Genomic DNA, 144179 nt, shown 5'->3' with positions numbered 1-144179 from the left:
CTGTCGAGCTTCTAGGTCGAAATAAAGCCCCACTTCATTTTAAGACTGAAAGAGTAAACGAAACTGCCGGACGCTTATCGTAATTTTAAAAAACTATGGCTCAATTTGCCGAAACTTGGAGGATAGTTTCCAGTCTCGAGGACTATAAACTATCTCCTGATGGACTTAGTTCTTAGTGAAAAGGACACAGGCAAACAGAGCGCACGCTCGGTGTCAAGCTTGTAGAACCGAAATATGGCCCCACTTCATTTTCAGAGTGAAAGAGTAGCCGAGACCGCCTTACTCGCATCTTGATTTTGAGCATCTTTGGCTCGATTTGGCGGAATTCGGGGAATATTTTCCAGTCCCAAGGAGCCTAAACTAACACCTGATTGCCTAAGATGTCAGTGAAATGGACACAGGTAAAATGAGCGTACGCCCGGTCTCGAGCTTCTAGGTCGAGATATAGACCCCCTTAATTTTAAGACTGAAAGAGTAGCCGAGACCGCCTTACGCGCATCGTGATTTTGGGTCACTTTTGCTCGATTTCCCGGAAGTTGGCGAATAATTTAAAGTCCCGGGGACGCTAAACTAACTCCCGATGACCTTGGTTTCCAATTTAATGAACACAGCAAAACATTCTGAACGCTCACCTTCGAGCTTCAGGGCCGAAATATAGCCCTACTTAAATTTAAGACTGAAAGAATAGCCGAGAGCCCGTTACGCGCATGGTGATTTTGATCAACTTGGGCGCGATTTCCTGGAACTTAGAGAATATTTTCCAGTCCCGGGGACTCTAAACTAACTCCTGACGGCCTTGGTTTCCAGCCAAAGGGACAGAGCAAAACTTTTTGAACGCGCACTTTCGAGCTTCTTGGCCGAACTATAGCCCAACTTCACTTTAAGACTGAAAGACTAACCGAGAGCGCCTTACGCGCATCGTGACTTTGACCAACTTCGGCTCTATCTGGCGGAACTTGGGAAATATTTTCTAGTCCCAAGGGATCTAAACAAACTCCTGATGCCCTTGCTTTGCAGTGAAGTGGACACAGCAAAACTTTTCGAATGCACACTTTCGAGCCTATCGGCCGAAATATAGCGCAACTTCACTTTAAGACTGAAAGAGTAGCCGGGATCGCCTTGCGCGCATCGTGATTTTGACCAACTTGGGCTCGATTTCCCGGAACTTGGGGAATATTTTCCAGTCCCGGGGACTCTAAACTAACTCCTGATGGCCATGGTTTGCAGTGAAATTTACACAGCACAAGTTTTTGAACGCACACTTTCGAGGTTCTGGAACGAAATAGAGCCCCAGTTCACTTGAAGACTGAAAGAGTAGCGGAGACCGACTTATGCGCATCCTGATTTTGAGCATCTTCGGCTCGATTTGCCGGAACTTAGGGGATATATTCCAGTTCTGAGGACTCTAAACTAATTCCTGAATGCCTTGGTTTGCAGTAAAATGGACACAGCAAAACTTTTTGAACGCTCAATTTCGAGCTTCTGGGCCAAAATATAGCCCCACTTTACTTTAACACTAAAAGGGTAGCCGAGACCGCCTTACGCGCAACGTGATTTTGACAAACTTCGGGTTGATTTCCCGGAACTTGGGGGATATTTTTTAGTCCTGGAGACTCTAAACTAACTCCTGCTTGTCTTGGTTTGGAGTGAAATGGAAACAGCAAAACTTTTTGAACGCGGACTTTCCAGCTTCTGGACCCAAAAGTTTAGCCCCAGTTCATTTTAAGATTGAAAGAGTAGCCGAGGCCGCCTTACGCGCATCGTAATTTTGACTAACTTAAGCTCGATTTTCGGAAACTTGGGGGATATTTTCCAGTCCCGTGGACTCTAAACTAACTCCTGATGGCCTTGCTTTGCAGTGAAATGGACACATGAAAACTTTTTTAACGCGCTTCTGCGAGCTTCTGGGCCAAAATATAGCTACACTTCACTTTAAGCCTGAAAGAGTAGCCGAGACCGCCTTATGCGAATCGTGATTTTGACAAACTACGCCTCGATTTCCCGGAACTTGGGGGATATTTTCCAGACCCGGCAACTTTAAACTAACTCCTGATTGCCTTGGTTTGCAGTAAAATGGAAACGGCAAAACTTTTTCAACGCTCTCTTTAAAGCTTCTGGGCCAACACATAGCCCCACTTCACTTTAAGACTTAAAGAGTAGCCGAGACCGTCTTAAACGCATCGTGATTTTGACCAAGTTCGGCTCCATTTCACCGAACTGGGGGGATATTGTCCACTCCCAGGGACTCTAAACTAACTCCTGATTGCCTTGGTTGGCGGAGCAATGGCACAGGAAAACTTTTTTAACGCTCACTTTCGAGCCTTTGGGCCGAAATATAGCCCATTTCATTTTAAGGCTGAAAGAGTAGACGAGACCGCCTTACGCGCATCGTGATTTTGAGCCCCTATGGTCGATTTCCCGGAACTTGGGGGATAGTTTCCAGCTTTGGGAGCTCTAAACTAACTCCTGATTGCCTTAGTTTTCAGTGAAATCGACACAGATTAAAGTAGCGCACGCTCGGTGCCGAGCTTCTAGATCGAAATATAGCCCCACTTCATTTTAAGACTGAAAAAATAGACGAAACGGCCTTACGCGCATCGTGATTTTGAGCAACTTTGGCTTAATTTGCCGGAACTTGTGGATATTTTTCAGTCCCAGGGACTGTAAACTAACTCCCGATCGCCTTGGTTTGCATTGAAATGGACAGAGCAAAATATTTTAAACGCTCACCTTCAAGCTTCTGAGCCGAATATAGCCCCACTTCACTTTAAGCCTGAAAGAGTACCAGAGACCGTCTTACGCGCATCGTGATTTTGACCAACTTTGGCTTGATTTTCCGGAACTTGGGGGATATTTTCCAGTCCCGGGGACTCTAAACTAACTCCTGATGGCCTTGCCTTGCAGTGAAATGGACACAGCAAAACTTTTTGAACGCTCACTTTGGACCTTCTGGGCCAAAATATAACCCCACTTCACTTTAACACTTAAAGAGTTGCCGACACCGCTTTACGCGCATCGTGATTTTGACCATCTTCGGCTTGATTTCCCGGGACTTGGAGGATATTTTCTAGTCCCAGGGACTTTAAACTAAGTCCTGATGACCTTGTTTTGCAGTGAAATTGAGACAGCAAAAGTTTTTGAAAGCAGAGTTTCGAGCTTCTGGGCACAAATATAGCCCCACTTCACTTGAGGAGTGAAAGATGAGCCGAGTCCGCCTTACGCGCATCGTGATTTTGACCAACTTCGGCTCGACTGGCCGGAACTTAGGGAATATTTTCCAGTTCTGTTGACTCTAAGCTAATTCCTGATGGCCTTGGTTTGCACTGAAATGGACACAGCAAAACTTTTTGAACGCTCATGTTCGAGCGTCTGCGCCAAAATATAGCCCCACTTTACTTGAACACTGAAACATAGCCGAGACCGCCTTAAAAACATCGTGATTTTGACCAAGTTCAGCTCGATGTCCCGGAACTTGAGGGATATTTTCCAGTCCTGGGGACCCTAAACTAACTCCTGATCACCTTGGTTTGAAGTGAACTTGACAAGGGAAAACTTTTTGAACACTCACTTTCGAGCTTCTGGGGCGAAATATAGCCCCACTTCACTTTAAGACTGAAAGATTAGCCTTCACCGTCTTACGCCCATCGTGATTTTGACAAACTTAGGCTAAATTTCCCGGAATTTGGGGGATATTTTCCACTCCCTGGGTCTCTATACTAACTCCTGATGGCCTAGGTTTGCAGTGAAATTGAGACAGCAAAACTTTTTAAACACTCAGTCTCGAGCTTGTGGGGCGAAATATTGCCCCACTTCACTTTAAGACTGAAAGAGTAGCCGAGACCGCGTACGCGCGTCGTGATTTTGACCAACTTCGGCTAAATTTCCCGGAACTTGGGGGATATTTTCCATTCCCGGGGACTCTAAACTGAACCCCGACGTCCTTGGTCTGCAGTAAACTGAATACAGCAAGGCTTTTTGAACGCTCATTTTCGAGCCTCTGGGAGGAGATATAGCCCCACTTTACTTTAAGACTAAAAGAGTCGCCGAGCCCGCCTTACGCGTATCGTGATTTTATCCAACCTCGGCTCGATTGCCAGGAAGTGTGGGGATATTTTCTACTCCCGATGGCCTTCGTTTGCAGTGAAATAGACAGAGGAAAACCTTTCAAACGCTCACTTTGAAGCTCTTGGGCAGCAATGTAGCCCCACTTCACTTCAAGACTGAAAGAGTAGCCGAGACCGCCCTACGCGCATCGTGATTTTGATCAACTTCGGCTCGATTTTCCGGAAATTGGGGGATATTTTCCAGTGCCGGAATCTCTAAACTAAACCCTGATGTCTTTATTTTTGCTGAAATTTACACAGGTTAAAGAAGCGCAAGCTAGGTGTCGAGCCTCTAGGCCGAAATATAGCCCCACTTCATTTTAAGACTAAAAGAGTAGCCGAGACTGCCTTACGGGAATGGTGATTTTTGAGCATCTTTGGCTGGATTTGCGGGGACTAGGGGGATATTTTTCAGTCCCGGGGACTCTAAACTAACTCCTGATGGCCTGGGTTTGGAGTGAAATGGACACAGGAAAACTTTTTGAACGCTTCCTTTCGAGCTTCTGGGCCGAAACATAGCCCCACTTCACTTTAAGACTTAATGAGTAGCCGACACCGCCTTACGCGCATCGTGATTTTGACCATCTTCGGCTTCATTTCGCGGGACTTGGGGGATATTTTCTAGTCCCGGGGATTCTAAACTAAGTCCGGATGGCCTTGTTTTGCAGTGAAATTGAAACAGCCAAACTTTTTGAAAGCAACGTTTCGAGCTTCTAGGCCGAAATATAGCCCCACTTCACTTGAAGAGTGAAAGATAAGCCGAGTCGGCCTTACGCGCATCGTGATTTTGACCAACTTCGGCTCGATTTGCCGGAAATTAGGGAATATTTTCCAGTTCTGTGGACTCTAAACCTATTCCTGATTGCCTTGGTTTGCAGTGAAATGGACACAGCAAAACTTTTTGAACGCTTATCTTCGAGCTTCTGGCCTAAAATATAGCCCAACTTCACTTTAAGACTGAAAGAATAGCTGAGACCGCCTTGCGCGCATCGTGATTTTGACCAACTTCGGCTCGATTTCCTGGAATTTGGAGGATATTTTCCCGTCCCGGAGACTCTAAACTAAATCCTGATCGTCTTGGTTTGCATTGAAATAGGCACAGGGAAACTTTTTGAACGCGCAATTTCGAGCTTCTGGCCCGAAATATAGCCCACTTTACTTTAAGACTGAAAGAGTAGCCGAAACCGTCTTGCGCGAATCGTGATTTTGACCAACTTCGGGTCGATTTCCCGGAGCTTGGTGGATATATTCGAGTCCCGCGAGCTCTAACTTAACTCCTTATGGCCTTGGTTTTCGGAGAAATGGACAGAGCAGAACTTTTTTAACACTCACCTTCTAGCTTGTGGGCTTAAATAGAAGCCCACTTCACTTTAACCGTGAAATAGTAGCCGAGACCGCCTTACGCGCATCGTGATTTTGACCAAGTTCAGCTCGATTTCCCGGAACTTGGGGGATATTTTCAAGTCCGGGGGACTCTAAACTAACTCCTGATGGCCTTGGTTTGCAGTGAAATGCACAGAGCATAACTTTTTTAACGATCACTTTGCAGCTTCTGGGTCGAAATATAGCCCCACTTCACTTTAAGACTGAAAGAGTAGCGGAGACCGCCTTACAGGCATCGTGATTTTGACCAACTTCAGCTCGATTTCCCGGAACTTGGCGGATATTTTCCAGTCCGGGGGACTTTAAACTAACTCCTGATGGGCTTTGTTTGCAGTTAAATGCACAAAGCGTAACTTTTTAAACGGTCACTTTCGAGCTTCTGGGCCGAAATATAGCCCCACTTCACTTTAAGACTGAAACAATAGCCGAGATCGCGTTTCGCGCATGGTGATTTTGACCAACTTCGGATCGATATCCCGGAACTTGGGGGATATTTTCCAGTCCCGTGGACTCTAAACTAACTCCTGATCTCCTTGCTTTGCATTGAAACTGACAGAGCAAAACGTTGTGAAGACTCACCTTCGAGCTTCTGGGCCGAAATATAGCCCCACTTCTTTTTAAGAGTAAGAGTAGCCGAGTCTGTCTTACGCAAATCGTGAGTTCGACTAACTTCGGCTCGATTTCCCGGAACCTGGAGGATACTGATATTCCAGTCCCGGGAACACTAAACTAACTGCTGATGGCCTTGGTTTCCAGTGAAATGGACACAGCAAATTTTTTTGAACCCTTACTTTGGAGCTTCTGGACCGAAATAGAGCCCCACTTTATTTTAACACTAAAAGAGTAGCCGAGACGGCCTTACGCGCTTGTTTATTTTGCCAAACTTTGTCTCGATTTTTCGGCACTTACGGGATATTTTTCCAGTCCCTGGGACTGTAAACTAACTCTTGATGGCTTTGGTTCGAAGTGAAATTGACACAGCAAAACTTTTTGAACGGTCACTTTCGAGCTTCTGGGGCGAAATATAGCCCCACTTCACTTTAAGACTAAAAGATTAGCCAAGACCGCCTTACGCCCTGGTAATTTTGACAAACATCGGCTACATTTCCCGGAATTTGGGGGATATTTTCCATTCCCTGGGTCTCTAAACTAACACCTGATGGCCTTGGTTTGCAGTGAAATTGACACAGCAAAACTTTTTAAACACTCAGTTTCGAGCTTCTGGGCCGAAATATTGCCCCACTTCACTTTAAAACTGAAACAGTAGCCGAGACCACCGTACGCGCGTCGTGATTTTGACCAACTTCGGCTAAATTTCCCGGAACTTGCGGGACATTTTCCATTCCCTGGCACTCCAAACTGCCCCGACGTCCTTGGTCTCCAGTAAAATGGACACAGCAAAACTTTTTGAACGCTCACATTCGAGCTTCTGGACCGAAATATAGCCCTACTTCACTTTAAGACTGAAAGAGTAGCCGAGACCGCCCTACGCGCATCGTAATTTTGACCAACTTCGTCTCGATTTCGCGGAACTTGGGGCATATTTTCCAGTTCCGGGGACTCTAAACTAACTTCTGATGGCTTTGGTTTGCAGTGAAATGGACACAGCCAAACTTTTTGAACGTTCACTTTCGAGCTTCTGGGCCGAAATATAGCCCTACTTCACTTTAAGACTGAAAAAGTAGCCGAGACCGCCTTACGCGCATGGTAAATTTGTCCAACTTCGGCTTGATTTCTCGGGGTTTGGGGGATATTTTCCAGTCCTGGAAGATCTAAACTAAGTCCTGATTGCCTTGGTTTTCAGTGAAATGGACACAGGTAAAAGGAGCGCACGCTAGGTTTCCAGGTTGTAGGCCGAAATCTAGCCCCACTTTATTTTAAGACTGAAAGGGTACACGAAACCGCCTTAAGCGCATCGAAATTTTTAGCCACTATGGCTCGATCTGCCAAAACTTGGGGGATATTTTCCAGTCCCGGGGACTCTAAGCTAACTCCTGATAACCTTAGTTTTCAGTAAAATGGTGACAGGTAACAGGAGCACACGCTCCCTGTCGAGCTTCTAGGTCGAAATAAAGGCCCACTTCATTTTAAGACTGAAAGAGTAAACGAAACTGCCGGACGCTTATCGTAATTTTAAGAAACTATGGCTCAATTTGCCGAAACTTGGAGGATAGTTTCCAGTCTCGAGGACTCTAAACTATCTCCTGATGAACTTAGTTCTTAGTGAAAAGGACACAGGCAAACAGAGCGCACGCTCGGTGTCAAGCTTGTAGAACCGAAATATGGCCCCACTTCATTTTCAGAGTGAAAGAGTAGCCGACACCGCCTTACTCGCATCTTGATTTTGAGCATCTTTGGCTCGATTTGCCGGAATTCGGGGAATATTTTCCAGTCCCGAGGACTCTATGCTAACTCATGATGAACTTAGTTTTCAGTGATATGTACACAGGCAAAAGGAGCGCACGCTCGGTGTCGAGCTTCTCGGCCGATATATAGCCCCACTTCATTTTAAGACTGAAAGAGTAGCCGAGACCGCCTTACGCGCATCGTGATTTTGAGCAACTTTGGCTCGATCTGCCAGAATTTGGGAAATATTTTCCAGTCCCAAGGACTCTAAACTAACACCTGATGGCCTAAGATGTCAGTGAAATGGACACAGGTAAAATTAGCGCACGCCCGGTCTCGAGCTTCTAGGTCGAAATATAGCCCCGTTTAATTTTAAGACTGAAAGAGTAGCCGAGACCGCCTTACGCGCATCGTGATTTTGGGCCACTTTTGCTCGATTTCCCGGAAGTTGGCGAATGATTTAAAGTCCCGGGGACGCTAAACTAACTCCCGATGACGTTGGTTTCCAATTTAATGAACACAGCAAAACATTCTGAATGCTCACCTTCGAGCTTCAGGGCCGAAATATATAGCCCCACTTAAATTTAAGACTGAAAGAATAGCCGAGAGCCCGTTACGCGCATCGTGATTTTGATCAACTTCGGCTCGATTTCCTGGAACTTGGAGAATATTTTCCAGTCCCGGGAACTCTAAACTAACTCCTGACGGCCTTGGTTTCCAGTGAAAGGGACAGAGCAAAACTTTTTGAACGCGCACTTTCGAGCTTCTTGGCCGAACTATAGCCCAACTTCACTTTAAGACTGAAAGACTAACCGAGAGCGCCTTACGCGCATCGTGACTTTGACCAACTTCGGCTCTATCTGGCGGAACTTGGGAAATATTTTCTAGTCCCAAGGGCTCTAAACTAACTCGTGATGGCCTTGCTTTGCAGCGAAATGGACACAGCGAGACTTTTGGAATGCGCACTTTCGAGCCTCTGGGCCGAAACATAGCGCAACTTCACCTTAAGACAGAAAGAGGAGCCGGGACCGCCTTGCGCGCATTGTGATTTTGACCAACTTGTGCTCTATTTCCCGGAACTGGGGGGATATTTTCTACTTCCGCGTACTCCAAACTAACGCCTGATGGCCTTGGTTTGCAGTAAAATGGACACAGCAAAACTTTTTGAACGCTCACTTTCGAGCTTGTGGACCGAAATACAGCCACACTTCACTTTAAGACTCAAACAGTAGCCGAGACCGCGTTACGCGCATCGTGATTTTGATCAACTTCTGCTCGATTTCCCGAAACTTGGGGAATATTTTCCAGTCCCGGGGACTCTAACCTAACTCCTGATGGCCATGCTTTGCAGTGAAATTTACACAGCACAAGTTTCTGAACGCACACTTTCGAGGTTCTGGACCGAAATAGAGCCCCACTTCACTTGAAGACTGAAAGAGTAGCCGAGACCGACTTACGCGCATCCTGATTTTGAGCATCTTCGGCTCGATTTGCCGGAACTTAGGGGATATATTCCAGTTCTCAGGACTCTAAACTAATTGCTGATGGCCTTGGTTTACAGTAAAATGGACACAGCAAAACTTTTTGAACGCTCAATTTCGAGCTTCTGGGCCAAAATATAAACCCACTTTACTTTAACGCTAAAAGGGTACCCGAGACCGCCTTACGCGCATGGTGATTTTGACAAACTTCGGCTTAATTTTCCGGAACTTTGGGGATATTTTCCAGTCCCGGGGACTCTAAACTAACTCCTTCTTGTCTTGGTTTGGAGTAAAATGGAAACAGCAAAACTTTTTGAACGCTGACTTTCCAGCTTCTGGGCCCAAAAGTTTAGCCCCAGTTCATTTTAAGATTGAAAGAGTAGCCGAGGCCGCCTTACGCGCATCGTAATTTTGCCTAACTTAAGCTCGATTTTCGGAAACTTGGGGGATATTTTCCAGTCCCGGGGACTCTAAACTAACTCCTGATGGCCTTGCTTTGGAGTGAAATGGAAACAGCAAAACTTTTTGAACGCTGACTTTCCAGCTTCTGGACCCAAAAGTTTAGCCCCAATTCATTTTAAGATTGAAAGAGTAGCCGAGGCCGCCTTACGCGCATAGTTATTTTGACTAACTTGAGCTCGATTTTCGGAAACTTGGGGGATATTTTCCAGTCCCGGGGACTCTAAACTAACTCCTGATGGCCTTGCTTTGCAGTGAAATGGACACATGAAAACTTTTTTAACGCGCTTCTGCGAGCTTCTGGGCCAAAATATAGCTACACTTCACTTTAAGACTGAAAGAGTAGCCGAGACCGCCTTATGCGAATCGTGATTTTGACAAACTACGCCTCGATTTCCCGGAACTTGGGGGATATTTTCCAGACCCGGCAACTTTAAACTAACTCCTGATTGCCTTGGTTTGCAGTATAATGGAAACGGCAAAACTTTTTCAACGCTCACTTTAAAGCTTCTGGGCAAACACATAGCCCCACGTCACTTTAGGACTTAAAGAGTAGCCGAGACCGTCTTAAGCGCATCGTGATTTTGAGCAAGTTCGGCTCCATTTCCCGGAACTGGGGGGATATTTTCCAGTCCCGGGGACTCTAAACTAACTCCTGATTGCCTTGGTTGGCCGAGCAATGGACACAGGAAAACTTTTTGAACGCTCACTTTCGAGCTGCTGGGTCGAAATATAGCCCCACTTCACTTTAAAACTGAAAGAGTAGCCGAGACCGCCTTGCGCGCAACGTGATTTTGACAAACTTCCGCTTGATTTCCCGGAACTTGGGGGATATTTTACAGTCCCGGGGACTCTAACGTATTTCCTCTTGGCCTTGGTTTGCAGTGAAATGGACACAGGTAAACTTTTTGAACACTCACTTTCGAGCTTTTGGGCCGAAATATAGCCCATTTCATTTTAAGGCTGAAAGAGTAGACGAGACCGCCTTACGCGCATCGTGATTTTGAGCCTCTATGGCTCGATTTCCCGGACATTGGGGGGTACTTTCCAGCTTTGGGAACTCTAAACTAACTCCTGATTGCCGTAGTTTTCAGTGAAATGGACAGAGGTAAAAGGAGCGCACGCTCGGTGTCAAGTTTCTAGCCCGAAATGTAGCGTTGCCTCATTTTAAGACTGAAAGAGTAGCCTAGACCACCTTACGCGCATCGTGATTTTGAGAAACTTTGGCTCGATTTGCCGGAAGTTGCGGGATATTTTCCACTTCAAGGAACTCTAAAGTAACTCCTGATGGCCTTAGTTTCCATTGAAACGGACAGAGGTAAAAGGAGCGCACGCTCGGTGTCGAGTTTATAGGCCGAAATATAGGCCAGCTTTATTTTAAGACTGAAAGAGTAGCCGAGACATTCTCACGCGCATCGTGATTTTGAGAATCCCTGATACGATTTCCCGAAACTTGAGGGATATTTTCCAGTCCTGGGGACTCCAAACTAACTCCTGATGGCCTTACTTTGCCGTGAAATGGACAGAGGTAAATGGAGCGCACGCTCGGTGTCGAGTTTCTAGGCCGAAATATAGCCCCACTACATTTTAAGCCTGAAAGAGTAGACGAAACCGCCTCACGCGCATAATTATTTTCACTAACTTTGGCTCTAGTTGCCCAAATTTGGGGGATATTTTCCAGTACTGGGGACTCTAAACTGACTCCTGCTGGCCTTGGTTTTCAGTAAAATGGACACAGGTAAAAGGGGCACACGCTCGGTGTCGAGCTTCTAGGTCGAAATATAGCCCCACTTCATTTTAAGACTGAAGGAGTAGCCGGGAGCGCCTTACGCACATCGTGATTTTATGGAACTTTGGCTCGATTTGCCTTAATTTAGGGAATATTTTTCAGTCCCGGGGACTCTAAACTAACTCCTGATTGCCTTAGTTTTCAGTGAAATCAACACAGATTAAATTAGCGCACGCTCGGTGCCGAGCTTCTAGGTCGAAATATAGCCCCACTTCGTTTTAAGACTGAAAAAATAGACGAAACGGCCTTACGCGCATCGTGATTTTGAGCAACTTTGGCTCAATTTGCCGGAACTTGTGGATATTTTTCAGTCCCAGGGACTGTAAACTAACTCCCGATCGCCTTGGTTTGCATTGAAATGGACAGAGCAAAATATTTTAAACGCTCACCTTCAAGCTTCTGAGCCGAATATAGCCCCACTTCACTTAAAGCCTGAAAGAGTAGCCGAGACCGTCTTACGACCATCGTGATTTTGACCAACTTTGGCTTGATTTTCCGGAACTTGGGGAATATTTTCCACTCCCAGGATCTCTATACTAATTCCTGATGGCCTTGGTTTGCAATGAAATGGACACAGCAAAACTTTTTGAACGCTCATCTTCGAGCTTCTGGGCCAAAATATAGCCCCACTTCACTTGAACACTGAAAGAATAGCCGACCCGCGTTTCGCGAATCGTGATTTTGACCAACTTCGGATCGATATCCCGGAACTTGAGGGATATTTTCCAGTCCTGGGGACCCTAAACTAACTCCTGATCACCTTGGTTTGAAGTGAACTTGACAAGGGAAAACTTTTTGAACACTCACTTTCGAGCTTCTGGGGCGAAATATAGCCCCACTTCACTTTAAGACTGAAAGATTAGCCTTGACCGTCTTACGCCCATGGTGATTTTGACAAACTTAGGCTAAATATCCCGGAATTTGGAGGATATTTTCCACTCCCTGGGTCTCTATACTAACTCCTGATGGCCTTGCTTTGCAGTGAAATTGACACAGCAAAACTTTTTAAACACTCAGTCTCGAGTTTGTGGGGCGAAATATTGCCCCACATCAATTTAAGACTGAAAGAGTAGCCGAGACCGCGTACGGGCGTCGTGATTTTGACCAACTTCGGCTAAATTTCCCGGAACTTGGGGGATATTTTCCATTCCCGGGGACTCTAAACTGAACCCCGACGTCCTTGGTCTGCAGTAAACTGGACACAGCAAGGCTTTTTGAACACTCATTTTCGAACTTCTGGGACGAGATATAGCCCCACTTTACTTTAAGACTAAAAGAGTAGCCGAGCCCGCCTTACGCACATCGTGATTTTTACCAACTTCGGCTCGGTTTCCCGAAATTTGGGGAATATTTTTTAGTCCCGCAGACTCAAAAGTAACTCCTGATGGCCTTGGTTCGCATTGAAATGGACACAGCAAAACTTTTTGAAGGTTCACTTTCGAGCTTCTTGGCCCAAATATAGCCCCACTTCACTTAAACACTGAAAGAGTAAGCGAGAGCGCCTTACGCGCATCGTGATTTTGACCAACTTCGGCTCGATTTCCCGCAACTTGGAGGATATTTTTTAGTCCCGGGGACTCTAAACTAACTCCTGATGGCCTTGGTTTGCAGTGAAATGGACATAGGAAAACATTTTGAACGCTCAGCTTCGAGCTTCTGGGCCCAAATATAGCCCCACTTCATTTTAAGACTTTAAGAGTAGCCGAGACCGCCTTACGCGCATCGTGATTTTGACCAACTTCGGCTCGATTTCCCGCAACTTGGAGGATATTTTTTAGTCCCAGGGACTCTAAACTAACTCCTGATGGCCTTGGTTTGCATTGAAATGGACATAGGAAAACATTTTGAACGCTCAGCTTCGAGCTTCTGGGCCCAAATATAGCCCCACTTGATTTTAAGACTTTAAGAGTAGCCGAGACCGCCTTACGCGCATCATGATTTTGACCAGCTTAGGCTCGATTTCCCGGAACTTGGGGGATACTTTCAAATCCGGCGGACTCTGAAGTAAGTCCTGATTACCTTGCTTTGCAGTGAATTGGACACAGCATAACTTTTTCAACGCTCACTTTCGACCTTCTTTGCCGAAATATAGCCACACTTCACTTTAAGACTGAAAGAGTAGCCGAGACCGCCTTACGCGCATCGTGATTTTGACCAACTTCGGATCGATTTCTAGGAACTTGGGTGGTATTTTCCAGTCCGGAGTACTCTAAACTAACCCCTGATCGCCTTGGTTTGTATTGAAATGGACAGAGGAAAACATTTTGAACGCTCACCTTCGAGCTTCTTGGCCGAAATATAGCCCCACTCTACTTTAAGATTCAAAGAGTAGCCGAGTCCGTCTTACGCGCATCGTGAGTTTGAAAAACTTTGGCTCGATTTCCCGGAACTTAGAGGATATATTCAAGTCTCGGGGACTCTAAACTATCTCTTGATTGCCTTGGTTTGCAGTGAAATTGACACAGCAATTTTTTTGAACGCTCACTTTGGACCTTCTGGGCCGAAGTAGAGCCTCACTTCACTTTAAAACTGAACGAATAGCCGAGACGGCCTTACGCGTATCTTCATTTTGACAACCTTTGTCCTCATTTTTCCGCACTTCCAGGATATTTTCCAGTCCCTGGGACTCTAACCTAACTTCTGCTTTCCTTTGTTTGCAGCGAACTTGACACAGGAAGAGCTTTTGAACGGTCACTTTCGAGCTTCTGGGAAGAAATATAGCCCCACTTCACTTTAAGACTTAAAGATTAGCCGAGACCGCCTTACGCACATGGTGATTTTGACCAACTTCGGCTAAATTTCCCGGAATTTGGGGCAATTTTCCGCTTCCTGGGTCTCTAAACCAATTCCTGATGGCTTCGGTTTGCAGTGAAATTGACACAGCAAAACCTTTTTAAACACTCACTTTAGAGCTTCTGGGCCGAAATATTGCCCCACTTCACTTTAAGACTGAAAGAGTAGCCGAGACCGCCTTACGGGCATGGTGATTTTAACCAACCTCGGCTCGATTGCCAGGAAGTTGGGGGATATTTTCTACTCCCGGAAACTCTAAACTAACTCCTGATGGCCTTCGTTTGCAGTGAAATAGACAGAGCAAAACTTTTTAAACGCTCACTTTCAAGCTCTTGGGCAGCAATGTAGCCCCACTTCACTTCAAGACTGAGAGAGTACCCGAGACCGCCTTACCCGCATGGTACATTTGTCCAACTTCGGCTTGATTTCTCGGAGTTTGGGGGATACTTTCCTGTCCCGGAACCTCTAAACTAAGTCCTGATTGCCTTGGTTTTCAGTGAAATGGACACAGGTAAAAGGAGTGCACGCTAGGTTTCCAGGTTGTAGGCCGAAATGTAGCCCCACTTTATTTTAAGACTGAAAGGGTACACGAAACCGCCTTAAGCGCATCGAAATTTCTAGCCACTATGGCTCGATCTGCCAAAACTTGGGGGATATTTTCCAGTCCCGGGGACTCTAAGCTAACTCCTGATAACCTTAGTTTTCAGTAAAATGGTGACAGGTAACAGGAGCACACGCTCCCTGTCGAGCTTCTAGGTCGAACTAAAGCCCCACTTCATTTTAAGACTGAAAGAGTAAACGAAACTGCCGGACGCTTATCGTAATTTTAAGAAACTATGGCTCAATTTGCCGAAACTTGGAGGATAGTTTCCAGTCTCGAGTACTCTAAACTATCTCCTGATGGACTTAGTTCTTAGTGAAAAGGACACAGGCAAACAGAGCGCACGCTCGGTGTCAAGCTTGTAGAACCGAAATATGGCCCCACTTCATTTTCAGAGTGAAAGAGTAGCCGACACCGCCTTACTCGCATCTTGATTTTGAGCATCTTTGGCTCGATTTGCCGGAATTTGGGGAATATTTTCCAGTCCCGAGGACTCTATGCTAACTCATGATGAACTTAGTTTTCAGTGATATGTACACAGGCAAAAGGAGCGCACGCTCGGTGTCGAGCTTCTCGGCCGATATATAGCCCCACTTCATTTTAAGACTGAAAGAGTAGCCGAGACCGCCTTACGCGCATTGTGATTTTGAGCAACTTTGGCTCGATCTGCCAGAATTTGGGGAATATTTTCCAGTCCCAAGGACTCTAAACTAACACCTAATCGCCTAAGATGTCAGTGAAATGGACACAGGTAAAATTAGCGCACGCCCGGTCTCGAGCTTCTAGGTCGAAATATAGCCCCCCTTAATTTTAAGACTGAAAGAGTAGCCGAGACCGCCTTACGCGCATCGTGATTTTGGGTCACTTTTGCTCGATTTCCCGGAAGTTGGCGAATAATTTAAAGTCCCGGGGACGCTAACCTAACTCCCGATGACCTTGGTTTCCAATTTAATGAACACAGCAAAACATTCTGAATGCTCACCTTCGAGCTTCAGGGCCGAAATATAGCCCTACTTAAATTTAAGACTGAAAGAATAGCCGAGAGCCCGTTACGCGCATGGTGATTTTGATCAATTTCGGCGCGATTTCCTGGAACTTAGAGAATATTTTCCACTCCTGGGGACTCTAAACTAACTCCTGACGGCCTTGGTTTCCAGTGAAAGGGACAGAGCAAAACTTTTTGAACGCGCACTTTCGAGCTTCTTGGCCGAACTATAGCCCAACTTCACTTCAAGACTGAAAGACTAACCGAGAGCGCCTTACGCGCATCGTGACTTTGACCAACTTCGCCTCGATCTGGCGGAACTTGGGAAATATTTTCTAGTCCCAAGGGCTCTAAACTAACTCCCGATGGCCTTGCTTTGCAGTGAAATGGACACAGCAAAACTTTTGGAATGCGCACTTTCGAGCCTCTAGGCCGAGATATAGCGCAACTTCACTTTAAGACTGAAAGAGTAGCCGGGACCATCCCTCGCGCATCGTGATTTTGACCAACTTGGGCTGGATTTCCCGGAACTGAGGGGATATTTCTACTTCCGCGTACTCTAAACTAACGCCTGATGGCCTTGGTTTGCAGTGAAATGGACACAGCAAAACTTTTTGAACTCTCACTTTCGAGCTTCTGGGCCGAAATACAGCCACACTTCACTTTAAGACTGAAAGACTAGCCGAGACTGCGTTACACGCATCGTGATTTTGATCAACTTCTGCTCGATTTCCCGGAACTTGGGGAATATTTTCCAGTGCCGGGGACTCTAAACTAACTCCTGATGGCCATGGTTTGCAGTGAAATTTACACAGCAGAAGTTTTTGAACGCACACTTTCGAGCTTCTGGACCGAAATAGAGCCCCACTTCAGTTGAAGACTGGAAGAGTAGCCAAGACCGACTTACGCGCATCCTGATTTTGAGCATCTTCGGCTCGATTTGCAGGAACTTAGGGGATATATTCCAGTTCTGAGGACTCTAAACTAATTCCTGATGGCCTTGGTTTGCAGTAAAATGGACACAGCAAAACTTTTTGAACGCTCAATTTCGAGCTTCTGGGCCAAAATATAGCACAACTTTACTTTAACACTAAAAGGGTAGCCGAGACTGCCTTACGCGCATGGTGATTTTGACAAACTTCGGGTTGATTTCCCGGAACTTGGGGGATATTTTCCAGTCCCGGGGATTCTAAACTAACTCCTGCTTGTCTTGGTTTGGAGTGAAATGGAAACAGCAAAACTTTTTGAACGCTGACTTTCCACCTTGTGGGCGCAAAACTTTAGCCCCACTTCATTTTAAGATTGAAAGAGTAGCCGAGGCCGCCTTCGGCGCATCGTAATTTTGACTAACTTAAACTCGATTTTCGGAAACTTGGGGGATATTTTCCAGTCCCGGGGACTCTAAACTAACTCCTGCTTGTCTTGGTTTGGAGTGAAATGGAAACAGCAAAACTTTTTGAACGCTGACTTTCCAGCTTCTGGGCCCCACTTCAATTTAAGATTGAAAGAGTAGCCGAGGCCGCCTTACGCGCATCGTAATTTTGACTAACTTAAGTTCGATTTTTGGAAACTTGGGGATATTTTCCAGTCCCGGGGACTCTAAACTAACTCCTTCTTGTCTTAGTTTGGAGTGTTTCGTTTGGAGTGTTTTGAAATCAAGCCAAAGATGGTCAAAGTTTTTGACCATCTTTGGCTTGATTTCCCAGGATTTGGGGGATATTTTCTAGCCCCGGGGACTATAAACTAAATCCTGATGACCTTGTTTTGCAGTGAAATTGAAAGCAGAGTTTCGAGGTTCTGGGCCGAAATATAGCCCCACTTCACTTGAGGAGTGAAAGATGAGCCGAGTCCGCCTTACGCGCATCGTGATTTTGACCAACTTCGGCTCGATTGGCCGAAACTTACGGAATATTTTCCAGTTCTGTGGACTCTAAACTAATTCCTGATGGCCTTGGTTTGCAATGAAATGGACACAGCAAAACTTTTTGAACGCTCATCTTCGAGCTTCTGCGCCAAAATATAGCCCCACTTCACTTGAACACTGAAAGAATAGCCGAGACCGCCTTACAGACATCGTGATTTTGACCAAGTTCAGCTCGATATCCCGGAACTTGCGGGATATTTTCCAGTCTGGGGGACTTTAAAATAACTCCTGATGGCCTTTTTTGGCAGTTAAATGCACGAAGCGTAACTTTTTAAACGGTCACTTTCCAGCTTCTGGGCTGAAATATAGCCCCACTTCACTTTAAGACTGCAACAATGGCCGACCCGCGTCTCGCGAATCGTGATTTTGACCAACTTAGGATCGATATCCCGGAACTTGGGGGATATTTTCCAGTCCTGGGGACCCTAAACTAACTCCTGATCACCTTGGTTTGAAGTGAACTTGACAAGGGAAAACTTTTTGAACGCTCACTTTTGAGCTTCTGGGGCGAAATATAGCCCCACTTCACTTTAAGACTGAAAGATTACCCAAGACCGTCTTACGCCCATGGTGATTTTGACAAACTTAGGCTAAATTTCGCGGAATTTGGGGGATATTCTCCACTCCCTGGGTCTCTATACTAACTCCTGATGGCCTAGGTTTGCAGTGAAATTGAGACAGCAAAACTTTTTAAACACTCAGTTTCGAGCTTCTGGGGCGAAATATTGCCCCACTTCACTTTAAGACTGAAAGAGTACCCGAGACCGCGTACGCGCGCCGTGATTTTGACCAACTTCGGCTAAATTTCCCGGAACTTGGGGGATATTTTCCATTCCCGGGGACTCTAAACTGACCCCCGACGTCCTTTGTCTGCAGTAAACTGGACACAGCGAGGCTTTTTGAACGCTCATTTTCGAGCTTCTGGGACGAGATATAGCCCCACTTTACTTTAAGACTAAAAGAGTAGCCGAGCCTGCCTTACGCGCACCGTGATTTTGACCAACTTCGGCTCAGTTTCCCGGAACTAGGGGAATATTTTTTAGTCCAACGGACTCTAAAGTAACTCGTGATTGCCTTGGTTTGCATTGAAATGGACACAGGAAAACTTTTTGAACGTTCACTTTCGAGCTTCTTGGCCCAGATACAGCCCCACTTCACTTAAAGACTGAAAGAGTAAGCGAGAGTGCCTTACGCGCATCGTGATTTTGACCAACTTCGGCCCGATTTTCCGCAACTTGGGGGATATTTTTTTAGTCCCGCGGACTCTAAACTAACTCCTGATGGCCTTGGTTTGCATTGAAATGGACATAGGAAAACATTTTGAACACACACCTTCGAGCTTCTGGGCCCAAATATAGCCCCACTTCACTTTCAGACTTTAAGAGAAGCCGAGACCGCCTTAGGCGCATCGTGATTTTGAGCAGCTTAGGCTCGATTTCCCGGAACTTGGGGGATATTTTCAAATCCGGCGGACTCTAAACTAACACCTGATTACCTTGCTTTGCAGTGAATTGGGCACAGCATAACTTTTTCAACGCTCACTTTCGACCTTCTTTGCCGAAATATAGCCACACTTCACTTTAAGACTGAAAGAGTAGCCGAGACCGCCTTACGCGCATCGTGATTTTGAGCAGCTTCGGCTCGATTTCCCGGAACTTGGGGGATATTTTCAAATCCCCGGGACTAGAAAATATCCCCCAAGTCCCGCGAAATAAAGTGGAAGATGGTCAAAATCACGATGCGCGTAAGGCGGTCTCGGCTACTCTTTAAGTCTTAAAGTGAGGTGGGGCTATGTTTCGGCCCAGAAGCTCGAAAGGAAGCGTTTAAAAAATTTTCCTGTGTCCATTTCACTGCAAATTCAGGCCATCAGGAGTTAGTTTAGAGTCCCCGGGACTGGAATATATCCCCCAAGTTCCGGGAAATCGAGCCAGATTTGGTCAAAATCACCATGCGCGTAAGCCGGTCTCGGCTACTCTATCAGTCTTAAAGTAAAAGTTGGGCTATATTTTTTTTCCAGAAACTCACAAGTGAGCGTTTAAAAAGTTCTGCTAAGTCCACTTCACTGCAAACCACGACAATGAGGAGTTAGTTTAGAAATCCCGGGACTGGAAAATATCCTCCAAGTTGCGGGAAATCGAGCCGAAGTTGGTGAAAATCACGATGCGCGGAAGGCGTTCTTTGCTACTCTTTCCGTCTTAAAGTGAAGTGGGGCTATATTTCAGCCTAGAAGCTCGACACCGAGCGAGCGCTCCTTTTATCTGTGTCCATTTTAGTAAAAATTAAGGCCATCAGAAGTTAGTTTAGAGTCCTCGGGACTGTAAAATATCAACCAAAATCCGGCAAATCAACCAAAGTTGCTGAAAATCACGATGTGCGTAAGAGTTTATGGTACTCTTACCGTTTTAAATTAAAGTGGGGCTATATTTCGGCCTAGAAGCTCCACACCTAGCGTCCGCTTCGTTTACCTCTGTCCTTTTCACTTAATAAAACGGCAATCAGGAGTTAGTTTACAGTCCCTGGGACTGAAAAATATCCCCCTAGTCCCCGCAAATCCAGCCAAAGATGCTCAAAAATCACCATTCGTGTAAGGCGGTCTCGGCTACTCTTTTAGTCTTAAAATGAAGTGGGGCTATATTTCGGCCTAGAAGCTCGACACCTAACTTGCGCTTCTTTAACCTGTGTAAATTCTAGCAAAAAATAAAGACATCAGGGTTTAGTTTAGAGATTCCGGCACTGGAAAATATTCCCCAATTTCCGGATAATCGAGCTGAAGTTGATCCAAATCACGATGCGTGTAAGGCGGTCTCGGCTACTCTTTCAGTCTTGAAGTGAAGTGGGGCTACATTGCTGCCCAAGAGCTTGAAAGTGAGCGTTTAAAAAGCTTTCCTCTGTCTATTTCACTGCAAACGAAGGCCATCAGGAGTTAGTTTAGAGTTTCCGGGAGTAGAAAATATCCCCCAACTTCCTGGCAATCGAGCCGAGGTTGGTTAAAATCACCATGCCCGTAAGGCGGTCTCGGCTACTCTTTCAGTCTTAAAGTGAAGTGGGGCAATATTTCGGCCCAGAAGCTCGAAAGTGAGTGTTTAAAAAGGTTTTGCTGTGTCAATTTTACTGCAAACCAAGGCCATCAGGAATTAGTTTAGAGACCCAGGGAGTGGAAAATATCCCCCAAATTCCGGGAAATTTAGCCGAAGTTGGTCAAAATTACCATGTGCGTAAGGCGGTCACGGCTAATCTTTCAGTCTCCAAGTGAAGTCGGGCTATATTTCTGCCCAGAAGCTCGAAAGTGACCGTTCAAAAGGTCTTACTGTGTCAATTTCACTGCAAACAAAGGCGAGCAGAAGTTAGGTTAGAGTCCCAGGGACTGGAAAATATCCTGTAAGTGCGGGAAAATGAGGACAAAAGTTGTCAAAATGAAGATACGCGTAAGGCCGTCTCGGCTATTCGTTCAGTCTTAAAGTGAAGTGAGGCTCTACTTCGGCCCAGAAGATCCAAAGTGAGCGTTCAAAAAAAATTGCTGTGTCCATTTCAATGCAAACCAAGGCAATCAGGAGATAGTTTAGAGTCCCCGAGACTTGAATATATCCCCTAAGTTCCGGGAAATCGAGCCAAAGTTTGCCAAACTCACGATGCGCGTAAGACGGACTCGGCTACTCTTTGAATCTTAAAGTAGAGTGGGGCTATATTTCGGCCCAGAAGCTCGAAGGTGAGCGTTCAAAATGTTTTCCTCTGTCCATTTCAATACAAACCAAGGCGATCAGGGGTTAGTTTAGAGTATTCGGGACTGGAAAATACCCCCCAACTTCCTAGAAATCGATCCGAAGTTGGGAAAAATCACGATGCGCGTAAGGCGGTCTCGGCTACTCTTTCAGTCTTAAAGTGAAGTGTGGCTATATTTCGGCCCAGAAGCTCGAAACTGAGTGTTTAAAAAGTTTTGCTGTCTCAATTTCACTGCAAACGAAGGCCATCAGGAGTTAGTTTAGAGTCCCTGGGACTGGAAAATATTCCCCAAGTTCCGGGAAATCGAGCAGAAGTTGATCAAAATCACGATGCGCGTAACGCGGTCTCGACTACTGTTTCAGTCTTAAAGTGAAGTGTGGCTGTATTTCGGCCGAGAAGCTCGACACCGAGCGTGCGCTCCTTTTGCCTGTGTACATATCACTGAAAACTAAGTTCATCGTGAGTTAGCAGAGAGTCCTCGGGACTGCAAAATATTCCCCGAATTCCGGCAAATCGAGCCAAAGATGCTCAAAATCAAGATGCGAGTAAGGCGGTGTCGGCTACTCTTTCACTCTGAAAATGAAGTGGGGCCATATTTCGGTTCTACAAGCTTGACACCGAGCGTGCGCTCTGTTTGCCTGTGTCCTTTTCACTAAGAACTAAGGCCATCAGGAGATAGTTTAGAGTCCTCGAGACTGGAAACTATCCTCCAAGTTTCGGCAAATTGAGCCATAGTTTCTTAAAATTACGATAAGCGTCCGGCAGTTTCGTTTACTCTTTCAGTCTTAAAATGAAGTGGGGCTTTATTTCGACCTAGAAGCTCGACAGGGAGCGTGCGCTCCTGTTACCTGTCACCATTTTACTGAAAACTAAGGTTATCAGGAGTTAGCTTAGAGTCCCCGGAACTGGAAAATATCCCCCAAGTTTTGGCAGATCGAGCCATAGTGGCTAAAAATTTCGATGCACTTAAGGCGGTTTCGTGTACCCCTTCAGTCTTAAAATAAAGTGGGGCTAGATTTCGGCCTACAACCTGGAAACCTAGCGTGCGCTCCTTTTACCTGTGTCCATTTCACTGAAAACCAAGGCAATCAGGGGTTAGTTTAGAGCTTCCAGGACTGGAAAATATCCCCCAAACCCCGAGAAATCAAGCCGAAGTTGGACAAATGTACCATGCGCGTAAGGCGGTCTCGGCTACTCTTTCAGTCTTAAAGTGAAGTGGGGCTATATTTCGGCCCAGAAGCTCGAAAGTGAACGTTCAAAAAGTTTGGCTGTGTCCGTTTCACTGAAAACCAAGGCCATCAGGAATTAGTTTAGAGTGGCCGGGACTGGGAATTATTTCCCAAGTTCCGGGAAATCGAGCCGAAGTAACCCAAAATCACGATGCGCGTAAGGCAATCTCAGCTACTCTTTCAGTCTTAAAGTGAAGTAGGGCTATGCTTCGGCCCAGAAGCTCGAAAGTGAGCGTTCAAAAAGTTATCCTGTGTCCATTTCACTGCAAACCAAAGCCATCAGGAGCTAGTTTAGAGTCCCCGGAACTGGAAAATATCCCCCAAGTTCCGCGAAATCGAGACGAAGTTCGTCAAAATCACGATTTGCGTAAGGCGGTCTCCGCTACTCTTTCAGTCTTAAAGTGAAGTAGGGCTATATTTCGGTCCAGAAGCTCGAAAGTGAGCGTTCAAAAAGTTTTGCTCTCTCAATTTAATTGAAAACCAAGGCCATCGTGAGTTAGTTTAGAGTCCCCGGGACTGAAAAATTTGCCTTAAGTTCGGGAAACTCGAGCCGAAGTTGGTCAAAATCACGATGCGCCTAAGGCGGTCTCGGCTACTCTTTCAGTTTTAAAGTGAAGTGGGACTATATTTCTCCCCAGAATTTCCAAAGTATGCGTTCAAAACAATTGGCTGTGTCCATTTCACTGCAAACCAAGGCCATCAGGAATTACTTTAGAGTCCTTGGGACTGGAATATATCCCCGAAGTTTCGGGAAATCTAGCCGAAGTTGGTCAAAACCACGATGCGCGTAGGACGGTCTCGGCTACTCTTTCAGTCTTAAAGTGAAGTGGGGCTATATTTCGGCTCAGAAGCTCGAAGGGGAGCGTTCAAAAAGTTTTGCTCTCTCCATTTCAATGCAAACCAAGGCAATCAGGAGTTACTTTAGCGTCCCCGGTACCGGAAAATATCCCCCATTTCCCGGGAAATCGAACCAAAGTTGGTCACAATTACGATAAGCGTAAGGCGGTCTCGGCTACTCTTTCAGTCTTAAAGTGAAGTGTGGCTATATTTCGGCAAAGAAGGTCGAAAGTGAACGCTGAAAAAGTTATGCTCTGTCCAATTCGCTGCAAAACAAGCCAATCAGGTGTTAGTTTAGAGTCCGCCGGATTTGAAAATATCCCCCAAGTTCCGGGAAATCGAGCCTAAGCTGGTCAAAATCACGATGCGCCTAAGGCGGTCTCGGCTACTCTTAAAGTCTGAAAGTGAAGTGGGGCTATATTTGGGCCCAGAAGCTCGAAGGTGTGCGTTCAAAATGTTTTCTTATGTCCATTTCAATGCAAACCAAGGCCATCAGGAGTTAGTTTAGAGTCCGCGGGACTAAAAAAATATCCCCCAAGTTGCAGAAAAGCGAGCCGAAGTTGGTCAAAATCACGATGCGCGTAAGGCGCTCTCGCTTACTCTTTCAGTCTGTAAGTGAAGTGGGGCTACATTTGGGCCAAGAAGCTCGAAAGTGAACGTTCAAAAAGTTTTCCTGTGTCCATTTCAATGCAAACCAAGGCAATCACGAGTTACTTTAGAGTCCGCTGGACTAAAAAATATTCCCCAAGTTCCGGGAAACCGAGCCGAAGTTGGTCAAAATCACGGTGCGCGTAAGGCAGGCTCGGCTACTCTTTTAGTCTTAAAGTAAAGTGGGGCTATATCTCGTCCCAGAAGCTCGAAAATGAGCGTTCAAAAAGCCTCGCTGTGTCCAGTTTACTGCAGACAAAGGACGTCGGGGGTCAGTTTAGAGTCCCCGGGAATGGAAAATATCCCCCAAGTTCCGGGAAATTTAGCCGAAGTTGGTCAAAATCACGGCGCGCGTACGCGGTCTCGGGTACTCTTTCAGTCTTAAAGTGAAGTGGGGCAATATTTCGCCCCAGAAGCTCGAAACTGAGTGTTTAAAAAGTTTTGCTGTCTCAATTTCACTGCAAACCTAGGCCATCAGGAGTTAGTATAGAGACCCAGGGAGTGGAGAATATCCCCCAAATTCCGCGAAATTTAGCCTAAGTTTGTCAAAATCACCATGGGCGTAAGACGGTCTTGGGTAATCTTTCAGTCTTAAAGTGAAGTGGGGCTATATTTCGCCCCAGAAGCTCGAAAGTGAGCGTTCAAAACGTTTTCCCTTGTCAAGTTCACTTCAAACCAAGGTGATCAGGAGTTAGTTTAGGGTCCCCAGGACTGGAAAATATCCCCCAAGTTCCGGGATATCGATCCTAAGTTGGTCAAAATCACGATTCGCGAGACGCGGGTCGGCTATTGTTGCAGTCTTAAAGTGAGGTGGGGCTATATTTCAGCCCAGAAGCTGGAAAGTGACCGTTTAAAAAGTTACGCTTCGTGCATTTAACTGCCAAAAAAGGCCATCAGGAGTTATTTTAAAGTCCCCCGGACTGGAAAATATCCCTAAAGTTCCGGGAAATCGAGCTGAACTTGGTCAAAATCACGATGTCTGTAAGGCGGTCTCGGCTATTCTTTCAGTGTTCAAGTGAAGTGGGGCTATATTTTGGCGCAGAAGCTCGAAGATGAGCGTTCAAAAAGTTTTGCTGTGTCCATTTCATTGCAAACCAAGGCCATCAGGAATTAGTTTAGAGTCCACAGAACTGGAAAATATTCCGTAAGTTTCGGCCAATCGAGGCGAAGTTGGTCAAAATCACGATGCGCGTAAGGCGGACTCGGCTCACCTTTCACTCCTCAAGTGAATTGGGGCTATATTTCGGCCCAGAAGCTCGAAACTCTGCTTTCAAAAACTTTTGCTGTCTCAATTTCACTGCAAAACAAGGTCATCAGGACTTAGTTTATAGTCCCCGGGACTAGAAAATATCCCCCAAGTTCTGGGAAATCAAGCCGAAGATGGTCAAAATCACGATGCGCGTAAGACGGTCTCGGCTACTCTTTCAGGCTTAAAGTGAAGTGGGGCTATATTCGGCTCAGAAGCTTGAAGGTGAGCGTTTAAAATGTTTTGCTCTGTCCATTTCAATGCAAACCAAGGCGATCGATAGGTAAGGGTCAAGCCACTTAATGGATAGATTTTTTAGATAGATTTTTTTTCATTGTTATGTAAATCTGCCACTAAATTGTAATAAATAAAGTCTGCATACAGGCCAAGTGGCCCACCAGGCTGGAGCTTATCCCGGTTTTTGTAGTGTGAAGCAACTAGGGGTATTTCTACTCCCCCCTGGATTGGATGCAGTCCATTGCAGGGTTTTCCCCAGCATTAGGTTCGCCGGTACCCATTTATACACGGGGGTAGAGAGAGGCACTGTGAGAATAAAGTGTCTTGCCCAAGAACACAACGCAATGTCCACGGTCAGGGCCTGAACCTGGACCACTTGATCCAGAGACGAGTGCACTAACCATGAGGCTACCACGCCTCCCACCGTTTAGGTGGCTGAATTTGCTCTCCGTTAAAATTACTTTATAAATTATAAATAATTATTTATTACATAATTGAAAATAGTTTTCAACAGAGTGCAACAACAAAAATCAAGAGGAACACTGCTTTTATTAGGAGCATTTTCTTTCTTATTAAGTCCACTGAAATACTGACCACCATAATGTAGCACATAAAAGGTAAGAGGAGACATTCTAGCCAGCAGTCTCCTACTGATACAGATTTTACCATTTTTGCTGAGTTATAAATAACAATCTTTAAAGCAGCAGGACATACACGTAGTAGAAGTACAGCATGATAACCACCATTTTAAGAACTGAATGGAAATTCAAAAGGTATAAGCTGGAACAGTTAGGACAGCTTATACTTCGAATAAACATTGCAAGATTTGTATTTTATGAATAGAGACAGATTAAAACATTCAACTTTTGTGTTCCTTAATGATGGGTTCTAGGAGTTTCATTTAATTGTAGTCCTAATATTAAGACTGATTGCGATACTCTACACGTATATGTTCATGTATATGAACATGGTATAGAACTGCTAATTTTAAGCTTCTGTTATATAATTTCTGTATTTCAGTGTAAAGCTATAAGTTCATTTCTCGAGTTAAGTTTTGAAACGCATAGCAAGTTCAGATGGATTTCAATTGTCAACATTCTTGACTTTAAGAAACATATATGGATAAATTTCTAAAGTGTTTCCAACTCTGTAATTATACATGCAGCCTGGAGAGCCATTTTATATGCTTGCACCCAATGTATTTTGCAAAGAGTGAGTTTCAAAAGTTCAAGTGTCAGCTGACTTAAGTCTTGAAAACATCTGATTCTTTTTGTAAGCAGGAGAATTCCACATCCATCTGTAATTCTCAGATTAATTCCATGAAGTTTAAATGGTGATTTGTGTTGTTAAAGCCAGTTTCTACTAAGTCTTTTGATATTATTTTTGACGGCTAATAAACCTGTATAGCATCAGTAATGTTGTGTTAATAGTAACATCTGCTTACTGTCACTTGCATATCATACTGTAGTTGTTATTGCAGTGTTCATCTGGGTTATATGCACATGTACAATAGTACAACTTGCCTAACCTGCAATACACAATGAATGTAATAGTGACACATTTTAAAAAGGGTATAAATGATTATATGCAGAAAAAATATTGTATTTCTTTAATTTGCTTTCCTTTCTATTCTCTCCCCCCCTGCTGCCCCAATAAAAATAAGCTACCTACCTAACTAAGGTGTCCAAGTGATGTTTCTTGCTTTTCTGGAAAGGGTTAAGAAAGAAAATGCTAGCTATAATGCCGTGCTCTCTCTAAAGAAACACTGGAGTTAAAATAATTCTTTTAACCTAGAAAAAAGGTATTGTCATGTACAGCATCTGTAAATTTTGGTAGAGTTACATGTAATTTTGAATCTCTATGAAGACTAGGAATTTAGGGACATTAATAGCACAGTAAATTCAAACCATTCTTCGTTTCTGCAAATAAATTTTCTGACTGTTTTGCTGTGTGATTTAAATAGTTGCTTGATACATTTAGACACATGTATTTCTTTGGTATGTAAAGTTTCCAAATTCAGCTAAATTACATATTAATAATGATCTCATATGATAAATACAGGGAAATATTCAAACAGCTTTCATGAAAATGTAAATAGGTTTATGATTACTGTAGTAAGACTCCAGGGTACCTGCTAATTGTACACATTGTAATACATTGGTATATACATGATCTATCTGTGTACTGTAGTCAGTAGTAAACTGGTTAATCAACTGAGTGTATCCTTTGTCTGTTATAAGATATTTTTCAGAGCCATTTGTTCTGAATTTGCCTGCATTAGATCAGTATTGAAATCCCCAAGCAGTACATTCGGCGTTTTAGATTCTGTGAATACTAAGTCATGAAGATGAGTAAGAGGATCAATCAACTGTAAAATTGTAACTAGGTTTCGATCGATAGATACCAATGACATTAATATTTGGAATTGGTTGGCTCAACACCATTACAGTGATTTCCAAATTATTAATTAAAAGTTATATCTGTATAGAATTTTAGTACAATTCAAATCATTCTTAATGTACAAAGCAGTTCCATAGCAAGTTCTTATGTTAGACTGATTAAAGTCATTTCTGTAAAGAGTTAATTTACTAAGCTGATATGTATCATCTCTATCTAACAAGCAAAGTTTTGATCCAACAAAAATGTTGTCATCAGCTTCTTGAATGTTGTAATCACTTTGTACATCATCTAGGTGGAGGTGGAGAGATCTAACATTCTGAAACAAGACTGTTTTTGTTTGGGGTGAATCGTCAGTCCGTAACACTGCTTAAGGCACAAGGCTTACTTGTGTTCTTAGTCTGCTCATTTCACTTTTAACTTTCTCACTAACCTTTAGTTTGTTTTCATTCAAATTAAAAATATGCATTGCAGAGCTGTTTCGTACATGGCTCAAGCCAACATAATGTATGTACTCTCTTCTGGATACTGGAAAATCAACAACTACCTCATTTAATGTGTCGCCTTGACAACGGTGAATAGTCATGGAAGCAGCAGGTCTAAGTGGAAATTGGTGCCGGAGAATTTGGACCTCACTTTTTTTGTTGGCTCAAAATTGTCTTGTTACTTCCAATACTGGTGTCCAATTTCTATTTATAGTTGCCTTGTATAAATGTGCATTTTCTCTAAGCTGGTTTCTGCCTATGTCAGGATGTGGAAATGACACCCAAATAATAATTGGTCTGGTATAATTTCAACTCTGTAGTCTCTGTGTTCTGTGACACACTCTGCACCATTGGTGAGTCCGTCAGTCACATCAATGTAGTTGTCAGTCATATTTTGTTGCAGTTACTACTGACATGAGCAAATATAAACCCATTGTCTTTGTTGGATCATCTGGGATTTTGTTTTTCATTTGTTTCTTGAGATCATCAGAGATGTCCCCGATTACAATGTCCAAAGCCTTAGTCTGAGCTTTATCAGCTTTAGAGAGGGCATACAATGCATTGTTGTGAGCATGTACGGATGCATTTTTAGTAAATAAATGTGCCATGTTCATATTGTAATTATCTTGTCCAGGCCTTACATTCAGAAGTCTTTGTTTCAAAATGGTTATATCATCTTCAGAGTGCTTTCACTCTCTCAAACGATCGAGTAGCTGAGCAAATTCTTTGTCACTCTTTGTCTCATTATCTCTGTCAATTCAACGAGGGTGAAGTACTCTGTCCAAATTTTTGTTGCAAATTCATTACAGCCAGATTGGGAATTTTCAAAGATCCACTTATCAAAAACTTGCTTAAGCTGGAAAAGATCTCCAGCAGTTACCAAGCTTATTCCACCAAGTGGTTCATTAGTTCCAATAATTTGTTGTAATCTTTAAGTCAAAAAGTTGAACATGCCACTTTCAACCATAGAAATCTTATCAATGAAAATCACCCTGTTTGTTTAGTTTTGCTCTAATGGTATTCAGTCTATCACTGTCCAGTGCAAAATGCTCAAAACGTCTATTGGCAGGTATCTTAAAAGCAGCATGTAGTGTATTGCCTTTAATGCTGAATGCTGCTTTACTAGTTGGGGCAGTCTTGACATTTTTCACATCATCTGGATTTTCTCCAGTGATACTATTTAGAAATCTGATAAGACATGATAAAAAAACTGTCTTTGTTTTTCATTCAAAGAGCGGTCGACCCTACACCAGAGCTACTTTCCGAACGAAATAATCCCCCTCGTATAAAAGGATTGAACCAAAACCCATCTTCGTGCCGTCTTAACCGCCATGTATAAACTCCCCTGTATAAACTCCGTGTTATAGGACAAAATTTCGCCTTTCTTGTCTCCCCTAAAACAAGCTAAACAAACAGTACGAAATGTCTGGGACAAAAATTATACTTAGCAGGGGAGGGATAGGTGAAAACTATTTAATCCAGTTTTAATGAATAAATTAATCACAATGGACTGAGTGAGTGAGTGAACGCCATCCGACTGCCTTATAAGCTCATGGATGTCTAACATCCATGAGCAAAAAGGTAACCGAGACCGCCTTACTCGCAGCGTACTTTTGACCAACTTTGGGCCGATTTCCAGGAATTTGGAGGATATTTTCCAGTTTCGGGGACTCTGAACTAAATACTGATGGCCTTGGTTTTCAGTGAAATGGGCAGAGGAAAAATATTTGAGCGCTCGATTTCGAGCTTTTAGGCCGGAATATAGCTTCACTTATTTTAAGACTAAAAGGGTAGCCGAGACCGCGTTATGCGCAGCGTAATTTTGAACAACTGCGGGTCGATTTCCAGGAGCTTGCAGGAGATTTTCCAGTCCCGGGGACTCTAAACTAACTCATAATGGCCTTGGTTTTGTGTGAAATAAGCGGAGGAAAATATTTGAACGCTCTTTTTCGAGCTTCTAGGCCGAAATATAGCCCCGAAATATAGCCGAAACCGCCTTACGCGCAGCGTAATTTTGAACAAGTTTGTGTAGATTTCCAGGAACTTGGGGGATATTTTCCAGTCTCGGGGACTCTAAACTAACTCGTGATAACCTTGGTTTTAGGTTAAATTGACAGAGGAAAAATGTTTAAACGCTCGGTTTCTAGCTTTTAGGCCGAAATATAGCTCGCCCTACGCGCAACGGAATTTTGGCTAACTTTGGCTCGATTTGCCAGAACTTAGGGGATATTTTCCAGTGGGAGGGACTCTAAACTAATTCGTGATGGCCTTGGTTTTAAGTGAAATGGACAGAGGAGAAATATTTGAACGCTCGGTTTCCAGCTTCTATGGTGAAATATAGCCCCACTTCATTTTAAGACTAAAAAAGTAGCCGAGACCGCCTTACGCGCATCGACGGTAATTTTGACCAACTTTGGCTAAATTTGTCGGAACGTCAGGGATATTTTCCCGTCCCAGGGACTGTAAACGAGCTGGTGATGGGCTTGGTTTTCAGTGAAATGGCCAGAGGAAAAATATTCGAACGCTCGGTTTCGAGCTTCTAGGGCGAGATATAGCCTCACTTCATTTTAAGACTGATAGAGTAGCCGAGACTGCCTTGCGCGCATCTTGATTTTGACCAACTTTGGCTCGATTTTGCGGAACTTCGGAGATATTTTCCAGTCCCAGGGACTGTAACGTAGCTGGTGATGGCCTTGGTTTTCGGTAGAATGGACAGAGGAAAAATATTTGAACGCTCGATCTCGAGCTTCTAGGTTGAAATTTAGCCCCAGGTCACTTTATTTTAATCCTGATTGAGTAGCCGAGACCGCCTTACGAGCATAGGGATGTTGACCAACTTTGACTCGATTTGCCGGACCTTGGGGGATATTTTCTAGTCACATGGACTCTAAACTTAACTTGTGATGGCCTGGGTTTTAGTGAAATGGACAGAGGAAAAATATTTGAACGCTCGGTTTCGAGGTTCTAGGCCGAAAGATAGCTCCACGTCACTTCATTTAAGGACTGATTGAGTAGCCGAGACCGCCTTATGAGCATCGTGAGTTTGACCAATTTTGGCTCGATTTCCTGGAGCTTTTCGGATATTTTCCAGTCCCAGGGACTCTAAACTAATTCGTGATGGCCTGGGTTTTTAGTGAAATGGACAGAGAAAAATATTTGAACGCTCGGTTTCGAGCTTGTAGGCCAAAATATAGCCCCACTTTATTTTAAAACTGATAGATTAGCTGAGATCGCCTTACGTGCATTGTGATTTTGATTACCTTTGGCTCGATTATTTTCCAGTCCCAGGGACTTCAAACTAACTTGTGATGGCCTTGATTTTCAGTGAAATGGACAGAGGAAAAATATTTGAACGTTTGGTTTTGAGCTTCTAGGCCGAATTATAGCCCCACTTCATTTTAAGACTGAAAGAATAGCCGAGACCGCCTTACGCGCATCGTGATTTTGACCAATTTTGACTCGATATGCCGGAACTTTGATGATATTTTCCAGTCCCAGGGACTCTAAACTTCATCGTGATAGCCTTGGTTTTCAGTGACATGGATGGAGGTAAAACTATCGCACGCTCGCTTTGGAGCTAATTTCTAGCGCCAAAATAGCTCCACTTAATTTTAAGAGTGAAAAAGGTAGCGAAGACCGACTTACACGCATCGTGATTTTGACCAACTTTGGCTCGATTTCCCGGAACTTGGGGGATATTGTCCAGTCCCAGGGACTCTATACTGACTTCTGATGGCCTTGGGTTGCAGTGAAATTGACAAGGAAAAACAATTGAACGCTCGGTTGAGCAACTATGGGTTGATATCCAGAACTTGGATCATATTTCCCAGTACCCGGGACTCTAAACTGGCACGTGATGGCCTTGGTTTGCAGGGAAATCGTCAGGGGAAAAATTATTGCACGCTCGGTTTCGAGCTTACAGATTTGTGCTCGGTAAAAGGAGTGCCTACTACTTGACTCACCTTTCACGAGTTAATGTTCGCTTTATCACTATGGTAACGAAGGAAGTAAGGTACTGAAGCACCCGTTTCTTAAAATACGTATTTGTAATTTGCGAAATGGAGCACTTGTGATCTTTCGGCTATAACTCGCTGTTAAAAAAATATCACTGCATCCAGTTGTATGTACGAAGTGTTAAATAATCTGAAGCAATAAGTGTTATATAGTACAGTCTTGGAAGGACTCGGTTCTCGAAATACAGATCTTCGAATTTACAAATTTCGGAGTTCCGCCGTTTTATTCCTGTTTAGGTTTTCGTACAGAGGAATTTTACTGTTTTGATACTTGATACGTTTATTTCGGTATAGATTTGTTTCTTTCGTTTTGTATCGTTGTGTAAAATAAAGTAAGCCCTACAAGGGCTTGTATTTACATCAAATTGTCTAATGGAGGAGTGTGCTTGTAGGTTCGTGCAGAAAATTTTCCTTTCCACGAATGAAAGGAATCTGTCGTATCGACAAACTTAGATAATGGTAACATGATGTTGTGAAATATCTGTGAGTCGTAGTAATCATATGCAATTGTGGAATGGATAATTTCGCTTGTCACATCTTGCATGAAATTCTCGATGGGACGAAAGTTTCGAATTGGTCGTTTCGAGAAACTTCTATTGGGGTACGCAATGTCATGAAATATTTTAAAGTCGATGTTATGACATGCGATTCTCGAATGGAGAACTCTGCTTGTGTTATTTGCCTTTCATGTAATGTAACGAGTTGATGACATCAAAAACCTTCTGCTTGCGTTATTTGACACCCACCAACTGCTACCCAAACTTTAATGTTTACAAAGCAAAATCTATTGACTTTTGTTTGCAGACCATCTGTTTGTTGAAAACGAAGACAAATCCTTATATATAAATTTTTTGTTGTTAAAATTGTTTACAAGCCATTACCCAACGCATAATTATGGTTTGTTTCGTGGGTTAAGCGGAAATAACTTGCTCATTACTTGAATTAATTTTTTCGCGGCTGTCAGAAATCGAACTAGCCAACGTCGCTAATGAAAATAGCACATTGTCAGAAAATATTTTTACCCATTTTTTAGTTCTTTAATAAACTATGCTCCTAGCTTATATAGTATATGCAGCAAAGGAGGGAGTATAATGCTGATAAACATCCAGTGCTGTTCGTGTCGAATAACGACAATGCATCTACAGATAGGCGAGACGCGAATTCTGTTTACATTATTTAAAGTCAGCCGTATTTAGTTGATAGACTCGCTGTTGTTAAAATTCAAAGATTTACCAAATGGAAGTTCTATTCAAATTTTATTTCGTGCCAGATACCAGTTAATGTCTAGAGATATTTTTATTTTTGTTGAAGGTCGGTAGCTTGATCTTGAGGATATTGTCAAATTTTCATCTGCCGCCAACCTGCGGGGGTAAGTAGGATGAAATTTGAGCACTACATCAGAATTAAAGACTGACAGTGAATTTTTTGCGTTTCTTGCTGTGAAATTCCTTAAAGTTTGGCAGACTGGTGACAAATATTAAGTTTAACAATAATTTTCTGTTTTCTTTAAAATTGTTTACAAGCTATTCTCAGTGTGTAATTATGTTTTGTTTCGTGGGTTAAGCGTAAATAACTAGCTCTCTACTTGAATTCATTTCTTCACGGCTGTCAGTTATCGAACGGAGTAACTTCTTAAAAGTAGCACATTGCCAAAAAATATTCTAACCCATTTTTTAAGTTTGTCAGTAAAGGAGGCTCCAAGCTTATAGAGTATATGGAGTGAGGGGGCGATAATGCTGCTAAACATCCAGTGCTGTTCGTTTCAAATAACAACAGTGCATATGCAAATAGTGGTGACGCAAATTCTGTTTACATTATTTCTATTCAGCCGTATACAGTTTATAGACTCACTGTTCCTAAAAATCAAAGAAGACGTACTAAATTGAAGTTTCTATGTAATTTGTATTTCATACCAGATACTTTTCAATGTGTAGCTATATTTTGTTTGGTGACTTACCTCTTTAAATCGTTCTTGAGGATAAGTAATTTCCATCCTAAGATAAACACATGTCACCAGAAGTTGAAAAACAGACAGCGAAAAAAAATGAAAATGCTTTTTCCTAGCTATACCTAATATCTGACAGTGCTTTGAGCCTTTGAAACCGTCCTCAGCATCAATTTTCCCTGCAAATAAGACGATAAATTTTCTCAAAAGTGGACAGAATACAATGTACCACTAAGGTAAGCATTTCTGTGGAAATCAATATATATGCACAAATGTCCGAATGGAGGTGGGTGGGGTGGTGGAAGATCGGTTGAAACAGATCAGGAAAGGAGAGGAATTTAAGAAATCGGGCTTTCTAGGACTTTCTAGGACTTTCTAGGACTTTCTAGGACTTTCTAGGACTTTCTAGGACTTTCTAGGACTTTCTAGGACTTTCTAGGACTTTCTAGGACTTTCTAGGACTTTCTAGGACTTTCTAGGACTTTCTAGGACTTTCTAGGACTTTCTAGGACTTTCTAGGACTTTCTAGGACTTTCTAGGACTTTCTAGGACTTTCTAGGACTTTCTAGGACTTTCTAGGACTTTCTAGGACTTTCTAGGACTTTCTAGGACTTTCTAGGACTTTCTAGGACTTTCTAGGACTTTCTAGGACTTTCTAGGACTTTCTAGGACTTTCTAGGACTTTCTAGGACTTTCTAGGACTTTCTAGGACTTTCTAGGACTTTCTAGGACTTTCTAGGACTTTCTAGGACTTTCTAGGACTTTCTAGGACTTTCTAGGACTTTCTAGGACTTTCTAGGACTTTCTAGGACTTTCTAGGACTTTCTAGGACTTTCTAGGACTTTCTAGGACTTTCTAGGACTTTCTAGGACTTTCTAGGACTTTCTAGGACTTTCTAGGACTTTCTAGGACTTTCTAGGACTTTCTAGGACTTTCTAGGACTTTCTAGGACTTTCTAGGACTTTCTAGGACTTTCTAGGACTTTCTAGGACTTTCTAGGACTTTCTAGGACTTTCTAGGACTTTCTAGGACTTTCTAGGACTTTCTAGGACTTTCTAGGACTTTCTAGGACTTTCTAGGACTTTCTAGGACTTTCTAGGACTTTCTAGGACTTTCTAGGACTTTCTAGGACTTTCTAGGACTTTCTAGGACTTTCTAGGACTTTCTAGGACTTTCTAGGACTTTCTAGGACTTTCTAGGACTTTCTAGGACTTTCTAGGACTTTCTAGGACTTTCTAGGACTTTCTAGGACTTTCTAGGACTTTCTAGGACTTTCTAGGACTTTCTAGGACTTTCTAGGACTTTCTAGGACTTTCTAGGACTTTCTAGGACTTTCTAGGACTTTCTAGGACTTTCTAGGACTTTCTAGGACTTTCTAGGACTTTCTAGGGTTAGGGTTAGGGTTAGGGTTAGGGAGGAATCTTGGCTGGGCCAAAGTAGGGTGTTTAAATCAATTTCCTCACCCCCAAAAGTTTGAAAAACTTGAAAAGCTTGAAGCTTGAAAACATTGATTTTCACCTCTCTCAAACAGGAAAACCGATCACCAGTATAAAAAAAACATACCGCATCAGATGAAACCGCTAAAAGCCAGCAAGATAACAACACCCAAGATAATAATGGCCAGTTGCAAGTTCCCATGAACACTGAAAACAGCAGTGCCTAAAAATCATAAATGACATAGAAACAGTAATTACACATCGTGATAAAAAAGACCCTTCAATTAGTAAACAATTTCATCAACCTTTTGTTTTATTGCAAGGATATTCTCTAATGCCTTACTTCGTTAACAAGTTCATGTTGTGTTTTTGGAGGAGCCCTTCAATTTTTGTTCTGTTGTATTGCAAGGACATTTTGTATTACCTTACATTATTAACGAGTTCATGTTTTTTTCTGGAGAATATTACATTTTGAATACCATTACACCAAATATTACTAAATGCTTTTATAGTGTGCATCCTTATAAAATGGACACCCTTAAAACAAAATTTTCAATAAGACAATTTATGCTGTCATAAACTTAGTGAGGACAATGACGAGTATATAACCCTTGAACAGTAGCAACTCTACTCAGTCCCACATAATGAATGTGTGGAATAGTTGTTCTAGTGTTGAAGTTGACAACTAATTTTGACAATGTTGACAACTAGTTTCAATGAAGATCTGCCACAGGATGGGCTAGAGAATGGATTTTGAAGTAATCATCAATGACTTCTCTCATTGAAGAATATTTTTAGGTATGTTTTTTAGGATGTATTAGAAGAATGAAGTCACAGGTCAATCAGTCGATGGTCCTTGGGGTGAAATCATGATAAATGTTAAGCTTAAAGCTTGAAAACATTGATTTTCACCTCTCTCAAACAGGAAAACTGATCACCAGTATAAAAAAACATACCGCATCAGATGAAACCGCTAAAAGCCAGCAAGATAACAACACCCAAGATAATAATGGCCAGTTGCAAGTTCCCATGAACACTGAAAACAGCAGTGCCTAAAAATCATAAATGACATAGAAACAGTAATTACACATCGTGATAAAAAAGACCCTTCAATTAGTAAACAATTTCATCAACCTTTTGTTTTATTGCAAGGATATTCTCTATTGCCTTACTTTGTTAACAAGTTCATGTTGTGTTTTTGGAGGAGCCCTTCAATTTTTGTTCCGTTGTATTGCAAGGACATTTTGTATTACCTTACATTATTAACGAGTTCATGTTTTTTTCTGGAGAATATTACATTTTGAATACCATTACACCAAATATTACTAAATGCTTTTATAGTGTGCATCCTTATAAAATGGACACCCTTAAAACAAAATTTTCAATAAGACAATTTATGCTGTCATAAACTTAGTGAGGACAATGACGAGTATATAACCCTTGAACAGTAGCAACTCTACTCAGTCCCACATAATGAATGTGTGGAATAGTTGTTCTAGTGTTGAAGTTGACAACTAATTTTGACAATGTTGACAACTAGTTTCAATGAAGATCTGCCACAGGATGGGCTAGAGAATGGATTTTGAAGTAATCATCAATGACTTCTCTCATTGAAGAATATTTTTAGGTATGTTTTTTAGGATGTATTAGAAGAATGAAGTCACAGGTCAATCAGTCGATGGTCCTTGGGGTGAAATCATGATAAATGTTAATCGTCGACTCGGAATATAATGTAATAAATACAGTGAGATTAAAAGCATCTTCATGGATGTGGAGTGGTTAACCAAGTTACAACTCTATAAATTCTGGAAGTTGAACTGTGAGGCATGGATTTAGTAGTGGTGTAACTTTGGCAATTTTCAATCAATCATCTGCCGGGAGAATGAAAGATGATAGATTTGAACTGTTAGAGGTCTCATTAATATAAATTTAAAACACTCAGCCCAGCAGCACAATTAGAGCTGATCATATGTGGGACTGCTGTTACATTAGCTCTGAGGTTGATATAAGATTCGAGCTTTGCAAGTAGCAAGTCAGATGGCTTCAGAGTTCAAAAGCTCAACGACTACAAATCAGTAATATATGAAAGTGATAATTTTGCAGCTTAAGGCAAGTGATAAAGTTGCCTTACTGTTAGAAAAATATTTATTTCTCTTTGAAAAAATACTGAATTAAAACTGGTAATAACTGTAGATGGAAGTAATTCCAAAGATCTCAGTTGACCGGGTTACTAGCATGATTTGATGCCCTAAACTATGCAATCACTCAGCTAAACAGAAAAAAATCTAAGAACAAACAAAGATCAAAATTGAACTGACTGTTCGGTAAATAATGGGATGGTGAAATCATGAATTATTCGAAACGTCAATACACTGTAAGAGATCTTTCTGTATTTTCTCACCCAACAATTTCAACATTACTACGATTAAAATTCGCTCTCTATAAATACGAAGATTTAGTCCGTAATTTGATAATTTTATCTCAGCACAATCCGTAGAAATCGAGGTCTTCCAAAGCGTAAATTCCTTGGAGACACATGCGCATGCCCCATGCATAACTAATGAGCAAATGAAACACGCTTGTGTTTCATTTGGGATTAATGTTTCTCAATAATTTTCATTGAAGTGTTGTGACTAATCTATAAAACTGTCTTTCGAAGGAAACACGAAAACAAATTGCATGCGTTGACCTCACAGCTTTGTTTGTTTTACGGTCAATTCGTATTGATGTGATGATGGTATTACCAGGGAAAAAGTCGGATAAGAATGAACATAACGCAACTAAAACAGCAATTATTAAAACGCTATCGAATACCTTTCTCGTCCCCGAGATCGCATGCGTTCACTTGTCTGCTTATCGACGGTCCACTTCTCTGTGACTCTAGCCATTTCTCTCTGATGGCAAAAAGGGAAATTTAGCACTAACCAGATTCCGTGCCGCACTTGACATCGGACTCAGAGAACAAAAAGCATTTTACAGACTTTTTTCGACATGCCGCCATTGTCGGGCGAATTGAGCACGTCTTTTTCGACTACGTCATATGAAAGATAAGATACCACCCATATTTGGATCAACCTCGTCCCCAGGGCTTATTTGGATAATCACGATCAAATCGCTGAAAGTGAAAGGGAAACTTGTTATTTCAGAGCTGACCTGAATTGTTTTTGCGATTACTAAAATGGCAAAAGATTTTGTAAACAGTTTCGATCACAGTCCATTTTTGGTCGAGGTAAGACTATACTGAATAATAATGGATTTTTCCAGCGGTAGAGAACTCCTTTTTTGCTTATATTAAGTTTACTTCAATTCACGGTTAAATTGTCCTAATCAAAAGAATAAATTTATCCTGTGTTTAAATTTTGTTTCTCCAAGCTGGATTAGCACTATCCAAGGATTAAACTAAAGGTTAAATTTAACCCACCTAGCGAGGTGAATTAACGTGCTAATCGGATGAAAATGCGGACAAACAAGTCAAAATAGCGGACATTTTGCTTAAAGTACTGGGCCCGGTACGGAATGCTCTGAGTAGTTACCAAATATGGACGGACCATTCTTCGGCGATACGCCAGCTTTTTAGTTTTTTACACGACTAGTGCGAAGGAAGAAGTCTCAACTTTGTGCTCTCAGAAATAGAAATCGTTTCATGCTGTAATGTAAAAATGAAAGATCAGTGATTCAGTGATGCCTGATTCAGTAAGCTTCGCCCAGCGTACAAATCTCATTTTAATTTAATCATTTTTGTTAGTCTTCATAGAAGACAAGTATAGTTGAGATATAACTATCGGGCTTTCTGTTTCTCTTTATTCAACAACAAGTTCGCATCAATTTTGTAGGAAAACGATCTTCGCAGCGCAGCAACATTTGGACCATTTTAGGATTTGACATTTTAAAATTTAAGTTTTTAATCTTATTGTAATTAATATACTCGCGTCTCATAAGTTTAGGATTTGAACTTTTATTATACTGTATATTTGTATTCATAATTTTATTTTCTGAGGGCCACAAGTTTATTAGCCTTTGGTTATTAAGTGTTTAACCCTCGTTAAATAATGTCTATTATTATTATTATTATTATTATTATTATTATTATTATTATCGTCTTCACGTAATGTTTGCTTAGAGTCCTTAGGGCCGAGACCAAACCATGGTCCTGGGGCACTAGAGGATAGCCAGTTTTTTTGCTTGATAGCACCCTCCTAAGAATGTTTATTATTATTATTATTATTATTATTATTATTATCACTATTATCATAACCATCATAATTATCCCTTCCCTTCCCTAATACTCCAGCTACAGACCGGTTTTACTGGCTTAATGGAGTTTAATCGAAGGATAGTTAAACGGTGAATAAACACAATTTTATTCCTCGATTAATTATCCCGCTAACCTCGGGTTATGGTATTCGGGTTTTGAACAACCGGGGTCTGGCCTTCATTTGGCAGAGTCTGCATTTTACGCGAAAATACGGTGGAGAGCAGATGCTATGGAGTTGTACGCATCTAGAGTCATTCTGTTCAAATAGAAAACTCTCTCAAACAGTTACAGCTTTAGTTGCAACATGTGCTTATCCAATTCTATATTTTTTTCAGACTTTCGATGACGGTGCTACTGTACTGACGAAGTGTTCAGTAGAAAGACTACAATCCATCCTGAGCCCAGACGAAGCCAAGAACAACCGGCTGATCGTCAGCAGTTACAAGAACGCCGTCCAGCAGTTTTGTAATGAAGGCAAAAGTGACGACAAGATCATGATTGTCGCCTTCGAGAAGGAGTCCAGCGATCCCTCTGGCTTGATTTTGCTCAAAAAACGGAGTTACGAAGCCAGCAAATTAACATCTATTTCAGGGCATGCAGTTGCCAGCGACATGAGGGCCACGACCCGGAAACTGATGTGGGAGGTCAGCTATTGTGTTAGAAGAGCTGACAAGCGTTCCTTGTGTTTAGGAGACATTCTTCTTTCCTGTGCCATAGAAGAGGTTAGAAATAGAGCGAAGAATGATCCCCACGGAGCTAGTACCTACATCTGGCTTGTTCTAGCAGGAGGATTCTCCAATGTACCTGCTCTACGCCTGTATCTGGCACATGGGTTTGAGATCATTGGTGTTTACGAAGTAGAAAGCGAGGTCTTGATGGCAGTACGTAATGTTGGTGACGAAAGCACACGTAGGGTTTTAAAGCAGGTGAAAGGCAAATTGGAAAGCACTTTCCTTCTACCTGTCCTTAAGAATGCTGCCGCTGTACAGCCAGCGATAACATGGATGGCGCCCAATGACATTTTCGCACCCAGCAGCACCGGGGAAAGCCAAGAAAGCCAAAGTACAGAGGTTTCTGGGGTGAAGTTATTCTCACAACAGTCTTCTGTAGCTACGGGAAAAGCAACGGCAGAAAGCGAGTTGCAATCACTCGAAATCCATATGGCGAGTCCTCAAGAAACCCAGGAGGACGAAATCCAGATGGCGACTCCTCAAGAAACCCAGGAAGACCAATTTCCGCATTCAGGAGTTTCTGACGAGGAAGTTATCTCCGAACAATCACCTGCGGCTACAAAAGTAGGAGACAACCCAGCAGAACAAGAAGATGAAGAGGAGGAGGTAAGCAAATAAAAACTAAGACTTAAAGAGGAGAGGTTCTCGGGCCACTAGATCGTTACTGAGATAGAAAGCTACACAGTGAAATCTCCATATAAGAAAGTTCTGCATTGCTACAAAAAAAACGTTTAACAGTGCTTTTGACCCTATGTTCTTGATCAGTAGAGTTCTACTGGTATACTAATGCAAATGCTGTAATCGGATTGACTGAGCCATTGAACACTATCAGCCATTAGTGTGCAGTGGCTGGAGATCGTCTTGGAAATGGCGACTTTTTTTCGTTTTTCCAAAGTTTTGGAGGAAAATTTTGATGCAAATGGATAATTGAATTTCTGACAAGCCTAAACGAAGGACATTTAGGGTTTCTTGACTTTTAAAAAAGTTGAAATTATTGAAAAAGCTGATGCGCAACTTCGATTTTAAATGGCACTTAAATCCGAGCGATCTTTTTCAGGCGCAAAGTTTAATAATGCGTCAAGAAATAATTGGAAACCGTTATTTGAAGTAAATTTTAGTAAGAATTCTACTAAAACAATTAGATTATGCGCTCTCGATAGTTGGTTCGGCCATCGGCCTCATCAACTATCACCTTATAGAAATCTGGAGCTCATAATCTAATTGTTAAATAGAACAATGCATACAATATCTCTGTCTCATTGTCCTACGCACCAGGAATACGAGGACACGGCGGACACGAAGAAAGGTACAAGTTGCGCTGTGCACGATGACGCGCAAGTCGGTGTTGATTCTAGACTTAATATTGTTTTGCAAGTGATCCGTGGTTTGGAAGGAAATAGGGAACTTTCCTCAGACGTTCGCGCCTCCTACACTCAATCTAAATTTTCACCATGTATGCAGGAATTATTTACTTCCTAAGACCTCGCCCTGATTAGTTTGTTGACGCTGCGCGCTTGGCGCGTTAGTTCTTTATGCCGGCTAGAGGTTGACCAGAAACTCGTAGCGTTGATATAGAATCTCTCTTAATTGCAATTCGCACAAAAGTCCTGATGGTTATTCTAATATTGTATCTTACTTGTAGGAGGAAAGTGAAAGCGAGACGCCAAGCCAGCCAAAAAGAAGAAAAAGGGCACATGGTTCACTAAAACAACAAGTAGCTAGAATTGTCGGTGGTGAAACTCAAGAAGATCTCGAGCGGTACGTGTCTAGCTTGGAGTTCAGGTCTTACAGAGACAATTTGAATCTCTTGCACGCGCAAAGCGTTTTAAGATGTGTGGAAGGAATTCCGCAACAAGAAATGATACAAAACATAGTATCTATGACTGAGAAATTGAAGGGAGATATTTCCCATCCTTTTCTGCAGCAACTACAATTAGCTAGACAGCTTGAGAGCTTAAGCAAAATTCGAGATGAACATATCTTGAATACTGCGAAGTGGCTGGTTGACGAAGGAATGGTATCGTTAAAAATAACAGCATGGAGGGAGATCGTACGGATTGCCTGGATTGTTTACCGTTACCCCGTACTAGGCCAAGTGCAATTAAGTTGGTCAGAAGCAAGGATTGTGCTGCCTGCTTTGCGAGATCTTTTTGATGAAAAGGTCGCGAGAAACGAGCCCTTGCCTAACAACGTAATCAGGGCACAGCAGTCCAGATGTGACGCACCGTACCTGCGCATTTCCCTTGAATTTCCAAACACACCTCCCGGGGATGGGGATGGATTATGTGACCTTAGAGTTACACAGCTACATGGCGTGTTTGTTAATGACGAAAAAGTAAACGGTGTTCAGGAAATCAATTTTGTCCAACGGGTCTACCCCAGTTCGTTCGGTCAGATCGAAGGAGTCCCAGCAGATTTTGTTGAAATGCGAAGCAGGCTATTAGGATTTGACACACAAGAGGCGCCAAGGGGTCCCGGAAGAAGGGACTGTCAAGTACCACAACCTCTGTGGCGCGAGGGAAGACAATTTTTACAGGAGGAACTCCAGGGACTCAAAGGAGACATAGATTGCGATCAGGCGAGAATCCTGGGTGACTGTTATGGTGTGGACATCTATAACAGGCTATTGCTGGACATTCGTGGTGTCTATAATGCGGAAACGCTGCCAGAGGAAGATGAGCCTGTTCCAACACTACAAAGGCTTGAGATGGCCAAAAGGGCATTGCGTACAGGATATGCTTTTCCGACAAATCACTATTTTGTCACGAATGATTTGTGGCAAGAATTTCAGGAGGCTATCCGACAAAGAAAAGGCGGTTTCTCCGGAGAGCAGTTTGTTCATCCCTCTCTTTGCAGGAGGGAACGATACAGGATGGAAGTTAATGCAAATGCCAGGAGACGAAACAGGTATGCTGAATAAATAGCTTTCATTACTGATTGTTTCTATCAGTGAACATAAGAGCAGTGAGTCTGCCTGGAGATCCTATGAAGATTTGGCAAGGACGAGGAGAGAGCTGTATTAAAGGGACACTGTCACGATATATTTGCCAAAAGCTGTTATAAATTCACCAAATGGTCCCTACATTTATGTAATAACTTAATTAGCTCTAACTAAACGATTAAAAGCAATTTCGTTACGAACATCGACACAGCAGCATCATTTTTGCACACTTTGAACGATTTTCGAGCCAAACTTGAATTTTTTTAAACCTGACAGCCTAACGCTTTTTAAAAAATCCATATTACAATCCGTTTCCATCCTCGCTATCGTTAGCCATTCTCACTTCCTAGTGGGTTTTAATCATTTGTTGGGTACTGCTCTGCAAAATAAAACTATAATTGTTCAGCTTCCAGTGAATTGTGAAACGACCAATTTATTTTCCGTTAAACGTGATTTCGACCCCCTTTACCACCCTCAGTGGTAAGTGCAGTGTCCCTTTAATAATAACTTGCCCTCTCGTGAAACCTGGTATAGGTTTGATATATGAAGGAGCTGTGAAGCTCTGTGACATTATCCTTGCCTGGAGATCTTCATAGTATTTGGCACCAGGGTCGAGATGGTGAACAGAAGGCTTTGGAGTCTAGATATAACAAATATGTATATTTTTGACCCACGATTTTTTGCAATATAAAAATATATAGTCCAATTTTACGATTGAATTGACGAGTGCATCCTTCTAAATTCATACGTTTTCTAATTTTATCATTTTCCTTATACACCCATTCTTAGCTAACAGGGACCATTGATGTCACACGCTTTGAGCTTTCTTTTATTTTCCTATCTGACATTCTATATCACTGAAATGTATTTTATTTAGATCTTAAATACCAAACGACATACCCAGAGAAATGTCATTGAATTAGCTTTTCAGGTTACTCTTTAGTAAATATTTATATTATCCCTTGTTGCTGAAAATAGGTTGTCACATGGCAGAAAATTTCTTTTCAAATGTCCTTTAAGCCAGTTAACGCTTTGGACTTTACAATGAAACCATGCTCATTTTGTACATATTTCACATAAGTTTATATTGAACACATTTTCCGTTATCTGTAACGGTAATTTACATTAAGCAACAACACATGTTATTGTCCATTTAGAAGTGTATAAAAATATTTAAAAGATAATTTGAACAGTTAAAGGGTTACCAGTTCCCAGAAATAACTAAAAACCTAAAAATGTCAGGCAACTGGTTTAAATAATGTAAATTAAATGTTTACAGCGGAGGTAATATAGTTATACAAACAAATATGTTAAAATTATCCTCATGATTAGGACAAAGATTGTTTCTTCCGGATACGATGTTTCAAAGGCGGATTTTTTCAACGTCGTATATAATGCAGTGCGCAAGTTCCGAGGACACGCAAATCTAGCGACTCTGCCGTATTCTCAGCTAAAACGACTAGCAGAACACCTTCTGAAGGGTGAGGCAATAGACAGACAGCCACAACTCACAGTACCGGAACAAGAGCATCTTTGCAGTGACAGCTAATCGCAGTGACAGTTAATCACAAGAGTGAGTTTGGGTTTCCTGTTGTATGGAACCATTTGGAAGCCGGTCACGGAAATCATCGTAGTTATATAAACAACTTACATAAACACAGCAGCTGTGAAATTAAAGCCTGAAAAAAGATCAGACCTAAACGGGATTTGAACCCATGACCTCTGCGATGCCGGTGCAGTGCTCTACCAACTGAGCTATCAAGCCAACTGGAAGCTGATCATGTTGTGAGTTCGTTATATACGCGTAGACGGTGAAGAATGCAAGTGAATATATGAAAGATCATATATTTGAACTGCGGAGAAAGATATGAAGACACGATTGATCATCGCAGTTATATAAACAGCTTTAGCAGTTGTGAATTTAAAGCCTGAGAAAAGATCAGGCCTGAACGGGATTCGAGCCCTGGACCTCTGCAATACCGGTGCAGTTCTCTACCAACTGAGCTATCAAGGCAACTGGGAAGAGTATGAGAAGCGTACGGTGAGGCAGAAGCATACCTTGGGAGAAAATACAAAGAAGTCGAGGGAGTTCCAAATACGATGAAACTTCATTCTGCGGTTGGCAACTCAGCAGAAAAAGTACTGGTGAGGTAAACGTTCTTGTTATTGCAGTAGCTACCTTCATGACGAAGAATTCCAAGCAGATTCAACTTGTGGCTGAAAAGCAGTATTACAAATTGACCAAGATGACGGTGACTTGGAGGTCTCCTTCATAATAAGACGAAAAGTAATAAGTTTCAAGTGGCTTGCTCAAAAGGATGGGTTAGGGCTTGAAAGGTACAGCATTATCTGCGTAATGGAGCCTCCGGTACCTATTGGCAAAACTGGACGCGCCTTTTAATGTTACAGATCGAGCAACTTAAAATCTTTGAAAATGAAAACAATGTACCTGATGGCCGCCTTACCACCAGTGTCTACAGGAAACCAACACATACTGATCAGTACCTAGCGTATGATTCACACCACCCTCAGTCAGTAAAGCGCGGTATTGTGAAGTGTTTGTACGACCGGGCTAAACGTGTCGTGACCAAACCATCAGTAATCACTGGAGAGAAGAAACATCTGTCATCTGTACTTGTTTCTAACGGATATCCCTCCTCTTTTGTACAGAAGATCACAAAAGCACGAACAACCCCAAGAAGAGAGCCCGTCGCGGAATTTAAATCCAACGCCGTTTTACCTTATGTCCAAGGAGTTTCGGAGTCTCTCCGCCGCTGCCTTGAACAACAAGGCATTCGCACCGTCTTCAAGTCCGACACGACACTTCGGTCACACTTAGTGCAACCAAAGGACACCGTCAACCCGGCTAAACAAGATGGTGTTGACTACAGGATTCCCTGTGAGTGCGGCAAAGTCTACATCGGGGAAACAGGGAGATCTATGCAGGAGAGGATCAAAGAGCACGACAGGGATATACGACTCGCCCGTACTCAGACCTCCGCCGTTTCTGAACACACCCACGAGACCGGCCACTATCCTATCTGGAATGAGGTCAAGTTTATTGATCGAGATCCTCACTGGTACACACGTAGGGTCAAGGAAGCTATTCACATAAGACTTCACCCTAATAACATCAACAAGGATAGTGGAATTGAAATTCCTGAAGCATGGATGCCCACGATCAAAAAACACAACAACAGGAGAACGGTACAACAGCGGACCACTGAGGGAACACCTACTCGCCAGAACAATGGAACAATAGGAGGATCGAAATGCACCAATCACAGCCGACCTTTGTGATGTAAATGATACCGTGCAATCAGTCGACCTTATCGCCTGAAGAAGACTAGCAGTAAGCAATCGAAACGTCGCGATCTACATCTCAAGTGACTACATCGTGAGACAAACGATAATACACTTTATTATTACATCTACCAGGATGAATAACAAAAACCTTTTCCTCGACAATGTACTAAAACTTGACTGAAAACACTAATTGTGGTACTTTTGTTAGAAAGAACTGAAAAGAGGGGTATTTTGATAACTGCTTTTCACATTCCATTTCCATTTAATTCAGCTTTTGCTTTGAGTGGTTGTAAATTACATTACTTAACGAAATTAAGTATATGTTGCAAAGAACTGCAGAGACTCGAACACATTGCTATTAATCCTCCGTTCAAAGTCATAGTCAATTTTTCATTTTAATTGTGTTAAGTTTACTAGGAGTAGTTAACCGAGTGTGTAGCTCACATTTTCTCTCGTGAGAATGAAAGCTCACAAAGCATGAGTTTCGCTAGACCTGTGATTTTCTATCGTTACTGTCCTTTGTACATTACGTTATCATGTTTCAGGCCGTTTCTGCTTATCTTTGGGCCTAACATACCGTTTAAAAGGTTTGCAGAAAAATAGTTTCGTTTGTAGCATTTATGGTCAAATGAGTGCAGACTTTTAGATTCCCAAAGTAAAACCGTAACAGGAAACATAAAAAACGGAAATTTCATATCGATAAAAATATGATTAAACTTGTAAAATTGCTAAAAAGTTATTTCTGTCAAGTTTCAAGTTAGTACAAATGATATAGCAAGTAAACTTTTTCCCATATACATTGCTAATTAAAAGCGACAAAACGTTACTTGCAGTGACATCTAACCATTATGAGTATAAATCTACTAGCATTCTACCACGAATGCTGCTCTCTGATTGGTTACGCTACTCACTGTCTACTCTGTGATAGACAGTGAGTGGCGTAGCAGTGTACCCTTGTACCTTGTAATTAAAATGACGGCCGCTTCTTGGCGTTTTGGAAGAGGATTTAGATAAAGTTTTGAAGGACGAGTAGACTTATACTAAAACAATCAGATTGCTCGCACTCCATTGCTATTGCGTGATAGTTGAAAAGTTAAAGGTTGAAGGGTTGAACACTTTTTCGTTTAACTTGCAAACTACTTTGTCGTTTTTTGTGGAAATTCAGAAAATGAAAGTTTACATATTATATTCAGAAATGTTAGTAACTTAACAAACTGTAATGGGTGTATAACCAAAAGTTTCAATCAAAATGAAAAAAAAATGAATATCGTTTAATGGCATATTCCTGAAGACTTGATACAGTTTTGTTATTCTAGATTAAGCCTACTCGACCCAGAGCTTTTTAACTCTGCCTTAGATGTGCGAAAACTGTCATCTAAGCCGGTCCCAAGCCCGGATAAAAGAGGAGGGTTGCGACTGGAGAAAATCTCTCCATTGCATAAAAAAGTAACGAGGAAACAGTAATTTCTTTCAGAAAATCGCATTTAGCATATTGTGCAGTAAGTGGTTAAATTGCCGGTGCTAAGGAACTTACCTTGCCAAAGTTTTTGCTCCGCCAATATTTTGCAAACGTCATCACATTGAGTGTTATTTTACAGATATGAACGTAACCTCGAGTTCACTTTTTGATCTGTCGAAAAAGGACGAAGAATCCCCGCAATCGATAGACAATACATACATTTCCCCCCTAACATGAAATAAACTTTTCCCTTGAGCATACGGACATTCTTTCAGCATGCAAACGAGGTAGACCGCTGCCGTTTGGATAGCACCATATCATTTCTCGTCCCAAGGCCTCGCTCCTTTTGGTCAGCAACAAGAATCGCGACCTCTGGCCAGATCCGATTTTCTGAACATCCGCTGAGAATTCGTTTCGTACTCTCAGCCAATCAGATTTGTCAGACTTGACTCTGAGTATGTGCAGAGTGACGGGAAGTCCGCGATTCACGAACTTCCGGTGTTGAACCCGGCCAGAGGTCAAGAGTCCTGGTGCTGACCAAAAACGGCGCGGCCCCTGGGGTCGAGAATATGGCACTATATAAAACTGACGTGAAATTTGTAACCAGCCTCTTTCGTCTCGTTAAGTTGGACCAAGGTGAGCTACCTTAAAGACTTATCTGAACGCCGTTCGTTATTTCGGTAAAATTTAAAGCAAGCGAAGCAGACTTAGGTCAGGAGCATTTTAAACAAACCGAGGAGATTCGCTGATAATTTAAATCTTTAAACTAGACATCGAGCGAAACATTGATAGGTAGGCCTGTCCCGATTGCGCTGGAAAAATCGCAAGTGCTCAAAACATGGCAAAAAAAGTACTTAACTAGTGCTCGATTTCTATAAAAAGTGCTTGAAATTTAGAAATGGTGCACGAAAATTGCTCGCAGTTTACGTTTGTTTATTTCCCAGTAGATGTTTGTACATATTCCTAGTTTTATCAAACTTTTAACTAAACACGAAGTCACGATCCAATGAAAATCGCCTGTTCCCACGGTTAAAAGGACCATAGCACGCGCATTTCCATGACAACAGTCAGCCGATCAGGCGACAAGCTAAAATTACTCGTACTCGGCTTTACTGAAAACGTTTCAAACACAAAATATTGCATTTAACATGTGGAAAATTGTGAAAAATGTGCTGAAATGTTTTCCAAAAAGCCAAAACATGCTCAAATTCTGCTCAAAAGTCAATTAAGTGCTCACAAGTGCTGCAAATGTAAAATAGTGCTCCAATTTCGCCTACCCTCCTTTCGCGCGACCATTTTTTTCTCGCAAATTTCTTTCGCGTCACGCACGACGGACTAAGCGAAAGAGGGACTACTCGTAGTCTAGTACAGTGCGGTTCGGAGCGGGCAAGATGGGCGTATCTCTTGCTCGCTCAACATTGCTTGCATTGTTCCCGCAGAAAACTAAAAAACTCTCAACACCATCACCATGTAATAAATCTTTTTATTAGCAAGCTTTTTTGGTCAAGAGAGCTCGTCTGGCCTTTGTCTTGGTCAATAACAACGCAAAAGAACGAGGCCAATATTCAGGCAAGCATCTTGACCGACAAAGATTGTCAACAACTTATGTATAATGATACAGTCACAGTCGTGGAATAAACTGTTCAGGTTAATTTAAGATGTTACGATTAACGTAATGCGATGCATTTGTGTTATACGTTTCCCCGTTTAGACATTCAACACAAGATGTCATCAAGTCAAACCAACGGTAACACCTTTACTCATTTGTCTACTGAATGGATATTTTTATTTGTGCATTTCTTTCTTTTTTTAAAAGAGCCACAAAGAAAATTTAGGGGCTTTTTCAAACGGGTAAACTCTCAAATTCCTGTTTGTAGCACAACAACAACAACAACAAAACACACAAAAAGATTAACTCAATTCAAAGCTTCCTGAAAAGAGCTGCGTTACTCAAGCAGTGTAAGGCCAGGGTCAGGAATGTAAAGTAGAATTATGGTTGGGCAGCTACATCTTTTGTTCTATTTGTTTTACGAAGCTGAATTTTTCCCTTGTCATAAAGGTGGCCAAAGATGGTTATAATTTAGCATAGCCCTAACTGTGGAGGCCACTAAAGATACACACTAAAAACGAGTATTTTGCTTTTCCCGCAGAAAACAAGGGAGAGGCAGAACCTTCTGCAGGTAACATATAAACAACTGTCAATTTTTATTTTTAGGATCTGTCTACACTATACCGAACGGCTCATTATGTCGACATGAAAGATAGTCCGGCCTGGTATGAGCAGAAACGACCGCGCAGCTTGGCTCGTTACGTTTTGTGTGAACGAAAGGCCTATCCTATATGGCTTTCGCGCCGGCCCAAAAACTATACGCTATAGTGTAGACATAGCCTTATTAGGTCAGACTAACAAAAATGAGGTTTTACGTGAATCGGACAAGGGTGCGAAACCTCTGAATAGTAAAAGTTTTAAAATAACAGGATGATATTGAGGTTTAATTCATTGCAAAATGACATTTGTTTGGTTTTCTACAGGGGACGACATAAGAGAGGTGGTGCAGTTAAAGGAGAAAGAAGGTAACGTGTGAAAAACCTGTCAAAAAAATAAAGTTTCAGGGACAAAGGATGTGAAACTTTTAATAGTACAAGTTCGAAAATTGCAGTTTGATTTCGAAGTTTAATTGGTAAGAAAATGACTTTTTTTGTCTTTTCTACAGTTGTGCCGGAAAAGACAGATGGAGGTGAGAAAGGAGCTTCAATAACCTCTATTATCATTGTTATACATTATAAAATTTCTGCAAAAAAGGAAAAGTTGAGAACATAACTGACATACACATTGGTTTCTCTATAGATCCTAAAGAAAATGTGGAAGCCCTGAGGGCAGAAATAAGCGGTAAATATACCAAAGATTGTCATTACTACCTTTTTGAAAACGACGACGTTTCGACCTTAGGCTAATATCACTATCCAGTCAATACTATATTTTATGATAACTGCAGAAATTCTCGCCCGCTCATTGGCTAATTTTCATTGTCAATATGCGGACAGACACATTAATTTATAATTTATGTGATGCGGCAACGAGCGAGAGCGGACAATTTGACAATTTGTTATGTAAAAAAACAAACTGACGTTAGTTTTTCATGCGTCTGTCCTGTTATTGAAGATGAATTTCTTCATAACATTGTCAAAGTAGTCTGTGATCCATTCGGCGATCCACAGTTACTTTGACAATGTTATGACGAAATTCATCATCAATAACCTGACAGAGACATGAAAAACTGATGTCAATTTGTTAAGTTGATAAAAATGTATACTACGTAAAAACAATAAGTCGATCGCAAAAGGAATAAAAGTAATAGAATGCTCTTTCAAAAAAATAGTTTCGCATGGATGGAGTCAGTCTGTGTGGTTAATTTTATATTCCATTCCTTTATGAAAAGCATCTCATAAACGAGACAATCAAATTTTCTTTAACACTTCGGAGCATGCAAAACTGGCTTATTTTCAGGAGTCTGGCGCTTTCCTGGCCTTATCAAATTCTAGAAATATTGTTATACTATTTCCATTGTAAATATCTATTGCTAATGTAGTATTTAATGTAGTTTTTATTATTTGTATTTTTTTAGAGGCCCTTACTTACTTACAATATTCTTTTTCAGAATTAAAAGAGCAGTTGAAGCTCTCAAACAGTAAGTTTTCAAATTCTGTTTGTCTGTATATAATTCTTGATAGCCAAAGAAACACAAACTCGCCAGTCATGTAAAAAGCTTGCAAAATACAGTAATGCCTTTTGCTCATTGGTTGTAATATTGTCCGACGTTTGATTGACTGTTGTCCTAAATCGGAGTGAGTAATACTTGTTTGTGACGCTAACAAGAAAATTTCCCTAAAATAGGAAAAATAGAAATGTGTTAAACAAAAAACTTATCTCACAATTTTATGTCTTTCTTTCATTTTTAGTGCGCTGTTGGCGTTGCAAAAGAAAAGGCCACAGGGCCAAGGATTGTACAGAAAGAGGGGGAGGGAGAAGGCAGTGGGGTGGCCATGGGAGGGGACGTGGGTGGGGGAGAGGAAGGGGAGGGGGAAGAGGGAGGGGAAGAGGGGGGGGAAGAATGGTAGTCAGTATGGGAGGGGCAACATTTTCCGTCTCGTCTTAAATTTATTCTTATTTAACATAAACGGGGGGGAGAGAGACAGAAAATGCCAATAGGGAGGGGAATGGAGGCTAAGAGGGGGGCTATATTTCTAAGGGTAAGGGCATAAGTTATATAAATTTTGTAAATAGACGTTGAAATTAGTGTATGTAATAATAATAATAAAAAAAATGTAAAACATATATACCAAAAAAAATCGTTAAGATGTATTGTTAATCTTGCATTCTAAAAAGTTGAATTGCTGTAAATAGTTTTGTAAATAGAATTGTAAAATACACGATATTAACTTAAGTCTTATTTATTGTAAATGTTGTTGTACATAAAATTGTATATATTTTAACCTCTGTAGAAACAACTATGTAAATATATTATTGTAGCTTTAGACTTGGGCTCGGCGCTTCCCACGGGAACATGTAGTGTCTTTACAGTCTAAGTGCCTATTGGACGTTACACATTGTCAAATGTCAAACCGTTTTCTGTAAAAAAAATACACAATGAAGAGCTTAATAAAAGTGTCCACCGTTTTATTTATTGTGTATATTTTGTTTTGTAGCCCCCCTTAGCTGAGCCAAAATCCCCTTTCCAGGTCTTACATTCATAGATTGACATAGATTTATTGATTGATATCATGTATTCGTAGGATATTGTAGTTGTTAGAATAAAGTTGTTCTTTCCAGATAAAAATGTTTCTTTGATGATAAAATGGCGTGTGGTACCTCAAGAGGAATAGGGGTCTGATTATGGCTGAAGGACCTTATAGGGTAGCATAAAAAAATTGTTTCGATCAGAATTCAGCTTCCGATAAACGACTCTAAAGACTTTTAAGTGCCGATATGAAGTGTCACTCTAATCTCTGACGTGATTAAATAATATACACTTAAATATGAAATATCAAATGATACTGGATGAAAAAATCATGATGGCTGAAATAGAGAGAACTATTCAAATATTCAAAACATTGAAAATATTGCGAGTCCAAAGATTTGTTGCAAGTCTTAGCAAAACTGATAGATTTTAGAATCAGATATGAAATAAATGTTAGGATTCTCTCACCCCCACGCATGCAGTTAGCCGTCTTGAAGCACTTGACTCCAGCGACTCCAGAACCCGTACAGCAAAGAACAATTCCTGGTCATTTCACCGGACGCTGGTTTATCTCGTCAAGGATCGAATGCTACTTCAACTAGCCAATCTAAGTGTCCCTATCTAGGTCCCCTAACTAAAATTACAATCTAAAATTTAAGCAATGAAACGAACCTTTCTCATCTCAGAGAATCAAGCAAAGAGGCATGTACTGGCTTACAAGCAGTGTCAATTACCTAAGTTTTATCACAAAAGTACTGCATCAAGCGTGTTCATGCAGCCAGCAAAATACAAACAGCGTAATGATTGAAGTCATAATGTCTGTAAGACACTCGAGAACCTTCTCAAATTAATTGCCCAAAGGTATCGAGAGCATCGTGGACTCGCAACGCAGAATCACCCTTAGACTGAACTATCTGCGTGCCTTACACTTTTCCGTATCTTTTTTCCCACCAGTCATGTTGTCAAGGAAGCATTGGTTACGATATGGTTTCTTGCTTATTTTTAACAGAAGATTTCCTTTATTCTGATTTGATTTCAATCTTGTATGAGAAGAAGTTGATTTAGATATGATCTCCTTTTTCTAAAGATTATTTTTTATCTGTATAGACTTCCTTATGGCTGGAGTGACTGTTTTCTTCATCGGTTGCTATCGACAATCGATATCGATCAAATTGTTAATTAAGCAAATTGTTCATGGATTCTATGAATATTTCGTTAACAGTGCACCTTACCTTGCTCAGAAAATAACAGCTAACACCAACTGATCATTCAAATACCACTTGAAGGGAAATTACATGGATTAAGTGCTCTTGTCACCTGACTGCCAACAAGACTGAAATCACGAAGGAATTAGTAATAACGACTGCGATCTATAACAAAGAATTTGCCAGTGATTAGCCATCTGATTGAAGAATATTCTCATCTGCGTCTACACTTTTAAGGCGGCAAACGACTATCATAAGTCATCACACCAACTATCAAAATTAAAAGATTAATAATAAATAGTAATAATAAAATAATAAATGAACACAAAAATATCCCAGTAATTGAAAATAAACATATAAATAATGATAACTCCAATAATAGTGAAAATAATAGTACAAGACAAGTGGTCAAAATCTTAGGTACCCGCATAGAATGGGGACCGACGCCCAGTCTTGTTGCCTAGAGAACAGAGACCCTTTAACGATGGTCTAAGAGCGCCAAACTTGGCGCCTCAACTTAGCTAAGAGTGGCCAATAGTTTCCCACCAAAGGTTTCGAAAATGGTCAAAATCTTAGGTACCTGCATAGAATGGGGACCGACGCCCAGTCTTGTTGCCTAGAGAACAGAGACCCTTTAACGATAGTCTAAGAGCGCCAAACTCGGCGCCTCAACTTAGCTAAGAGTGGCCAATAGTTTCCCACCAAAGGTTTTGAAAATGGTCAAAATTTTAGGTACCTGCATAGAATGGGGACCGACGCCCAGTCTTGTTGCCTAGAGAACAGAGACCCTTTAACGATAGTCTAAGAGCGCCAAACTTCGCGCCTCAACTTAGCTAAGAGTGGCCAATAGTTTCCCACCAAAAGTTTTGAAAATGGTCAAAATCTTAGGTACCCGCATAGAATGGGGACCGACGCCCAGTCTTGTTGCCTAGAGAACAGAGACCCTTTAACGATAGTCTAAGAGCGCCAAACTTCGCGCCTCAACTTAGCTAAGAGTGGCCAATAGTTTCCCACCAAAAGTTTTGAAAATGGTCAAAATCTTAGGTACCCGCATAGAATGGGGACCGACGCCCAGTCTTGTTGCCTAGAGAACAGAGACCCTTTAACGATAGTCTAAGAGCGCCAAACTTCGCGCCTCAACTAAGCTAAGAGTGGCCAATAGTTTCCCACCAAAAGTTTTGAAAATGGTCAAAATCTTAGGTACCCGCATAGAATGGGGACCGACGCCCAGTCTTGTTGCCTAGAGAACAGTGACCCTTTAACGATGGTCTGAGAGCGCCAAACTTGGCGCCTCAACTTAGCTAAGAGTGGCCAATAGTTTCCCACCAAAGGTTTTGAAAATGGTCAAAATCTTAGGTACCTGCATAGAATGGGGACCGACGCCCAGTGTTGTTGCCTAGAGAACAGAGACCCTTTAACGATGGTCTGAGAGCGCCAAACTTGGCGCCTCAACTTAGCTAAGAGTGGCCAATAGTTTCCCACCAAAGGTTTTGAAAATGGTCAAAATCTTAGGTACCCGCATAGAATGGGGACCGACGCCCAGTCTTGTTGCCTAGAGAACAGAGACCCTTTAACCATAGTCTAAGAGCGCCAAACTCGGCGCCTCAACTTAGCTAAGAGTGGCCAATAGTTTCCCACCAAAGGTTTTGAAAATGGTCAAAATTTTAGGTACCTGCATAGAATGGGGACCGACGCCCAGTCTTGTTGCCTAGAGAACAGAGACCCTTTAACCATAGTCTAAGAGCGCCAAACTCGGCGCCTCAACTTAGCTAAGAGTGGCCAATAGTTTCCCACCAAAAGTTTTGAAAATGGTCAAAATCTTAGGTACCCGCATAGAATGGGGACCGACGCCCAGTCTTGTTGCCTAGAGAACAGAGACCCTTTAACGATGGTCTGAGAGCGCCAAACTTGGCGCCTCAATTTAGCTAAGAGTGGCCAATAGTTTCCCACCAAAGGTTTTGAAAATGGTCAAAATTTTAGGTACCTGCATAGAATGGGGACCGACGCCCAGTCTTGTTGCCTAGAGAACAGTGACCCTTTAACGATCGTCTAAGAGCGCCAAACTCGGCGCCTCAACTTAGCTAAGAGTGGCCAATAGTTTCCCACCAAAAGTTTTGAAAATGGTCAAAATCTTAGGTACCCGCATAGAATGGGGACCGACGCGCAGTGTTGTTGCCTAGAGAACAGAGACCCTTTAACGATGGTCTGAGAGCGCCAAACTTGGCGCCTCAACTTAGCTAAGAGTGGCCAATAGTTTCCCACCAAAGGTTTTGAAAATGGTCAAAATTTTAGGTACCTGCATAGAATGGGGACCGACGCCCAGTCTTGTTGCCTAGAGAACAGAGACCCTTTAACCATAGTCTAAGAGCGCCAAACTCGGCGCCTCAACTTAGCTCAGAGTGGCCAATAGTTTCCCACCAAAGGTTTTGAAAATGGTCAAAATTTTAGGTACCTGCATAGAATGGGGACCGACGCCCAGTCTTGTTGCCTAGAGAACAGAGACCCTTTAACGATAGTCTAAGAGCGCCAAACTCGGCGCCTCAACTTAGCTAAGAGTGGCCAATAGTTTCCCACCAAAAGTTTTGAAAATGGTCAAAATCTTAGGTACCCGCATAGAATGGGGACCGACGCCCAGTCTTGTTGCCTAGAAAACAGAGACCCTTTAACGATAGTCTAAGAGCATCAAACTTGGCGCCTCAACTTAGCTAAGAGTGGCCAATAGTTTCCCACCAAAGGTTTTGAAAATGATCAAAATTTTAGGTACCTGCATAGAATGGGGACCGACGCCCAGTGTTGTTGCCTAGAGAACAGTGACCCTTTAACGATCGTCTAAGAGCGCCAAACTCGGCGCCTCAACTTAGCTAAGAGTGGCCAATAGTTTCCCACGAAAAGTTTTGAAAATGGTCAAAATCTTAGGTCCCTGCAGCTAACACCAGCTGATCATTCAAATACCACTTGAAGGGAAACTACATGGATTTAGTGCTCTTGTCACCTGACTGCCAACAAGACTGAAATCACGAAGGAATTAGAAATAACGACTGCGATCGAAAACAAACAATTTCCCAGTGATTAGCCATCTGATCGAAGAATATTCTCATCTGCGTCTACACTTTTAAGTCGGCAAACGACTATCATAAGTCATCACACCAACTATCAAAATTAAAAAATAAATAATAAATAGTAATAATATGAAATATCAAATGATACTGGCTGAAATAGAGAGAACTATTCAAATATTCAAAACATTGAAAATATTGCGAGTCCAAAGATTTGTTGCAAGTCTTAGCAAAACTGATAGATTTTAGAATCAGATATGAAATAAATGTTAGGATTCTCTCACCCCATGCATGATGTTAGCCGTCTCCAAGCACTTGACTCCAGCGACTCCAGAACCCGTACAGCAAAGAACAATTCCTGGTCATTTCACCGGACGCTGGTTTATCTCGTCAAGGATCGAATGCTACTTCAACTAGCCAATCTAAGTGTCACGTGGTTTTCTGCGAAAAAAACAAAACAAAACAAAAAAAGAAAGAAAGAACCAACCAAAACATACTAAGGAAATGAAAACAACACTCACTCAACCCCTCCCTGCCCCCTCCCCCCCCCCCTGCCAAAACCTAGAGTCAGACTGGAGAAGACATGTATGTAAGTTGTCCGGTTCGTGCGTGCTGGAATACACCCCAGCTGCCCGTAACCAGTAGTCAACTTATTCCCATGAGATGAACACAACACTCAGTAAGTATGTTACCTACACAGATACTACATAATTTAGTTGGTAAAGCAGCTTGATACGGGTTAACTGGCAAGGCATTAAGTGCCGATATGAAGTGTCACTCTTTAATCTCTGAGGTGATTAAATAATATACACTTAAATATGAAATATCAAATGATACTGGCTGAAATAGAGAGAACTATTCAAATATTCAAAACATTGAAAATATTGCGAGTCCAAAGATTTGTTGCAAGTCTTAGCAAAACTGATAGATTTTAGAATCAGATATGAAATAAATGTTAGGATTCTCTCACCCCACGCATGATGTTAGCCGTCTCCAAGCACTTGACTCCAGCGACTCCAGAACCCGTACAGCAAAGAACAATTCCTGGTCATTTCACCGGACGCTGGTTTATCTCGTCAAGGATCGAATGCTACTTCAACTAGCCAATCTAAGTGTCACGTGGTTTTCTGCGAAAAAAAAACAAAACAAAACAAAAAAAGAAAGAAAGAACCAACCAAAACATACTAAGGAAATGAAAACAACACTCACTCAACCCCTCCCTGCCCCCTCCCCCCCCCCTGCCAAAACCTAGAGTCAGACTGGAGAAGACATGTATGTAAGTTGTCCGGTTCGTGCGTGCTGGAATACACCCCAGCTGCCCGTAACCAGTAGTCAACTTATTCCCATGAGATGAACACAACACTCAGTAAGTATGTTACCTACACAGATACTACATAATTTAGTTGGTAAAGCAGCTTGATACGGGTTAACTGGCAAGGCATTAAGTGCCGATATGAAGTGTCACTCTTTAATCTCTGAGGTGATTAAATAATATACACTTAAATATGAAATATCAAATGATACTGGCTGAAATAGAGAGAACTATTCAAATATTCAAAACATTGAAAATATTGCGAGTCCAAAGATTTGTTGCAAGTCTTAGCAAAACTGATAGATTTTAGAATCAGATATGAAATAAATGTTAGGATTCTCTCACCCCACGCATGATGTTAGCCGTCTCCAAGCACTTGACTCCAGCGACTCCAGAACCCGTACAGCAAAGAACAATTCCTGGTCATTTCACCGGACGCTGGTTTATCTCGTCAAGGATCGAATGCTACTTCAACTAGCCAATCTAAGTGTCACGTGGTTTTCTGCGAAAAAAAAACAAAACAAAACAAAAAAAGAAAGAAAGAACCAACCAAAACATACTAAGGAAATGAAAACAACACTCACTCAACCCCTCCCTGCCCCCTCCCCCCCCCCTGCCAAAACCTAGAGTCAGACTGGAGAAGACATGTATGTAAGTTGTCCGGTTCGTGCGTGCTGGAATACACCCCAGCTGCCCGTAACCAGTAGTCAACTTATTCCCATGAGATGAACACAACACTCAGTAAGTATGTTACCTACACAGATACTACATAATTTAGTTGGTAAAGCAGCTTGATACGGGTTAACTGGCAAGGCATTAAGTGCCGATATGAAGTGTCACTCTTTAATCTCTGAGGTGATTAAATAATATACACTTAAATATGAAATATCAAATGATACTGGCTGAAATAGAGAGAACTATTCAAATATTCAAAACATTGAAAATATTGCGAGTCCAAAGATTTGTTGCAAGTCTTAGCAAAACTGATAGATTTTAGAATCAGATATGAAATAAATGTTAGGATTCTCTCACCCCACGCATGATGTTAGCCGTCTCCAAGCACTTGACTCCAGCGACTCCAGAACCCGTACAGCAAAGAACAATTCCTGGTCATTTCACCGGACGCTGGTTTATCTCGTCAAGGATCGAATGCTACTTCAACTAGCCAATCTAAGTGTCACGTGGTTTTCTGCGAAAAAAAAACAAAACAAAACAAAAAAAGAAAGAAAGAACCAACCAAAACATACTAAGGAAATGAAAACAACACTCACTCAACCCCTCCCTGCCCCCTCCCCCCCCCCTGCCAAAACCTAGAGTCAGACTGGAGAAGACATGTATGTAAGTTGTCCGGTTCGTGCGTGCTGGAATACACCCCAGCTGCCCGTAACCAGTAGTCAACTTATTCCCATGAGATGAACACAACACTCAGTAAGTATGTTACCTACACAGATACTACATAATTTAGTTGGTAAAGCAGCTTGATACGGGTTAACTGGCAAGGCATTAAGTGCCGATATGAAGTGTCACTCTTTAATCTCTGAGGTGATTAAATAATATACACTTAAATATGAAATATCAAATGATACTGGCTGAAATAGAGAGAACTATTCAAATATTCAAAACATTGAAAATATTGCGAGTCCAAAGATTTGTTGCAAGTCTTAGCAAAACTGATAGATTTTAGAATCAGATATGAAATAAATGTTAGGATTCTCTCACCCCACGCATGATGTTAGCCGTCTCCAAGCACTTGACTCCAGCGACTCCAGAACCCGTACAGCAAAGAACAATTCCTGGTCATTTCACCGGACGCTGGTTTATCTCGTCAAGGATCGAATGCTACTTCAACTAGCCAATCTAAGTGTCACGTGGTTTTCTGCGAAAAAAAAACAAAACAAAACAAAAAAAGAAAGAAAGAACCAACCAAAACATACTAAGGAAATGAAAACAACACTCACTCAACCCCTCCCTGCCCCCTCCCCCCCCCCTGCCAAAACCTAGAGTCAGACTGGAGAAGACATGTATGTAAGTTGTCCGGTTCGTGCGTGCTGGAATACACCCCAGCTGCCCGTAACCAGTAGTCAACTTATTCCCATGAGATGAACACAACACTCAGTAAGTATGTTACCTACACAGATACTACATAATTTAGTTGGTAAAGCAGCTTGATACGGGTTAACTGGCAAGGCATTAAGTGCCGATATGAAGTGTCACTCTTTAATCTCTGAGGTGATTAAATAATATACACTTAAATATGAAATATCAAATGATACTGGCTGAAATAGAGAGAACTATTCAAATATTCAAAACATTGAAAATATTGCGAGTCCAAAGATTTGTTGCAAGTCTTAGCAAAACTGATAGATTTTAGAATCAGATATGAAATAAATGTTAGGATTCTCTCACCCCACGCATGATGTTAGCCGTCTCCAAGCACTTGACTCCAGGGACTCCAGAACCCGTACAGCAAAGAACAATTCCTGGTCATTTCACCGGACGCTGGTTTATCTCGTCAAGGATCGAATGCTACTTCAACTAGCCAATCTAAGTGTCACGTGGTTTTCTGCGAAAAAAAAACAAAACAAAACAAAAAAAGAAAGAAAGAACCAACCAAAACATACTAAGGAAATGAAAACAACACTCACTCAACCCCTCCCTGCCCCCTCCCCCCCCCCCTGCCAAAACCTAGAGTCAGACTGGAGAAGACATGTATGTAAGTTGTCCGGTTCGTGCGTGCTGGAATACACCCCAGCTGCCCGTAACCAGTAGTCAACTTATTCCCATGAGATGAACACAACACTCAGTAAGTATGTTACCTACACAGATACTACATAATTTAGTTGGTAAAGCAGCTTGATACGGGTTAACTGGCAAGGCATTAAGTGCCGATATGAAGTGTCACTCTTTAATCTCTGAGGTGATTAAATAATATACACTTAAATATGAAATATCAAATGATACTGGCTGAAATAGAGAGAACTATTCAAATATTCAAAACATTGAAAATATTGCGAGTCCAAAGATTTGTTGCAAGTCTTAGCAAAACTGATAGATTTTAGAATCAGATATGAAATAAATGTTAGGATTCTCTCACCCCACGCATGATGTTAGCCGTCTCCAAGCACTTGACTCCAGCGACTCCAGAACCCGTACAGCAAAGAACAATTCCTGGTCATTTCACCGGACGCTGGTTTATCTCGTCAAGGATCGAATGCTACTTCAACTAGCCAATCTAAGTGTCACGTGGTTTTCTGCGAAAAAAAAACAAAACAAAACAAAAAAAGAAAGAAAGAACCAACCAAAACATACTAAGGAAATGAAAACAACACTCACTCAACCCCTCCCTGCCCCCTCCCCCCCCCCTGCCAAAACCTAGAGTCAGACTGGAGAAGACATGTATGTAAGTTGTCCGGTTCGTGCGTGCTGGAATACACCCCAGCTGCCCGTAACCAGTAGTCAACTTATTCCCATGAGATGAACACAACACTCAGTAAGTATGTTACCTACACAGATACTACATAATTTAGTTGGTAAAGCAGCTTGATACGGGTTAACTGGCAAGGCATTAAGTGCCGATATGAAGTGTCACTCTTTAATCTCTGAGGTGATTAAATAATATACACTTAAATATGAAATATCAAATGATACTGGCTGAAATAGAGAGAACTATTCAAATATTCAAAACATTGAAAATATTGCGAGTCCAAAGATTTGTTGCAAGTCTTAGCAAAACTGATAGATTTTAGAATCAGATATGAAATAAATGTTAGGATTCTCTCACCCCACGCATGATGTTAGCCGTCTCCAAGCACTTGACTCCAGCGACTCCAGAACCCGTACAGCAAAGAACAATTCCTGGTCATTTCACCGGACGCTGGTTTATCTCGTCAAGGATCGAATGCTACTTCAACTAGCCAATCTAAGTGTCACGTGGTTTTCTGCGAAAAAAAAACAAAACAAAACAAAAAAAGAAAGAAAGAACCAACCAAAACATACTAAGGAAATGAAAACAACACTCACTCAACCCCTCCCTGCCCCCTCCCCCCCCCCTGCCAAAACCTAGAGTCAGACTGGAGAAGACATGTATGTAAGTTGTCCGGTTCGTGCGTGCTGGAATACACCCCAGCTGCCCGTAACCAGTAGTCAACTTATTCCCATGAGATGAACACAACACTCAGTAAGTATGTTACCTACACAGATACTACATAATTTAGTTGGTAAAGCAGCTTGATACGGGTTAACTGGCAAGGCATTAAGTGCCGATATGAAGTGTCACTCTTTAATCTCTGAGGTGATTAAATAATATACACTTAAATATGAAATATCAAATGATACTGGCTGAAATAGAGAGAACTATTCAAATATTCAAAACATTGAAAATATTGCGAGTCCAAAGATTTGTTGCAAGTCTTAGCAAAACTGATAGATTTTAGAATCAGATATGAAATAAATGTTAGGATTCTCTCACCCCACGCATGATGTTAGCCGTCTCCAAGCACTTGACTCCAGCGACTCCAGAACCCGTACAGCAAAGAACAATTCCTGGTCATTTCACCGGACGCTGGTTTATCTCGTCAAGGATCGAATGCTACTTCAACTAGCCAATCTAAGTGTCACGTGGTTTTCTGCGAAAAAAAAACAAAACAAAACAAAAAAAGAAAGAAAGAACCAACCAAAACATACTAAGGAAATGAAAACAACACTCACTCAACCCCTCCCTGCCCCCTCCCCCCCCCCTGCCAAAACCTAGAGTCAGACTGGAGAAGACATGTATGTAAGTTGTCCGGTTCGTGCGTGCTGGAATACACCCCAGCTGCCCGTAACCAGTAGTCAACTTATTCCCATGAGATGAACACAACACTCAGTAAGTATGTTACCTACACAGATACTACATAATTTAGTTGGTAAAGCAGCTTGATACGGGTTAACTGGCAAGGCATTAAGTGCCGATATGAAGTGTCACTCTTTAATCTCTGAGGTGATTAAATAATATACACTTAAATATGAAATATCAAATGATACTGGCTGAAATAGAGAGAACTATTCAAATATTCAAAACATTGAAAATATTGCGAGTCCAAAGATTTGTTGCAAGTCTTAGCAAAACTGATAGATTTTAGAATCAGATATGAAATAAATGTTAGGATTCTCTCACCCCACGCATGATGTTAGCCGTCTCCAAGCACTTGACTCCAGCGACTCCAGAACCCGTACAGCAAAGAACAATTCCTGGTCATTTCACCGGACGCTGGTTTATCTCGTCAAGGATCGAATGCTACTTCAACTAGCCAATCTAAGTGTCACGTGGTTTTCTGCGAAAAAAAAACAAAACAAAACAAAAAAAGAAAGAAAGAACCAACCAAAACATACTAAGGAAATGAAAACAACACTCACTCAACCCCTCCCTGCCCCCTCCCCCCCCCCCCTGCCAAAACCTAGAGTCAGACTGGAGAAGACATGTATGTAAGTTGTCCGGTTCGTGCGTGCTGGAATACACCCCAGCTGCCCGTAACCAGTAGTCAACTTATTCCCATGAGATGAACACAACACTCAGTAAGTATGTTACCTACACAGATACTACATAATTTAGTTGGTAAAGCAGCTTGATACGGGTTAACTGGCAAGGCATTAAGTGCCGATATGAAGTGTCACTCTTTAATCTCTGAGGTGATTAAATAATATACACTTAAATATGAAATATCAAATGATACTGGCTGAAATAGAGAGAACTATTCAAATATTCAAAACATTGAAAATATTGCGAGTCCAAAGATTTGTTGCAAGTCTTAGCAAAACTGATAGATTTTAGAATCAGATATGAAATAAATGTTAGGATTCTCTCACCCCACGCATGATGTTAGCCGTCTCCAAGCACTTGACTCCAGCGACTCCAGAACCCGTACAGCAAAGAACAATTCCTGGTCATTTCACCGGACGCTGGTTTATCTCGTCAAGGATCGAATGCTACTTCAACTAGCCAATCTAAGTGTCACGTGGTTTTCTGCGAAAAAAAAACAAAACAAAACAAAAAAAGAAAGAAAGAACCAACCAAAACATACTAAGGAAATGAAAACAACACTCACTCAACCCCTCCCTGCCCCCTCCCCCCCCCCTGCCAAAACCTAGAGTCAGACTGGAGAAGACATGTATGTAAGTTGTCCGGTTCGTGCGTGCTGGAATACACCCCAGCTGCCCGTAACCAGTAGTCAACTTATTCCCATGAGATGAACACAACACTCAGTAAGTATGTTACCTACACAGATACTACATAATTTAGTTGGTAAAGCAGCTTGATACGGGTTAACTGGCAAGGCATTAAGTGCCGATATGAAGTGTCACTCTTTAATCTCTGAGGTGATTAAATAATATACACTTAAATATGAAATATCAAATGATACTGGCTGAAATAGAGAGAACTATTCAAATATTCAAAACATTGAAAATATTGCGAGTCCAAAGATTTGTTGCAAGTCTTAGCAAAACTGATAGATTTTAGAATCAGATATGAAATAAATGTTAGGATTCTCTCACCCCACGCATGATGTTAGCCGTCTCCAAGCACTTGACTCCAGCGACTCCAGAACCCGTACAGCAAAGAACAATTCCTGGTCATTTCACCGGACGCTGGTTTATCTCGTCAAGGATCGAATGCTACTTCAACTAGCCAATCTAAGTGTCACGTGGTTTTCTGCGAAAAAAAAACAAAACAAAACAAAAAAAGAAAGAAAGAACCAACCAAAACATACTAAGGAAATGAAAACAACACTCACTCAACCCCTCCCTGCCCCCTCCCCCCCCCCCCTGCCAAAACCTAGAGTCAGACTGGAGAAGACATGTATGTAAGTTGTCCGGTTCGTGCGTGCTGGAATACACCCCAGCTGCCCGTAACCAGTAGTCAACTTATTCCCATGAGATGAACACAACACTCAGTAAGTATGTTACCTACACAGATACTACATAATTTAGTTGGTAAAGCAGCTTGATACGGGTTAACTGGCAAGGCATTAAGTGCCGATATGAAGTGTCACTCTTTAATCTCTGAGGTGATTAAATAATATACACTTAAATATGAAATATCAAATGATACTGGCTGAAATAGAGAGAACTATTCAAATATTCAAAACATTGAAAATATTGCGAGTCCAAAGATTTGTTGCAAGTCTTAGCAAAACTGATAGATTTTAGAATCAGATATGAAATAAATGTTAGGATTCTCTCACCCCACGCATGATGTTAGCCGTCTCCAAGCACTTGACTCCAGCGACTCCAGAACCCGTACAGCAAAGAACAATTCCTGGTCATTTCACCGGACGCTGGTTTATCTCGTCAAGGATCGAATGCTACTTCAACTAGCCAATCTAAGTGTCACGTGGTTTTCTGCGAAAAAAAAACAAAACAAAACAAAAAAAGAAAGAAAGAACCAACCAAAACATACTAAGGAAATGAAAACAACACTCACTCAACCCCTCCCTGCCCCCTCCCCCCCCCCCTGCCAAAACCTAGAGTCAGACTGGAGAAGACATGTATGTAAGTTGTCCGGTTCGTGCGTGCTGGAATACACCCCAGCTGCCCGTAACCAGTAGTCAACTTATTCCCATGAGATGAACACAACACTCAGTAAGTATGTTACCTACACAGATACTACATAATTTAGTTGGTAAAGCAGCTTGATACGGGTTAACTGGCAAGGCATTAAGTGCCGATATGAAGTGTCACTCTTTAATCTCTGAGGTGATTAAATAATATACACTTAAATATGAAATATCAAATGATACTGGCTGAAATAGAGAGAACTATTCAAATATTCAAAACATTGAAAATATTGCGAGTCCAAAGATTTGTTGCAAGTCTTAGCAAAACTGATAGATTTTAGAATCAGATATGAAATAAATGTTAGGATTCTCTCACCCCACGCATGATGTTAGCCGTCTCCAAGCACTTGACTCCAGCGACTCCAGAACCCGTACAGCAAAGAACAATTCCTGGTCATTTCACCGGACGCTGGTTTATCTCGTCAAGGATCGAATGCTACTTCAACTAGCCAATCTAAGTGTCACGTGGTTTTCTGCGAAAAAAAAACAAAACAAAACAAAAAAAGAAAGAAAGAACCAACCAAAACATACTAAGGAAATGAAAACAACACTCACTCAACCCCTCCCTGCCCCCTCCCCCCCCCCCTGCCAAAACCTAGAGTCAGACTGGAGAAGACATGTATGTAAGTTGTCCGGTTCGTGCGTGCTGGAATACACCCCAGCTGCCCGTAACCAGTAGTCAACTTATTCCCATGAGATGAACACAACACTCAGTAAGTATGTTACCTACACAGATACTACATAATTTAGTTGGTAAAGCAGCTTGATACGGGTTAACTGGCAAGGCATTAAGTGCCGATATGAAGTGTCACTCTTTAATCTCTGAGGTGATTAAATAATATACACTTAAATATGAAATATCAAATGATACTGGCTGAAATAGAGAGAACTATTCAAATATTCAAAACATTGAAAATATTGCGAGTCCAAAGATTTGTTGCAAGTCTTAGCAAAACTGATAGATTTTAGAATCAGATATGAAATAAATGTTAGGATTCTCTCACCCCACGCATGATGTTAGCCGTCTCCAAGCACTTGACTCCAGCGACTCCAGAACCCGTACAGCAAAGAACAATTCCTGGTCATTTCACCGGACGCTGGTTTATCTCGTCAAGGATCGAATGCTACTTCAACTAGCCAATCTAAGTGTCACGTGGTTTTCTGCGAAAAAAAAACAAAACAAAACAAAAAAAGAAAGAAAGAACCAACCAAAACATACTAAGGAAATGAAAACAACACTCACTCAACCCCTCCCTGCCCCCTCCCCCCCCCCCTGCCAAAACCTAGAGTCAGACTGGAGAAGACATGTATGTAAGTTGTCCGGTTCGTGCGTGCTGGAATACACCCCAGCTGCCCGTAACCAGTAGTCAACTTATTCCCATGAGATGAACACAACACTCAGTAAGTATGTTACCTACACAGATACTACATAATTTAGTTGGTAAAGCAGCTTGATACGGGTTAACTGGCAAGGCATTAAGTGCCGATATGAAGTGTCACTCTTTAATCTCTGAGGTGATTAAATAATATACACTTAAATATGAAATATCAAATGATACTGGCTGAAATAGAGAGAACTATTCAAATATTCAAAACATTGAAAATATTGCGAGTCCAAAGATTTGTTGCAAGTCTTAGCAAAACTGATAGATTTTAGAATCAGATATGAAATAAATGTTAGGATTCTCTCACCCCACGCATGATGTTAGCCGTCTCCAAGCACTTGACTCCAGCGACTCCAGAACCCGTACAGCAAAGAACAATTCCTGGTCATTTCACCGGACGCTGGTTTATCTCGTCAAGGATCGAATGCTACTTCAACTAGCCAATCTAAGTGTCACGTGGTTTTCTGCGAAAAAAAAACAAAACAAAACAAAAAAAGAAAGAAAGAACCAACCAAAACATACTAAGGAAATGAAAACAACACTCACTCAACCCCTCCCTGCCCCCTCCCCCCCCCCCCCTGCCAAAACCTAGAGTCAGACTGGAGAAGACATGTATGTAAGTTGTCCGGTTCGTGCGTGCTGGAATACACCCCAGCTGCCCGTAACCAGTAGTCAACTTATTCCCATGAGATGAACACAACACTCAGTAAGTATGTTACCTACACAGATACTACATAATTTAGTTGGTAAAGCAGCTTGATACGGGTTAACTGGCAAGGCATTAAGTGCCGATATGAAGTGTCACTCTTTAATCTCTGAGGTGATTAAATAATATACACTTAAATATGAAATATCAAATGATACTGGCTGAAATAGAGAGAACTATTCAAATATTCAAAACATTGAAAATATTGCGAGTCCAAAGATTTGTTGCAAGTCTTAGCAAAACTGATAGATTTTAGAATCAGATATGAAATAAATGTTAGGATTCTCTCACCCCACGCATGATGTTAGCCGTCTCCAAGCACTTGACTCCAGCGACTCCAGAACCCGTACAGCAAAGAACAATTCCTGGTCATTTCACCGGACGCTGGTTTATCTCGTCAAGGATCGAATGCTACTTCAACTAGCCAATCTAAGTGTCACGTGGTTTTCTGCGAAAAAAAAACAAAACAAAACAAAAAAAGAAAGAAAGAACCAACCAAAACATACTAAGGAAATGAAAACAACACTCACTCAACCCCTCCCTGCCCCCTCCCCCCCCCCCTGCCAAAACCTAGAGTCAGACTGGAGAAGACATGTATGTAAGTTGTCCGGTTCGTGCGTGCTGGAATACACCCCAGCTGCCCGTAACCAGTAGTCAACTTATTCCCATGAGATGAACACAACACTCAGTAAGTATGTTACCTACACAGATACTACATAATTTAGTTGGTAAAGCAGCTTGATACGGGTTAACTGGCAAGGCATTAAGTGCCGATATGAAGTGTCACTCTTTAATCTCTGAGGTGATTAAATAATATACACTTAAATATGAAATATCAAATGATACTGGCTGAAATAGAGAGAACTATTCAAATATTCAAAACATTGAAAATATTGCGAGTCCAAAGATTTGTTGCAAGTCTTAGCAAAACTGATAGATTTTAGAATCAGATATGAAATAAATGTTAGGATTCTCTCACCCCACGCATGATGTTAGCCGTCTCCAAGCACTTGACTCCAGCGACTCCAGAACCCGTACAGCAAAGAACAATTCCTGGTCATTTCACCGGACGCTGGTTTATCTCGTCAAGGATCGAATGCTACTTCAACTAGCCAATCTAAGTGTCACGTGGTTTTCTGCGAAAAAAAAACAAAACAAAACAAAAAAAGAAAGAAAGAACCAACCAAAACATACTAAGGAAATGAAAACAACACTCACTCAACCCCTCCCTGCCCCCTCCCCCCCCCCCCTGCCAAAACCTAGAGTCAGACTGGAGAAGACATGTATGTAAGTTGTCCGGTTCGTGCGTGCTGGAATACACCCCAGCTGCCCGTAACCAGTAGTCAACTTATTCCCATGAGATGAACACAACACTCAGTAAGTATGTTACCTACACAGATACTACATAATTTAGTTGGTAAAGCAGCTTGATACGGGTTAACTGGCAAGGCATTAAGTGCCGATATGAAGTGTCACTCTTTAATCTCTGAGGTGATTAAATAATATACACTTAAATATGAAATATCAAATGATACTGGCTGAAATAGAGAGAACTATTCAAATATTCAAAACATTGAAAATATTGCGAGTCCAAAGATTTGTTGCAAGTCTTAGCAAAACTGATAGATTTTAGAATCAGATATGAAATAAATGTTAGGATTCTCTCACCCCACGCATGATGTTAGCCGTCTCCAAGCACTTGACTCCAGCGACTCCAGAACCCGTACAGCAAAGAACAATTCCTGGTCATTTCACCGGACGCTGGTTTATCTCGTCAAGGATCGAATGCTACTTCAACTAGCCAATCTAAGTGTCACGTGGTTTTCTGCGAAAAAAAAACAAAACAAAACAAAAAAAGAAAGAAAGAACCAACCAAAACATACTAAGGAAATGAAAACAACACTCACTCAACCCCTCCCTGCCCCCTCCCCCCCCCCCTGCCAAAACCTAGAGTCAGACTGGAGAAGACATGTATGTAAGTTGTCCGGTTCGTGCGTGCTGGAATACACCCCAGCTGCCCGTAACCAGTAGTCAACTTATTCCCATGAGATGAACACAACACTCAGTAAGTATGTTACCTACACAGATACTACATAATTTAGTTGGTAAAGCAGCTTGATACGGGTTAACTGGCAAGGCATTAAGTGCCGATATGAAGTGTCACTCTTTAATCTCTGAGGTGATTAAATAATATACACTTAAATATGAAATATCAAATGATACTGGCTGAAATAGAGAGAACTATTCAAATATTCAAAACATTGAAAATATTGCGAGTCCAAAGATTTGTTGCAAGTCTTAGCAAAACTGATAGATTTTAGAATCAGATATGAAATAAATGTTAGGATTCTCTCACCCCACGCATGATGTTAGCCGTCTCCAAGCACTTGACTCCAGCGACTCCAGAACCCGTACAGCAAAGAACAATTCCTGGTCATTTCACCGGACGCTGGTTTATCTCGTCAAGGATCGAATGCTACTTCAACTAGCCAATCTAAGTGTCACGTGGTTTTCTGCGAAAAAAAAACAAAACAAAACAAAAAAAGAAAGAAAGAACCAACCAAAACATACTAAGGAAATGAAAACAACACTCACTCAACCCCTCCCTGCCCCCTCCCCCCCCCCCCTGCCAAAACCTAGAGTCAGACTGGAGAAGACATGTATGTAAGTTGTCCGGTTCGTGCGTGCTGGAATACACCCCAGCTGCCCGTAACCAGTAGTCAACTTATTCCCATGAGATGAACACAACACTCAGTAAGTATGTTACCTACACAGATACTACATAATTTAGTTGGTAAAGCAGCTTGATACGGGTTAACTGGCAAGGCATTAAGTGCCGATATGAAGTGTCACTCTTTAATCTCTGAGGTGATTAAATAATATACACTTAAATATGAAATATCAAATGATACTGACTGAAATAGAGAGAACTATTCAAATATTCAAAACATTGAAAATATTGCGAGTCCAAAGATTTGTTGCAAGTCTTAGCAAAACTGATAGATTTTAGAATCAGATATGAAATAAATGTTAGGATTCTCTCACCCCACGCATGATGTTAGCCGTCTCCAAGCACTTGACTCCAGCGACTCCAGAACCCGTACAGCAAAGAACAATTCCTGGTCATTTCACCGGACGCTGGTTTATCTCGTCAAGGATCGAATGCTACTTCAACTAGCCAATCTAAGTGTCACGTGGTTTTCTGCGAAAAAAAAACAAAACAAAACAAAAAAAGAAAGAAAGAACCAACCAAAACATACTAAGGAAATGAAAACAACACTCACTCAACCCCTCCCTGCCCCCTCCCCCCCCCCCTGCCAAAACCTAGAGTCAGACTGGAGAAGACATGTATGTAAGTTGTCCGGTTCGTGCGTGCTGGAATACACCCCAGCTGCCCGTAACCAGTAGTCAACTTATTCCCATGAGATGAACACAACACTCAGTAAGTATGTTACCTACACAGATACTACATAATTTAGTTGGTAAAGCAGCTTGATACGGGTTAACTGGCAAGGCATTAAGTGCCGATATGAAGTGTCACTCTTTAATCTCTGAGGTGATTAAATAATATACACTTAAATATGAAATATCAAATGATACTGGCTGAAATAGAGAGAACTATTCAAATATTCAAAACATTGAAAATATTGCGAGTCCAAAGATTTGTTGCAAGTCTTAGCAAAACTGATAGATTTTAGAATCAGATATGAAATAAATGTTAGGATTCTCTCACCCCACGCATGATGTTAGCCGTCTCCAAGCACTTGACTCCAGCGACTCCAGAACCCGTACAGCAAAGAACAATTCCTGGTCATTTCACCGGACGCTGGTTTATCTCGTCAAGGATCGAATGCTACTTCAACTAGCCAATCTAAGTGTCACGTGGTTTTCTGCGAAAAAAAAACAAAACAAAACAAAAAAAGAAAGAAAGAACCAACCAAAACATACTAAGGAAATGAAAACAACACTCACTCAACCCCTCCCTGCCCCCTCCCCCCCCCCCTGCCAAAACCTAGAGTCAGACTGGAGAAGACATGTATGTAAGTTGTCCGGTTCGTGCGTGCTGGAATACACCCCAGCTGCCCGTAACCAGTAGTCAACTTATTCCCATGAGATGAACACAACACTCAGTAAGTATGTTACCTACACAGATACTACATAATTTAGTTGGTAAAGCAGCTTGATACGGGTTAACTGGCAAGGCATTAAGTGCCGATATGAAGTGTCACTCTTTAATCTCTGAGGTGATTAAATAATATACACTTAAATATGAAATATCAAATGATACTGACTGAAATAGAGAGAACTATTCAAATATTCAAAACATTGAAAATATTGCGAGTCCAAAGATTTGTTGCAAGTCTTAGCAAAACTGATAGATTTTAGAATCAGATATGAAATAAATGTTAGGATTCTCTCACCCCACGCATGATGTTAGCCGTCTCCAAGCACTTGACTCCAGCGACTCCAGAACCCGTACAGCAAAGAACAATTCCTGGTCATTTCACCGGACGCTGGTTTATCTCGTCAAGGATCGAATGCTACTTCAACTAGCCAATCTAAGTGTCACGTGGTTTTCTGCGAAAAAAAAACAAAACAAAACAAAAAAAGAAAGAAAGAACCAACCAAAACATACTAAGGAAATGAAAACAACACTCACTCAACCCCTCCCTGCCCCCTCCCCCCCCCCTGCCAAAACCTAGAGTCAGACTGGAGAAGACATGTATGTAAGTTGTCCGGTTCGTGCGTGCTGGAATACACCCCAGCTGCCCGTAACCAGTAGTCAACTTATTCCCATGAGATGAACACAACACTCAGTAAGTATGTTACCTACACAGATACTACATAATTTAGTTGGTAAAGCAGCTTGATACGGGTTAACTGGCAAGGCATTAAGTGCCGATATGAAGTGTCACTCTTTAATCTCTGAGGTGATTAAATAATATACACTTAAATATGAAATATCAAATGATACTGGCTGAAATAGAGAGAACTATTCAAATATTCAAAACATTGAAAATATTGCGAGTCCAAAGATTTGTTGCAAGTCTTAGCAAAACTGATAGATTTTAGAATCAGATATGAAATAAATGTTAGGATTCTCTCACCCCACGCATGATGTTAGCCGTCTCCAAGCACTTGACTCCAGCGACTCCAGAACCCGTACAGCAAAGAACAATTCCTGGTCATTTCACCGGACGCTGGTTTATCTCGTCAAGGATCGAATGCTACTTCAACTAGCCAATCTAAGTGTCACGTGGTTTTCTGCGAAAAAAAAACAAAACAAAACAAAAAAAGAAAGAAAGAACCAACCAAAACATACTAAGGAAATGAAAACAACACTCACTCAACCCCTCCCTGCCCCCTCCCCCCCCCCCTGCCAAAACCTAGAGTCAGACTGGAGAAGACATGTATGTAAGTTGTCCGGTTCGTGCGTGCTGGAATACACCCCAGCTGCCCGTAACCAGTAGTCAACTTATTCCCATGAGATGAACACAACACTCAGTAAGTATGTTACCTACACAGATACTACATAATTTAGTTGGTAAAGCAGCTTGATACGGGTTAACTGGCAAGGCATTAAGTGCCGATATGAAGTGTCACTCTTTAATCTCTGAGGTGATTAAATAATATACACTTAAATATGAAATATCAAATGATACTGGCTGAAATAGAGAGAACTATTCAAATATTCAAAACATTGAAAATATTGCGAGTCCAAAGATTTGTTGCAAGTCTTAGCAAAACTGATAGATTTTAGAATCAGATATGAAATAAATGTTAGGATTCTCTCACCCCACGCATGATGTTAGCCGTCTCCAAGCACTTGACTCCAGCGACTCCAGAACCCGTACAGCAAAGAACAATTCCTGGTCATTTCACCGGACGCTGGTTTATCTCGTCAAGGATCGAATGCTACTTCAACTAGCCAATCTAAGTGTCACGTGGTTTTCTGCGAAAAAAAAACAAAACAAAACAAAAAAAGAAAGAAAGAACCAACCAAAACATACTAAGGAAATGAAAACAACACTCACTCAACCCCTCCCTGCCCCCTCCCCCCCCCCTGCCAAAACCTAGAGTCAGACTGGAGAAGACATGTATGTAAGTTGTCCGGTTCGTGCGTGCTGGAATACACCCCAGCTGCCCGTAACCAGTAGTCAACTTATTCCCATGAGATGAACACAACACTCAGTAAGTATGTTACCTACACAGATACTACATAATTTAGTTGGTAAAGCAGCTTGATACGGGTTAACTGGCAAGGCATTAAGTGCCGATATGAAGTGTCACTCTTTAATCTCTGAGGTGATTAAATAATATACACTTAAATATGAAATATCAAATGATACTGGCTGAAATAGAGAGAACTATTCAAATATTCAAAACATTGAAAATATTGCGAGTCCAAAGATTTGTTGCGAGTCTTAGCAAAACTGATAGATTTTAGAATCAGATATGAAATAAATGTTAGGATTCTCTCACCCCACGCATGATGTTAGCCGTCTCCAAGCACTTGACTCCAGCGACTCCAGAACCCGTACAGCAAAGAACAATTCCTGGTCATTTCTGGCGTTTGATTCCATATTGATTTCCTGGGATTATTGTCATGTCAGAGGAAGGAGTGGAAACTAGGTTCCAGGCGTGGCGGAGTGTTCTCTTTGTATTGTGAGCCATTTTGAGAGCGAAGTGGTAAATTTGAAATTCTAAACAAACTTGTTTCTCGTGAGGATGGTAAGTAATGTCGTGTTGTGTTTTTAGTTTGCTTAATTACATGAAAAGTGCTGGAGCTTGTGCATGCTTCTTGTTTCGGCGGAGAGATAGCCAACGCGAATTTTTCGATAGACCGTATGGAAGCAAATGTCATCATGATATCATCGTAATATTCAATCAAGTAAAAATCTCCTCTTTGCCCATCGATCTAGTGTAAAGTCATGACAATATTATTAGAATGAATAATCCAGAATGTCTTCTTTTGCCTGGGATAAAGTGATAAATCATGCTACAATACAATGCTGTCCCTTACTGACAACAAATAAAAGCTGACCACAAGCAAACAGCAGCGAAACAAACCGATTTTGATATTATTATATTCAGTGTCTGTTTTGTTATTTTCGGGACGATTTCATAGCGAATAATTTGATGTAATAGTCCCACGTGGTAATGATATTTCGATATGTGAGAGGTACATTGTGATTCAAATAATTTCTCGACATTATCATTTTACTATCACCAAAATATCAATTAAATATCAAAATGTCAGTTACCAAACTAATGATATTCTATCAGGATCTATGGATCCAGAGCATTTCCTGTATCAGCTCCAGAACTTTGGGAACAAGCTACCCAGTGATATACGTTCATGCCATAATTCAAGTCTATTTAAACCTATACACCAGACGTATCTTTATAAAAAATGTTATTTTAGCTTGTAGAAAGAGTTTTTAAAGGGCTATTTTTATGTCTTTTGTTATTATTATTATTGTTATTATTACTATTATTATTATTATAATTATTATTATTATTATTATTAATAATGGTAATAGGACTGGATGGAGTCCAATTTGGTCTGTAATCACACAAGTGATTAACAAAATCGGACGACTGCGAAGAGGGTGTCCGATTTGTTATTCACGAGTGTGATCACAGACTGAATTGGACGACACGATGTCCCGTTACCAATTAATCATAACAATTACAATTTCGCACAAAAGCAAAAATTCATTTGAAAAAAGAGCATTTAATAGTCATTTTAAATATCATAATTAAAAATATGGAGAATAGCTTGCAAAGTGGCTGTTAAGTTTCTTTCAAAACAGTCACCAGAGACTAAACCTCCACAATTTTACAAAGTCAGTCTCTTGAATTGGTTACCATAGTAATTACAATCAATGTTGTGGTTGGTGGATTTAGTGGAGAGGACTTAACATGATTGGCTCATGTAACTCTCCGATTACAGGTGTCCGATTACAGCCAACTGCCCGATTACACTGTCCGATTACAGCTTTGCAGATTAATTAGAGCAAAATACAGCAGTTTATGCACCAATCACATTTGAGGAAATTGTAATTGTTATGATTATTATTTCTTTTTGCTGGTCAATTACGTCCAAATTCTTGGTGGTTTGAAATTTTCCATTTCAGGAATTTTTGAGATAGGAACATTTTGTAGGGTTGTTCCTAATGTTCTGTTGTAACAGAACGTGTTCTTGGATATCATTTGATGCTTTCTGGAAATTTCTATGGCTTGAAAATTTGGCAAGGGATTTTTGGGGGGTCAAAATTTTGGTTCATGGGATTTTGGGGGTTTTGTTTGAGGCCCTAGGGATTTTGGGTGGTTCATCATTTGATTGTCCCTGTCAATTGAAATCCAGAGTACCCCCAGCTCGGGGAGTATGAGGCTTCATTGAATGAAATTTAATTCCATTTCATTTCCTTCCACTTGCAGTAGCTGTATTTGGCAGAGAGGACCCATGCCTTCTACTGGGACTCAAATGCACCAATGAATGAATGTGTGCCTAGACCCAAATCCGGAGAATAAAAAAAGTTTTTTGATTAGTTTTCCTGTTCTTCACATTGGTTTGTCTTTTGTTGATTTCTTTCCCCTTATCTCTAATACATATTGACTATTAGTTACATTATCATTAAAGTATATAAGTACATGAATAAAGACAGATTGTTATCATCATCATCCTTGCTTAGATTCAAAATAACCAATAAAGAAGTCTAGCCACCCAATGTGTTCATCTGTCTTTCTTCATTCACTTATATTACAATAATAATAATAACTTTTTATGGTCTGCCAGGAGAGAGGCACTTTTTCAGGAAGGAACCAAGCCACTAATATTTGTTAGCCTTCATTAGACACTCGTGAATCTATCTATCTATTGCGTAGATGTTTGGCTTTGGAAAACACAACAGCCTATTTTCCATTTAGATAAATAACAACAAAAGGCAACTGAAACAATCAATTCAAATTTCCTGTCAATAATCTTTAATGTGTAAACAACATTATTCAACTGCTAGTGTCTGTGCAGAACACAAAAAGCACTCTTCATTCAGAATTAACCTTCCGAAAACAACAACTAGAAAGCTAATTATTGAAATTATCATTTCTCGTAATATTAAGTTGAAGATTATTGTCTTGCTCAGTAACTCCTGTTACCATAGTTATAGGGCACAGGTATTAAGTTTCCTATCTCCTGCCTTTCTCCTAATAATTGCAACTCTGGTGATATTAATTTCATGTCATTTGTTTGACAGTACCAATATTATGTCTAATAAAGCCAGAAATCTATTAAGTCTCCCATTAAGTTTTGAGCCCTGCATGAGCTCTCTCATGTTTCTTGGCTGGACAATAATTTTTATAGAGTAAAATTGTTTATCAATCAGCAAGTATCTGAGTATTTATTGGCCTTTTTTGTTGAGAATTAAGTCATTTGATTGCAGCACTGCTCTGTGCGTCGGAAAGTTTTGAAACTGTGAATACAAAAAGCAAGTTTTAAAAAGAGTAAATGACAGCAAAGACCTTATGGGCTCAACCACTGTTTACTTAATATCTTTCACAGGCTTCCTAATCACTGAAAAGAGTGCACGAGTGGATGAACAATCGATCTTGAAACAAAAATTTGTGAGCCGAGGAGGTCTCATTTGCCCAGTTCAAAACTGGAAATTTCATGTGTGCCCTATATAGAGGGCTGGTCTGGCAGTTTTAATGGGTAATGTGGCATCTCTCGTAGCGTATAATACGATTGGGTTGCTACCCTAGCCAAAAACAAAAGACCAAACAATTGAAGCAATGACTTAGACTTCAAAACAATAGAAGCTGCTTACAATACCAAAGAAAAGCAAGTTATGAGAGCTGCTACACTACCAGTATTAATACTTGCCATTTGCATCAAAGGGAGGAATGGACATCAGCCTCACTTCCATTGACGGGCCAAGCATCTACAGAATTGGTAGATATGCATAGAATTTTGAATTTCACTTCATGCAAAAATTGCCCTTGTTCCAATTAAGAATAATAATATCATTGTCATTTGCATTTGTACATGTGGAGTCAATTTAACTGGCTCAATAAAGCAATTACTGGCTCAATAAAGCAATTACTGGCTCAAATGATTGAGGTGATGTCATTCCAAGTCACTAAAGCTACATATTAAATCAACCTCTCATTCACTTGCATTTAGCAAACTGGGACAACGAATTCATGGAACGACTGAGAAATTATCGGTACCCTGTCTTGGTAATGACGATAACATTTATCTTCAACTAAATTATTCTTATTCTGTTAGGCCCTCTTGTTTGAAAACATGCAACTTTCAGTCAAGCTCTCATGCAGGTCACAAGATTTTGAGGAAAAAAATTGGGATGTGAACTTTTGCGAATTGATTCTGGTCTTTGGGAAGTGAAACTGCTTTTGGGAAATCAGATGGTTTTTCACTGCTCGGAGCTTGACTGTAAGACTGCACGGAGAGAGTTAGTCTTTGACTGCCTTGTGGATGGTACGAGTGGAAGTCATGAGTTTGTAGACGCCGGCTCGCTTTTTGGTGGCTTGCAATTGTACAGGAACAAGGCTGTCGATGCCTTCTTTCCACTCTTCACCTGAGAGTTCAAGCTTATACAAGTTGGTGCCTATGTGTTTGTAATACAACAGCGTTGCCTCTCTTTCTCTTATGGACTGGACCTGGCCAATAAAAACCTTCGGATTCTGATAGGTGCTCTCCTCTGTGACAACGGCCACAAAATCGCCCCTGTTTACATCCGCACAACCCTCTTCTGGTTCCTCAGCAGTTGCATCTTCCTCTTCGTCGAGACGGCCCTCTGCGTAATCTCTGGCCAAGTCAACCGCCAGCCGTTTCTTCTGATTTGCTGTGCGCCGATCATACGTAGTTTGTGCTTGTTTACGTGAATGCCTGAGCGCAGATGCCAAGGAAACCTTGAGAGAGTCGGTACAGTCCCTGTTAAAATCATAGAACAATGTCTGAGTTATGATTGACCAAAGACTTAAAAATGCCAGCCAGTGAGCGAAAAGAAAAAATGTATATTTCATAATAGGCCACTTTCAAAAATACCACAATACTTCTTGTTAAAAATATATATTTTATAATAGGCCACTTTCAAAAATACCATAATACTATTTGTTTTCCCTCTAAAATTTTGCATAAGAACTGTTTCCAGTTTCACCTGGGACTGAGAATGGTCCCAAGAGAAAATAGAAATAATAAATTATTTGAATCCTTTGATTTTAAGCTAAGAATGTTTCATGCGAGTCAAAGAAAGATTGACCTCTTGACTCAACTTCACTATTTTTAAGATTAAATGTGCACTCTGAATTACTAAGAATAACTATGCGTCCACTCACGATTTGTCGTATGCCCATGTGATGAACGAAGATCGAAGGATGTTTATAGAGGCCAGCTTTCCCGTAAGGCCATATAGCACACTCTTCAAGTGAGCGGAGAAGGAGGCAGCAGTGAAGTGACCACCATTCTTGTTCTGGAGACAAAAAGGGGCAGTGCATTTGCATTGGTTTTGTCTTGTTTTGTTTTTTCCATTTTTATGACCTCTTCTTATAGAGATCCTTGCCAATACCACTTGTGTGTATATAATGTGTATATATATAGGTTATTAGAGTGGAGAAAGGAGTGAATACTCAAAAAAACAAGCAGAGTGAATCTGTTGAACAAGACACCCCAGAAAGGTTTTCTTTTTCCCCTGAAATCACCCCACAAGTGTCCAGGATAACAAAAAATAACCCCAACGGGGTTGATTTTGCATCACACAAGGGTTAATATTGCAAATCGTGCCACCCCAGAGAGATGTGGCTTTCGGTCTAAAACACCCCACTAGGGTTCGTAATAATAACCGTGAACCTTGACAGGAATGTAGTTTTCAAAACAAAATACCTCACCAAGCCTACAAATAATTTTTGTTTATAGGCAGGTCATTTGTCACGACAAAGACAAGTTTTGACCTGACAAAAAGCCAGTCTGGTCGGACAAAAAAAATTGTTTGTCATTATAAATTAAAAAGAGACATTTGAGACATTTTGGTATTTCAGTGTAGACTCTTCGCCAAAACATTGGTTGCAAATTCAAATAGCTTAAAAGTCAACTGAGTGTAAAATTGCTACTAGCACCAGCAAGGGGACCTTTACATTATGTCTGGTATTAATTTACCTGTTGAAAATTGACAAATTTACAAACGCTTATACCCCTAGTCACACAAGCGTTTCCAATGTAACAAGTTTCCCACAACGTCTAGGGACTGAACAGGAAAAGGGATGAAACAACCTCCCGCACGGACACCTTGTCAGTATAAAACCTCACAATAACATTCAGAGACTTGAAAATTGGCCGAAACGAATTCTTCGACTTTTTCTGAAAGCAAGTTTCCTCTGAAAGCTTTCGGGGTCAATTGAATAAAAAATTGGCGTAATTATTTAAAATGTGGAATTGGAGGCGGTCGTGACTATAAAGCGTGACCAATTTGTACATTCACGCTTTTCACAAAAACATGTCTGTGGTACGGAAACTATATTTCAACCACACTGCCAGACGTAAAAAAAACTATAAAAGGTTAAAAATTTAACTGACTTTTGATCATACGGACTAGAAAAACATTTGGTTACATTTTAGAGGTTTTAAAGTTTTTGAAAGCGATTGCATTCAGATAAACGAAACGTGAGTATTTGGGCTGTGTATTCAATTTCCATAATATCTTTAATCAGGTCAATGTATTACAACTGAAAATTAATTCCACAACACTTGGTGGCAACAAACAACGAGTAATTACATAAGACCTCAGTTCTAAGTAGTTTTTCAGACGAACATAATTCAGACTAAATGGGGCTTCACGATCTTTCACAACGCCACCGCAAAATGCGTAAATTAACACGCAGGAATAGTGGTACTGTTGTGATATGTTTACAATTCGACATAACATTTGAGATGGCGCACTGCGCGTGATAAAATTCTCAGAATTAGAATAAAACAAAACCGATAACAATGCTTTTTTCCGTAGCATTGTGTGGCAGTATAACAAAATAAGTTGTCCCATATTCAGCCACAAATTTCCAGTTAAAATATTTTTCATTTTAGCGGAAATGCCCGGTCAGAGTGTCCAACCAGGCTAAGCTTTTACCTGTCAAAACCTCAAATTTACCAGACAATTGTCCAATGACCGACTGTTATTTGCAGGCTTGCCTCACTGAAATGTTGTTTGACTTGAAATCACCCCAAAAAGGTGTGAAATTAGGTGCAGAAAACCCACCCTGGATATGAAAATTTCCTAACAAGGGGTAAGATTTGAAATTTACACACCCTGCAAGGATGAATCTGCCAAAAAAAACACCCCACCGTAGAAATTGTCACTGAATTTTACATACTGAAAGAGCTTTTGGGGGTGAAAGCTGACTGTGACCAACCCTTGAAGGATGAAATTTCTAAGAAAAACCACTCTTGGTATCGAAATGGGGGTGAAACGAGAAGATTAAACAGCTTTATGCCTCAACGTTAGGGTTAGGGTTAGGGAGGATCCTTGGCTGGGATCAATTTCCTCACCCCAAAAGTCCAGAGGTTGAAATCTAACTTACACAAGATGTGAGGATATCATTTGGTAACTTGGTCAAAACAGGTTAAACCTTACCAGCAGTAGGTAGCTTTGGCTTGACTCTGTAACCAAATGCGGCCGATAATCCTTTATGTACGATGACAAAAGTCGACAGAGCTCGTCTTCAGGCTGAAAAAGATCAGTGGCATTGACCTCAATGTCTGGTCAATCATCAAACTAAATGATAAGTCAATACTTTTGGGTGCAGAACAGCCTTTGTACAAATTTCTAACAATTAAAGATTGGAATAAATGGCCAAACTAACCAGCTTGAAAATGGCATCAACATCAACAGATATAAACAAATGTTTATGGATGGAGTTTTACATCCATGTCAATCAGTAGAAATTTTAGGTAAATCATCTCAGATCACCATTAGTGGTGCAGGATCACAAAACTGGCTACCCTTTTATGATGAGATCAATGTATTGTAAATAAATTATGCTCATGCCACAAATGCTTAAATGGGCAATGCCCAGAGTACTTTGGAGATAAATTAGTGCGTATCAGCAACATGTCGACCAGAATCTCACACTATGGTGATATAACTATACGCTGCTCTAGAAATAAACGTGACACAGAAGGTGGAAAAACTCTTCTTGTTACAGCTGCAAAACTTTGGAACTCTCTACCTATTACTATAAGATCTGGCACCAGTATTAATGCCTGCAAACAGAATTCTTGTAAGGAAGGTTATGCTGGCTTGGATAGCTTTCCCATTTCATAAATGTTTTATCCTTTTAATATTACATTTACTGTCTTTGCCCTTTTCAATATTATTTTGTAAATTAGCTCTATCTATTTAAGGGGAGGGCCAGAAGTTTACCAGTCGTCAACTGTAATGTGTCACCCTCGGTAAACAAACTTATTTATTTATTTACTTAATTTACTGGAACCAGAGAGGAAATTGTCTAACCTGTAGAGACAGCTCATCTCGTCCAGAAAACTTTCTGGTCTTGTAATTGTTAAAGTGGAGGATAATAGCCCCACTATCCTTGACAAGCAGGTAATTCTTCCCAGCTGAGGTCTTTGGGTCGAAGTTCCTGGCCTCTTCCCCTGACAGCACTTCCAGGGTCCTGATTTCCAGCCCCCGTGACGGGGGAATGAACACATACAGGGATAGCATAATGAGATCGCAAAATTCCTTGGCTTTGAACTTCATTGGACCAGTCAATTCAAACTTTTCTCGCTGGGTGCTAACAGCAGAAACCACTTCCTCCCTTTTTTTAAAGACAAAACCAAAAACAAAAAAAGGAAAGAGGTTCACACAGGTTTGGCTGTCCAGGACAAAGGGAAAGGGAACAATTCAGGATAAAAGTACTGCAGCCAAGAGAGATCTATCTTGCTAACCGCAAACAAACAATGGTTAGTCAGTTTACTTTCAAGTGCCAATTCCTCCTGAAGCTCTAAGCTAGCCTCAAACTAGTATCCGTAATCATGTGATTGCTAACTAACACAATTGATTCTTAACAATCTGTAGTCTACATCTAGTTATGCGAGAGCTTCACTCTTTTTTAGCCAATCAGAACCAAGTCATTTTTCCAGGTATAATATTGCTGGTACTAATCGCAGTCTCTCCTGTCACAGAGTGAACAAAAAACAGTTTCCATGCCAAGACTTACCAAGGGATCCAGCGATTTTGGGCAGAAAGATCTTCCATTGTGGACGGCCTTTCCAAGTCACCTTCTTTCTGGAGAATTCGAGCTTGAACTCTCAGCTGACGGATAATGGGGACCCCTTTGAAATCAGGAGCATGCTCTCTGTGCACAAATTTGATTGGGTAGAGAAGTGAGCTGATGTGATTTGAAACCGTCGCAGAGCTGCAATTTCGTTCTTCCTGTGAGGAAACAGAACAGGTTAATTGAGGCTCGGAACAGCCAAAAATCAATAAGTAAATAAATAGATGTAAACGAAAGAAAAGGAAAAGAAAAGAATCAACATGTAGCAGAAATTCATCAGAGGCAAGAGTCTCTGGGTTAAAGTTTTCAAGCTCGAAAGGAAAAATTTCACCCACCAAGCAGTAAATCAGTGATATTAAAATTTTCCAATTTGTTGGGAATTTCTTTCTTTCAGAAAAAGTATGGAATAATACTACTACTAATAATAACAACTATTATTGACTTCTTAACGTATAGAGTCAACTTATTAGCAGCTAGCTATTTATAATTTCTCTTTAATTCGATAAAGACAACGTCCAAAACAGATTTAAGGTTATTGTTAGCATAAAACAAGTTTCAACGGCAGATCGGTAAAAAGATATCGCATTGCTGATAACACATTGTGAGTAATCAACACAACTTAGTACACGTCGTAAGGTTAAAAGTCCACTAATTTATGGCGAGAAGTTACTTTAAAACAATACCTCAGATGCAAAAGATATAGGTCCCAATCATAGCGTAATTTATCTGTGATGTTAACGTGCATAGCGAAAATCCTCCAATATTCGTCATTTTCAGCAGTTTCTTTACACACAGGTATTACGGGCTCACATTTTTTTACGAAACTAACTGATGTGGTTTTCAGTCCCCGGCCGTGAGTTCCCTTGGGCGTTTCTACTAAGGTGTCAAAACTTAATACGAAAGCCTGTAAAGAATTTCTCTCACCTTCAAAAATTCAACGTAAGCTTCGATCAAGGGAACTCTCAAAAAGCAATGTGGTAGAAGCTCTTCATCACGGCCTAAAGTAGTTCTAACGTAACCCAGAAAGCCTGCGAAGAAGATAAAAAAGGAGAGGTTATATGTTAAATCGCGTCACCCAAATATCGGTTATCATCACTTAGGCGCAAACGTGGAAATTAAGGCCAAAATTAAAAAAAGAAACAAAGATACTTACAAAGCATTCTCTCTTGAGCCTTCTCGTAAGTAGAAAGGGTCACCGGTGCTTTCTCTCTTTCAAAGTTGACTTTCTGGGTAAAGAATCTCTTTACGGAAGCCAAAAACTTTCTGACTGCCTCGGGTAGCTCACCGAATTTAACCGAATACGGGGTTTTGCGCTTGTTCCCTCTCTGCGCTGAATGCAGGGTAGATTCCGCATGAAATTCACCCGCAACGACGTCGTCTTCATTGTCGGCCTCTCTCTGCGCTGAATTCAGGGTAGGTAACGCGTGAATTTTACCCTCAGCGACGCCGTCTTCATTTTCGAAGAGTGGTTCTACCAACTTTTCCTGCTCGAGCGGGACGGGTGATAGCGGGCAATCATCCTCGATTTCAATTACATGTACTGCCGAGTTATCTGGAGCACTAGAGGAGCAAGGCATTTGTTCTTCCATTGCGAAAAAGGTGGTTACGACGAAGAAAATACCCGAGCGTGTGGTCTGTTGGCGTACTCAATGATGATGTGGAAAAAATGATTGAATGGTGCAAGAACGATGCTTTACGAACTACGAGAATTTTCACAGGTATAAAATAGGCTCTTTGTACGATCCGGTCACATGGTACAGAATTAATTCCGCTGGGACGCAAGTTACACAGTGGGATTTTCAAAACAAAGGAAAGTCGTCCTAGACTGGTGCGAGTTCCTTTGTTTTGGAAATCCCACTGTGTAACTTGCGTAATTAACTCCGTACCATGTGACCGGATCGTGCAAAGAGCTTCACTTCCTGTGATCTTTTTATTCATTATTGCATAACTTCATAACTTCACAGCTTGATGTAAGTTACTCTGCTCGATCTTGTAGGAAGGTTATTTTTGCATGATTTTCTCGGATGTACTAGTTTATCAACTATTTAAATTGGAATTGAAATAAAGTTTGCACTCATGCGTGTACGCATTGTTTCCCAAATATAGAAATGAGACAAACAGCGGTGACAAACATCAGATATAAACACATCACTTGTTATCTTTTACTTGACGTTTCGTATGCTTCTGCATACATCTTCAGAAGCGGCGGTTAATGCAAAATTGCGGTTAAATATACAGGAACACTAACTTATTACCGCACCTTTCAATTACATGCGGACTCTTACATTCAAAGCTCAACCGAAAAATGCGTTTTTCGCTACCGCCAATCAAATGTTCGGCGGCGCCTCCCAGCTTCCGACCACTGCCGAGCACTGTTTCGTTGTCTGAACTGTGCTCAGCGATTTGATTACCGCGAGCTCGGCAGTAATCGGAAACTGGGAGGCGCCGTCGAACATTTCATTGACGGTAGCGAAAAACGCATTTGTCGATTGCGCTTTGAATTTAAGTGTCCGCATGTTACTGAAAGCTCCAGTAACTATTAACTATGAAGTTACAATAGAGGTGACAAAACACTAATAAAAAACGGTTGTTTTAAAGCGAGCTAGGGACGCACAAGCAGACATATTTCTGCCCAGGAACATAACCTCTTTTACTGTGATTAACACTTGAGAGGGCATTGAGAAAATAAAGACTGGGACAAAAACAGTCTGAACAATCATGCGAGCGTTTACAAGTTGAATGGCTGTTATTGAAAGACACGAAAGTCAAATTCGAGGTTCGATAAAAGTTAAATTCGTAGAAGACACGAAAGTTAGATTCGAGAAAGGTTATGCAATTAACTGTACAATTGCTAAACTGACAGTTTATATCGGCGGGCTAAAATAGCCCGTCAAATTCTCCATTTTATCCCGGAAAACGCGCCACAGTGCCAGACACAATGATAGTGTTGAGATATAAAGCAAAAAAAAAAAATAAAATGCGCGCGGAAACGCGCTTTTGATGATATGGCATCAGTGCTGGCTGAAAAGGAACCCCAATTTAGTTTTCCAGCTTCAAGCTTGTGCGGTAGTATTAAACAAAACTTGAAAGGATTCGACAACAAGTTTATTTATACTCAGCTCACAAATAGAATTAAATGAACAGAAATAAGTTAATATAAAAAGAGTACATGGCCGCTTGAAATAACCTTAATGGATTCAAAAAAAAATAAATGACACGAATAACGTTGCTTAACTATAGGCTTAACTATAGTCGCTTAACTATAGGCTGAAGGGGTATCTTAACTCCCACGACACGGGATTTTGGTCAGGATTTGACTGAAAAAGTGGGTTATCGAAAGTGTGCTATTTGGTCTTCTTAAACTACCTAATAACAAACTTAAAAAAGACAATCTCATTTCTTTTGTGATTTTTAATACAGTACTAGGAATATCCGATCTAACAATGTTGTCAAAACTCTTGGGAGTTCTTCTCTGCGTTATTCTTTTCCATAAAAGTTTCACTTCCCTAGCTGGCTGCGTTATAAACCGTTTTCCTTTAAATATTCTGCAAAAATAAAAAAAAATAATAAACACTCACCTTCACATACAAGCCACCAATAAACTATGACGTTACCAGGATGCCCTAGCAGAACTCGAGAATTTTTTTAGTTCAAGCAGTTTCCTAATTAAGCGGAGCGACCTTTGTCCAACATTAAAGGCTATTATGCCAATACGGAAATAAATGTTAGGATTCTCTCACCCTATACAGCTAGTCATCTTCAAGCACTTGACTCCAGCGACTTCAGAACCCGTACAGCAAAGGAAAATTCCTGGTCATTTAACCGGACGCTGGTTTATCTTGTCAAGGATCGAATCCTACTTCAACTAGCCAATCTAAGCGTCACGTGGTTTTCTGCGAAAAAAAGAAAAAGAAAAAGAAAGAACCAAAACATACTAAGGAAAAGAAAACAACACTCAAATGGTCAAAGTGGTCATTTAACCGGACACTGGTTTATCTGGTCAAGGGGTAGTGCATTCGCATTGGTTTTGTCTTGTTTTGTTTTTTTTTTCCATTTTTATGACCTTTTCTTATAGAGATCCTTGGCAATGCCACTTGTGTGTATATAATGTGTATATATATATGTTATTAGAGTGGAAAAGGAGTGAATACTCAAAAAACAAGCAGGGTGATTTTTTAAGAAAAATCACCCTCAATGGGGTGAATCTGTTGAACAAGACACCCCAGAAAGGTGTTTTTTTCCTTGAAATCACCCCACAAGTGTCCAGGATAACAAAAAATAACCCCAACAGGGTTGATTTTGCGTCCCACAAGGGTTAATATTGCAAATCGTGCCACCCCAGAGAGATGTGGCTTTCGGTCTAAAACACCCCAGTAGGGTTCGTAATCACAACCGCAAACCTTGATAGGGATGTAGTTTTCAAAGCAAAACACCTCACTGAAATGTTGTTTGACTTGAAATCACCCCAAAAGGTGTGAAATTAGGTGGAGAAAACCCACCCTGGATATGAAAATACCTAACAAGGGGTACGATTTGAAATTTACACACCCTGCAAGGATGAATCTGCCAAAAAAAACACCCCACCGTAGAAATTGTCACTGAATTTTACATACTGAAAGAGCTTTTGGGGGTGAAAGTTGACTGTGACCAACCCTCGGAAGGATAAATTTCTAAGAAAAACCACCCTTGGTATCGAAATGGGGGTGAAACGAGAAGATTAAAAAGCTTTATACCTCAATGTTAGGGTTAGGGTTTAGGGTTAGGGTTAGGGTTAGGGTTAGGGTTAGGGTTAGGGTTTAGGGTTAGGGTTAGGGTTAGAGTTAGGTTAGGGTTTAGGGTTAGGGTTTTAGGGTTAGGGTTTAGGGTTTTAGGGTTTAGGGTTAGGGTTAGGGTTAGGGTTAGGGTTAGGGTTAGGGAGGAATCTTGGCTGGGCCAAAGTAGGGTGTTTAAATCAATTTCCTCACCCCCAAAAGTTTGAAAAACTTGAAAAGCTTGAAGCTTGAAAACATTGATTTTCACCTCTCTCAAACAGGAAAACCGATCACCAGTATAAAAAAAACATACCGCATCAGATGAAACCGCTAAAAGCCAGCAAGATAACAACACCCAAGATAATAATGGCCAGTTGCAAGTTCCCATGAACACTGAAAACAGCAGTGCCTAAAAATCATAAATGACATAGAAACAGTAATTACACATCGTGATAAAAAAGACCCTTCAATTAGTAAACAATTTCATCAACCTTTTGTTTTATTGCAAGGATATTCTCTAATGCCTTACTTCGTTAACAAGTTCATGTTGTGTTTTTGGAGGAGCCCTTCAATTTTTGTTCTGTTGTATTGCAAGGACATTTTGTATTACCTTACATTATTAACGAGTTCATGTTTTTTTCTGGAGAATATTACATTTTGAATACCATTACACCAAATATTACTAAATGCTTTTATAGTGTGCATCCTTATAAAATGGACACCCTTAAAACAAAATTTTCAATAAGACAATTTATGCTGTCATAAACTTAGTGAGGACAATGACGAGTATATAACCCTTGAACAGTAGCAACTCTACTCAGTCCCACATAATGAATGTGTGGAATAGTTGTTCTAGTGTTGAAGTTGACAACTAATTTTGACAATGTTGACAACTAGTTTCAATGAAGATCTGCCACAGGATGGGCTAGAGAATGGATTTTGAAGTAATCATCAATGACTTCTCTCATTGAAGAATATTTTTAGGTATGTTTTTTAGGATGTATTAGAAGAATGAAGTCACAGGTCAATCAGTCGATGGTCCTTGGGGTGAAATCATGATAAATGTTAAGCTTAAAGCTTGAAAACATTGATTTTCACCTCTCTCAAACAGGAAAACTGATCACCAGTATAAAAAAACATACCGCATCAGATGAAACCGCTAAAAGCCAGCAAGATAACAACACCCAAGATAATAATGGCCAGTTGCAAGTTCCCATGAACACTGAAAACAGCAGTGCCTAAAAATCATAAATGACATAGAAACAGTAATTACACATCGTGATAAAAAAGACCCTTCAATTAGTAAACAATTTCATCAACCTTTTGTTTTATTGCAAGGATATTCTCTATTGCCTTACTTTGTTAACAAGTTCATGTTGTGTTTTTGGAGGAGCCCTTCAATTTTTGTTCCGTTGTATTGCAAGGACATTTTGTATTACCTTACATTATTAACGAGTTCATGTTTTTTTCTGGAGAATATTACATTTTGAATACCATTACACCAAATATTACTAAATGCTTTTATAGTGTGCATCCTTATAAAATGGACACCCTTAAAACAAAATTTTCAATAAGACAATTTATGCTGTCATAAACTTAGTGAGGACAATGACGAGTATATAACCCTTGAACAGTAGCAACTCTACTCAGTCCCACATAATGAATGTGTGGAATAGTTGTTCTAGTGTTGAAGTTGACAACTAATTTTGACAATGTTGACAACTAGTTTCAATGAAGATCTGCCACAGGATGAGCTAGAGAATGGATTTTGAAGTAATCATCAATGACTTCTCTCATTGAAGAATATTTTTAGGTATGTTTTTTAGGATGTATTAGAAGAATGAAGTCACAGGTCAATCAGTCGATGGTCCTTGGGGTGAAATCATGATAAATGTTAATCGTCGACTCGGAATATAATGTAATAAATACAGTGAGATTAAAAGCATCTTCATGGATGTGGAGTGGTTAACCAAGTTACAACTCTATAAATTCTGGAAGTTGAACTGTGAGGCATGGATTTAGTAGTGGTGTAACTTTGGCAATTTTCAATCAATCATCTGCCGGGAGAATGAAAGATGATAGATTTGAACTGTTAGAGGTCTCATTAATATAAATTTAAAACACTCAGCCCAGCAGCACAATTAGAGCTGATCATATGTGGGACTGCTGTTACATTAGCTCTGAGGTTGATATAAGATTCGAGCTTTGCAAGTAGCAAGTCAGATGGCTTCAGAGTTCAAAAGCTCAACGACTACAAATCAGTAATATATGAAAGTGATAATTTTGCAGCTTAAGGCAAGTGATAAAGTTGCCTTACTGTTAGAAAAATATTTATTTCTCTTTGAAAAAATACTGAATTAAAACTGGTAATAACTGTAGATGGAAGTAATTCCAAAGATCTCAGTTGACCGGGTTACTAGCATGATTTGATGCCCTAAACTATGCAATCACTCAGCTAAACAGAAAAAAATCTAAGAACAAACAAAGATCAAAATTGAACTGACTGTTCGGTAAATAATGGGATGGTGAAATCATGAATTATTCGAAACGTCAATACACTGTAAGAGATCTTTCTGTATTTTCTCACCCAACAATTTCAACATTACTACGATTAAAATTCGCTCTCTATAAATACGAAGATTTAGTCCGTAATTTGATAATTTTATCTCAGCACAATCCGTAGAAATCGAGGTCTTCCAAAGCGTAAATTCCTTGGAGACACATGCGCATGCCCCATGCATAACTAATGAGCAAATGAAACACGCTTGTGTTTCATTTGGGATTAATGTTTCTCAATAATTTTCATTGAAGTGTTGTGACTAATCTATAAAACTGTCTTTCGAAGGAAACACGAAAACAAATTGCATGCGTTGACCTCACAGCTTTGTTTGTTTTACGGTCAATTCGTATTGATGTGATGATGGTATTACCAGGGAAAAAGTCGGATAAGAATGAACATAACGCAACTAAAACAGCAATTATTAAAACGCTATCGAATACCTTTCTCGTCCCCGAGATCGCATGCGTTCACTTGTCTGCTTATCGACGGTCCACTTCTCTGTGACTCTAGCCATTTCTCTCTGATGGCAAAAAGGGAAATTTAGCACTAACCAGATTCCGTGCCGCACTTGACATCGGACTCAGAGAACAAAAAGCATTTTACAGACTTTTTTCGACATGCCGCCATTGTCGGGCGAATTGAGCACGTCTTTTTCGACTACGTCATATGAAAGATAAGATACCACCCATATTTGGATCAACCTCGTCCCCAGGGCTTATTTGGATAATCACGATCAAATCGCTGAAAGTGAAAGGGAAACTTGTTATTTCAGAGCTGACCTGAATTGTTTTTGCGATTACTAAAATGGCAAAAGATTTTGTAAACAGTTTCGATCACAGTCCATTTTTGGTCGAGGTAAGACTATACTGAATAATAATGGATTTTTCCAGCGGTAGAGAACTCCTTTTTTGCTTATATTAAGTTTACTTCAATTCACGGTTAAATTGTCCTAATCAAAAGAATAAATTTATCCTGTGTTTAAATTTTGTTTCTCCAAGCTGGATTAGCACTATCCAAGGATTAAACTAAAGGTTAAATTTAACCCACCTAGCGAGGTGAATTAACGTGCTAATCGGATGAAAATGCGGACAAACAAGTCAAAATAGCGGACATTTTGCTTAAAGTACTGGGCCCGGTACGGAATGCTCTGAGTAGTTACCAAATATGGACGGACCATTCTTCGGCGATACGCCAGCTTTTTAGTTTTTTACACGACTAGTGCGAAGGAAGAAGTCTCAACTTTGTGCTCTCAGAAATAGAAATCGTTTCATGCTGTAATGTAAAAATGAAAGATCAGTGATTCAGTGATGCCTGATTCAGTAAGCTTCGCCCAGCGTACAAATCTCATTTTAATTTAATCATTTTTGTTAGTCTTCATAGAAGACAAGTATAGTTGAGATATAACTATCGGGCTTTCTGTTTCTCTTTATTCAACAACAAGTTCGCATCAATTTTGTAGGAAAACGATCTTCGCAGCGCAGCAACATTTGGACCATTTTAGGATTTGACATTTTAAAATTTAAGTTTTTAATCTTATTGTAATTAATATACTCGCGTCTCATAAGTTTAGGATTTGAACTTTTATTATACTGTATATTTGTATTCATAATTTTATTTTCTGAGGGCCACAAGTTTATTAGCCTTTGGTTATTAAGTGTTTAACCCTCGTTAAATAATGTCTATTATTATTATTATTATTATTATTATTATTATTATTATCGTCTTCACGTAATGTTTGCTTAGAGTCCTTAGGGCCGAGACCAAACCATGGTCCTGGGGCACTAGAGGATAGCCAGTTTTTTTGCTTGATAGCACCCTCCTAAGAATGTTTATTATTATTATTATTATTATTATTATTATTATTATTATTATTATCACTATTATCATAACCATCATAATTATCCCTTCCCTTCCCTAATACTCCAGCTACAGACCGGTTTTACTGGCTTAATGGAGTTTAATCGAAGGATAGTTAAACGGTGAATAAACACAATTTTATTCCTCGATTAATTATCCCGCTAACCTCGGGTTATGGTATTCGGGTTTTGAACAACCGGGGTCTGGCCTTCATTTGGCAGAGTCTGCATTTTACGCGAAAATACGGTGGAGAGCAGATGCTATGGAGTTGTACGCATCTAGAGTCATTCTGTTCAAATAGAAAACTCTCTCAAACAGTTACAGCTTTAGTTGCAACATGTGCTTATCCAATTCTATATTTTTTTCAGACTTTCGATGACGGTGCTACTGTACTGACGAAGTGTTCAGTAGAAAGACTACAATCCATCCTGAGCCCAGACGAAGCCAAGAACAACCGGCTGATCGTCAGCAGTTACAAGAACGCCGTCCAGCAGTTTTGTAATGAAGGCAAAAGTGACGACAAGATCATGATTGTCGCCTTCGAGAAGGAGTCCAGCGATCCCTCTGGCTTGATTTTGCTCAAAAAACGGAGTTACGAAGCCAGCAAATTAACATCTATTTCAGGGCATGCAGTTGCCAGCGACATGAGGGCCACGACCCGGAAACTGATGTGGGAGGTCAGCTATTGTGTTAGAAGAGCTGACAAGCGTTCCTTGTGTTTAGGAGACATTCTTCTTTCCTGTGCCATAGAAGAGGTTAGAAATAGAGCGAAGAATGATCCCCACGGAGCTAGTACCTACATCTGGCTTGTTCTAGCAGGAGGATTCTCCAATGTACCTGCTCTACGCCTGTATCTGGCACATGGGTTTGAGATCATTGGTGTTTACGAAGTAGAAAGCGAGGTCTTGATGGCAGTACGTAATGTTGGTGACGAAAGCACACGTAGGGTTTTAAAGCAGGTGAAAGGCAAATTGGAAAGCACTTTCCTTCTACCTGTCCTTAAGAATGCTGCCGCTGTACAGCCAGCGATAACATGGATGGCGCCCAATGACATTTTCGCACCCAGCAGCACCGGGGAAAGCCAAGAAAGCCAAAGTACAGAGGTTTCTGGGGTGAAGTTATTCTCACAACAGTCTTCTGTAGCTACGGGAAAAGCAACGGCAGAAAGCGAGTTGCAATCACTCGAAATCCATATGGCGAGTCCTCAAGAAACCCAGGAGGACGAAATCCAGATGGCGACTCCTCAAGAAACCCAGGAAGACCAATTTCCGCATTCAGGAGTTTCTGACGAGGAAGTTATCTCCGAACAATCACCTGCGGCTACAAAAGTAGGAGACAACCCAGCAGAACAAGAAGATGAAGAGGAGGAGGTAAGCAAATAAAAACTAAGACTTAAAGAGGAGAGGTTCTCGGGCCACTAGATCGTTACTGAGATAGAAAGCTACACAGTGAAATCTCCATATAAGAAAGTTCTGCATTGCTACAAAAAAAACGTTTAACAGTGCTTTTGACCCTATGTTCTTGATCAGTAGAGTTCTACTGGTATACTAATGCAAATGCTGTAATCGGATTGACTGAGCCATTGAACACTATCAGCCATTAGTGTGCAGTGGCTGGAGATCGTCTTGGAAATGGCGACTTTTTTTCGTTTTTCCAAAGTTTTGGAGGAAAATTTTGATGCAAATGGATAATTGAATTTCTGACAAGCCTAAACGAAGGACATTTAGGGTTTCTTGACTTTTAAAAAAGTTGAAATTATTGAAAAAGCTGATGCGCAACTTCGATTTTAAATGGCACTTAAATCCGAGCGATCTTTTTCAGGCGCAAAGTTTAATAATGCGTCAAGAAATAATTGGAAACCGTTATTTGAAGTAAATTTTAGTAAGAATTCTACTAAAACAATTAGATTATGCGCTCTCGATAGTTGGTTCGGCCATCGGCCTCATCAACTATCACCTTATAGAAATCTGGAGCTCATAATCTAATTGTTAAATAGAACAATGCATACAATATCTCTGTCTCATTGTCCTACGCACCAGGAATACGAGGACACGGCGGACACGAAGAAAGGTACAAGTTGCGCTGTGCACGATGACGCGCAAGTCGGTGTTGATTCTAGACTTAATATTGTTTTGCAAGTGATCCGTGGTTTGGAAGGAAATAGGGAACTTTCCTCAGACGTTCGCGCCTCCTACACTCAATCTAAATTTTCACCATGTATGCAGGAATTATTTACTTCCTAAGACCTCGCCCTGATTAGTTTGTTGACGCTGCGCGCTTGGCGCGTTAGTTCTTTATGCCGGCTAGAGGTTGACCAGAAACTCGTAGCGTTGATATAGAATCTCTCTTAATTGCAATTCGCACAAAAGTCCTGATGGTTATTCTAATATTGTATCTTACTTGTAGGAGGAAAGTGAAAGCGAGACGCCAAGCCAGCCAAAAAGAAGAAAAAGGGCACATGGTTCACTAAAACAACAAGTAGCTAGAATTGTCGGTGGTGAAACTCAAGAAGATCTCGAGCGGTACGTGTCTAGCTTGGAGTTCAGGTCTTACAGAGACAATTTGAATCTCTTGCACGCGCAAAGCGTTTTAAGATGTGTGGAAGGAATTCCGCAACAAGAAATGATACAAAACATAGTATCTATGACTGAGAAATTGAAGGGAGATATTTCCCATCCTTTTCTGCAGCAACTACAATTAGCTAGACAGCTTGAGAGCTTAAGCAAAATTCGAGATGAACATATCTTGAATACTGCGAAGTGGCTGGTTGACGAAGGAATGGTATCGTTAAAAATAACAGCATGGAGGGAGATCGTACGGATTGCCTGGATTGTTTACCGTTACCCCGTACTAGGCCAAGTGCAATTAAGTTGGTCAGAAGCAAGGATTGTGCTGCCTGCTTTGCGAGATCTTTTTGATGAAAAGGTCGCGAGAAACGAGCCCTTGCCTAACAACGTAATCAGGGCACAGCAGTCCAGATGTGACGCACCGTACCTGCGCATTTCCCTTGAATTTCCAAACACACCTCCCGGGGATGGGGATGGATTATGTGACCTTAGAGTTACACAGCTACATGGCGTGTTTGTTAATGACGAAAAAGTAAACGGTGTTCAGGAAATCAATTTTGTCCAACGGGTCTACCCCAGTTCGTTCGGTCAGATCGAAGGAGTCCCAGCAGATTTTGTTGAAATGCGAAGCAGGCTATTAGGATTTGACACACAAGAGGCGCCAAGGGGTCCCGGAAGAAGGGACTGTCAAGTACCACAACCTCTGTGGCGCGAGGGAAGACAATTTTTACAGGAGGAACTCCAGGGACTCAAAGGAGACATAGATTGCGATCAGGCGAGAATCCTGGGTGACTGTTATGGTGTGGACATCTATAACAGGCTATTGCTGGACATTCGTGGTGTCTATAATGCGGAAACGCTGCCAGAGGAAGATGAGCCTGTTCCAACACTACAAAGGCTTGAGATGGCCAAAAGGGCATTGCGTACAGGATATGCTTTTCCGACAAATCACTATTTTGTCACGAATGATTTGTGGCAAGAATTTCAGGAGGCTATCCGACAAAGAAAAGGCGGTTTCTCCGGAGAGCAGTTTGTTCATCCCTCTCTTTGCAGGAGGGAACGATACAGGATGGAAGTTAATGCAAATGCCAGGAGACGAAACAGGTATGCTGAATAAATAGCTTTCATTACTGATTGTTTCTATCAGTGAACATAAGAGCAGTGAGTCTGCCTGGAGATCCTATGAAGATTTGGCAAGGACGAGGAGAGAGCTGTATTAAAGGGACACTGTCACGATATATTTGCCAAAAGCTGTTATAAATTCACCAAATGGTCCCTACATTTATGTAATAACTTAATTAGCTCTAACTAAACGATTAAAAGCAATTTCGTTACGAACATCGACACAGCAGCATCATTTTTGCACACTTTGAACGATTTTCGAGCCAAACTTGAATTTTTTTAAACCTGACAGCCTAACGCTTTTTAAAAAATCCATATTACAATCCGTTTCCATCCTCGCTATCGTTAGCCATTCTCACTTCCTAGTGGGTTTTAATCATTTGTTGGGTACTGCTCTGCAAAATAAAACTATAATTGTTCAGCTTCCAGTGAATTGTGAAACGACCAATTTATTTTCCGTTAAACGTGATTTCGACCCCCTTTACCACCCTCAGTGGTAAGTGCAGTGTCCCTTTAATAATAACTTGCCCTCTCGTGAAACCTGGTATAGGTTTGATATATGAAGGAGCTGTGAAGCTCTGTGACATTATCCTTGCCTGGAGATCTTCATAGTATTTGGCACCAGGGTCGAGATGGTGAACAGAAGGCTTTGGAGTCTAGATATAACAAATATGTATATTTTTGACCCACGATTTTTTGCAATATAAAAATATATAGTCCAATTTTACGATTGAATTGACGAGTGCATCCTTCTAAATTCATACGTTTTCTAATTTTATCATTTTCCTTATACACCCATTCTTAGCTAACAGGGACCATTGATGTCACACGCTTTGAGCTTTCTTTTATTTTCCTATCTGACATTCTATATCACTGAAATGTATTTTATTTAGATCTTAAATACCAAACGACATACCCAGAGAAATGTCATTGAATTAGCTTTTCAGGTTACTCTTTAGTAAATATTTATATTATCCCTTGTTGCTGAAAATAGGTTGTCACATGGCAGAAAATTTCTTTTCAAATGTCCTTTAAGCCAGTTAACGCTTTGGACTTTACAATGAAACCATGCTCATTTTGTACATATTTCACATAAGTTTATATTGAACACATTTTCCGTTATCTGTAACGGTAATTTACATTAAGCAACAACACATGTTATTGTCCATTTAGAAGTGTATAAAAATATTTAAAAGATAATTTGAACAGTTAAAGGGTTACCAGTTCCCAGAAATAACTAAAAACCTAAAAATGTCAGGCAACTGGTTTAAATAATGTAAATTAAATGTTTACAGCGGAGGTAATATAGTTATACAAACAAATATGTTAAAATTATCCTCATGATTAGGACAAAGATTGTTTCTTCCGGATACGATGTTTCAAAGGCGGATTTTTTCAACGTCGTATATAATGCAGTGCGCAAGTTCCGAGGACACGCAAATCTAGCGACTCTGCCGTATTCTCAGCTAAAACGACTAGCAGAACACCTTCTGAAGGGTGAGGCAATAGACAGACAGCCACAACTCACAGTACCGGAACAAGAGCATCTTTGCAGTGACAGCTAATCGCAGTGACAGTTAATCACAAGAGTGAGTTTGGGTTTCCTGTTGTATGGAACCATTTGGAAGCCGGTCACGGAAATCATCGTAGTTATATAAACAACTTACATAAACACAGCAGCTGTGAAATTAAAGCCTGAAAAAAGATCAGACCTAAACGGGATTTGAACCCATGACCTCTGCGATGCCGGTGCAGTGCTCTACCAACTGAGCTATCAAGCCAACTGGAAGCTGATCATGTTGTGAGTTCGTTATATACGCGTAGACGGTGAAGAATGCAAGTGAATATATGAAAGATCATATATTTGAACTGCGGAGAAAGATATGAAGACACGATTGATCATCGCAGTTATATAAACAGCTTTAGCAGTTGTGAATTTAAAGCCTGAGAAAAGATCAGGCCTGAACGGGATTCGAGCCCTGGACCTCTGCAATACCGGTGCAGTTCTCTACCAACTGAGCTATCAAGGCAACTGGGAAGAGTATGAGAAGCGTACGGTGAGGCAGAAGCATACCTTGGGAGAAAATACAAAGAAGTCGAGGGAGTTCCAAATACGATGAAACTTCATTCTGCGGTTGGCAACTCAGCAGAAAAAGTACTGGTGAGGTAAACGTTCTTGTTATTGCAGTAGCTACCTTCATGACGAAGAATTCCAAGCAGATTCAACTTGTGGCTGAAAAGCAGTATTACAAATTGACCAAGATGACGGTGACTTGGAGGTCTCCTTCATAATAAGACGAAAAGTAATAAGTTTCAAGTGGCTTGCTCAAAAGGATGGGTTAGGGCTTGAAAGGTACAGCATTATCTGCGTAATGGAGCCTCCGGTACCTATTGGCAAAACTGGACGCGCCTTTTAATGTTACAGATCGAGCAACTTAAAATCTTTGAAAATGAAAACAATGTACCTGATGGCCGCCTTACCACCAGTGTCTACAGGAAACCAACACATACTGATCAGTACCTAGCGTATGATTCACACCACCCTCAGTCAGTAAAGCGCGGTATTGTGAAGTGTTTGTACGACCGGGCTAAACGTGTCGTGACCAAACCATCAGTAATCACTGGAGAGAAGAAACATCTGTCATCTGTACTTGTTTCTAACGGATATCCCTCCTCTTTTGTACAGAAGATCACAAAAGCACGAACAACCCCAAGAAGAGAGCCCGTCGCGGAATTTAAATCCAACGCCGTTTTACCTTATGTCCAAGGAGTTTCGGAGTCTCTCCGCCGCTGCCTTGAACAACAAGGCATTCGCACCGTCTTCAAGTCCGACACGACACTTCGGTCACACTTAGTGCAACCAAAGGACACCGTCAACCCGGCTAAACAAGATGGTGTTGACTACAGGATTCCCTGTGAGTGCGGCAAAGTCTACATCGGGGAAACAGGGAGATCTATGCAGGAGAGGATCAAAGAGCACGACAGGGATATACGACTCGCCCGTACTCAGACCTCCGCCGTTTCTGAACACACCCACGAGACCGGCCACTATCCTATCTGGAATGAGGTCAAGTTTATTGATCGAGATCCTCACTGGTACACACGTAGGGTCAAGGAAGCTATTCACATAAGACTTCACCCTAATAACATCAACAAGGATAGTGGAATTGAAATTCCTGAAGCATGGATGCCCACGATCAAAAAACACAACAACAGGAGAACGGTACAACAGCGGACCACTGAGGGAACACCTACTCGCCAGAACAATGGAACAATAGGAGGATCGAAATGCACCAATCACAGCCGACCTTTGTGATGTAAATGATACCGTGCAATCAGTCGACCTTATCGCCTGAAGAAGACTAGCAGTAAGCAATCGAAACGTCGCGATCTACATCTCAAGTGACTACATCGTGAGACAAACGATAATACACTTTATTATTACATCTACCAGGATGAATAACAAAAACCTTTTCCTCGACAATGTACTAAAACTTGACTGAAAACACTAATTGTGGTACTTTTGTTAGAAAGAACTGAAAAGAGGGGTATTTTGATAACTGCTTTTCACATTCCATTTCCATTTAATTCAGCTTTTGCTTTGAGTGGTTGTAAATTACATTACTTAACGAAATTAAGTATATGTTGCAAAGAACTGCAGAGACTCGAACACATTGCTATTAATCCTCCGTTCAAAGTCATAGTCAATTTTTCATTTTAATTGTGTTAAGTTTACTAGGAGTAGTTAACCGAGTGTGTAGCTCACATTTTCTCTCGTGAGAATGAAAGCTCACAAAGCATGAGTTTCGCTAGACCTGTGATTTTCTATCGTTACTGTCCTTTGTACATTACGTTATCATGTTTCAGGCCGTTTCTGCTTATCTTTGGGCCTAACATACCGTTTAAAAGGTTTGCAGAAAAATAGTTTCGTTTGTAGCATTTATGGTCAAATGAGTGCAGACTTTTAGATTCCCAAAGTAAAACCGTAACAGGAAACATAAAAAACGGAAATTTCATATCGATAAAAATATGATTAAACTTGTAAAATTGCTAAAAAGTTATTTCTGTCAAGTTTCAAGTTAGTACAAATGATATAGCAAGTAAACTTTTTCCCATATACATTGCTAATTAAAAGCGACAAAACGTTACTTGCAGTGACATCTAACCATTATGAGTATAAATCTACTAGCATTCTACCACGAATGCTGCTCTCTGATTGGTTACGCTACTCACTGTCTACTCTGTGATAGACAGTGAGTGGCGTAGCAGTGTACCCTTGTACCTTGTAATTAAAATGACGGCCGCTTCTTGGCGTTTTGGAAGAGGATTTAGATAAAGTTTTGAAGGACGAGTAGACTTATACTAAAACAATCAGATTGCTCGCACTCCATTGCTATTGCGTGATAGTTGAAAAGTTAAAGGTTGAAGGGTTGAACACTTTTTCGTTTAACTTGCAAACTACTTTGTCGTTTTTTGTGGAAATTCAGAAAATGAAAGTTTACATATTATATTCAGAAATGTTAGTAACTTAACAAACTGTAATGGGTGTATAACCAAAAGTTTCAATCAAAATGAAAAAAAAATGAATATCGTTTAATGGCATATTCCTGAAGACTTGATACAGTTTTGTTATTCTAGATTAAGCCTACTCGACCCAGAGCTTTTTAACTCTGCCTTAGATGTGCGAAAACTGTCATCTAAGCCGGTCCCAAGCCCGGATAAAAGAGGAGGGTTGCGACTGGAGAAAATCTCTCCATTGCATAAAAAAGTAACGAGGAAACAGTAATTTCTTTCAGAAAATCGCATTTAGCATATTGTGCAGTAAGTGGTTAAATTGCCGGTGCTAAGGAACTTACCTTGCCAAAGTTTTTGCTCCGCCAATATTTTGCAAACGTCATCACATTGAGTGTTATTTTACAGATATGAACGTAACCTCGAGTTCACTTTTTGATCTGTCGAAAAAGGACGAAGAATCCCCGCAATCGATAGACAATACATACATTTCCCCCCTAACATGAAATAAACTTTTCCCTTGAGCATACGGACATTCTTTCAGCATGCAAACGAGGTAGACCGCTGCCGTTTGGATAGCACCATATCATTTCTCGTCCCAAGGCCTCGCTCCTTTTGGTCAGCAACAAGAATCGCGACCTCTGGCCAGATCCGATTTTCTGAACATCCGCTGAGAATTCGTTTCGTACTCTCAGCCAATCAGATTTGTCAGACTTGACTCTGAGTATGTGCAGAGTGACGGGAAGTCCGCGATTCACGAACTTCCGGTGTTGAACCCGGCCAGAGGTCAAGAGTCCTGGTGCTGACCAAAAACGGCGCGGCCCCTGGGGTCGAGAATATGGCACTATATAAAACTGACGTGAAATTTGTAACCAGCCTCTTTCGTCTCGTTAAGTTGGACCAAGGTGAGCTACCTTAAAGACTTATCTGAACGCCGTTCGTTATTTCGGTAAAATTTAAAGCAAGCGAAGCAGACTTAGGTCAGGAGCATTTTAAACAAACCGAGGAGATTCGCTGATAATTTAAATCTTTAAACTAGACATCGAGCGAAACATTGATAGGTAGGCCTGTCCCGATTGCGCTGGAAAAATCGCAAGTGCTCAAAACATGGCAAAAAAAGTACTTAACTAGTGCTCGATTTCTATAAAAAGTGCTTGAAATTTAGAAATGGTGCACGAAAATTGCTCGCAGTTTACGTTTGTTTATTTCCCAGTAGATGTTTGTACATATTCCTAGTTTTATCAAACTTTTAACTAAACACGAAGTCACGATCCAATGAAAATCGCCTGTTCCCACGGTTAAAAGGACCATAGCACGCGCATTTCCATGACAACAGTCAGCCGATCAGGCGACAAGCTAAAATTACTCGTACTCGGCTTTACTGAAAACGTTTCAAACACAAAATATTGCATTTAACATGTGGAAAATTGTGAAAAATGTGCTGAAATGTTTTCCAAAAAGCCAAAACATGCTCAAATTCTGCTCAAAAGTCAATTAAGTGCTCACAAGTGCTGCAAATGTAAAATAGTGCTCCAATTTCGCCTACCCTCCTTTCGCGCGACCATTTTTTTCTCGCAAATTTCTTTCGCGTCACGCACGACGGACTAAGCGAAAGAGGGACTACTCGTAGTCTAGTACAGTGCGGTTCGGAGCGGGCAAGATGGGCGTATCTCTTGCTCGCTCAACATTGCTTGCATTGTTCCCGCAGAAAACTAAAAAACTCTCAACACCATCACCATGTAATAAATCTTTTTATTAGCAAGCTTTTTTGGTCAAGAGAGCTCGTCTGGCCTTTGTCTTGGTCAATAACAACGCAAAAGAACGAGGCCAATATTCAGGCAAGCATCTTGACCGACAAAGATTGTCAACAACTTATGTATAATGATACAGTCACAGTCGTGGAATAAACTGTTCAGGTTAATTTAAGATGTTACGATTAACGTAATGCGATGCATTTGTGTTATACGTTTCCCCGTTTAGACATTCAACACAAGATGTCATCAAGTCAAACCAACGGTAACACCTTTACTCATTTGTCTACTGAATGGATATTTTTATTTGTGCATTTCTTTCTTTTTTTAAAAGAGCCACAAAGAAAATTTAGGGGCTTTTTCAAACGGGTAAACTCTCAAATTCCTGTTTGTAGCACAACAACAACAACAACAAAACACACAAAAAGATTAACTCAATTCAAAGCTTCCTGAAAAGAGCTGCGTTACTCAAGCAGTGTAAGGCCAGGGTCAGGAATGTAAAGTAGAATTATGGTTGGGCAGCTACATCTTTTGTTCTATTTGTTTTACGAAGCTGAATTTTTCCCTTGTCATAAAGGTGGCCAAAGATGGTTATAATTTAGCATAGCCCTAACTGTGGAGGCCACTAAAGATACACACTAAAAACGAGTATTTTGCTTTTCCCGCAGAAAACAAGGGAGAGGCAGAACCTTCTGCAGGTAACATATAAACAACTGTCAATTTTTATTTTTAGGATCTGTCTACACTATACCGAACGGCTCATTATGTCGACATGAAAGATAGTCCGGCCTGGTATGAGCAGAAACGACCGCGCAGCTTGGCTCGTTACGTTTTGTGTGAACGAAAGGCCTATCCTATATGGCTTTCGCGCCGGCCCAAAAACTATACGCTATAGTGTAGACATAGCCTTATTAGGTCAGACTAACAAAAATGAGGTTTTACGTGAATCGGACAAGGGTGCGAAACCTCTGAATAGTAAAAGTTTTAAAATAACAGGATGATATTGAGGTTTAATTCATTGCAAAATGACATTTGTTTGGTTTTCTACAGGGGACGACATAAGAGAGGTGGTGCAGTTAAAGGAGAAAGAAGGTAACGTGTGAAAAACCTGTCAAAAAAATAAAGTTTCAGGGACAAAGGATGTGAAACTTTTAATAGTACAAGTTCGAAAATTGCAGTTTGATTTCGAAGTTTAATTGGTAAGAAAATGACTTTTTTTGTCTTTTCTACAGTTGTGCCGGAAAAGACAGATGGAGGTGAGAAAGGAGCTTCAATAACCTCTATTATCATTGTTATACATTATAAAATTTCTGCAAAAAAGGAAAAGTTGAGAACATAACTGACATACACATTGGTTTCTCTATAGATCCTAAAGAAAATGTGGAAGCCCTGAGGGCAGAAATAAGCGGTAAATATACCAAAGATTGTCATTACTACCTTTTTGAAAACGACGACGTTTCGACCTTAGGCTAATATCACTATCCAGTCAATACTATATTTTATGATAACTGCAGAAATTCTCGCCCGCTCATTGGCTAATTTTCATTGTCAATATGCGGACAGACACATTAATTTATAATTTATGTGATGCGGCAACGAGCGAGAGCGGACAATTTGACAATTTGTTATGTAAAAAAACAAACTGACGTTAGTTTTTCATGCGTCTGTCCTGTTATTGAAGATGAATTTCTTCATAACATTGTCAAAGTAGTCTGTGATCCATTCGGCGATCCACAGTTACTTTGACAATGTTATGACGAAATTCATCATCAATAACCTGACAGAGACATGAAAAACTGATGTCAATTTGTTAAGTTGATAAAAATGTATACTACGTAAAAACAATAAGTCGATCGCAAAAGGAATAAAAGTAATAGAATGCTCTTTCAAAAAAATAGTTTCGCATGGATGGAGTCAGTCTGTGTGGTTAATTTTATATTCCATTCCTTTATGAAAAGCATCTCATAAACGAGACAATCAAATTTTCTTTAACACTTCGGAGCATGCAAAACTGGCTTATTTTCAGGAGTCTGGCGCTTTCCTGGCCTTATCAAATTCTAGAAATATTGTTATACTATTTCCATTGTAAATATCTATTGCTAATGTAGTATTTAATGTAGTTTTTATTATTTGTATTTTTTTAGAGGCCCTTACTTACTTACAATATTCTTTTTCAGAATTAAAAGAGCAGTTGAAGCTCTCAAACAGTAAGTTTTCAAATTCTGTTTGTCTGTATATAATTCTTGATAGCCAAAGAAACACAAACTCGCCAGTCATGTAAAAAGCTTGCAAAATACAGTAATGCCTTTTGCTCATTGGTTGTAATATTGTCCGACGTTTGATTGACTGTTGTCCTAAATCGGAGTGAGTAATACTTGTTTGTGACGCTAACAAGAAAATTTCCCTAAAATAGGAAAAATAGAAATGTGTTAAACAAAAAACTTATCTCACAATTTTATGTCTTTCTTTCATTTTTAGTGCGCTGTTGGCGTTGCAAAAGAAAAGGCCACAGGGCCAAGGATTGTACAGAAAGAGGGGGAGGGAGAAGGCAGTGGGGTGGCCATGGGAGGGGACGTGGGTGGGGGAGAGGAAGGGGAGGGGGAAGAGGGAGGGGAAGAGGGGGGGGAAGAATGGTAGTCAGTATGGGAGGGGCAACATTTTCCGTCTCGTCTTAAATTTATTCTTATTTAACATAAACGGGGGGGAGAGAGACAGAAAATGCCAATAGGGAGGGGAATGGGGGCTAAGAGGGGGGCTATATTTCTAAGGGTAAGGGCATAAGTTATATAAATTTTGTAAATAGACGTTGAAATTAGTGTATGTAATAATAATAATAAAAAAAATGTAAAACATATATACCAAAAAAAATCGTTAAGATGTATTGTTAATCTTGCATTCTAAAAAGTTGAATTGCTGTAAATAGTTTTGTAAATAGAATTGTAAAATACACGATATTAACTTAAGTCTTATTTATTGTAAATGTTGTTGTACATAAAATTGTATATATTTTAACCTCTGTAGAAACAACTATGTAAATATATTATTGTAGCTTTAGACTTGGGCTCGGCGCTTCCCACGGGAACATGTAGTGTCTTTACAGTCTAAGTGCCTATTGGACGTTACACATTGTCAAATGTCAAACCGTTTTCTGTAAAAAAAATACACAATGAAGAGCTTAATAAAAGTGTCCACCGTTTTATTTATTGTGTATATTTTGTTTTGTAGCCCCCCTTAGCTGAGCCAAAATCCCCTTTCCAGGTCTTACATTCATAGATTGACATAGATTTATTGATTGATATCATGTATTCGTAGGATATTGTAGTTGTTAGAATAAAGTTGTTCTTTCCAGATAAAAATGTTTCTTTGATGATAAAATGGCGTGTGGTACCTCAAGAGGAATAGGGGTCTGATTATGGCTGAAGGACCTTATAGGGTAGCATAAAAAAATTGTTTCGATCAGAATTCAGCTTCCGATAAACGACTCTAAAGACTTTTAAGTGCCGATATGAAGTGTCACTCTAATCTCTGACGTGATTAAATAATATACACTTAAATATGAAATATCAAATGATACTGGATGAAAAAATCATGATGGCTGAAATAGAGAGAACTATTCAAATATTCAAAACATTGAAAATATTGCGAGTCCAAAGATTTGTTGCAAGTCTTAGCAAAACTGATAGATTTTAGAATCAGATATGAAATAAATGTTAGGATTCTCTCACCCCCACGCATGCAGTTAGCCGTCTTGAAGCACTTGACTCCAGCGACTCCAGAACCCGTACAGCAAAGAACAATTCCTGGTCATTTCACCGGACGCTGGTTTATCTCGTCAAGGATCGAATGCTACTTCAACTAGCCAATCTAAGTGTCCCTATCTAGGTCCCCTAACTAAAATTACAATCTAAAATTTAAGCAATGAAACGAACCTTTCTCATCTCAGAGAATCAAGCAAAGAGGCATGTACTGGCTTACAAGCAGTGTCAATTACCTAAGTTTTATCACAAAAGTACTGCATCAAGCGTGTTCATGCAGCCAGCAAAATACAAACAGCGTAATGATTGAAGTCATAATGTCTGTAAGACACTCGAGAACCTTCTCAAATTAATTGCCCAAAGGTATCGAGAGCATCGTGGACTCGCAACGCAGAATCACCCTTAGACTGAACTATCTGCGTGCCTTACACTTTTCCGTATCTTTTTTCCCACCAGTCATGTTGTCAAGGAAGCATTGGTTACGATATGGTTTCTTGCTTATTTTTAACAGAAGATTTCCTTTATTCTGATTTGATTTCAATCTTGTATGAGAAGAAGTTGATTTAGATATGATCTCCTTTTTCTAAAGATTATTTTTTATCTGTATAGACTTCCTTATGGCTGGAGTGACTGTTTTCTTCATCGGTTGCTATCGACAATCGATATCGATCAAATTGTTAATTAAGCAAATTGTTCATGGATTCTATGAATATTTCGTTAACAGTGCACCTTACCTTGCTCAGAAAATAACAGCTAACACCAACTGATCATTCAAATACCACTTGAAGGGAAATTACATGGATTAAGTGCTCTTGTCACCTGACTGCCAACAAGACTGAAATCACGAAGGAATTAGTAATAACGACTGCGATCTATAACAAAGAATTTGCCAGTGATTAGCCATCTGATTGAAGAATATTCTCATCTGCGTCTACACTTTTAAGGCGGCAAACGACTATCATAAGTCATCACACCAACTATCAAAATTAAAAGATTAATAATAAATAGTAATAATAAAATAATAAATGAACACAAAAATATCCCAGTAATTGAAAATAAACATATAAATAATGATAACTCCAATAATAGTGAAAATAATAGTACAAGACAAGTGGTCAAAATCTTAGGTACCCGCATAGAATGGGGACCGACGCCCAGTCTTGTTGCCTAGAGAACAGAGACCCTTTAACGATGGTCTAAGAGCGCCAAACTTGGCGCCTCAACTTAGCTAAGAGTGGCCAATAGTTTCCCACCAAAGGTTTCGAAAATGGTCAAAATCTTAGGTACCTGCATAGAATGGGGACCGACGCCCAGTCTTGTTGCCTAGAGAACAGAGACCCTTTAACGATAGTCTAAGAGCGCCAAACTCGGCGCCTCAACTTAGCTAAGAGTGGCCAATAGTTTCCCACCAAAGGTTTTGAAAATGGTCAAAATTTTAGGTACCTGCATAGAATGGGGACCGACGCCCAGTCTTGTTGCCTAGAGAACAGAGACCCTTTAACGATAGTCTAAGAGCGCCAAACTTCGCGCCTCAACTTAGCTAAGAGTGGCCAATAGTTTCCCACCAAAAGTTTTGAAAATGGTCAAAATCTTAGGTACCCGCATAGAATGGGGACCGACGCCCAGTCTTGTTGCCTAGAGAACAGAGACCCTTTAACGATAGTCTAAGAGCGCCAAACTTCGCGCCTCAACTTAGCTAAGAGTGGCCAATAGTTTCCCACCAAAAGTTTTGAAAATGGTCAAAATCTTAGGTACCCGCATAGAATGGGGACCGACGCCCAGTCTTGTTGCCTAGAGAACAGAGACCCTTTAACGATAGTCTAAGAGCGCCAAACTTCGCGCCTCAACTAAGCTAAGAGTGGCCAATAGTTTCCCACCAAAAGTTTTGAAAATGGTCAAAATCTTAGGTACCCGCATAGAATGGGGACCGACGCCCAGTCTTGTTGCCTAGAGAACAGTGACCCTTTAACGATGGTCTGAGAGCGCCAAACTCGGCGCCTCAACTTAGCTAAGAGTGGCCAATAGTTTCCCACCAAAGGTTTTGAAAATGGTCAAAATCTTAGGTACCTGCATAGAATGGGGACCGACGCCCAGTGTTGTTGCCTAGAGAACAGAGACCCTTTAACGATGGTCTGAGAGCGCCAAACTTGGCGCCTCAACTTAGCTAAGAGTGGCCAATAGTTTCTCACCAAAGGTTTTGAAAATGGTCAAAATCTTAGGTACCCGCATAGAATGGGGACCGACGCCCAGTCTTGTTGCCTAGAGAACAGAGACCCTTTAACCATAGTCTAAGAGCGCCAAACTCGGCGCCTCAACTTAGCTAAGAGTGGCCAATAGTTTCCCACCAAAGGTTTTGAAAATGGTCAAAATTTTAGGTACCTGCATAGAATGGGGACCGACGCCCAGTCTTGTTGCCTAGAGAACAGAGACCCTTTAACCATAGTCTAAGAGCGCCAAACTCGGCGCCTCAACTTAGCTAAGAGTGGCCAATAGTTTCCCACCAAAAGTTTTGAAAATGGTCAAAATCTTAGGTACCCGCATAGAATGGGGACCGACGCCCAGTCTTGTTGCCTAGAGAACAGAGACCCTTTAACGATGGTCTGAGAGCGCCAAACTTGGCGCCTCAACTTAGCTAAGAGTGGCCAATAGTTTCCCACCAAAGGTTTTGAAAATGGTCAAAATTTTAGGTACCTGCATAGAATGGGGACCGACGCCCAGTCTTGTTGCCTAGAGAACAGAGACCCTTTAACCATAGTCTAAGAGCGCCAAACTCGGCGCCTCAACTTAGCTCAGAGTGGCCAATAGTTTCCCACCAAAGGTTTTGAAAATGGTCAAAATTTTAGGTACCTGCATAGAATGGGGACCGACGCCCAGTCTTGTTGCCTAGAGAACAGTGACCCTTTAACGATCGTCTAAGAGCGCCAAACTCGGCGCCTCAACTTAGCTAAGAGTGGCCAATAGTTTCCCACCAAAAGTTTTGAAAATGGTCAAAATCTTAGGTACCCGCATAGAATGGGGACCGACGCGCAGTGTTGTTGCCTAGAGAACAGAGACCCTTTAACGATGGTCTGAGAGCGCCAAACTTGGCGCCTCAACTTAGCTAAGAGTGGCCAATAGTTTCCCACCAAAGGTTTTGAAAATGGTCAAAATTTTAGGTACCTGCATAGAATGGGGACCGACGCCCAGTCTTGTTGCCTAGAGAACAGAGACCCTTTAACCATAGTCTAAGAGCGCCAAACTCGGCGCCTCAACTTAGCTCAGAGTGGCCAATAGTTTCCCACCAAAGGTTTTGAAAATGGTCAAAATTTTAGGTACCTGCATAGAATGGGGACCGACGCCCAGTCTTGTTGCCTAGAGAACAGAGACCCTTTAACGATAGTCTAAGAGCGCCAAACTCGGCGCCTCAACTTAGCTAAGAGTGGCCAATAGTTTCCCACCAAAAGTTTTGAAAATGGTCAAAATCTTAGGTACCCGCATAGAATGGGGACCGACGCCCAGTCTTGTTGCCTAGAAAACAGAGACCCTTTAACGATAGTCTAAGAGCATCAAACTTGGCGCCTCAACTTAGCTAAGAGTGGCCAATAGTTTCCCACCAAAGGTTTTGAAAATGATCAAAATTTTAGGTACCTGCATAGAATGGGGACCGACGCCCAGTGTTGTTGCCTAGAGAACAGTGACCCTTTAACGATCGTCTAAGAGCGCCAAACTCGGCGCCTCAACTTAGCTAAGAGTGGCCAATAGTTTCCCACGAAAAGTTTTGAAAATGGTCAAAATCTTAGGTCCCTGCAGCTAACACCAACTGATCATTCAAATACCACTTAAAGGGAAACTACATGGATTTAGTGCTCTTGTCACCTGACTGCCAACAAGACTGAAATCACGAAGGAATTAGAAATAACGACTGCGATCGAAAACAAACAATTTCCCAGTGATTAGCCATCTGATCGAAGAATATTCTCATCTGCGTCTACACTTTTAAGTCGGCAAACGACTATCATAAGTCATCACACCAACTATCAAAATTAAAAAATAAATAATAAATAGTAATAATATGAAATATCAAATGATACTGGCTGAAATAGAGAGAACTATTCAAATATTCAAAACATTGAAAATATTGCGAGTCCAAAGATTTGTTGCAAGTCTTAGCAAAACTGATAGATTTTAGAATCAGATATGAAATAAATGTTAGGATTCTCTCACCCCACGCATGATGTTAGCCGTCTCCAAGCACTTGACTCCAGCGACTCCAGAACCCGTACAGCAAAGAACAATTCCTGGTCATTTCACCGGACGCTGGTTTATCTCGTCAAGGATCGAATGCTACTTCAACTAGCCAATCTAAGTGTCACGTGGTTTTCTGCGAAAAAAAAACAAAACAAAACAAAAAAAGAAAGAAAGAACCAACCAAAACATACTAAGGAAATGAAAACAACACTCACTCAACCCCTCCCTGCCCCCTCCCCCCCCCCCTGCCAAAACCTAGAGTCAGACTGGAGAAGACATGTATGTAAGTTGTCCGGTTCGTGCGTGCTGGAATACACCCCAGCTGCCCGTAACCAGTAGTCAACTTATTCCCATGAGATGAACACAACACTCAGTAAGTATGTTACCTACACAGATACTACATAATTTAGTTGGTAAAGCAGCTTGATACGGGTTAACTGGCAAGGCATTAAGTGCCGATATGAAGTGTCACTCTTTAATCTCTGAGGTGATTAAATAATATACACTTAAACATGAAATATCAAATGATACTGGCTGAAATAGAGAGAACTATTCAAATATTCAAAACATTGAAAATATTGCGAGTCCAAAGATTTGTTGCAAGTCTTAGCAAAACTGATAGATTTTAGAATCAGATATGAAATAAATGTTAGGATTCTCTCACCCCACGCATGATGTTAGCCGTCTCCAAGCACTTGACTCCAGCGACTCCAGAACCCGTACAGCAAAGAACAATTCCTGGTCATTTCACCGGACGCTGGTTTATCTCGTCAAGGATCGAATGCTACTTCAACTAGCCAATCTAAGTGTCACGTGGTTTTCTGCGAAAAAAAAACAAAACAAAACAAAAAAAGAAAGAAAGAACCAACCAAAACATACTAAGGAAATGAAAACAACACTCACTCAACCCCTCCCTGCCCCCTCCCCCCCCCCCTGCCAAAACCTAGAGTCAGACTGGAGAAGACATGTATGTAAGTTGTCCGGTTCGTGCGTGCTGGAATACACCCCAGCTGCCCGTAACCAGTAGTCAACTTATTCCCATGAGATGAACACAACACTCAGTAAGTATGTTACCTACACAGATACTACATAATTTAGTTGGTAAAGCAGCTTGATACGGGTTAACTGGCAAGGCATTAAGTGCCGATATGAAGTGTCACTCTTTAATCTCTGAGGTGATTAAATAATATACACTTAAATATGAAATATCAAATGATACTGGCTGAAATAGAGAGAACTATTCAAATATTCAAAACATTGAAAATATTGCGAGTCCAAAGATTTGTTGCAAGTCTTAGCAAAACTGATAGATTTTAGAATCAGATATGAAATAAATGTTAGGATTCTCTCACCCCACGCATGATGTTAGCCGTCTCCAAGCACTTGACTCCAGCGACTCCAGAACCCGTACAGCAAAGAACAATTCCTGGTCATTTCACCGGACGCTGGTTTATCTCGTCAAGGATCGAATGCTACTTCAACTAGCCAATCTAAGTGTCACGTGGTTTTCTGCGAAAAAAAAACAAAACAAAACAAAAAAAGAAAGAAAGAACCAACCAAAACATACTAAGGAAATGAAAACAACACTCACTCAACCCCTCCCTGCCCCCTCCCCCCCCCCCTGCCAAAACCTAGAGTCAGACTGGAGAAGACATGTATGTAAGTTGTCCGGTTCGTGCGTGCTGGAATACACCCCAGCTGCCCGTAACCAGTAGTCAACTTATTCCCATGAGATGAACACAACACTCAGTAAGTATGTTACCTACACAGATACTACATAATTTAGTTGGTAAAGCAGCTTGATACGGGTTAACTGGCAAGGCATTAAGTGCCGATATGAAGTGTCACTCTTTAATCTCTGAGGTGATTAAATAATATACACTTAAATATGAAATATCAAATGATACTGGCTGAAATAGAGAGAACTATTCAAATATTCAAAACATTGAAAATATTGCGAGTCCAAAGATTTGTTGCAAGTCTTAGCAAAACTGATAGATTTTAGAATCAGATATGAAATAAATGTTAGGATTCTCTCACCCCACGCATGATGTTAGCCGTCTCCAAGCACTTGACTCCAGCGACTCCAGAACCCGTACAGCAAAGAACAATTCCTGGTCATTTCACCGGACGCTGGTTTATCTCGTCAAGGATCGAATGCTACTTCAACTAGCCAATCTAAGTGTCACGTGGTTTTCTGCGAAAAAAAAACAAAACAAAACAAAAAAAGAAAGAAAGAACCAACCAAAACATACTAAGGAAATGAAAACAACACTCACTCAACCCCTCCCTGCCCCCTCCCCCCCCCCCTGCCAAAACCTAGAGTCAGACTGGAGAAGACATGTATGTAAGTTGTCCGGTTCGTGCGTGCTGGAATACACCCCAGCTGCCCGTAACCAGTAGTCAACTTATTCCCATGAGATGAACACAACACTCAGTAAGTATGTTACCTACACAGATACTACATAATTTAGTTGGTAAAGCAGCTTGATACGGGTTAACTGGCAAGGCATTAAGTGCCGATATGAAGTGTCACTCTTTAATCTCTGAGGTGATTAAATAATATACACTTAAATATGAAATATCAAATGATACTGGCTGAAATAGAGAGAACTATTCAAATATTCAAAACATTGAAAATATTGCGAGTCCAAAGATTTGTTGCAAGTCTTAGCAAAACTGATAGATTTTAGAATCAGATATGAAATAAATGTTAGGATTCTCTCACCCCACGCATGATGTTAGCCGTCTCCAAGCACTTGACTCCAGCGACTCCAGAACCCGTACAGCAAAGAACAATTCCTGGTCATTTCACCGGACGCTGGTTTATCTCGTCAAGGATCGAATGCTACTTCAACTAGCCAATCTAAGTGTCACGTGGTTTTCTGCGAAAAAAAAACAAAACAAAACAAAAAAAGAAAGAAAGAACCAACCAAAACATACTAAGGAAATGAAAACAACACTCACTCAACCCCTCCCTGCCCCCTCCCCCCCCCCCTGCCAAAACCTAGAGTCAGACTGGAGAAGACATGTATGTAAGTTGTCCGGTTCGTGCGTGCTGGAATACACCCCAGCTGCCCGTAACCAGTAGTCAACTTATTCCCATGAGATGAACACAACACTCAGTAAGTATGTTACCTACACAGATACTACATAATTTAGTTGGTAAAGCAGCTTGATACGGGTTAACTGGCAAGGCATTAAGTGCCGATATGAAGTGTCACTCTTTAATCTCTGAGGTGATTAAATAATATACACTTAAATATGAAATATCAAATGATACTGGCTGAAATAGAGAGAACTATTCAAATATTCAAAACATTGAAAATATTGCGAGTCCAAAGATTTGTTGCAAGTCTTAGCAAAACTGATAGATTTTAGAATCAGATATGAAATAAATGTTAGGATTCTCTCACCCCACGCATGATGTTAGCCGTCTCCAAGCACTTGACTCCAGCGACTCCAGAACCCGTACAGCAAAGAACAATTCCTGGTCATTTCACCGGACGCTGGTTTATCTCGTCAAGGATCGAATGCTACTTCAACTAGCCAATCTAAGTGTCACGTGGTTTTCTGCGAAAAAAAAACAAAACAAAACAAAAAAAGAAAGAAAGAACCAACCAAAACATACTAAGGAAATGAAAACAACACTCACTCAACCCCTCCCTGCCCCCTCCCCCCCCCCTGCCAAAACCTAGAGTCAGACTGGAGAAGACATGTATGTAAGTTGTCCGGTTCGTGCGTGCTGGAATACACCCCAGCTGCCCGTAACCAGTAGTCAACTTATTCCCATGAGATGAACACAACACTCAGTAAGTATGTTACCTACACAGATACTACATAATTTAGTTGGTAAAGCAGCTTGATACGGGTTAACTGGCAAGGCATTAAGTGCCGATATGAAGTGTCACTCTTTAATCTCTGAGGTGATTAAATAATATACACTTAAATATGAAATATCAAATGATACTGGCTGAAATAGAGAGAACTATTCAAATATTCAAAACATTGAAAATATTGCGAGTCCAAAGATTTGTTGCAAGTCTTAGCAAAACTGATAGATTTTAGAATCAGATATGAAATAAATGTTAGGATTCTCTCACCCCACGCATGATGTTAGCCGTCTCCAAGCACTTGACTCCAGCGACTCCAGAACCCGTACAGCAAAGAACAATTCCTGGTCATTTCACCGGACGCTGGTTTATCTCGTCAAGGATCGAATGCTACTTCAACTAGCCAATCTAAGTGTCACGTGGTTTTCTGCGAAAAAAAAACAAAACAAAACAAAAAAAGAAAGAAAGAACCAACCAAAACATACTAAGGAAATGAAAACAACACTCACTCAACCCCTCCCTGCCCCCTCCCCCCCCCCTGCCAAAACCTAGAGTCAGACTGGAGAAGACATGTATGTAAGTTGTCCGGTTCGTGCGTGCTGGAATACACCCCAGCTGCCCGTAACCAGTAGTCAACTTATTCCCATGAGATGAACACAACACTCAGTAAGTATGTTACCTACACAGATACTACATAATTTAGTTGGTAAAGCAGCTTGATACGGGTTAACTGGCAAGGCATTAAGTGCCGATATGAAGTGTCACTCTTTAATCTCTGAGGTGATTAAATAATATACACTTAAATATGAAATATCAAATGATACTGGCTGAAATAGAGAGAACTATTCAAATATTCAAAACATTGAAAATATTGCGAGTCCAAAGATTTGTTGCAAGTCTTAGCAAAACTGATAGATTTTAGAATCAGATATGAAATAAATGTTAGGATTCTCTCACCCCACGCATGATGTTAGCCGTCTCCAAGCACTTGACTCCAGCGACTCCAGAACCCGTACAGCAAAGAACAATTCCTGGTCATTTCACCGGACGCTGGTTTATCTCGTCAAGGATCGAATGCTACTTCAACTAGCCAATCTAAGTGTCACGTGGTTTTCTGCGAAAAAAAAACAAAACAAAACAAAAAAAGAAAGAAAGAACCAACCAAAACATACTAAGGAAATGAAAACAACACTCACTCAACCCCTCCCTGCCCCCTCCCCCCCCCCCCTGCCAAAACCTAGAGTCAGACTGGAGAAGACATGTATGTAAGTTGTCCGGTTCGTGCGTGCTGGAATACACCCCAGCTGCCCGTAACCAGTAGTCAACTTATTCCCATGAGATGAACACAACACTCAGTAAGTATGTTACCTACACAGATACTACATAATTTAGTTGGTAAAGCAGCTTGATACGGGTTAACTGGCAAGGCATTAAGTGCCGATATGAAGTGTCACTCTTTAATCTCTGAGGTGATTAAATAATATACACTTAAATATGAAATATCAAATGATACTGGCTGAAATAGAGAGAACTATTCAAATATTCAAAACATTGAAAATATTGCGAGTCCAAAGATTTGTTGCAAGTCTTAGCAAAACTGATAGATTTTAGAATCAGATATGAAATAAATGTTAGGATTCTCTCACCCCACGCATGATGTTAGCCGTCTCCAAGCACTTGACTCCAGCGACTCCAGAACCCGTACAGCAAAGAACAATTCCTGGTCATTTCACCGGACGCTGGTTTATCTCGTCAAGGATCGAATGCTACTTCAACTAGCCAATCTAAGTGTCACGTGGTTTTCTGCGAAAAAAAAACAAAACAAAACAAAAAAAGAAAGAAAGAACCAACCAAAACATACTAAGGAAATGAAAACAACACTCACTCAACCCCTCCCTGCCCCCTCCCCCCCCCCCCTGCCAAAACCTAGAGTCAGACTGGAGAAGACATGTATGTAAGTTGTCCGGTTCGTGCGTGCTGGAATACACCCCAGCTGCCCGTAACCAGTAGTCAACTTATTCCCATGAGATGAACACAACACTCAGTAAGTATGTTACCTACACAGATACTACATAATTTAGTTGGTAAAGCAGCTTGATACGGGTTAACTGGCAAGGCATTAAGTGCCGATATGAAGTGTCACTCTTTAATCTCTGAGGTGATTAAATAATATACACTTAAATATGAAATATCAAATGATACTGGCTGAAATAGAGAGAACTATTCAAATATTCAAAACATTGAAAATATTGCGAGTCCAAAGATTTGTTGCAAGTCTTAGCAAAACTGATAGATTTTAGAATCAGATATGAAATAAATGTTAGGATTCTCTCACCCCACGCATGATGTTAGCCGTCTCCAAGCACTTGACTCCAGCGACTCCAGAACCCGTACAGCAAAGAACAATTCCTGGTCATTTCACCGGACGCTGGTTTATCTCGTCAAGGATCGAATGCTACTTCAACTAGCCAATCTAAGTGTCACGTGGTTTTCTGCGAAAAAAAAACAAAACAAAACAAAAAAAGAAAGAAAGAACCAACCAAAACATACTAAGGAAATGAAAACAACACTCACTCAACCCCTCCCTGCCCCCTCCCCCCCCCCCTGCCAAAACCTAGAGTCAGACTGGAGAAGACATGTATGTAAGTTGTCCGGTTCGTGCGTGCTGGAATACACCCCAGCTGCCCGTAACCAGTAGTCAACTTATTCCCATGAGATGAACACAACACTCAGTAAGTATGTTACCTACACAGATACTACATAATTTAGTTGGTAAAGCAGCTTGATACGGGTTAACTGGCAAGGCATTAAGTGCCGATATGAAGTGTCACTCTTTAATCTCTGAGGTGATTAAATAATATACACTTAAATATGAAATATCAAATGATACTGGCTGAAATAGAGAGAACTATTCAAATATTCAAAACATTGAAAATATTGCGAGTCCAAAGATTTGTTGCAAGTCTTAGCAAAACTGATAGATTTTAGAATCAGATATGAAATAAATGTTAGGATTCTCTCACCCCACGCATGATGTTAGCCGTCTCCAAGCACTTGACTCCAGCGACTCCAGAACCCGTACAGCAAAGAACAATTCCTGGTCATTTCACCGGACGCTGGTTTATCTCGTCAAGGATCGAATGCTACTTCAACTAGCCAATCTAAGTGTCACGTGGTTTTCTGCGAAAAAAAAACAAAACAAAACAAAAAAAGAAAGAAAGAACCAACCAAAACATACTAAGGAAATGAAAACAACACTCACTCAACCCCTCCCTGCCCCCTCCCCCCCCCCCTGCCAAAACCTAGAGTCAGACTGGAGAAGACATGTATGTAAGTTGTCCGGTTCGTGCGTGCTGGAATACACCCCAGCTGCCCGTAACCAGTAGTCAACTTATTCCCATGAGATGAACACAACACTCAGTAAGTATGTTACCTACACAGATACTACATAATTTAGTTGGTAAAGCAGCTTGATACGGGTTAACTGGCAAGGCATTAAGTGCCGATATGAAGTGTCACTCTTTAATCTCTGAGGTGATTAAATAATATACACTTAAATATGAAATATCAAATGATACTGGCTGAAATAGAGAGAACTATTCAAATATTCAAAACATTGAAAATATTGCGAGTCCAAAGATTTGTTGCAAGTCTTAGCAAAACTGATAGATTTTAGAATCAGATATGAAATAAATGTTAGGATTCTCTCACCCCACGCATGATGTTAGCCGTCTCCAAGCACTTGACTCCAGCGACTCCAGAACCCGTACAGCAAAGAACAATTCCTGGTCATTTCACCGGACGCTGGTTTATCTCGTCAAGGATCGAATGCTACTTCAACTAGCCAATCTAAGTGTCACGTGGTTTTCTGCGAAAAAAAAACAAAACAAAACAAAAAAAGAAAGAAAGAACCAACCAAAACATACTAAGGAAATGAAAACAACACTCACTCAACCCCTCCCTGCCCCCTCCCCCCCCCCCTGCCAAAACCTAGAGTCAGACTGGAGAAGACATGTATGTAAGTTGTCCGGTTCGTGCGTGCTGGAATACACCCCAGCTGCCCGTAACCAGTAGTCAACTTATTCCCATGAGATGAACACAACACTCAGTAAGTATGTTACCTACACAGATACTACATAATTTAGTTGGTAAAGCAGCTTGATACGGGTTAACTGGCAAGGCATTAAGTGCCGATATGAAGTGTCACTCTTTAATCTCTGAGGTGATTAAATAATATACACTTAAATATGAAATATCAAATGATACTGGCTGAAATAGAGAGAACTATTCAAATATTCAAAACATTGAAAATATTGCGAGTCCAAAGATTTGTTGCAAGTCTTAGCAAAACTGATAGATTTTAGAATCAGATATGAAATAAATGTTAGGATTCTCTCACCCCACGCATGATGTTAGCCGTCTCCAAGCACTTGACTCCAGCGACTCCAGAACCCGTACAGCAAAGAACAATTCCTGGTCATTTCACCGGACGCTGGTTTATCTCGTCAAGGATCGAATGCTACTTCAACTAGCCAATCTAAGTGTCACGTGGTTTTCTGCGAAAAAAAAACAAAACAAAACAAAAAAAGAAAGAAAGAACCAACCAAAACATACTAAGGAAATGAAAACAACACTCACTCAACCCCTCCCTGCCCCCTCCCCCCCCCCTGCCAAAACCTAGAGTCAGACTGGAGAAGACATGTATGTAAGTTGTCCGGTTCGTGCGTGCTGGAATACACCCCAGCTGCCCGTAACCAGTAGTCAACTTATTCCCATGAGATGAACACAACACTCAGTAAGTATGTTACCTACACAGATACTACATAATTTAGTTGGTAAAGCAGCTTGATACGGGTTAACTGGCAAGGCATTAAGTGCCGATATGAAGTGTCACTCTTTAATCTCTGAGGTGATTAAATAATATACACTTAAATATGAAATATCAAATGATACTGGCTGAAATAGAGAGAACTATTCAAATATTCAAAACATTGAAAATATTGCGAGTCCAAAGATTTGTTGCAAGTCTTAGCAAAACTGATAGATTTTAGAATCAGATATGAAATAAATGTTAGGATTCTCTCACCCCACGCATGATGTTAGCCGTCTCCAAGCACTTGACTCCAGCGACTCCAGAACCCGTACAGCAAAGAACAATTCCTGGTCATTTCACCGGACGCTGGTTTATCTCGTCAAGGATCGAATGCTACTTCAACTAGCCAATCTAAGTGTCACGTGGTTTTCTGCGAAAAAAAAACAAAACAAAACAAAAAAAGAAAGAAAGAACCAACCAAAACATACTAAGGAAATGAAAACAACACTCACTCAACCCCTCCCTGCCCCCTCCCCCCCCCCCCCCCTGCCAAAACCTAGAGTCAGACTGGAGAAGACATGTATGTAAGTTGTCCGGTTCGTGCGTGCTGGAATACACCCCAGCTGCCCGTAACCAGTAGTCAACTTATTCCCATGAGATGAACACAACACTCAGTAAGTATGTTACCTACACAGATACTACATAATTTAGTTGGTAAAGCAGCTTGATACGGGTTAACTGGCAAGGCATTAAGTGCCGATATGAAGTGTCACTCTTTAATCTCTGAGGTGATTAAATAATATACACTTAAATATGAAATATCAAATGATACTGGCTGAAATAGAGAGAACTATTCAAATATTCAAAACATTGAAAATATTGCGAGTCCAAAGATTTGTTGCAAGTCTTAGCAAAACTGATAGATTTTAGAATCAGATATGAAATAAATGTTAGGATTCTCTCACCCCACGCATGATGTTAGCCGTCTCCAAGCACTTGACTCCAGCGACTCCAGAACCCGTACAGCAAAGAACAATTCCTGGTCATTTCACCGGACGCTGGTTTATCTCGTCAAGGATCGAATGCTACTTCAACTAGCCAATCTAAGTGTCACGTGGTTTTCTGCGAAAAAAAAACAAAACAAAACAAAAAAAGAAAGAAAGAACCAACCAAAACATACTAAGGAAATGAAAACAACACTCACTCAACCCCTCCCTGCCCCCTCCCCCCCCCCCCTGCCAAAACCTAGAGTCAGACTGGAGAAGACATGTATGTAAGTTGTCCGGTTCGTGCGTGCTGGAATACACCCCAGCTGCCCGTAACCAGTAGTCAACTTATTCCCATGAGATGAACACAACACTCAGTAAGTATGTTACCTACACAGATACTACATAATTTAGTTGGTAAAGCAGCTTGATACGGGTTAACTGGCAAGGCATTAAGTGCCGATATGAAGTGTCACTCTTTAATCTCTGAGGTGATTAAATAATATACACTTAAATATGAAATATCAAATGATACTGGCTGAAATAGAGAGAACTATTCAAATATTCAAAACATTGAAAATATTGCGAGTCCAAAGATTTGTTGCAAGTCTTAGCAAAACTGATAGATTTTAGAATCAGATATGAAATAAATGTTAGGATTCTCTCACCCCACGCATGATGTTAGCCGTCTCCAAGCACTTGACTCCAGCGACTCCAGAACCCGTACAGCAAAGAACAATTCCTGGTCATTTCACCGGACGCTGGTTTATCTCGTCAAGGATCGAATGCTACTTCAACTAGCCAATCTAAGTGTCACGTGGTTTTCTGCGAAAAAAAAACAAAACAAAACAAAAAAAGAAAGAAAGAACCAACCAAAACATACTAAGGAAATGAAAACAACACTCACTCAACCCCTCCCTGCCCCCTCCCCCCCCCCCTGCCAAAACCTAGAGTCAGACTGGAGAAGACATGTATGTAAGTTGTCCGGTTCGTGCGTGCTGGAATACACCCCAGCTGCCCGTAACCAGTAGTCAACTTATTCCCATGAGATGAACACAACACTCAGTAAGTATGTTACCTACACAGATACTACATAATTTAGTTGGTAAAGCAGCTTGATACGGGTTAACTGGCAAGGCATTAAGTGCCGATATGAAGTGTCACTCTTTAATCTCTGAGGTGATTAAATAATATACACTTAAATATGAAATATCAAATGATACTGGCTGAAATAGAGAGAACTATTCAAATATTCAAAACATTGAAAATATTGCGAGTCCAAAGATTTGTTGCAAGTCTTAGCAAAACTGATAGATTTTAGAATCAGATATGAAATAAATGTTAGGATTCTCTCACCCCACGCATGATGTTAGCCGTCTCCAAGCACTTGACTCCAGCGACTCCAGAACCCGTACAGCAAAGAACAATTCCTGGTCATTTCACCGGACGCTGGTTTATCTCGTCAAGGATCGAATGCTACTTCAACTAGCCAATCTAAGTGTCACGTGGTTTTCTGCGAAAAAAAAACAAAACAAAACAAAAAAAGAAAGAAAGAACCAACCAAAACATACTAAGGAAATGAAAACAACACTCACTCAACCCCTCCCTGCCCCCTCCCCCCCCCCCTGCCAAAACCTAGAGTCAGACTGGAGAAGACATGTATGTAAGTTGTCCGGTTCGTGCGTGCTGGAATACACCCCAGCTGCCCGTAACCAGTAGTCAACTTATTCCCATGAGATGAACACAACACTCAGTAAGTATGTTACCTACACAGATACTACATAATTTAGTTGGTAAAGCAGCTTGATACGGGTTAACTGGCAAGGCATTAAGTGCCGATATGAAGTGTCACTCTTTAATCTCTGAGGTGATTAAATAATATACACTTAAATATGAAATATCAAATGATACTGGCTGAAATAGAGAGAACTATTCAAATATTCAAAACATTGAAAATATTGCGAGTCCAAAGATTTGTTGCAAGTCTTAGCAAAACTGATAGATTTTAGAATCAGATATGAAATAAATGTTAGGATTCTCTCACCCCACGCATGATGTTAGCCGTCTCCAAGCACTTGACTCCAGCGACTCCAGAACCCGTACAGCAAAGAACAATTCCTGGTCATTTCTGGCGTTTGATTCCATATTGATTTCCTGGGATTATTGTCATGTCAGAGGAAGGAGTGGAAACTAGGTTCCAGGCGTGGCGGAGTGTTCTCTTTGTATTGTGAGCCATTTTGAGAGCGAAGTGGTAAATTTGAAATTCTAAACAAACTTGTTTCTCGTGAGGATGGTAAGTAATGTCGTGTTGTGTTTTTAGTTTGCTTAATTACATGAAAAGTGCTGGAGCTTGTGCATGCTTCTTGTTTCGGCGGAGAGATAGCCAACGCGAATTTTTCGATAGACCGTATGGAAGCAAATGTCATCATGATATCATCGTAATATTCAATCAAGTAAAAATCTCCTCTTTGCCCATCGATCTAGTGTAAAGTCATGACAATATTATTAGAATGAATAATCCAGAATGTCTTCTTTTGCCTGGGATAAAGTGATAAATCATGCTACAATACAATGCTGTCCCTTACTGACAACAAATAAAAGCTGACCACAAGCAAACAGCAGCGAAACAAACCGATTTTGATATTATTATATTCAGTGTCTGTTTTGTTATTTTCGGGACGATTTCATAGCGAATAATTTGATGTAATAGTCCCACGTGGTAATGATATTTCGATATGTGAGAGGTACATTGTGATTCAAATAATTTCTCGACATTATCATTTTACTATCACCAAAATATCAATTAAATATCAAAATGTCAGTTACCAAACTAATGATATTCTATCAGGATCTATGGATCCAGAGCATTTCCTGTATCAGCTCCAGAACTTTGGGAACAAGCTACCCAGTGATATACGTTCATGCCATAATTCAAGTCTATTTAAACCTATACACCAGACGTATCTTTATAAAAAATGTTATTTTAGCTTGTAGAAAGAGTTTTTAAAGGGCTATTTTTATGTCTTTTGTTATTATTATTATTGTTATTATTACTATTATTATTATTATAATTATTATTATTATTATTATTAATAATGGTAATAGGACTGGATGGAGTCCAATTTGGTCTGTAATCACACAAGTGATTAACAAAATCGGACGACTGCGAAGAGGGTGTCCGATTTGTTATTCACGAGTGTGATCACAGACTGAATTGGACGACACGATGTCCCGTTACCAATTAATCATAACAATTACAATTTCGCACAAAAGCAAAAATTCATTTGAAAAAAGAGCATTTAATAGTCATTTTAAATATCATAATTAAAAATATGGAGAATAGCTTGCAAAGTGGCTGTTAAGTTTCTTTCAAAACAGTCACCAGAGACTAAACCTCCACAATTTTACAAAGTCAGTCTCTTGAATTGGTTACCATAGTAATTACAATCAATGTTGTGGTTGGTGGATTTAGTGGAGAGGACTTAACATGATTGGCTCATGTAACTCTCCGATTACAGGTGTCCGATTACAGCCAACTGCCCGATTACACTGTCCGATTACAGCTTTGCAGATTAATTAGAGCAAAATACAGCAGTTTATGCACCAATCACATTTGAGGAAATTGTAATTGTTATGATTATTATTTCTTTTTGCTGGTCAATTACGTCCAAATTCTTGGTGGTTTGAAATTTTCCATTTCAGGAATTTTTGAGATAGGAACATTTTGTAGGGTTGTTCCTAATGTTCTGTTGTAACAGAACGTGTTCTTGGATATCATTTGATGCTTTCTGGAAATTTCTATGGCTTGAAAATTTGGCAAGGGATTTTTGGGGGGTCAAAATTTTGGTTCATGGGATTTTGGGGGTTTTGTTTGAGGCCCTAGGGATTTTGGGTGGTTCATCATTTGATTGTCCCTGTCAATTGAAATCCAGAGTACCCCCAGCTCGGGGAGTATGAGGCTTCATTGAATGAAATTTAATTCCATTTCATTTCCTTCCACTTGCAGTAGCTGTATTTGGCAGAGAGGACCCATGCCTTCTACTGGGACTCAAATGCACCAATGAATGAATGTGTGCCTAGACCCAAATCCGGAGAATAAAAAAAGTTTTTTGATTAGTTTTCCTGTTCTTCACATTGGTTTGTCTTTTGTTGATTTCTTTCCCCTTATCTCTAATACATATTGACTATTAGTTACATTATCATTAAAGTATATAAGTACATGAATAAAGACAGATTGTTATCATCATCATCCTTGCTTAGATTCAAAATAACCAATAAAGAAGTCTAGCCACCCAATGTGTTCATCTGTCTTTCTTCATTCACTTATATTACAATAATAATAATAACTTTTTATGGTCTGCCAGGAGAGAGGCACTTTTTCAGGAAGGAACCAAGCCACTAATATTTGTTAGCCTTCATTAGACACTCGTGAATCTATCTATCTATTGCGTAGATGTTTGGCTTTGGAAAACACAACAGCCTATTTTCCATTTAGATAAATAACAACAAAAGGCAACTGAAACAATCAATTCAAATTTCCTGTCAATAATCTTTAATGTGTAAACAACATTATTCAACTGCTAGTGTCTGTGCAGAACACAAAAAGCACTCTTCATTCAGAATTAACCTTCCGAAAACAACAACTAGAAAGCTAATTATTGAAATTATCATTTCTCGTAATATTAAGTTGAAGATTATTGTCTTGCTCAGTAACTCCTGTTACCATAGTTATAGGGCACAGGTATTAAGTTTCCTATCTCCTGCCTTTCTCCTAATAATTGCAACTCTGGTGATATTAATTTCATGTCATTTGTTTGACAGTACCAATATTATGTCTAATAAAGCCAGAAATCCATTAAGTCTCCCATTAAGTTTTGAGCCCTGCATGAGCTCTCTCATGTTTCTTGGCTGGACAATAATTTTTATAGAGTAAAATTGTTTATCAATCAGCAAGTATCTGAGTATTTATTGGCCTTTTTTGTTGAGAATTAAGTCATTTGATTGCAGCACTGCTCTGTGCGTCGGAAAGTTTTGAAACTGTGAATACAAAAAGCAAGTTTTAAAAAGAGTAAATGACAGCAAAGACCTTATGGGCTCAACCACTGTTTACTTAATATCTTTCACAGGCTTCCTAATCACTGAAAAGAGTGCACGAGTGGATGAACAATCGATCTTGAAACAAAAATTTGTGAGCCGAGGAGGTCTCATTTGCCCAGTTCAAAACTGGAAATTTCATGTGTGCCCTATATAGAGGGCTGGTCTGGCAGTTTTAATGGGTAATGTGGCATCTCTCGTAGCGTATAATACGATTGGGTTGCTACCCTAGCCAAAAACAAAAGACCAAACAATTGAAGCAATGACTTAGACTTCAAAACAATAGAAGCTGCTTACAATACCAAAGAAAAGCAAGTTATGAGAGCTGCTACACTACCAGTATTAATACTTGCCATTTGCATCAAAGGGAGGAATGGACATCAGCCTCACTTCCATTGACGGGCCAAGCATCTACAGAATTGGTAGATATGCATAGAATTTTGAATTTCACTTCATGCAAAAATTGCCCTTGTTCCAATTAAGAATAATAATATCATTGTCATTTGCATTTGTACATGTGGAGTCAATTTAACTGGCTCAATAAAGCAATTACTGGCTCAATAAAGCAATTACTGGCTCAAATGATTGAGGTGATGTCATTCCAAGTCACTAAAGCTACATATTAAATCAACCTCTCATTCACTTGCATTTAGCAAACTGGGACAACGAATTCATGGAACGACTGAGAAATTATCGGTACCCTGTCTTGGTAATGACGATAACATTTATCTTCAACTAAATTATTCTTATTCTGTTAGGCCCTCTTGTTTGAAAACATGCAACTTTCAGTCAAGCTCTCATGCAGGTCACAAGATTTTGAGGAAAAAAATTGGGATGTGAACTTTTGCGAATTGATTCTGGTCTTTGGGAAGTGAAACTGCTTTTGGGAAATCAGATGGTTTTTCACTGCTCGGAGCTTGACTGTAAGACTGCACGGAGAGAGTTAGTCTTTGACTGCCTTGTGGATGGTACGAGTGGAAGTCATGAGTTTGTAGACGCCGGCTCGCTTTTTGGTGGCTTGCAATTGTACAGGAACAAGGCTGTCGATGCCTTCTTTCCACTCTTCACCTGAGAGTTCAAGCTTATACAAGTTGGTGCCTATGTGTTTGTAATACAACAGCGTTGCCTCTCTTTCTCTTATGGACTGGACCTGGCCAATAAAAACCTTCGGATTCTGATAGGTGCTCTCCTCTGTGACAACGGCCACAAAATCGCCCCTGTTTACATCCGCACAACCCTCTTCTGGTTCCTCAGCAGTTGCATCTTCCTCTTCGTCGAGACGGCCCTCTGCGTAATCTCTGGCCAAGTCAACCGCCAGCCGTTTCTTCTGATTTGCTGTGCGCCGATCATACGTAGTTTGTGCTTGTTTACGTGAATGCCTGAGCGCAGATGCCAAGGAAACCTTGAGAGAGTCGGTACAGTCCCTGTTAAAATCATAGAACAATGTCTGAGTTATGATTGACCAAAGACTTAAAAATGCCAGCCAGTGAGCGAAAAGAAAAAATGTATATTTCATAATAGGCCACTTTCAAAAATACCACAATACTTCTTGTTAAAAATATATATTTTATAATAGGCCACTTTCAAAAATACCATAATACTATTTGTTTTCCCTCTAAAATTTTGCATAAGAACTGTTTCCAGTTTCACCTGGGACTGAGAATGGTCCCAAGAGAAAATAGAAATAATAAATTATTTGAATCCTTTGATTTTAAGCTAAGAATGTTTCATGCGAGTCAAAGAAAGATTGACCTCTTGACTCAACTTCACTATTTTTAAGATTAAATGTGCACTCTGAATTACTAAGAATAACTATGCGTCCACTCACGATTTGTCGTATGCCCATGTGATGAACGAAGATCGAAGGATGTTTATAGAGGCCAGCTTTCCCGTAAGGCCATATAGCACACTCTTCAAGTGAGCGGAGAAGGAGGCAGCAGTGAAGTGACCACCATTCTTGTTCTGGAGACAAAAAGGGGCAGTGCATTTGCATTGGTTTTGTCTTGTTTTGTTTTTTCCATTTTTATGACCTCTTCTTATAGAGATCCTTGCCAATACCACTTGTGTGTATATAATGTGTATATATATAGGTTATTAGAGTGGAGAAAGGAGTGAATACTCAAAAAAACAAGCAGAGTGAATCTGTTGAACAAGACACCCCAGAAAGGTTTTCTTTTTCCCCTGAAATCACCCCACAAGTGTCCAGGATAACAAAAAATAACCCCAACGGGGTTGATTTTGCATCACACAAGGGTTAATATTGCAAATCGTGCCACCCCAGAGAGATGTGGCTTTCGGTCTAAAACACCCCACTAGGGTTCGTAATAATAACCGTGAACCTTGACAGGAATGTAGTTTTCAAAACAAAATACCTCACCAAGCCTACAAATAATTTTTGTTTATAGGCAGGTCATTTGTCACGACAAAGACAAGTTTTGACCTGACAAAAAGCCAGTCTGGTCGGACAAAAAAAATTGTTTGTCATTATAAATTAAAAAGAGACATTTGAGACATTTTGGTATTTCAGTGTAGACTCTTCGCCAAAACATTGGTTGCAAATTCAAATAGCTTAAAAGTCAACTGAGTGTAAAATTGCTACTAGCACCAGCAAGGGGACCTTTACATTATGTCTGGTATTAATTTACCTGTTGAAAATTGACAAATTTACAAACGCTTATACCCCTAGTCACACAAGCGTTTCCAATGTAACAAGTTTCCCACAACGTCTAGGGACTGAACAGGAAAAGGGATGAAACAACCTCCCGCACGGACACCTTGTCAGTATAAAACCTCACAATAACATTCAGAGACTTGAAAATTGGCCGAAACGAATTCTTCGACTTTTTCTGAAAGCAAGTTTCCTCTGAAAGCTTTCGGGGTCAATTGAATAAAAAATTGGCGTAATTATTTAAAATGTGGAATTGGAGGCGGTCGTGACTATAAAGCGTGACCAATTTGTACATTCACGCTTTTCACAAAAACATGTCTGTGGTACGGAAACTATATTTCAACCACACTGCCAGACGTAAAAAAAACTATAAAAGGTTAAAAATTTAACTGACTTTTGATCATACGGACTAGAAAAACATTTGGTTACATTTTAGAGGTTTTAAAGTTTTTGAAAGCGATTGCATTCAGATAAACGAAACGTGAGTATTTGGGCTGTGTATTCAATTTCCATAATATCTTTAATCAGGTCAATGTATTACAACTGAAAATTAATTCCACAACACTTGGTGGCAACAAACAACGAGTAATTACATAAGACCTCAGTTCTAAGTAGTTTTTCAGACGAACATAATTCAGACTAAATGGGGCTTCACGATCTTTCACAACGCCACCGCAAAATGCGTAAATTAACACGCAGGAATAGTGGTACTGTTGTGATATGTTTACAATTCGACATAACATTTGAGATGGCGCACTGCGCGTGATAAAATTCTCAGAATTAGAATAAAACAAAACCGATAACAATGCTTTTTTCCGTAGCATTGTGTGGCAGTATAACAAAATAAGTTGTCCCATATTCAGCCACAAATTTCCAGTTAAAATATTTTTCATTTTAGCGGAAATGCCCGGTCAGAGTGTCCAACCAGGCTAAGCTTTTACCTGTCAAAACCTCAAATTTACCAGACAATTGTCCAATGACCGACTGTTATTTGCAGGCTTGCCTCACTGAAATGTTGTTTGACTTGAAATCACCCCAAAAAGGTGTGAAATTAGGTGCAGAAAACCCACCCTGGATATGAAAATTTCCTAACAAGGGGTAAGATTTGAAATTTACACACCCTGCAAGGATGAATCTGCCAAAAAAAACACCCCACCGTAGAAATTGTCACTGAATTTTACATACTGAAAGAGCTTTTGGGGGTGAAAGCTGACTGTGACCAACCCTTGAAGGATGAAATTTCTAAGAAAAACCACTCTTGGTATCGAAATGGGGGTGAAACGAGAAGATTAAACAGCTTTATGCCTCAACGTTAGGGTTAGGGTTAGGGAGGATCCTTGGCTGGGATCAATTTCCTCACCCCAAAAGTCCAGAGGTTGAAATCTAACTTACACAAGATGTGAGGATATCATTTGGTAACTTGGTCAAAACAGGTTAAACCTTACCAGCAGTAGGTAGCTTTGGCTTGACTCTGTAACCAAATGCGGCCGATAATCCTTTATGTACGATGACAAAAGTCGACAGAGCTCGTCTTCAGGCTGAAAAAGATCAGTGGCATTGACCTCAATGTCTGGTCAATCATCAAACTAAATGATAAGTCAATACTTTTGGGTGCAGAACAGCCTTTGTACAAATTTCTAACAATTAAAGATTGGAATAAATGGCCAAACTAACCAGCTTGAAAATGGCATCAACATCAACAGATATAAACAAATGTTTATGGATGGAGTTTTACATCCATGTCAATCAGTAGAAATTTTAGGTAAATCATCTCAGATCACCATTAGTGGTGCAGGATCACAAAACTGGCTACCCTTTTATGATGAGATCAATGTATTGTAAATAAATTATGCTCATGCCACAAATGCTTAAATGGGCAATGCCCAGAGTACTTTGGAGATAAATTAGTGCGTATCAGCAACATGTCGACCAGAATCTCACACTATGGTGATATAACTATACGCTGCTCTAGAAATAAACGTGACACAGAAGGTGGAAAAACTCTTCTTGTTACAGCTGCAAAACTTTGGAACTCTCTACCTATTACTATAAGATCTGGCACCAGTATTAATGCCTGCAAACAGAATTCTTGTAAGGAAGGTTATGCTGGCTTGGATAGCTTTCCCATTTCATAAATGTTTTATCCTTTTAATATTACATTTACTGTCTTTGCCCTTTTCAATATTATTTTGTAAATTAGCTCTATCTATTTAAGGGGAGGGCCAGAAGTTTACCAGTCGTCAACTGTAATGTGTCACCCTCGGTAAACAAACTTATTTATTTATTTACTTAATTTACTGGAACCAGAGAGGAAATTGTCTAACCTGTAGAGACAGCTCATCTCGTCCAGAAAACTTTCTGGTCTTGTAATTGTTAAAGTGGAGGATAATAGCCCCACTATCCTTGACAAGCAGGTAATTCTTCCCAGCTGAGGTCTTTGGGTCGAAGTTCCTGGCCTCTTCCCCTGACAGCACTTCCAGGGTCCTGATTTCCAGCCCCCGTGACGGGGGAATGAACACATACAGGGATAGCATAATGAGATCGCAAAATTCCTTGGCTTTGAACTTCATTGGACCAGTCAATTCAAACTTTTCTCGCTGGGTGCTAACAGCAGAAACCACTTCCTCCCTTTTTTTAAAGACAAAACCAAAAACAAAAAAAGGAAAGAGGTTCACACAGGTTTGGCTGTCCAGGACAAAGGGAAAGGGAACAATTCAGGATAAAAGTACTGCAGCCAAGAGAGATCTATCTTGCTAACCGCAAACAAACAATGGTTAGTCAGTTTACTTTCAAGTGCCAATTCCTCCTGAAGCTCTAAGCTAGCCTCAAACTAGTATCCGTAATCATGTGATTGCTAACTAACACAATTGATTCTTAACAATCTGTAGTCTACATCTAGTTATGCGAGAGCTTCACTCTTTTTTAGCCAATCAGAACCAAGTCATTTTTCCAGGTATAATATTGCTGGTACTAATCGCAGTCTCTCCTGTCACAGAGTGAACAAAAAACAGTTTCCATGCCAAGACTTACCAAGGGATCCAGCGATTTTGGGCAGAAAGATCTTCCATTGTGGACGGCCTTTCCAAGTCACCTTCTTTCTGGAGAATTCGAGCTTGAACTCTCAGCTGACGGATAATGGGGACCCCTTTGAAATCAGGAGCATGCTCTCTGTGCACAAATTTGATTGGGTAGAGAAGTGAGCTGATGTGATTTGAAACCGTCGCAGAGCTGCAATTTCGTTCTTCCTGTGAGGAAACAGAACAGGTTAATTGAGGCTCGGAACAGCCAAAAATCAATAAGTAAATAAATAGATGTAAACGAAAGAAAAGGAAAAGAAAAGAATCAACATGTAGCAGAAATTCATCAGAGGCAAGAGTCTCTGGGTTAAAGTTTTCAAGCTCGAAAGGAAAAATTTCACCCACCAAGCAGTAAATCAGTGATATTAAAATTTTCCAATTTGTTGGGAATTTCTTTCTTTCAGAAAAAGTATGGAATAATACTACTACTAATAATAACAACTATTATTGACTTCTTAACGTATAGAGTCAACTTATTAGCAGCTAGCTATTTATAATTTCTCTTTAATTCGATAAAGACAACGTCCAAAACAGATTTAAGGTTATTGTTAGCATAAAACAAGTTTCAACGGCAGATCGGTAAAAAGATATCGCATTGCTGATAACACATTGTGAGTAATCAACACAACTTAGTACACGTCGTAAGGTTAAAAGTCCACTAATTTATGGCGAGAAGTTACTTTAAAACAATACCTCAGATGCAAAAGATATAGGTCCCAATCATAGCGTAATTTATCTGTGATGTTAACGTGCATAGCGAAAATCCTCCAATATTCGTCATTTTCAGCAGTTTCTTTACACACAGGTATTACGGGCTCACATTTTTTTACGAAACTAACTGATGTGGTTTTCAGTCCCCGGCCGTGAGTTCCCTTGGGCGTTTCTACTAAGGTGTCAAAACTTAATACGAAAGCCTGTAAAGAATTTCTCTCACCTTCAAAAATTCAACGTAAGCTTCGATCAAGGGAACTCTCAAAAAGCAATGTGGTAGAAGCTCTTCATCACGGCCTAAAGTAGTTCTAACGTAACCCAGAAAGCCTGCGAAGAAGATAAAAAAGGAGAGGTTATATGTTAAATCGCGTCACCCAAATATCGGTTATCATCACTTAGGCGCAAACGTGGAAATTAAGGCCAAAATTAAAAAAAGAAACAAAGATACTTACAAAGCATTCTCTCTTGAGCCTTCTCGTAAGTAGAAAGGGTCACCGGTGCTTTCTCTCTTTCAAAGTTGACTTTCTGGGTAAAGAATCTCTTTACGGAAGCCAAAAACTTTCTGACTGCCTCGGGTAGCTCACCGAATTTAACCGAATACGGGGTTTTGCGCTTGTTCCCTCTCTGCGCTGAATGCAGGGTAGATTCCGCATGAAATTCACCCGCAACGACGTCGTCTTCATTGTCGGCCTCTCTCTGCGCTGAATTCAGGGTAGGTAACGCGTGAATTTTACCCTCAGCGACGCCGTCTTCATTTTCGAAGAGTGGTTCTACCAACTTTTCCTGCTCGAGCGGGACGGGTGATAGCGGGCAATCATCCTCGATTTCAATTACATGTACTGCCGAGTTATCTGGAGCACTAGAGGAGCAAGGCATTTGTTCTTCCATTGCGAAAAAGGTGGTTACGACGAAGAAAATACCCGAGCGTGTGGTCTGTTGGCGTACTCAATGATGATGTGGAAAAAATGATTGAATGGTGCAAGAACGATGCTTTACGAACTACGAGAATTTTCACAGGTATAAAATAGGCTCTTTGTACGATCCGGTCACATGGTACAGAATTAATTCCGCTGGGACGCAAGTTACACAGTGGGATTTTCAAAACAAAGGAAAGTCGTCCTAGACTGGTGCGAGTTCCTTTGTTTTGGAAATCCCACTGTGTAACTTGCGTAATTAACTCCGTACCATGTGACCGGATCGTGCAAAGAGCTTCACTTCCTGTGATCTTTTTATTCATTATTGCATAACTTCATAACTTCACAGCTTGATGTAAGTTACTCTGCTCGATCTTGTAGGAAGGTTATTTTTGCATGATTTTCTCGGATGTACTAGTTTATCAACTATTTAAATTGGAATTGAAATAAAGTTTGCACTCATGCGTGTACGCATTGTTTCCCAAATATAGAAATGAGACAAACAGCGGTGACAAACATCAGATATAAACACATCACTTGTTATCTTTTACTTGACGTTTCGTATGCTTCTGCATACATCTTCAGAAGCGGCGGTTAATGCAAAATTGCGGTTAAATATACAGGAACACTAACTTATTACCGCACCTTTCAATTACATGCGGACTCTTACATTCAAAGCTCAACCGAAAAATGCGTTTTTCGCTACCGCCAATCAAATGTTCGGCGGCGCCTCCCAGCTTCCGACCACTGCCGAGCACTGTTTCGTTGTCTGAACTGTGCTCAGCGATTTGATTACCGCGAGCTCGGCAGTAATCGGAAACTGGGAGGCGCCGTCGAACATTTCATTGACGGTAGCGAAAAACGCATTTGTCGATTGCGCTTTGAATTTAAGTGTCCGCATGTTACTGAAAGCTCCAGTAACTATTAACTATGAAGTTACAATAGAGGTGACAAAACACTAATAAAAAACGGTTGTTTTAAAGCGAGCTAGGGACGCACAAGCAGACATATTTCTGCCCAGGAACATAACCTCTTTTACTGTGATTAACACTTGAGAGGGCATTGAGAAAATAAAGACTGGGACAAAAACAGTCTGAACAATCATGCGAGCGTTTACAAGTTGAATGGCTGTTATTGAAAGACACGAAAGTCAAATTCGAGGTTCGATAAAAGTTAAATTCGTAGAAGACACGAAAGTTAGATTCGAGAAAGGTTATGCAATTAACTGTACAATTGCTAAACTGACAGTTTATATCGGCGGGCTAAAATAGCCCGTCAAATTCTCCATTTTATCCCGGAAAACGCGCCACAGTGCCAGACACAATGATAGTGTTGAGATATAAAGCAAAAAAAAAAAATAAAATGCGCGCGGAAACGCGCTTTTGATGATATGGCATCAGTGCTGGCTGAAAAGGAACCCCAATTTAGTTTTCCAGCTTCAAGCTTGTGCGGTAGTATTAAACAAAACTTGAAAGGATTCGACAACAAGTTTATTTATACTCAGCTCACAAATAGAATTAAATGAACAGAAATAAGTTAATATAAAAAGAGTACATGGCCGCTTGAAATAACCTTAATGGATTCAAAAAAAAATAAATGACACGAATAACGTTGCTTAACTATAGGCTTAACTATAGTCGCTTAACTATAGGCTGAAGGGGTATCTTAACTCCCACGACACGGGATTTTGGTCAGGATTTGACTGAAAAAGTGGGTTATCGAAAGTGTGCTATTTGGTCTTCTTAAACTACCTAATAACAAACTTAAAAAAGACAATCTCATTTCTTTTGTGATTTTTAATACAGTACTAGGAATATCCGATCTAACAATGTTGTCAAAACTCTTGGGAGTTCTTCTCTGCGTTATTCTTTTCCATAAAAGTTTCACTTCCCTAGCTGGCTGCGTTATAAACCGTTTTCCTTTAAATATTCTGCAAAAATAAAAAAAAATAATAAACACTCACCTTCACATACAAGCCACCAATAAACTATGACGTTACCAGGATGCCCTAGCAGAACTCGAGAATTTTTTTAGTTCAAGCAGTTTCCTAATTAAGCGGAGCGACCTTTGTCCAACATTAAAGGCTATTATGCCAATACGGAAATAAATGTTAGGATTCTCTCACCCTATACAGCTAGTCATCTTCAAGCACTTGACTCCAGCGACTTCAGAACCCGTACAGCAAAGGAAAATTCCTGGTCATTTAACCGGACGCTGGTTTATCTTGTCAAGGATCGAATCCTACTTCAACTAGCCAATCTAAGCGTCACGTGGTTTTCTGCGAAAAAAAGAAAAAGAAAAAGAAAGAACCAAAACATACTAAGGAAAAGAAAACAACACTCAAATGGTCAAAGTGGTCATTTAACCGGACACTGGTTTATCTGGTCAAGGGGTAGTGCATTCGCATTGGTTTTGTCTTGTTTTGTTTTTTTTTTCCATTTTTATGACCTTTTCTTATAGAGATCCTTGGCAATGCCACTTGTGTGTATATAATGTGTATATATATATGTTATTAGAGTGGAAAAGGAGTGAATACTCAAAAAACAAGCAGGGTGATTTTTTAAGAAAAATCACCCTCAATGGGGTGAATCTGTTGAACAAGACACCCCAGAAAGGTGTTTTTTTCCTTGAAATCACCCCACAAGTGTCCAGGATAACAAAAAATAACCCCAACAGGGTTGATTTTGCGTCCCACAAGGGTTAATATTGCAAATCGTGCCACCCCAGAGAGATGTGGCTTTCGGTCTAAAACACCCCAGTAGGGTTCGTAATCACAACCGCAAACCTTGATAGGGATGTAGTTTTCAAAGCAAAACACCTCACTGAAATGTTGTTTGACTTGAAATCACCCCAAAAGGTGTGAAATTAGGTGGAGAAAACCCACCCTGGATATGAAAATACCTAACAAGGGGTACGATTTGAAATTTACACACCCTGCAAGGATGAATCTGCCAAAAAAAACACCCCACCGTAGAAATTGTCACTGAATTTTACATACTGAAAGAGCTTTTGGGGGTGAAAGTTGACTGTGACCAACCCTCGGAAGGATAAATTTCTAAGAAAAACCACCCTTGGTATCGAAATGGGGGTGAAACGAGAAGATTAAAAAGCTTTATACCTCAATGTTAGGGTTAGGGTTTAGGGTTAGGGTTAGGGTTAGGGTTAGGGTTAGGGTTAGGGTTTAGGGTTAGGGTTAGGGTTAGAGTTAGGTTAGGGTTTAGGGTTAGGGTTTTAGGGTTAGGGTTTAGGGTTTTAGGGTTTAGGGTTAGGGTTAGGGTTAGGGTTAGGGTTAGGGTTAGGGAGGAATCTTGGCTGGGCCAAAGTAGGGTGTTTAAATCAATTTCCTCACCCCCAAAAGTTTGAAAAACTTGAAAAGCTTGAAGCTTGAAAACATTGATTTTCACCTCTCTCAAACAGGAAAACCGATCACCAGTATAAAAAAAACATACCGCATCAGATGAAACCGCTAAAAGCCAGCAAGATAACAACACCCAAGATAATAATGGCCAGTTGCAAGTTCCCATGAACACTGAAAACAGCAGTGCCTAAAAATCATAAATGACATAGAAACAGTAATTACACATCGTGATAAAAAAGACCCTTCAATTAGTAAACAATTTCATCAACCTTTTGTTTTATTGCAAGGATATTCTCTAATGCCTTACTTCGTTAACAAGTTCATGTTGTGTTTTTGGAGGAGCCCTTCAATTTTTGTTCTGTTGTATTGCAAGGACATTTTGTATTACCTTACATTATTAACGAGTTCATGTTTTTTTCTGGAGAATATTACATTTTGAATACCATTACACCAAATATTACTAAATGCTTTTATAGTGTGCATCCTTATAAAATGGACACCCTTAAAACAAAATTTTCAATAAGACAATTTATGCTGTCATAAACTTAGTGAGGACAATGACGAGTATATAACCCTTGAACAGTAGCAACTCTACTCAGTCCCACATAATGAATGTGTGGAATAGTTGTTCTAGTGTTGAAGTTGACAACTAATTTTGACAATGTTGACAACTAGTTTCAATGAAGATCTGCCACAGGATGGGCTAGAGAATGGATTTTGAAGTAATCATCAATGACTTCTCTCATTGAAGAATATTTTTAGGTATGTTTTTTAGGATGTATTAGAAGAATGAAGTCACAGGTCAATCAGTCGATGGTCCTTGGGGTGAAATCATGATAAATGTTAAGCTTAAAGCTTGAAAACATTGATTTTCACCTCTCTCAAACAGGAAAACTGATCACCAGTATAAAAAAACATACCGCATCAGATGAAACCGCTAAAAGCCAGCAAGATAACAACACCCAAGATAATAATGGCCAGTTGCAAGTTCCCATGAACACTGAAAACAGCAGTGCCTAAAAATCATAAATGACATAGAAACAGTAATTACACATCGTGATAAAAAAGACCCTTCAATTAGTAAACAATTTCATCAACCTTTTGTTTTATTGCAAGGATATTCTCTATTGCCTTACTTTGTTAACAAGTTCATGTTGTGTTTTTGGAGGAGCCCTTCAATTTTTGTTCCGTTGTATTGCAAGGACATTTTGTATTACCTTACATTATTAACGAGTTCATGTTTTTTTCTGGAGAATATTACATTTTGAATACCATTACACCAAATATTACTAAATGCTTTTATAGTGTGCATCCTTATAAAATGGACACCCTTAAAACAAAATTTTCAATAAGACAATTTATGCTGTCATAAACTTAGTGAGGACAATGACGAGTATATAACCCTTGAACAGTAGCAACTCTACTCAGTCCCACATAATGAATGTGTGGAATAGTTGTTCTAGTGTTGAAGTTGACAACTAATTTTGACAATGTTGACAACTAGTTTCAATGAAGATCTGCCACAGGATGAGCTAGAGAATGGATTTTGAAGTAATCATCAATGACTTCTCTCATTGAAGAATATTTTTAGGTATGTTTTTTAGGATGTATTAGAAGAATGAAGTCACAGGTCAATCAGTCGATGGTCCTTGGGGTGAAATCATGATAAATGTTAATCGTCGACTCGGAATATAATGTAATAAATACAGTGAGATTAAAAGCATCTTCATGGATGTGGAGTGGTTAACCAAGTTACAACTCTATAAATTCTGGAAGTTGAACTGTGAGGCATGGATTTAGTAGTGGTGTAACTTTGGCAATTTTCAATCAATCATCTGCCGGGAGAATGAAAGATGATAGATTTGAACTGTTAGAGGTCTCATTAATATAAATTTAAAACACTCAGCCCAGCAGCACAATTAGAGCTGATCATATGTGGGACTGCTGTTACATTAGCTCTGAGGTTGATATAAGATTCGAGCTTTGCAAGTAGCAAGTCAGATGGCTTCAGAGTTCAAAAGCTCAACGACTACAAATCAGTAATATATGAAAGTGATAATTTTGCAGCTTAAGGCAAGTGATAAAGTTGCCTTACTGTTAGAAAAATATTTATTTCTCTTTGAAAAAATACTGAATTAAAACTGGTAATAACTGTAGATGGAAGTAATTCCAAAGATCTCAGTTGACCGGGTTACTAGCATGATTTGATGCCCTAAACTATGCAATCACTCAGCTAAACAGAAAAAAATCTAAGAACAAACAAAGATCAAAATTGAACTGACTGTTCGGTAAATAATGGGATGGTGAAATCATGAATTATTCGAAACGTCAATACACTGTAAGAGATCTTTCTGTATTTTCTCACCCAACAATTTCAACATTACTACGATTAAAATTCGCTCTCTATAAATACGAAGATTTAGTCCGTAATTTGATAATTTTATCTCAGCACAATCCGTAGAAATCGAGGTCTTCCAAAGCGTAAATTCCTTGGAGACACATGCGCATGCCCCATGCATAACTAATGAGCAAATGAAACACGCTTGTGTTTCATTTGGGATTAATGTTTCTCAATAATTTTCATTGAAGTGTTGTGACTAATCTATAAAACTGTCTTTCGAAGGAAACACGAAAACAAATTGCATGCGTTGACCTCACAGCTTTGTTTGTTTTACGGTCAATTCGTATTGATGTGATGATGGTATTACCAGGGAAAAAGTCGGATAAGAATGAACATAACGCAACTAAAACAGCAATTATTAAAACGCTATCGAATACCTTTCTCGTCCCCGAGATCGCATGCGTTCACTTGTCTGCTTATCGACGGTCCACTTCTCTGTGACTCTAGCCATTTCTCTCTGATGGCAAAAAGGGAAATTTAGCACTAACCAGATTCCGTGCCGCACTTGACATCGGACTCAGAGAACAAAAAGCATTTTACAGACTTTTTTCGACATGCCGCCATTGTCGGGCGAATTGAGCACGTCTTTTTCGACTACGTCATATGAAAGATAAGATACCACCCATATTTGGATCAACCTCGTCCCCAGGGCTTATTTGGATAATCACGATCAAATCGCTGAAAGTGAAAGGGAAACTTGTTATTTCAGAGCTGACCTGAATTGTTTTTGCGATTACTAAAATGGCAAAAGATTTTGTAAACAGTTTCGATCACAGTCCATTTTTGGTCGAGGTAAGACTATACTGAATAATAATGGATTTTTCCAGCGGTAGAGAACTCCTTTTTTGCTTATATTAAGTTTACTTCAATTCACGGTTAAATTGTCCTAATCAAAAGAATAAATTTATCCTGTGTTTAAATTTTGTTTCTCCAAGCTGGATTAGCACTATCCAAGGATTAAACTAAAGGTTAAATTTAACCCACCTAGCGAGGTGAATTAACGTGCTAATCGGATGAAAATGCGGACAAACAAGTCAAAATAGCGGACATTTTGCTTAAAGTACTGGGCCCGGTACGGAATGCTCTGAGTAGTTACCAAATATGGACGGACCATTCTTCGGCGATACGCCAGCTTTTTAGTTTTTTACACGACTAGTGCGAAGGAAGAAGTCTCAACTTTGTGCTCTCAGAAATAGAAATCGTTTCATGCTGTAATGTAAAAATGAAAGATCAGTGATTCAGTGATGCCTGATTCAGTAAGCTTCGCCCAGCGTACAAATCTCATTTTAATTTAATCATTTTTGTTAGTCTTCATAGAAGACAAGTATAGTTGAGATATAACTATCGGGCTTTCTGTTTCTCTTTATTCAACAACAAGTTCGCATCAATTTTGTAGGAAAACGATCTTCGCAGCGCAGCAACATTTGGACCATTTTAGGATTTGACATTTTAAAATTTAAGTTTTTAATCTTATTGTAATTAATATACTCGCGTCTCATAAGTTTAGGATTTGAACTTTTATTATACTGTATATTTGTATTCATAATTTTATTTTCTGAGGGCCACAAGTTTATTAGCCTTTGGTTATTAAGTGTTTAACCCTCGTTAAATAATGTCTATTATTATTATTATTATTATTATTATTATTATTATTATCGTCTTCACGTAATGTTTGCTTAGAGTCCTTAGGGCCGAGACCAAACCATGGTCCTGGGGCACTAGAGGATAGCCAGTTTTTTTGCTTGATAGCACCCTCCTAAGAATGTTTATTATTATTATTATTATTATTATTATTATTATTATTATTATTATCACTATTATCATAACCATCATAATTATCCCTTCCCTTCCCTAATACTCCAGCTACAGACCGGTTTTACTGGCTTAATGGAGTTTAATCGAAGGATAGTTAAACGGTGAATAAACACAATTTTATTCCTCGATTAATTATCCCGCTAACCTCGGGTTATGGTATTCGGGTTTTGAACAACCGGGGTCTGGCCTTCATTTGGCAGAGTCTGCATTTTACGCGAAAATACGGTGGAGAGCAGATGCTATGGAGTTGTACGCATCTAGAGTCATTCTGTTCAAATAGAAAACTCTCTCAAACAGTTACAGCTTTAGTTGCAACATGTGCTTATCCAATTCTATATTTTTTTCAGACTTTCGATGACGGTGCTACTGTACTGACGAAGTGTTCAGTAGAAAGACTACAATCCATCCTGAGCCCAGACGAAGCCAAGAACAACCGGCTGATCGTCAGCAGTTACAAGAACGCCGTCCAGCAGTTTTGTAATGAAGGCAAAAGTGACGACAAGATCATGATTGTCGCCTTCGAGAAGGAGTCCAGCGATCCCTCTGGCTTGATTTTGCTCAAAAAACGGAGTTACGAAGCCAGCAAATTAACATCTATTTCAGGGCATGCAGTTGCCAGCGACATGAGGGCCACGACCCGGAAACTGATGTGGGAGGTCAGCTATTGTGTTAGAAGAGCTGACAAGCGTTCCTTGTGTTTAGGAGACATTCTTCTTTCCTGTGCCATAGAAGAGGTTAGAAATAGAGCGAAGAATGATCCCCACGGAGCTAGTACCTACATCTGGCTTGTTCTAGCAGGAGGATTCTCCAATGTACCTGCTCTACGCCTGTATCTGGCACATGGGTTTGAGATCATTGGTGTTTACGAAGTAGAAAGCGAGGTCTTGATGGCAGTACGTAATGTTGGTGACGAAAGCACACGTAGGGTTTTAAAGCAGGTGAAAGGCAAATTGGAAAGCACTTTCCTTCTACCTGTCCTTAAGAATGCTGCCGCTGTACAGCCAGCGATAACATGGATGGCGCCCAATGACATTTTCGCACCCAGCAGCACCGGGGAAAGCCAAGAAAGCCAAAGTACAGAGGTTTCTGGGGTGAAGTTATTCTCACAACAGTCTTCTGTAGCTACGGGAAAAGCAACGGCAGAAAGCGAGTTGCAATCACTCGAAATCCATATGGCGAGTCCTCAAGAAACCCAGGAGGACGAAATCCAGATGGCGACTCCTCAAGAAACCCAGGAAGACCAATTTCCGCATTCAGGAGTTTCTGACGAGGAAGTTATCTCCGAACAATCACCTGCGGCTACAAAAGTAGGAGACAACCCAGCAGAACAAGAAGATGAAGAGGAGGAGGTAAGCAAATAAAAACTAAGACTTAAAGAGGAGAGGTTCTCGGGCCACTAGATCGTTACTGAGATAGAAAGCTACACAGTGAAATCTCCATATAAGAAAGTTCTGCATTGCTACAAAAAAAACGTTTAACAGTGCTTTTGACCCTATGTTCTTGATCAGTAGAGTTCTACTGGTATACTAATGCAAATGCTGTAATCGGATTGACTGAGCCATTGAACACTATCAGCCATTAGTGTGCAGTGGCTGGAGATCGTCTTGGAAATGGCGACTTTTTTTCGTTTTTCCAAAGTTTTGGAGGAAAATTTTGATGCAAATGGATAATTGAATTTCTGACAAGCCTAAACGAAGGACATTTAGGGTTTCTTGACTTTTAAAAAAGTTGAAATTATTGAAAAAGCTGATGCGCAACTTCGATTTTAAATGGCACTTAAATCCGAGCGATCTTTTTCAGGCGCAAAGTTTAATAATGCGTCAAGAAATAATTGGAAACCGTTATTTGAAGTAAATTTTAGTAAGAATTCTACTAAAACAATTAGATTATGCGCTCTCGATAGTTGGTTCGGCCATCGGCCTCATCAACTATCACCTTATAGAAATCTGGAGCTCATAATCTAATTGTTAAATAGAACAATGCATACAATATCTCTGTCTCATTGTCCTACGCACCAGGAATACGAGGACACGGCGGACACGAAGAAAGGTACAAGTTGCGCTGTGCACGATGACGCGCAAGTCGGTGTTGATTCTAGACTTAATATTGTTTTGCAAGTGATCCGTGGTTTGGAAGGAAATAGGGAACTTTCCTCAGACGTTCGCGCCTCCTACACTCAATCTAAATTTTCACCATGTATGCAGGAATTATTTACTTCCTAAGACCTCGCCCTGATTAGTTTGTTGACGCTGCGCGCTTGGCGCGTTAGTTCTTTATGCCGGCTAGAGGTTGACCAGAAACTCGTAGCGTTGATATAGAATCTCTCTTAATTGCAATTCGCACAAAAGTCCTGATGGTTATTCTAATATTGTATCTTACTTGTAGGAGGAAAGTGAAAGCGAGACGCCAAGCCAGCCAAAAAGAAGAAAAAGGGCACATGGTTCACTAAAACAACAAGTAGCTAGAATTGTCGGTGGTGAAACTCAAGAAGATCTCGAGCGGTACGTGTCTAGCTTGGAGTTCAGGTCTTACAGAGACAATTTGAATCTCTTGCACGCGCAAAGCGTTTTAAGATGTGTGGAAGGAATTCCGCAACAAGAAATGATACAAAACATAGTATCTATGACTGAGAAATTGAAGGGAGATATTTCCCATCCTTTTCTGCAGCAACTACAATTAGCTAGACAGCTTGAGAGCTTAAGCAAAATTCGAGATGAACATATCTTGAATACTGCGAAGTGGCTGGTTGACGAAGGAATGGTATCGTTAAAAATAACAGCATGGAGGGAGATCGTACGGATTGCCTGGATTGTTTACCGTTACCCCGTACTAGGCCAAGTGCAATTAAGTTGGTCAGAAGCAAGGATTGTGCTGCCTGCTTTGCGAGATCTTTTTGATGAAAAGGTCGCGAGAAACGAGCCCTTGCCTAACAACGTAATCAGGGCACAGCAGTCCAGATGTGACGCACCGTACCTGCGCATTTCCCTTGAATTTCCAAACACACCTCCCGGGGATGGGGATGGATTATGTGACCTTAGAGTTACACAGCTACATGGCGTGTTTGTTAATGACGAAAAAGTAAACGGTGTTCAGGAAATCAATTTTGTCCAACGGGTCTACCCCAGTTCGTTCGGTCAGATCGAAGGAGTCCCAGCAGATTTTGTTGAAATGCGAAGCAGGCTATTAGGATTTGACACACAAGAGGCGCCAAGGGGTCCCGGAAGAAGGGACTGTCAAGTACCACAACCTCTGTGGCGCGAGGGAAGACAATTTTTACAGGAGGAACTCCAGGGACTCAAAGGAGACATAGATTGCGATCAGGCGAGAATCCTGGGTGACTGTTATGGTGTGGACATCTATAACAGGCTATTGCTG

At 40.5% G+C, this 144179-nt stretch overlaps 8 protein-coding genes, 4 long non-coding RNA genes and 2 other non-coding genes across 16 annotated transcripts; 6 read left to right on the top strand and 8 right to left on the bottom strand.

Moving 5' to 3' along the window:
* Positions 1-40011: 40011 nt before the first annotated feature.
* LOC149114582 (uncharacterized) lies at positions 40012-45661 on the top strand. The gene is made up of 2 exons (XM_089283962.1): positions 40012-41649; positions 42686-45661. The coding sequence occupies exons 1-2, from the start codon at positions 40537-40539 to the stop codon at positions 43961-43963; spliced, it is 2391 nt and encodes a 796-aa protein (XP_089140088.1). The 5' UTR covers positions 40012-40536; the 3' UTR covers positions 43964-45661.
* Positions 45662-45676: 15 nt separating this feature from the next.
* Positions 45677-45749, bottom strand: Trnaa-ggc (transfer RNA alanine (anticodon GGC)). The gene has a single exon. It is a non-coding gene; the product is annotated as a tRNA-Ala (tRNA).
* A 4725-nt stretch (positions 45750-50474) lies between these two features.
* Positions 50475-52968, top strand: LOC149114580 (uncharacterized). The gene is made up of 7 exons (XM_089283918.1): positions 50475-50496; positions 50900-50929; positions 51282-51323; positions 51464-51487; positions 51598-51639; positions 52409-52438; positions 52710-52968. Exons 1-7 carry the CDS (start codon positions 50475-50477, stop codon positions 52904-52906), a joined length of 387 nt encoding a protein of 128 aa, XP_089140044.1. The 3' UTR covers positions 52907-52968.
* Positions 52969-53185: 217 nt separating this feature from the next.
* On the bottom strand, positions 53186-59062 carry LOC149114579 (uncharacterized). Its single transcript, XR_016205829.1, has 2 exons — positions 58720-59062; positions 53186-53379 (listed from the first exon to the last, which is right to left on the bottom strand). It is a non-coding gene; the product is annotated as an uncharacterized LOC149114579 (long non-coding RNA).
* Positions 59063-75272: 16210 nt separating this feature from the next.
* LOC149114578 (uncharacterized) lies at positions 75273-77299 on the top strand. The gene is made up of 2 exons (XR_016205830.1): positions 75273-75476; positions 77190-77299. It is a non-coding gene; the product is annotated as an uncharacterized LOC149114578 (long non-coding RNA).
* A 413-nt stretch (positions 77300-77712) lies between these two features.
* Positions 77713-84105, bottom strand: LOC149114577 (uncharacterized). The gene is made up of 5 exons (XM_089283958.1): positions 83976-84105; positions 83270-83573; positions 82391-82483; positions 80106-80239; positions 77713-79701 (listed from the first exon to the last, which is right to left on the bottom strand). Exons 1-5 carry the CDS (start codon positions 84011-84013, stop codon positions 79221-79223), a joined length of 1050 nt encoding a protein of 349 aa, XP_089140084.1. The 5' UTR covers positions 84014-84105; the 3' UTR covers positions 77713-79220.
* LOC149114576 (uncharacterized) lies at positions 84100-89302 on the bottom strand. Of its 2 annotated transcripts, none has more exons than XM_089283959.1 (3): positions 89097-89302; positions 84716-87925; positions 84100-84190 (listed from the first exon to the last, which is right to left on the bottom strand). In XM_089283959.1, the coding sequence occupies exon 2, from the start codon at positions 85619-85621 to the stop codon at positions 85160-85162; it is 462 nt and encodes a 153-aa protein (XP_089140085.1). In that variant the 5' UTR covers positions 85622-87925; positions 89097-89302; the 3' UTR covers positions 84100-84190; positions 84716-85159. The 2 variants fall into 2 exon arrangements, with proteins under 2 accessions (XP_089140085.1, XP_089140086.1); XM_089283960.1 differs by lacking the exon at positions 89097-89302 and having other exon boundaries at positions 84716-87577; positions 87773-88778.
* Positions 89303-93182: 3880 nt separating this feature from the next.
* On the top strand, positions 93183-104276 carry LOC149114574 (uncharacterized). Its single transcript, XM_089283957.1, has 3 exons — positions 93183-94570; positions 95607-103850; positions 104203-104276. The coding sequence occupies exons 1-2, from the start codon at positions 93458-93460 to the stop codon at positions 96882-96884; spliced, it is 2391 nt and encodes a 796-aa protein (XP_089140083.1). The 5' UTR covers positions 93183-93457; the 3' UTR covers positions 96885-103850; positions 104203-104276.
* On the bottom strand, positions 98598-98670 carry Trnaa-ggc (transfer RNA alanine (anticodon GGC)). The gene has a single exon. It is a non-coding gene; the product is annotated as a tRNA-Ala (tRNA).
* Positions 104277-106106: 1830 nt separating the features above from the next.
* On the bottom strand, positions 106107-112145 carry LOC149114573 (uncharacterized). Its single transcript, XR_016205827.1, has 2 exons — positions 111111-112145; positions 106107-106300 (listed from the first exon to the last, which is right to left on the bottom strand). It is a non-coding gene; the product is annotated as an uncharacterized LOC149114573 (long non-coding RNA).
* A 10710-nt stretch (positions 112146-122855) lies between these two features.
* Positions 122856-124882, top strand: LOC149114572 (uncharacterized). Its single transcript, XR_016205828.1, has 2 exons — positions 122856-123059; positions 124773-124882. It is a non-coding gene; the product is annotated as an uncharacterized LOC149114572 (long non-coding RNA).
* A 413-nt stretch (positions 124883-125295) lies between these two features.
* On the bottom strand, positions 125296-131688 carry LOC110060122 (uncharacterized). The gene is made up of 5 exons (XM_089283954.1): positions 131559-131688; positions 130853-131156; positions 129974-130066; positions 127689-127822; positions 125296-127284 (listed from the first exon to the last, which is right to left on the bottom strand). Exons 1-5 carry the CDS (start codon positions 131594-131596, stop codon positions 126804-126806), a joined length of 1050 nt encoding a protein of 349 aa, XP_089140080.1. The 5' UTR covers positions 131597-131688; the 3' UTR covers positions 125296-126803.
* LOC149114571 (uncharacterized) lies at positions 131683-136885 on the bottom strand. Of its 2 annotated transcripts, none has more exons than XM_089283955.1 (3): positions 136680-136885; positions 132299-135508; positions 131683-131773 (listed from the first exon to the last, which is right to left on the bottom strand). In XM_089283955.1, exon 2 carries the CDS (start codon positions 133202-133204, stop codon positions 132743-132745), a length of 462 nt encoding a protein of 153 aa, XP_089140081.1. In that variant the 5' UTR covers positions 133205-135508; positions 136680-136885; the 3' UTR covers positions 131683-131773; positions 132299-132742. The 2 variants fall into 2 exon arrangements, with proteins under 2 accessions (XP_089140081.1, XP_089140082.1); XM_089283956.1 differs by lacking the exon at positions 136680-136885 and having other exon boundaries at positions 132299-135160; positions 135356-136361.
* Positions 136886-140765: 3880 nt separating this feature from the next.
* LOC149114570 (uncharacterized) lies at positions 140766-144170 on the top strand (the record flags this gene model as incomplete). Its single annotated transcript, XM_089283953.1, has 2 exons — positions 140766-142153; positions 143190-144170. Coding segments are annotated over exons 1-2 (2094 nt in total), but the record flags the coding sequence as incomplete, so codon positions are not given.
* Between the last annotated feature and the right edge of the window lie 9 nt (positions 144171-144179).

The sequence above is a fragment of the Orbicella faveolata genome, unplaced genomic scaffold, assembly GCF_042242905.1.
Source record: "Orbicella faveolata isolate gen_17 unplaced genomic scaffold, um_ofav_v1 contig_13, whole genome shotgun sequence".
Classification (NCBI taxonomy): domain Eukaryota; kingdom Metazoa; phylum Cnidaria; class Anthozoa; order Scleractinia; family Merulinidae; genus Orbicella; species Orbicella faveolata.
The sequence above is the reverse complement of the archived record's forward strand: the minus strand, read 5'-3'. Positions and strand labels throughout refer to the sequence as shown.

Bases quoted from the DNA above. Each gene is read 5' to 3' on its own strand.
- LOC149114582 (XM_089283962.1), top strand. From the start codon at position 40,537: ATGCTATGGAGTTGTACGCATCTAGAGTCATTCTGTTCAAATAGAAAA. The intron at 41,650-42,685 runs GTAAGCAAATAA...TCTTACTTGTAG, and splicing joins AAGAAGATGAAGAGGAGGAG to GAGGAAAGTGAAAGCGAGAC.
- LOC149114574 (XM_089283957.1), top strand. From the start codon at position 93,458: ATGCTATGGAGTTGTACGCATCTAGAGTCATTCTGTTCAAATAGAAAA. The intron at 94,571-95,606 runs GTAAGCAAATAA...TCTTACTTGTAG, and splicing joins AAGAAGATGAAGAGGAGGAG to GAGGAAAGTGAAAGCGAGAC.
- LOC149114576 (XM_089283959.1), bottom strand. From the start codon at position 85,621: ATGGAAGAACAAATGCCTTGCTCCTCTAGTGCTCCAGATAACTCGGCA.
- LOC149114571 (XM_089283955.1), bottom strand. From the start codon at position 133,204: ATGGAAGAACAAATGCCTTGCTCCTCTAGTGCTCCAGATAACTCGGCA.
- LOC149114580 (XM_089283918.1), top strand. From the start codon at position 50,475: ATGTCATCAAGTCAAACCAACG. The intron at 50,497-50,899 runs GTAACACCTTTA...CTTTTCCCGCAG, and splicing joins GTCATCAAGTCAAACCAACG to AAAACAAGGGAGAGGCAGAA. The intron at 51,324-51,463 runs GTAACGTGTGAA...TCTTTTCTACAG, and splicing joins GCAGTTAAAGGAGAAAGAAG to TTGTGCCGGAAAAGACAGAT.
- LOC149114577 (XM_089283958.1), bottom strand. From the start codon at position 84,013: ATGGAAGATCTTTCTGCCCAAAATCGCTGGATCCCTTG. The intron at 80,240-82,390 runs GTAAGGTTTAAC...TTTTGTCTCCAG, and splicing joins GCCAAAGCTACCTACTGCTG to AACAAGAATGGTGGTCACTT. The intron at 79,702-80,105 runs GTGAGTGGACGC...TGATTTTAACAG, and splicing joins ACATGGGCATACGACAAATC to GGACTGTACCGACTCTCTCA.
- LOC110060122 (XM_089283954.1), bottom strand. From the start codon at position 131,596: ATGGAAGATCTTTCTGCCCAAAATCGCTGGATCCCTTG. The intron at 131,157-131,558 runs GTAAGTCTTGGC...CTTTAAAAAAAG, and splicing joins CAAAATCGCTGGATCCCTTG to GGAGGAAGTGGTTTCTGCTG. The intron at 127,285-127,688 runs GTGAGTGGACGC...TGATTTTAACAG, and splicing joins ACATGGGCATACGACAAATC to GGACTGTACCGACTCTCTCA.